The 117,627-nt window shown below is 42.4% G+C and overlaps 4 protein-coding genes, 4 non-coding genes and 1 pseudogene across 15 annotated transcripts; 4 read left to right on the forward strand and 5 right to left on the reverse strand.

The window, feature by feature from the left end:
• Positions 1 to 26,350: 26,350 nt before the first annotated feature.
• On the reverse strand, positions 26,351 to 28,851 carry Rps12 (ribosomal protein S12). Its single transcript, XM_004651192.3, has 6 exons — positions 28,743 to 28,851; positions 28,571 to 28,621; positions 28,335 to 28,451; positions 27,439 to 27,541; positions 26,778 to 26,879; positions 26,351 to 26,442 (listed from the first exon to the last, which is right to left on the reverse strand). Exons 2-6 carry the CDS (start codon positions 28,582 to 28,584, stop codon positions 26,380 to 26,382), a joined length of 399 nt encoding a protein of 132 aa, XP_004651249.1. The 5' UTR covers positions 28,585 to 28,621; positions 28,743 to 28,851; the 3' UTR covers positions 26,351 to 26,379.
• LOC123463869 lies at positions 26,537 to 26,669 on the reverse strand. Its single transcript, XR_006639240.1, has one exon. It is a non-coding gene; the product is annotated as a small nucleolar RNA SNORA33 (small nucleolar RNA).
• LOC123463885 lies at positions 26,962 to 27,036 on the reverse strand. Its single transcript, XR_006639255.1, has one exon. It is a non-coding gene; the product is annotated as a small nucleolar RNA SNORD100 (small nucleolar RNA).
• Positions 28,040 to 28,112, reverse strand: LOC123463836. Its single transcript, XR_006639208.1, has one exon. It is a non-coding gene; the product is annotated as a small nucleolar RNA SNORD101 (small nucleolar RNA).
• A 2,784-nt stretch (positions 28,852 to 31,635) lies between the features above and the next one.
• Positions 31,636 to 32,239, reverse strand: LOC101603448 (choline kinase alpha-like). The gene has a single exon (XM_045159494.1). The coding sequence runs from the start codon at positions 32,237 to 32,239 to the stop codon at positions 31,682 to 31,684; it is 558 nt and encodes a 185-aa protein (XP_045015429.1). The 3' UTR covers positions 31,636 to 31,681.
• Positions 32,240 to 39,956: 7,717 nt separating this feature from the next.
• On the forward strand, positions 39,957 to 74,167 carry Slc18b1 (solute carrier family 18 member B1). 5 transcript variants are annotated; one of them, XM_045159233.1, is made up of 15 exons: positions 40,386 to 40,450; positions 42,206 to 42,348; positions 44,608 to 44,703; positions 45,196 to 45,269; positions 46,753 to 46,900; positions 48,755 to 48,911; positions 58,753 to 58,889; positions 64,181 to 64,282; positions 68,654 to 68,745; positions 69,587 to 69,682; positions 70,628 to 70,702; positions 72,185 to 72,278; positions 72,389 to 72,441; positions 72,579 to 72,668; positions 72,719 to 74,167. In XM_045159233.1, exons 1-14 carry the CDS (start codon positions 40,411 to 40,413, stop codon positions 72,643 to 72,645), a joined length of 1,374 nt encoding a protein of 457 aa, XP_045015168.1. In that variant the 5' UTR covers positions 40,386 to 40,410; the 3' UTR covers positions 72,646 to 72,668; positions 72,719 to 74,167. The 5 variants fall into 5 exon arrangements, with proteins under 5 accessions (XP_045015170.1, XP_045015168.1, XP_045015167.1 ...); XM_045159235.1 differs by lacking the exon at positions 40,386 to 40,450 and adding an exon at positions 39,957 to 40,150 and having other exon boundaries at positions 72,579 to 74,167; XM_045159232.1 differs by having other exon boundaries at positions 72,579 to 74,167.
• On the forward strand, positions 73,042 to 109,329 carry LOC101604029 (vascular non-inflammatory molecule 2). 4 transcript variants are annotated; one of them, XM_045159229.1, is made up of 9 exons: positions 73,046 to 73,165; positions 83,024 to 83,252; positions 83,368 to 83,498; positions 88,979 to 89,165; positions 100,709 to 100,997; positions 103,624 to 103,997; positions 105,455 to 105,625; positions 108,434 to 108,539; positions 108,983 to 109,329. In XM_045159229.1, exons 2-9 carry the CDS (start codon positions 83,043 to 83,045, stop codon positions 108,991 to 108,993), a joined length of 1,479 nt encoding a protein of 492 aa, XP_045015164.1. In that variant the 5' UTR covers positions 73,046 to 73,165; positions 83,024 to 83,042; the 3' UTR covers positions 108,994 to 109,329. The 4 variants fall into 4 exon arrangements, with proteins under 4 accessions (XP_045015165.1, XP_045015164.1, XP_004651387.2 ...); XM_045159230.1 differs by lacking the exon at positions 108,983 to 109,329 and having other exon boundaries at positions 73,042 to 73,165; positions 83,122 to 83,252; positions 108,434 to 108,840; XM_004651330.2 differs by lacking the exon at positions 108,983 to 109,329 and having other exon boundaries at positions 108,434 to 108,840.
• LOC105944741 lies at positions 93,982 to 95,382 on the forward strand (annotated as a pseudogene).
• On the forward strand, positions 101,123 to 101,286 carry LOC123463624. The gene has a single exon (XR_006639033.1). It is a non-coding gene; the product is annotated as a U1 spliceosomal RNA (small nuclear RNA).
• Positions 109,330 to 117,627: the final 8,298 nt, after the last annotated feature.

A 117,627-nucleotide genomic window follows, 5' to 3' on the forward strand; every position in this document is an offset into this window, starting at 1 on the left:
GAAGCGCAGAGAAGACAAGGACTCTGCTGGGCTCTCCATCACATTCTGGCAGGGAATATGGCTGCATTCTGCCTGGGGTCTGGAACGTCCTTGGGGTGAAGTCAAAACTGCTGCACTGATTTGTCTGGCAGAGAGAATTTCAGACTGCCTAGCATCCAAGCTGAGGCATGGTTAGTGTCCCTTGCTTTCTCCAAGGGATATCAAGGCAAAAGGTAGAGTGGAGAAGATATGAAAACAAGTGCAGTTTGTCAAGGCAGGACGTCTAAGTGCCTGTAAAGTTGCAGGCAGGAAAGTCATAATGGATGCAGCTGTAGTTTTAAAGAAGTTAGAGAAGCCATCATCTTCCCACTGAGGTAAGAGTGGCATCTCGGGGCATGAACCAGAGCATCAGACTCCAAGAGCTTTTGTAAAGAAAACGCTTGGAGGGCTGGAGAGATGGCTTAGCGGTTAAGCGCTTGCCTGTGAAGCCTAAGGACCCCGGTTCGAGGCTTGGTTCCCCAGGTCCCACGTTAGCCAGATGCACAAGGGGGCGCATGCGTCTGGAGTTCGTTTGCAGAGGCTGGAAGCCCTGGCGCGCCCATTCTTTCTCTCTCCCGCTATCTGTCTTTCTCTCTGTGTCTATCGCTCTCAAATAAATAAATAAATAAATAAATAAATAAAAAGAAAACGCTTGGATAAAGAATGCCTGAGCCATGATTGCCACCCACACAGATTACCAAAGCCATGGGCCAATGGAGTCAAGCTATATCTCGAGCTAGTGGCAGAACTTGGTACTGTTCCCATGATGTTGGTCTGCTGGCATGCAGAAAATAAGCCACGAATGGCTGAGACTTGCACCAATGTTTCATTAAGAAAGAAAAATCTGGCCGAGTGTGGTGGTGCATGCCTTTAATTCCAGCACTTGGGAAGCAGAGATAGAAGGATTGTCATGTGTTCGAGGCCACCCTGAGACTACATAGTGAATTCCAGGTCAGTCTGGGCCATAGTGAGACCCTACCTCGAAAAAGAAAAGACAAAAAAAGAAGAAGGAAGGAAGGAGTGAAGCAAAATCAAAATCAACTAAGAAAATATAAACACCCCAGTGATGTGGCCAAAGCCCAAGAGGGCGTAGTCTCCTACAGTTCAGAAAAGAGAAGGGATGGGGAGAAAAAAAGCAGGAACACATCCCCCCCCCTGCATTAATTCAAGATTTCTCTTCTCATAATGCTTTGGTTTCTAGCAGTAAACATGGAGTTCCATTCGTCTGTCTCCTATTCAACAACCTTGTGGCCACTTTGACATAAGTTCCTTGCACCTGGATAAAAACTTCCCGAGTGATTTGAATATACAATCCTATTCCCTTTTCTGGTCTCCAGATCCCACTTTCTCTATGGAAGGTCCTCGGTTGCTTCTGTCTACTTAAGGATCACAGAATAAATCAGTCTAATCTGTCCAAAAACCCCAAAGTATGTTTGGTAAAAATCAAATCAAGAAATAATTTGGGCTGGGCGAGGTGGCCTCTTTCTTGCTCTCTCACTCTCTCTCAAATAAATAAACAAAATATTTTTAAAAAGCCAGAAGCTAGACTGGGGGTGATGGTGCACACCTTTAATCCCAGTACTGGGGAGGCAGAAGTAGGAGGATTGCCATGAGTTCTAGGCTACCCTGAGACTACATAGTGAGTTCCAGTCCTGGGCTAGAGCAAGACCCTACCTTGACAAACCAAAAAGAAAAAAAAAAAAAAAACAGAAGGTATGGCAGGCTTCTACAATCCCAGTGTGCCTAGGCAGGAAGGATGGTCAAGAAAGGAGAATTTTCCAGAAGCTGAATACTAAATGAGGACAAAAAGACCCTGCCTCAAAACGCCTAAAAGTTGGGCAGAAGAGATGGCTCAGTGGTGAAAGGCACACTTGCTTGCAAAGCCTAACAGCCTGGGTTCGATTCCCCAGCACCCATGTAAAATCAGATGCACAAAGTAGTGCAATCATCTGGAGTTCATTTACACTGGCAAGTGCCTGGTAAGCCCATTCTCTCTCTCTCAGTCTCTCTCTCTCTCCCCTTGCAAATAAAAATAAAGAATTATTGCCAGGCATGGTGTTGCACTCCTTTAATGCCAGCACTAGGGTGGTAGAGGTACAAAGATCACCATGAGTTCAAGGATACCCTAAAACTACATAGTGAATTCCAGGTCTGCCTGGGCTAGAGTGAGACTTTACCTCAGAAAAAATAAAATAAAATAAAAATACATAAAAGTTGTCCTCTGACATCCAAATGCACACCATGTACTCACATTCACCTACACATATGAACACATGCATACACACACACACCAAATATATATTTTTGAGGGGGTAGACTTTGGGTCTCACTTTAGCCCAGTAATTCCCTATAGCCTGGAATTCACTATGAAGTCTCAGGGTGGCCAAAAACTCATAGTGATCCTTCTACCTCTGCCTCCCAGGTGCTTGGATTAAAGGTGTGCACCACCAAGCTCACCATTCAAATAAATATTTTTGTTAATTTTTAAAATTAATTTATTATTATTTGCAAGCAGGGAGAGAGGAGGGGAAGAAAATGGGTGTGCCAGGGTCTCTTATCACTGTAAAGGAACGTCAGATGCATGCACCACTTTGTGTATCTGGCTTTACCTGGGTGTTAGGGATTTGAAGCTGGGCTGTCAGGCTTTTCAAGTAAATGCCTTAACCACCAAGCCATCTCTCCAGCCCTTGATTTAATGTTGTGTTTCTTTTTCCAAAAAAATTTTTAACTTCCATTATTATAAAAAATATTCCCCCCCACACACTTTTCCCTTTGAAACTCCATTCTCCATCGTATCCCCTCCCCGTCTCAGTCAGTCTGTCTTTTATTTCAATGTCATGATCTTTTCCTCCTATTATGGTGGTATTATGGAGGTAGTGTCAGGCACAGTGAGGTCATGGATATTCAGGCATTTTGTGTCTGGAGGAGCACATTGTAAGGAGTCCTACCTTTCCTTTGGCTCTTACATTCTTTCCACCACCTCTTCTGCAATAGACCCTGAGCCTTGGAAGGTGTGATAGAAATATTGCAGTGCTGAGCATTCCAATGTCACTTCTTTCCAGCACCATGATGCCTTCTGAGTTATCCCAAGGTCACTGCCATCTGAAAAGAGAAGATTCTCTACCAAAAGTGAGAGTAGCATTAATATAAGGGTATGGACATTAAGAGAAGTGCTTACTGGGCAGTCTGATGAGCATAGTATATACATTTAGCCAGACAGCAGCAGGCATTACACCCCCAGGACTCATGACTACCCCTGTTTTAAGTTATCAGTATCAGGGATGTATTCCCTCCCATGGAGCAGGCCTCCATTCCAATTAAAGGGCAGTTAGTTCCCCCATGACAGACGTGCCATTATTGCACCTGTTGGCTCATTTGACCTAGCTGGCTAAATATAAGGCTTGTAGTGTCCACTGTTGAGTGTCTTCACTGGTGATTTCTCTCTTTCCCATTGAACTGCATGCAGAATAGTTTCTTCTACCTTTCTGTCAGCTAGTCTACATGGAGGAGGTTATCAGCTCAGTTCCAGCAGGATTTCTCAGTGGCCTTGCAGTCCAAATATGTGTAGTCTTCAGCAATAGGGACTTACCATCTATACTTGGTGGGAAACCAAGAGGCTTGGCAATTGCCTATAATGTTTTGGGGGCATCAGGGACCTCCTTGGCCAACAACTCCTTAGAAAGAGAAGTGCCATCCCTGGCACTGAAAATTTTCTAGCAATAATCTAAGGCTCCTGAGTGTTCCATTGTCCAAAAAAGTAGGTTTCTATATGATTTTGTTTATATCCTGTTAGATTTTGATTAGCCCTCCTTCCACCTGTCTTTTACTCAATCTCTTCCCCTGACCTCACTTTGGGCCTTTTTGCCCCCATTAATCTATTCTTCTACTAACATATATACAATACCATCCTATTAAGTAACCCCCTCCCTTCCCGTCTCTTCCCTTTATATCTCTTTTTAAGTTTACTGGCCTTTGCTACTGAGTTTTCTTCCTACTCACACAGAAGTCCAATCATCTGTAGCTAGGATTCACATATAAGAGAGAACATGCGACACTTGGCTTTCTGGGCCTGGGTTATCTCACTTAGTATAATCCTTTCCAGATCCATCCATTTTCCTGCAAATTTCATAACTTCATTTTTCTTTACCACTGTGTAGAACTCCATTGTATAAATGTGCCATATCTTCATTATCCACTCATCAGTTGAGAGACATCTAGGCTGATTCCATTTCACAGCTATTGTGAATTGAGCAGAAATAAACATGGTTGAGCAAGTATCTCTAAGGTAATGAGATGAGTCCTTAGGATATATGCCTAAGAGTGCTATACCTGAGGCTGGAGAGATGGCTTAGTCGTTAAGCACTTGCCTGTGAAGCCTAAGAACCCCGGTTCAAGGCTCGATTCCCCAGAACCCACGTTAGCCAGATACACAAGGGGGCGCACGCATCTGGAGTTCGTTTGCAGTGGCTGGAAGTCCTGGCGCGCCCATTCTCTGTCTGTCTCTATCTGCCTCTTTCTCTGCCTGTCACTCTTAAATAAATAAATAAATAAATAAATAAATAAATAAATAAATAAATAAACAAAAATTAAAAATAAAAAAAAAGGGTATAAGAGGGCCTACACCTATCAAACTGTCTATCAAAAAAGTAAGTGTTATCTCAATTTTCCAGGTGCTAACTTACTCTCCGTTGGAGAATCTGCTTCTCTTTTCCAGATAGATGCAGATCCTAAGAAGAGAGCTGCCCCAACATACCTCAAAAGGGGCCCAACTGAAACTAAGGACAACTGGCGAAATAAGCAAGGGTGATGTTTTCCTGTGAACCGGATACCAGCACAAAGGGGAAGGAGATCAACGCAGAGAAAAATCAACTCCTACCAAGTCAGAGAGCCAAAGCCTCAGAGGCCCCCAACACCTCAGCACTGAAGCAGACCAAAAATGAACCCAACATGGCTCAGGGAAATCTTGCGGAAGAGGGGGCGGAAAGAATGTCAGAGTTACATGTTGGGTCATTATTTGCAGAGACATTTATCATACTAATAACTGGGGGCTAACTCCACAATGCACGAGCCATTTTCATTAACAAGAAGGGTCTAATGGGAGGGGGTAGATCACAGATGAGCCTAAATAATGGTACCAAACTGCCTGTATTCACTGAAATGAAAACTAATAAATTAAATTTAATAATAAAAAAAAATAAATAATAAATAATTAAATAAAAATAAAAATAAAAGAGTGCTATACCTGGGTCATACGGTAGATCTATATTTTTGGCTATCTTAGGAACCTCCACTGATTTCCACAATGGCTAGACCAGATTGCATTCCCACCAACAGTGCAGAAGGGTTCTTCTTTTTCCACATCCTCACCAGCATTTATGGTCATTTGTTTTCATGATGGTGGCCAATCTGACAGGAGTGAGATGAAATCTCAATATAGTTTTAATCTGCATCTCCCTGATGACTAGGGCTGTAGAACATTTTTTTAAAATTTTTATTAACATTTTCCATGATTATAAAAAATATCCCATGGTAATTTCCTCCATTCCCACCCCCACACTTTCCCCTTTGAAATTCCATTCTCCATCATATTACCTCCCCATTACAATCATTGAGAACATTTTTTTAGATGCTTATATGCCATCTGTATTTCGATTTAATTTTTTTTATTAGTTCTGTATATAGTGTATACACAACCATGATGGTACCATCATTAGCCTTCTCCCTGTCATCCCCTCAATCAGATTGTGAGTGTTGCATTGTGGGGATGGCCATCAGTTATGGGGGAGAAGCAATGTCTCTTTGCATAATGACTCAACTTACAGCTCTAACAAGCTTTCTGCCCCTTTTTCTGACAATTTCTCTGAGCTATGTTGGGTTCATTTTAGTTCTATTTCAGTCACTGGAGGTCTTGGCAGTCTCTGTGCCTCTGGATATCTAATTTGGTAGGAATTGAGTATCCTCTGTGTCTATCTCCTTCACCTTTGTGCTGATCCCAACTTCACCAAGAAAGCTTCTCTTGCTCATTACCCCACTAACTCTATGGCTTTATTTAGCTGGTGCCCAGGTGGGGTGCAATGGACTGATACTCTCCTCAGGTTCTGCATCCATCTGAAAAAGAGAAGCAAATTCTCCAACAGAGAGTGAGGTCAGTGCAAGATATATGGATATGGATATCAAAAAAAATTGTTTTTAATAAAAATAATCAGTGTGAGGCTAAATGTATATACCGTGCTTATGAAACTGCCCAGTAAGCACTTCTCTTAATGTCCATACCCTTATATTAATGCTACTCTCACTTTTGGTAGAGAATCTTCTCTTTTCAAATGGCAGTGACCTTGGGATGACTCAGAAGGCATCATGGTGCTGGAAAGAAGTGACAGGAGTGCTCAGCACTGCAATATCTCTATCACACCTTCCAAGACTCAGGGTCTATTGCAGAAGTGGTGGCAGAAAGAATGTAAGAGCCAAAGGAAGGGTAGGACTCCTTACAATGTGCCCCCCACCCCCGGCACAAAATGGCCTGAATATCCATGACCTCACAGTGCCTGACACTACCTACACAAGACCATCATAAGAGGAGGAAAAGATCATGACATTGAAATAAAAAAGAGAAGCTGGGTGTGGTGGTGCACGCCTTTAATCCCAGCACTTGAGAGGCAGAGTTAGGAGGATCACTGAGAGTTCAAGGCCACCCTGAGACTACATAGTGAATTCCAGGTCAGCCTGAGCCAGAGTGAGACCCTACCTCGAAAAACCAAAATAAATAAATAAATAAAAATAAAAATAAAAATAAATAAAAAGAGACTGATTGAGATGGGAAGGGGGAATGGAGTTTCAAAGGGGAAAATTGGGGGAGGGAAGGTATTACCGTGGGATATTTTTTATAATCATGGAAGTTGTTAATAAAAATTTGAAAAATGGGCTGGAGAGATGGATTAGTGGTTAAGCGCTTGCCTGTGAAGCCTAAGGACCCTGGTTCGAGGCTCGGTTCCCCAGGACCCACGTTAGCCACATGCACAAGGGGGCGCACGCGTCTGGAGTTCATTTGCAGAGGCTGGAAGCCCTGGCGCGCCCATTCTCTCTCTCTCCCTCTATCTGTCCTTCTCTCTGTCTCTGTCACTCTCAAATAAATAAATAAATAAATAAATAAATAAATAATTTTAAAAGTATTTAAAAAAAAAAAAAAAGATTTTTAGTCTCTTGAGCCGGGCACTTGGGAGGCAGAGGTAGAAGGATCACCATGAGTTCAAGGCCAGCCTGAGAACACATAGTGAATTACAGGTCAACCTGAGTTAGAGTAAAACCCTACCTTGAAAAACAAAACAAAACAAAACAAAAAAAAAAAAAAAGATTTTTAGTTTCTTGGTTGGCACCCGAACTTCTAGGTCCTGGTAGGTCTTGCCACACTAAAGCAAAGGGAGAACCCCCCGCTTAAATCCACATAGCTCTGTTCCCGCTTCTGCCCTCCACACATCAGAAGTTATCTGCACTTTCTTCTCTTTCCTTCTCTTAATCTAATAAAGTCTCTATAAACTTTTTTAAAATTTTTATTTTTTATTTTTTTAAACATTTATTTATTTTTATTTATTTGAGAGAAAAGGAGAGGCAGATAGAAAAAGACAGAAATTTTTGAAAAATAATAATAATCAGTGTGAGAGTGGGTAGAAATACCTGGGGCAGAGTCCCCCCAACCCCCTGCTATCCCACAGAGACTGACGAAAGCCTTCATGATCCTATAGTGAATGCCCTAACCTCACTGAGGAGGGCTACAGGAAAATGGGAGCAGAGGTGAGAGGATAACAGTATAACCTGCTATATACAAGATTAAATTAAATTTTTAAAAATCAGTGTGTAGTAAAAATACTTTATTTATAATGAACTGAACATATCTTAACCCTTCCCCACCTTTTCTCCTATCTGTCTTCCTGCTTTCTTCCCCATCCCTACCTTCTAACTCCACAAAAATATTGCATGCTTTTAAAATGTTACTTGCTTTCATGAACCACAAATAAACCTTTAAAATTCTCACTGTGCTAGAGGGTACTGGATTTATTGGTCAGGTAATTTTGGATTCATCCAAAGTCCTGTTTTGCCCACTGTTATAACAGAGAAACTTCTTAGCAGTTTCCAACAACACGGACATGTCTTTGAATAATAGTTTGTGGGGCTGGAGGGATTGCCCAGTTGTTAAGGCGCTTGCCTGCAAAGCCAAAGAACCCAGGTTCAATTCTCTAACAGAAGCCATGAAAGCCAGATGCGCAAGGTGGCACAATGCATCTGGAGGTCATTTGCAATGGCTGGAAGCCCTGAAGCTCCCATTTTCTCTCTCTCTCCCTCTCTCCCTCTCTGTCTGGAGTAAAAGTTTCTAGCCTCTCTACATGACACAAAATTAGATTATTTTGAATACTGATTTTACTTCAAACTATAGCCATTCAAGAGAGGTATTAAAGTCTTTGCTTCTAAAACTTACCTGTGTATTCCCTTCTGAAATAAGGATCTAGCTCAAATATATAGTGGCCCACTTGTGGCAAGTGCCTCCCAGCTGGCCACAACCTGTACCCATTTAGCAAAACATCTGTTGACCCTGGAACACCCCAAGTTGACTCAGGACCAAATCTAAAGAAGAAAACAGGGGTATAACCTTGTAGCCTTCTGCATGTTAATAGTTTGTTTTCCCCTTATGGAGCTCATGTTTGTTTATTTTTACATGTATTTTGTTCTCTTTAACCTGGTAGCAGCACTGTGAAATATCCCAGGCCTTTTACTTGGTATTTCTCTAACAAGCCAACCAGGTACCAACAGGATTTTTATGTCCATTTGTAAATTTTAGTGAGAGGCAGTTGAGAGAAGGAAAATAAAAGGACAAATGCTACATGTGTGTAACATTTAATTCGCATCACTTGTACAATAATGTTCTGTTGGCAGATGTCTCAATAAACAGTCTTCAAAAAGAAATCATTGCAGTGTAAAAATAGTTTCCTTCAATTCAAGTGCTTTTTATTGTTCCCAAGTCTCAAAAAAGCTTTTAAAATATTTTTTTTTTCAGGCTTAGAGCAATGTACCCGATATTGTGATAGGATATATTTCTTTGCCCTGCTCCCTAGAGCCGAGTTGAAAAGATGAGAAGTTGAGACAGCTTGGCACCATGTTAGCCTGAGAGAGGCCCAAACTGAGAGAAGCACTTCTGTTGCCACAGAGCAGACATGAAAAAGAAAAGATCAACCCCAGGCTGAACAGGGCTGGAGACAGGGCTCTGTGGGTTGACTGCCTACCCAGCATGCAAGAAGCCCCAAGTTCCTTTGATGCCGGGAGTCCCCTAAACTGAGCTTGGGGGTGCGTGCCTATAATCCCAGCATCTGGAAAGTTCAAGGCTATTCTCAATCACATAGCAAGTTTAAAGCCATCCTACACTCTATGAGACCTTATTTCAAAAAAGAAAAAAAATGCCTGGGCAACCTGAGCCTGAGAATAATAAGAATAAAGGCAGCCACAAACAAATTAACAGGCCAAACATAGACACCTAACTAACAAAATACCTGAGCACCCACCACCTTAGCCACTGTTCTCAGGCACTTGATATTCACAGAGCAGCCAGTGCTTGTGAGAAGCTGCTATGTGGCGATTATAACCTCCAAGTACATCTCTTGCCCATTTTCCAAAATTGGCCTTCTCCGGGATGTTTTGTTCTTCAGGTAGTTCTAGGCGTATTTTCAATATAGCAGGGAGAAAAATGGGCTGGAGAGATAGTTCAGTGGTTAAAGACACTTGCTTGCAAACCCTGACCAATGAAATTCAGTTCCCCAGTACTCACATAAAGTCAGATACACGACGTGGTGTCTGCATGTGGAGTTTGTAGTGACAGGAGGCCCTGGTGCACCCGTACTCACTCTTTCTCTACCTCTGTCTGTCTCAAATAAATAAAAATATTTTTTTAAACTGTAACAAAAATATACATCCCGCCATTGTGGATTTCTTCTAGAATTGGTTGTAAGGTTTGGATGTCCTAGCTGCAAGTAGAACGGCCGCAGGCCTGGGGGCAGGGGGTATCCTGCCGCAGAGCACTTGCCTACCATGTGCAAGGCCCCAAGTCTGATCCCTTAAAACCGTGAAAAATAAAATAACCATAGCGGGGGCTAGAGAGTTGTCTCAGCGCTTAAGTGTCCTTGTTTGCAAAGCATGTCTGCCCACGTTCAATTGCCCAGCTACTCATATAAAACTGGACGGGTATCCCCCCACACACGGCGCAAATAAAATTTTACTATTAAAAGATTTTTAGGGCTGGAGAGATGGCTTAGCGGTTAAGCGCTTGCCTGTGAAGCCTAAGGACCCCGGGTCGAGGCTTGGTTCCCCAGGTCCCACGTGAGCCAGATGCACAAGGGGGCGCACGCGTCTGGAGTTCGTTTGCAGAGGCTGGAAGCCCTGGCGCGCCCATTCTCTCTCTCTCCCTCTATCTGTCCTTCTCTCTGTCTCTGTCACTCTCAAATAAATAAATAAATAAATAAATAAATAAATAATTTTAAAATATTTAAAAAAAAAAAAAAAGATTTTTAGTCTCTTAAGCCGGGCACTTGGGAGGCAGAGGTAGAAGGATCACCATGAGTTCAAGGCCAGCCTGAGAACACATAGTGAATTACAGGTCAACCTGAGTTAGAGTAAAACCCTACCTTGAAAAACAAAACAAAACAAAACAAAAAAAAAAAAAAGATTTTTAGTTTCTTGGTTGGCACCCGAACTTCTAGGTCCTGGTAGGTCTTGCCACACTAAAGCAAAGGGAGAACCCCCCGCTTAAATCCACATAGCTCTGTTCCCACTTCTGCCCTCCACACATCAGAAGTTATCTGCACTTTCTTCTCTTTCCTTCTCTTAATCTAATAAAGTCTCTATAAACTTTTTTAAAATTTTTATTTTTTATTTTTTAAAACATTTATTTATTTTTATTTATTTGAGAGAAAAGGAGAGGCAGATAGAAAAAGACAGAGTGGGTGTGCCAGGGCCTCTAGCCACTGTAAACAAATCCCAAATACATGCACCACCTTGTGCATCTGGCTTATATGGGTACTAAGGAATTGAACCTGAGTCCTTAGGCTTCATAAGCAGTGCCTAAACTGCTAAACCATCTCTCCAGCCCTAAAATATATTTTTTGTTTGTTTGTTTGTTTTTCAAGGTAGGGTCTTGCTATAGCCCAGGCTGACCTGGAATTCACTATGCAGTCTCAGAGTAGTCTCAAATTCACAATAATTCTCCTGCCTCAGCTTCCCAAGTGCTGAAATTAAAGGCATATGCCGCCACATCTGGTCCAAAATTTTTTAAAAAACAGAATTTTTGATTTGGCCACCCAGGCCAAATGAGCCAACAGGTGCAATAGTGGCATGTCTGTCATGGGGGGAACCAACTGCCCTCCAATTGGACTGGAGGCCTGCTCCATGGGAGGTAATACATCCATGATACTGAAAACTTAAAACAGGGGTAGTCATGAGTCCTGGGGGTGTAATGCCTGCTGCTGTCTGACTAAATGTATATACTAGGCTCTTCAAACTACCCAGTAAGCACTTCTGTTAATGTTTATACCCTTATATTAATGCTACTCTCACTTTTGGTAGAGAATCTTCTCTTTTCAGATGGCAGTGACCTTGGGAAAACTCAGAAGGCATCATGGTGCTGGAAAGAAGTGACAGGAATGCTCAGTATTGCAATATCTCTATCACACCTTCCAAGGATCAGAGTCTATTGTGGAAGAGGTGGTGGAAAGAATATAAGAGCCAAAGGTAGGGTAGGACTCCTTACAATGTGCTCTGCCCTGACACAAAATGGCCTAGATATCCATGACCTCACAGTGCCTGACACTACTTACACTAGACCATCATAATAGGAGCAAAAGATGATGACATCAAAATAAAAGACAGACTGGGGCTGGAGAGATGGCTTAGTGGTTAATTTTAAGGTGCTTGCCTAGAAAATCAAAGCACCCAGGTTCTATTCCCCATAACCCACATTAGCCAGATGCACAAGGTGGCACATGTGACTGGAGTTTGTTTGCAGTGGTTGGAAGCCCTGGTGTGCCCATTCTCTCTCTTACTCACTCTGCCTCGTTCCCTCTCTCAAATCAACAAATAAAAATAAGAATATAAAAAAAGAGAGAGAGAGAGACTGATTGAAAGGGGGAAGAGCTACGATGGAGAATGGAGTTTCAAAGGGGAAAGTCGGGGAAGGGAGGGCATTACCATGGATATTTTTTATAATCATGGAAGTTATTAATAAAAAAAAAATTGATGCCGGGCATGGTTGCACATGCCTTTAATCCCAGCATTCTGGATGCAGAGGTAGGAGGATCATCATGAGTTCAAGGCCACCCTGAGATTACCTAGTGAATTCTAAGTCAGCCTGGGCAGAGTGAGACCCTACCTTGAAAAACAACAACAAAAAAAAAAAAAAAAAAAAAAATTGAAAAAAAAGTGTGCACCACCAAAATAAATAAATAATTAAGAATGAAAAAAAATTGAATTAAAATTAATTTTACAGCCAGGTGTGGTGGCATATGCCTTTAATCACACCACTTGGGAGGCAGAGGTAGAAGGATCGCCATGAGTTCAAGGCCACCCTGAGACTACATAGTGACTTCCAGGTCAGCCTGAGCTAGAGTGAGACCCTACCTCGAAAAATCAAAAAGAAAAAATAATAATTAAAAATAATAATAATTTTAGGGTAGAAAAGTGACAGGAGGACTTCTGGTTAAGACGGCGGCATAGGGCTGGAGAGATGGCTTAGCGGTTAAGCGCTTGCCTGTGAAGCCTAAGGACCCCGGTTCGAGGCTCGGTTCCCCAGGTCCCACGTTAGCCAGATGCACAAGGGGGCGCACGCGTCTGGAGTTCGTTGGCAGAGGCTGGAAGCCCTGGCGCACCCATTCTCTCTCTCTCCCTCTATCTGTCTTTCTCTCTGTGTCTGTCACTCTCAAATAAATTAAAAAAAAAAAAAAAAAGACGGCGGCATAGGAACCACACCAAGCAGCCAAGGGGAGAAAAATCCACCCCCGCAAAACAAAACAAACAACAACAAAAAAACCCAGCAAAATACAGTCTTCTACTAACAAGTGAAGTGTATAAGAAATTATCAACTTCAGCAGAGAAGCAGGAGAGATCCAGAGACCACAGAAGCAAGCAGAAGTGACTCCAGCAGCAGCAGCACCAGGTCCGCGTGGCCAGAGCTGCAAGGCTCAGGAAGAGCCAGGTGAGGGAATTCTCCACTCACACCGGCCTCCTCACAAACTCAAGAAATGTGAGGGAGGACAGCAGAGACCAGTGGAACAGCTCATGAGGAAAAGGATCATGAGAACCAGTAGGAGAACTTCAACCACCATCCACAGCCTTCCCTCCCCCACCACTAGCACAAGTGCCAGCAAGCAGCAGGGAGCTGGAGAAGGGAACTCTCCTACACAGCACCTGGCACAGACAATCAGAGCAAGACCCGCCTACCCAGCCAGCCTAACTGAGCCCACAGCGCAGCAAAGCAGAACCCAAGTGGGCACACAGCATAATTGAGAACAAAACCATCCCAAAAGGTAACTGGAATTACACCAAGTCGGTACCTGCCAAATAAGTCTGGTATAAAGGCTTGCATCGGAAGTGCTAATTGCACCTTCCATGTCAGAGTAAAATATATGTTAAATCTGATGGATGATCGGATTTGCCATTCTGAAAGAAGCTCTTTTGGGGGCTTGTCATTTGTTGCTTCCTGATTAATAGTGCCATTATATCCTCTTCTGTCCTTCATTGGGGAAGGGGCTCACTTGGTCACAAGCTGACTTGGAACCCTCTACAGACCAGAAATCTCAGCCTCCCAATTGACAGGATCATGGGTTTGGGGAAACACACTCTTTAGGGATTGTGACTTTGTTAGAGGATCTAGTTGTCATAATACCTACTCTTGCATAAATACCCTGCACTGTTTTAATTGAATGTGTACATTGTTTAGTTAAATTTTAGAATTTGCCTATATTTTGTTCTACTCAGCCTACTTGAATACTCTCATAGCAGGCAAACACAGCACTAGGGTCACTTTTGTGGTTACTCTGACAGTCTTAAGAGCCACACCTAGCACCTTAAGCTCCTACCCTGAAGATGTATAACATCAGATTGATTGATACATCTAATAATACTGCAGATAATTAAAAAGCCCAAGCATTAAATTAATCCAAGATGCAAAAATGTCTACATTATAATACAAGAAACACAAAAAATATCAAGACAATTTATATCCACCAAAAAGTATTAATTCATCAGAAATGACCTCCAGTGAGACTGATTTAGAAGAAACTCATGAGAAAGATTTCAAAAGAATAATTATAAATATGTTCAAAGAATCAAAGAGGAAATCAGTGGAATCAAAGAAGACACAGGAAACTAATCTAATGAAATAAGAAGGTCAATTCAAGACATAAATAAGGAAATAGATATAACAAAGAAAAACCAGTCAGAAATACTAGCAACAAAGAACACAGTCAGTGAAATAAAAACTCTGTAGAAAATCTCACCAGTAGAATGGATGGAGAGAACAGAATATCTAAACTAGAAGACCAGGTGGCAGATCTAATACAGACCTACAAAGAGAAAGACAAACTAATAGGAAAGTATGAATGGGAATTTCAAGATATTTGGGATACTATGAAAAGATCAAACATAAGAATTCAGGGTATATACTAAAAGAAGAATTTTACTCCAAATGCATGGTAGGCATCTTCAACAAAATCATAAAAGAAATCTTCCCCCAAATTGGAAAAGAGATGCCAATGCAGAGACAGGAAGCCTTTAGAACACCAAACAGACAAAACCTGGAAAGAACCTCTCCTTGCCATAATATAATTAAGCTACCAAACTTACAAACCAAAGAAAATATATCAAAAGCAGTTAGAGAGAAAACTCAAGTCACATACAAAGGCAAGCCCATCAGGATCACAGCAGATTACTCAACACAAACTTTAAAAGCCAGAAGGGGCCAGGCGTGGTGGTGCATGCCATTAATTTGGGAGGCAGAGATAGGAGGATTGCTGTGAGTGCAAGGCCATCCTGAGACTGCATAGTTAATTTCAGGTCAGCCTGGGCCAGAATGAGACCCTACCTCAAAAAAGATAAATAAATAAAAAATAAAAAAATAAAAGCCAGAAGGGTTTGGAATGATGTATTACAAGTTCTGAAAGATAAAACTGTCAAGCAAGGTTACTTTATCCTACAAAGCTATCTGTTCAAATAGATGAAGAAATAAGGACATTCCACAACAAGAGCAGGCTAAAGGAATATTTGAAGACAAAGCCAGCACTATGGAAAATACTTGAAAGGATCCTCCATGCTGAAGAGAAAGAAAAGCATAAATATAAGGTACCTGGAAAAAACAAACAATACTCAAATACTAGCTAATAGAAGAGAGCAAAGGTAAAACCAGAAGAACTACAAAAAAAAAAAAAAAAGACAAAACAAAAAATAATTTTTAAATGGCAAAAATAAATACATACATTTCAATAATATTTCTTAATATCAACGACTCAATGACCCAACCAAAAGACATAGGTTTGCTGGCTGGGTTAAAAAACAGAATCCTTCAATTTGTTGCCTCCAAGAAACTCACCTTTCAACAAAGGAGGGACATTATCTTAGGGTGAAAGGTTGGTGTGGTGGTTTGAATAGATGGCCCCCAATATATTCAGGTTTTATTGTTTGTAGTTTGCATCTGCAGCCACCTGGTTGGAGGCAGTGTCACTGGGTGGGTCTTAAGGTGTGGTGGTGGGTTTCATATTTGAATCTAAAGATATACAAAGTGTGCCTAGCTGGAGTTCCTAAAGTGTGCTGCGGCTTTTGACTTTTAAGCTTGTGCAGATTCTCTCTCTCTCTGCTTGGTCCTGTGAAGGCAGGCCAGTTTCTTCTGCCATTATGGAACTTCCCCTGGTTCTGTAAGCTTCAATAAATATCTCTTCCCCCATAACTGTGTCTGGTCTAAAAGTTCATCTCAGTGAACCTGAAGCTGTCTGCTATAGTTGGAAAAGTGTTTCAAGCAAATGGGCCTATAAAACCAGCAGTGGTCACTATCCTAATATCTAACAGGGTAGACTTCAGACGAACATTAGTTAGGAAAGATAAGAAAGGTCATTTCATATTGATTAAAAGAACACTCCAGCAGAAGGATATTACAATCCTAAAGATATATGCACCTAACATGGAGGGTCCCAACTTCAGCAAACAAATGCTATTAGAATTAAGGTTGTAGATAACACCAAACAAGTTGTACTCGGTGACTTCAACACCCCACTCTAATGCAAATAATGCAGAATACACATTCTTTTAAGCAGCACATGGAACGTTCTCTAAAATGGATCATATATTGGGACGCAAAGCAAATCTTAACAAATACGTGAAAACTGAAATAATTCCTTGCACTCTATCTGATCAAACTACAAATCAATTGCAAGAAAAGCTATAGAGCATACACAAAACCATGGAAACTAAACAATACACTACTAAATGATGAATGGGTCAATGAAGAACAAAAAAAAAAAAGAGAAAATTATAGACCAATCTCCCTCATGAACATAGATGCAAAAATTCTCAACAAAATATTGTCAAACAGAATACAAGAATATTTCAGAAAGATCATCCACCCCAACGAAGTAAGCTTTATTCCAGAGATGCAGGGATGGTTCATCATATGCAAACTGATAAATGTAATACATTATATCAATGGACTGAATGACAAAAATCACATGATCATCTCACTAAATGCAGAAAAAGCATTTGACAAAATCCAATATCCCTTCATGATAAAAGTCCTATAGAGACTGAGAATAGAAGGAACATATTTCAACATAATAAACGCTATTTATGAGCCCTAGGGTTGTAATGTCTGCTGGTGTCTGGCTAAATGTAAATACTATGCTCACCAAACTTCCCAATAGGCACTTCTCTTAATGATCATATGCATATATTAATACTACTCTCACATTTGGTTAGAGAAGCTTCTCTTTTAAGATGGCAATGACCTTGGGATGACTCAGAAGACATCATGGTGCTGAGAAGTGACAGAGGAGTGCTCAGCACTGAAATATCTCAGTCACACCTTCCAAGCTCAGGGTCCATCGTGGAAGAGGTGGCAGAAAGAATGTAAGAGCCAAAGAAAGGGTAGAACTCCTTACAATGTGCTCCACCAGACACAAAATGGCCTGGATATCCATGACCTCACAGTGCCTGACACTACCTACACAAGACCATCAGAATAGGAGGAAAAAAGGATCATGACAGAGTGGAGTTTCAAAGGGGAAAATAGGGGGTGGGAGGGAATTACCATGGGATATTGTTTACAATTATGGAAGTTGTCAATGAACAAAATAATAAAATAATAATAATAATTTTAAAAACCTGAGGGCTGGAGAGATGGCTTAGTGGTTAAGCACTTGCCTGTGAGGCCTAAGGACCCCAGTTCGAGGCTCAATTCCCCAGATGCACAAGGGAGCGCACGCGTCTGGAGTTCGTTTGCAGTGGCTGGAGGCCCTGGCGTGCCCAATCTCTGTCTCTCTATCTGCCTCTTTCTCTCTCTGTCTGTCGCTCTCAAATAAATAAATTAATTAATTTAAAAAATATTAAATGAGGGAGGGAATTACCATGGGATATATTTTATAATCATGGAAAATGTTAATAAAAATTAAAAAAAATATTAAAAACCTGAGCAGTCTATCAAAGTACAGGGCAAAAATTCCTCTTCCACCAATTACAAACTGTGGGTTGTACAACTCAGGCTAAACTGTCCAATCTGACTATGAGCCAGAGATTAAGTCCTCCATAATACTCCTTCCTTAAGATAAAGATTTAAACTGCCTAAAATATGTTTATTTGGCTGGAGAAGTGGTTCCATGGTTAAAGGTGGTTGCTTGCTAAGCCTGACAGCCCATTTGAATCCCTAGAACCCCTATAAAGCCATATGTACAAAGTGGGGCATGTGTCTGGAGTTTGTTTACAGTGGCAAAGCCCTGGCATGCTCACTCTTGCTCTCTACTTGCGAATAAATAAAAATGTTTAATTTTTAAATTAATATAATATGATTAATAAGTATACGCTAGCATGGGAAAATGTTTATGATACATTGTCAAATGAAACACAGCAAGCTTGGGAGGCTGGGGAGATTGCTCAGTGGTCAAAGGTACTGCTTGCAAAGCCTGATAGCCTGAGTTCAATTTCCCCAGTTCCCATGTGATGCAATAGGCTTCACCTTACTAACACAGAGAACATGGCCAAGAGCAGCTTGTGCGAGGAAAGGGTTTGTTTTGGCTTACACACTTGAGAGGAAGCTCCATGATGGCAGGGCAAACAACAACATGAGGGCTGGAGAGATGGCTTAGCGGTTAAGCACTTGCCTATGAAGCCTAAGGACCCAGGTTTGAGGCTCAATTCCCCAGTACCCACGTTAGCCAGATGCACAAGGGGGTGCACGTGTCTGGAGTTTGTTTTCAGTGGCTGGAGGACCTGGCGTGCCCATTCTCTCTCTCTCTGCCTCTTCCTCTCTCTGTCTGTTGCTTTCAAATAAATAAAAACAACAGAGCAGAGGGTGGACATCACCTCTTAGCCAACATCAGGTGGACAACAGCAGCAGGAGAGTGTACCAAAAGCTGGCAAGAGGAAGCTGGCTATAAAACCCATAAGCCCACCACCAACAATATGGGGTTCTCCAGGAGATTCCAATTACCAAATTGCCACCTGCTTGGAACCTAGCATTCAGAACACATAAGTTTATGGGGAGGCCAGGCATGGGAGGTCATGGAAAGAGATTGAATAAAGGAAGGGTGGGGGCAGGGTAATCAAAATCTAAGAGAGTATGAATAATTCATATGGAAACCTACATTTTTGGACAATGGTGCATCCAAAAGCCATAGATTGTCGGTAGAAAATTTTCAGTGCCAAGGATGGGATACCTTCCAGTGAGTTGTTGGCCAGGGAGATCCCTGATGCCCCCAAAACAGTATAGGCCATTTACCAAGGCTCTTGGTTTCCCACCAGGAAAAGACAGTAAGATCCTATTGCTGAAGACTCACATTGCTTGGGCTGCCAGGTCACTGAGAAATCTTGTTGGCGCTGAGCTGAAAATCTTCTCCCTGTAAACCAGCTGACAAAAAGCTGGAAATAGCTATTCTGCACACAGCTCCATGGAAGAGAGAGAAGCCATCAGTGAAGATAAACAACAGTGGACACTGCCTTAAGTTGGGCCAGCCAGGACAAATGAACCAACAGGTGGAATAGTTCATGTCTGTGATGGGGAAAACTAACTGCTCTCTTATTGGACTGAAGGCCTGCTCCACAGGAGGGTATACATGCCTGATACTGAAAACTTGTGACAGGGAAGTTATGAGCCTTAGGGATATAATGCCTGCTGGTGTCTGCTTAAATACATATATTATGCTCACCAACCTGCCCAGTAAGCACTTCTCTTAATGTTCATACCCATTGTGGTGGTTTGATTCAGCTGTCCCCCTATAAATTTACGTGTTCTGAATGCTAGGTTCCCAGCTGATGGAGATTTGGGAATTAATGCTTCCTGGGAGCAGTGTATTGTTGGGGTGGGTTTATGGGAGTTATAGCCAGTTTCCTTATGCCAGTGTTTGTTACACTCTCCTGTTCCTGGTGTCCACCTTATGTGGGCCAGGGGGTGATGTCCACCTTCTGCTCATGTCATCGTTTTCCCCCTGCCATCATTAAGCTTCCATTTGAGCCTATAAAATAAAACAAACCTCTTTTTCCCACAAGCTGCTCTTGGTTGGGTGATTTCTACCAGCAATGTGAACCTGACTGCAACACCCATATATTAATGCTACTCTCATTTTTGGTTAGAGAAGCTTCTCTTTTCAAATGACAGTGACCTCTTGGATGACTCAAAAGGCACCATAGTGCTGAGAAGAAGTGAAAGAGGGGTGCTCAGCATTGAAACATCTCTATCACACCTTCCAAGGCTCAAGGTCCATTGCAGAAAGGTGATAAGAAGAATGTAAGAGCCAAAGGAAGGTTAGAACTCCCTACAATGCACTCTTCCAGACATAAAATGGCCTGGATATCCATAACCTCACAGTGTCTGACACTACCTACACAAGACCATCATAATAGGAAGAAAATATCATGACATCAAAATAAGAGAGACTGATTGAGAGGGGGAGGAGATATGATGGAGAATGGAGATTCAAAAGGGAAAGTAGGGGGAGAGAGGGTATTACCATGGGATATTTTTTATTATCATGGAGGTGTTAATAAAAAAAATTGAAAAAAATAAGAGACTGATTGAGAGGGGAGTGGATATGATGGAGTGTGGAGCTGTGAAGGGGAAAGGGGGTGGGGAGGGAATTGTCATGGTTTATTGTCTATAATTATGAATGTTGTTAATAATAATAATAATAAATAATAATAATGAGGCTGGGCATGGTGGTGCATGTCTTTAAACCTAGCACTCAGGAGGTAGGAGGATCGCCAAGAGTTCGAGGCCACCCTGAAACTACATAGTGAATTCTAGGTCAGCACTGCCTACAGTGAAACACTACCTTTAAAACAAAACAAAAAAAAAAAAAAAAGAAAGAAATATGAAAATGAAAATCCCCGTAGTATTCCAATGGTGTTCAATCATCCCCATACTCCAAGGTCTTTTAACTGAGCTGTAATACACAAAGACAAAACTATAATGGCACAGAATAAATATTCACACTGCAAGAGATGGCATTAGACACAGCAGAAAAAAAAGTCGACCAATACAAGATTTAAAGCAAACAGGGCAAGCACCAACCTCTGCAGCTCCAAGTCCAACAATTCTTATTAGTGACAAGTCTCTGGAGTTCCAATTCAGCCTCTCCAGCCAGACGACTCACAGTCTTAGAAAACTTCATCTGGTGCTGGCAGCTTTTTTGGAAGCTCTCTCATAATCCTGGCGTATCCACTGGGTCTCCACAGCAACCCACAGTTCATCCTCATAGCTCCAAGAACCTCCATGGAAGTTACCCAACAATCCTGCTTCACATTGCCCAAGGCCATTTTCAAAAAGTAAAACAGTGTTGGGAATTCAATGACCCTCATTTCCAGCATTTATTATACTCCATAATACCAGGTGGGCTACCAGTTTGTTAATCCAGAGGGCAATAAAGCAGACTTTGAAGAACAGGACACTCCTTCAGCATTCAGGCCCCTTACTTCAAAAATTTTCATTCTTGGGCTGGAGAGATGGCTTAGCGGTTAAGTGCTTGCCTGTGAAGCCTAAGGACCCTGGTTCGAGGCTCAATTCCCCAGGACCCACGTTAGCCAGATGCACAAAGGGGCACATGCATCTGGAATTCATCTGCAGTGGCTGGAGCCCCTGGCGTGCCCATTCTCTCCCTCTCCCCCCCCCCCCTCTCTCTCTGCCTCTTTCTGTCTGTCTGTTGCTCTCAAATAAGAAAATAAAAATAAATGAAAAATAAAAGAATTAAAAAAATTTTTCATTCTTGGGCTGAAGAGATGGCTTAGTGGTTAAGCATTTGCCTGTGAAGCCTAAGGACCCAGGTTCGAGGCTTGATTCCCTAGGACCCACATAAACCAGATAGATGCACAAGGTGATATAAGCATCTGGAGTTCATTTGCAGTGGCTAGAAGCCCTGGTGTGCCCATTCTCTCTCTCTCTCTCTCCGTTGTTATCAAAAAAAAAAAAAAAAAAAACTTTAAACATTTTTTCATTCTTCCTGTTGTCCCAGTGCAGATCTGCTGGCTCAATCACAATGCTTGTAATCTCTCATACAATTGCAGCTGAATGGGTAGCAGTTTTGACCCAAAGACTTCATTTCTTTCTGTTCCATATCCCTCTGCTCACAACAGTCCATTTCTTTTTCATTTTTTGAATGTGTACAGACTTTTTATTCTTGTCATTGTTCTCCAAACAGCAACTTACATTGTCTTAGACATATATATATATATATATATATATATATATATATATATATATATATATATATATTTTTTTTTTTCGGTCTTTCGAGGTAGGGTCTAGCCCAGGCTGACTTGGAATTCACTATGGAGTCTCAGGGTGGACTCAAACTCACGGAGATCCTACCTCTGCCTCCCAAGTGCTGGGATTAAAGGCGTGTGCCACCACGCCCGGCCCTATCTATGGATGACTTGAAGCATAGATGATAGATGATGGATGGATAGATGGATGGATGGATGGATGGATGGATGGATAGATAGATAGATAGATAGGCAGATAGATTTGTATAAACAAACTGCATAAATCTGAGGAAAGGAGTTTGGAGTTCATTGAGTAGGGTAAGGGGCCTAGAATCAATCTCTTACAGATTCTAAGGCATTCTTATTATTTTCACTTTTTCATTTTTCATTTTGATGTCATGATATTTTCCTCCTATTACAATGGTCTTGTGTAGGTAATGTCAGGCACTGTAAGGTCATGGCTATTCATTTTGTGTCTGGTGGAGCACGTTGTAAGGAGTCTTACCCATCCTGTGGCTCTTACATTCTTTCTGCCACCTCTTTCACAATGGACTCTGAGCCTTGGAAGGTGTGATAGAAATATTGCAGTGCTGAGCACTCCTCTGGCACTTCTCAGCACCATGGTGCCTTCTGAGTCATCCCAAGGTCACTGCCATCTGATAGAGAAGTTTCTCTAACCAAAAGTGAGAGTGGCATTGATATATGGGTATGAACAAGAGAAGTGCTTACTGGGCAGTTTGGTGAGCATAGTATATACATTTAGCCAGACACTAGCAGACATTACATCCCTAGGGCTCATGACTACCCCTGTTGTAGGTTTTCTTTATCAGGGATGTATTCCCTTCCATGGAGTGTGCCTCCAGTCCAATTATAGAGAGGTTGCTTTCCCCCATAACAGATATACCACTATTGCAGCCTATGGCTCATTTGGCCTGGCAGGCAAAATATAAGCCTTGCAGTGTCCACTGTTGATTATCTTCATTGAACTGCATGCAGTGTGGATTTTTCCAGCTATCAGCTGGTCTACATGGAGTAGGTTTTTAGCTCAGCTCCAGCAGCATTTCCCAGTGACCTTGCAGCCCAAGTGACCAAGCAGCCTTCACCAATTGGGTCTTACCATCTATTCCTGGTGGGAGACCAAGGGTCTTGGCAATGGCCTATAATGTTTTGGGGGCATCAGGGACCTCCCTGGCAATAACTCACTGGAAGGTATCCCTTCCCTGGCATTGAAAATTTCCTAGTAACAATCTATGCCTCCTGAGTGTTCCAGTGTCCAAAGAGTAGGTTTCCATAATACTTAGGTTTGGATTAGCCCTCTCTCCACCTTTCCTTTACTCAATCGCTTTCCCTGACCTCACTTAGGCCTTTTGATCCCCATTAATCTGTTTTTCTGCTTACATATATACAATACCATCCTATTAAGTCCCACCCTTTCTGTTCCCTTTATACCTTTCTAGATTACTGGCCTCTGCTACTATTTATTCCTACTCACATGGAAGTCCGAACATTTGTAGCTAGGATCCACATATGATGATGTTTGGCTTTCGGGGCCTGGGTTACCTAAGTATACTACTTTCCAGATTCATCCATTTTCCTGGAAATTTCATAACTTTATCTTTTTTGTTGTTGTTTATTGTTATCTTATTTGACAGAGGCAGAGAGAATGGGCACACCACGGTGCCCAGCCACTGCAAATCAACTCTAGATGCATGTGCCCCCTTGTGCACCTGGGGAATTGAGCCTCAAAGGGGCATCCTTAGGTTTCACAGGCAAGCACTTAACCACTATGCCATCTCTCCAACCCTTAACTTTATTTTGCTTTACCACTAAATAGAACTCCAATGTGTAAATGTGCCACATCTTCATTATCCATCTATCAGTTGAGGGACATCTAGGCTAGTCCCATTTCCTAGCTATTGTGAATAGAGCGGCAATAAACATGGTTGAGCTAGTATCTCTAAGGTAGTGAGATGAGTCCTTAGGACATATGCCTAGGAGTGCTATAGCTGGGTCATATGGTAAATATAATTTTTAGCTTTCTCAGGAACCTCCATACTGATTCCCACAATGCTTGGACCAGAGTGCATTCCCACCAACAGTGCCAGATTCCTTTTTCAGCATACTCACCAGCATTTATGGTCATTTGTGTTCATGATGGTAGCCAATCTGACAGGCATGAGATGGAATCCCAAGGTACTTTTAATCTGTATTTTCCTGATGACTAGGGATATAGAACTTTTTAAAGATGTTTATATGTGTATTTCTTTTGAAAACCCTCTATTTAGTTCCATAGCGTCCCCCCCAATTTTTGCTGTTTTCCAAGGTAGGGTTTAGTATTACGATGGCTGCCATGTTTGTCATAGCCTTTATTCTGTTGAGATATTCTTTCTATACCCAAACTCACAACTTTTAACATGAAGCCTACTTGGTTGGAGTGATCTTTTTGACATTCTTGTATTCTCTTTGCCAATATATTGTTAAGAATCATTGCATCGACATTCATGAGATTGGTTTTGTTATCAACGTGATACTGGCTTCATAGAACCAGTCTGGTAGGCTCCCTTTCTTTTCTGTTATGGAGAAATTTTGTTTTAAAGTGCTATCCTATTATACTTGGTTACCAGCTGGTAGCTGTGTGGGAAGGTGTGGAGCCTCTGGGAGGTGAAGCCTTGCTGGAGGAAGCACATCACTGAGGGAAGACCTTGAGGTTTTAATTCAGCTCAGTAAGTCCTGCCATACCATACATTTTTGTAGCACAAAATATTCCTTAATCATTCTCCCTCAACCAGCAAAAATAGTATTGACAATGCTGGCTGGGGCGCTTGTAATTATAGCTACTCCTTTTTAACTGGTACCTGTCCTGTTTTCTCAAAAACATTCTGAATTAACCTTATTTTCCTACTTTTGTCATTAAAAAATGACACATATATCGGTATGTATGCATATATATGTACATACATACAATTCTTCCCAAAACCCAGGCACTGTGAAAACCTGATTAAAAATGTTGTGAAAACAAAGCTGGATGGCGGTGCACGCCTTTAATCCCAGCAAGAGGTGAGTTTGAGGCCACCCTGACACTTCAGTGAATTCCAAAGTCAGCCTGAGATACAGACCCTATCTAGAAAAACAAAAAAGTCATTCTAAGTGGTGCATCTGGCTAACGTGGGTCCTGGGCATTGAGCCTTGAACCTGGGACTTTAGGCTTTACAGGCAAGCACTTAACTGCTAAGCCATCTCTCCAGGCCCTCTCATTTTAAAAAGAAACTGGAAGCCGGGCGTGGTGGTACACGCCTTTAATCCCAGCACTCGGGAGGCAGAGGTAGGAGGATCGCCGTGAGTTCAAGGCCACCCTGAGACTACAGGGTGTATTCCAGGTCAGCCTGGACCAGCGTGAGACCCTACCTCAAAAAGCCAAAAAATAAAAAAAATAAAAAGAAACTGGAACTGCATAGATGATTTATTGGCCAAGGCATTTGCCTGCAAATGAAACAATCTCAGGATCACCATTGAGTTCCAGGCCACCCTGAAACCACAGTGAATTCCAGGTCAGCCTGGGCTAGAGAAACCCCACCTTAAAAACTCCAGAAAAACAAATCATTGCTATCTGTAGAAAAATGGATTCATCTCTGCAATGAATGGGACAATACCCAAATTCTCCCAATTTCAGCACTAACTTCAGGTGGTAGTTAACACCTTTAATCCCAGCACTAGGGAGGCTCTAAAGGATCCCCTGAGCTTCACACCAGCCTAAGACTAGAGTGAGTTCCAAACTATTGAGACCCTATATCCAGCTTTCCCCCAAAAAACCTTAGTATTGTAGAGTAACACTTGCCTATCACGTATCTTTTTCTCACCTTTTTTTGTTTTCGGTTGTTCCAGGTGAGATACACTATGTTGTCTCAGGCTGGCCTTGTGGCAATACTCTGCCTCCCCAAACAATTTAAGAGTACAGGGCTGGTTAAAGGCACTTGCCTGAGGAGCTAAGAACCACGGTTGAACTCCTCAGTACCCACATAAGCCAGATGCACAAGTGGCGCACGTTTCTAGAGTCTGCAGTGGCTAGAGGTCCTAGTGCACCCATTCTCTCACACAAAAAAAAAAAAAGAGAAAGCAAGCAATTGAAAATTGTAATCATGTAAGTATTCCCCTTAACAGGTTAGGCAAATACTGTTTCCCACCAGTATCCACTGACCTTGGCCATCAATAGTACCTTATGGCAGTCCTATTTGTAAACCCCTAATGCCAGCTTCTGGTGAAAACAGCAAGCTGTTTCATTTTAGAGCACTTTCAGTTGAATTGTAATTATTTTACAACTTCTTTTCCAAACAGAAACCTCAAATAACAGAGATGAAGAAAATGAGCCATATTTTTATTTGTTCATTTCTTGCATTTGAAGTACTCTTCGATGACATCCTTGGCCTGAGATTCCTTGCCGTAGTCCTTCAAAAAAAATGCAATTTATTAATTCTTAGCTTTCATTAAACTTATAAGTTACATTAAAATTAAGTCTTATGAAAATGCTTCAACATTAAGGTATTGTAGCCATTTTCAGGGACCTTAATGACCTCAACTGTCCTTAAGGCTCGTAACATGGCATCACTATTGCCAGCTCTCTACATTTCTGCAGAAACACATTTAGATAAGCAGATCAATTAGTTAGCTGGCTTTTAAATTAAGGGTTATCTTTCTAAAGTGCAAAATGTCTGTGAGTCTTCCTGAATGTTCTGTCCTTCAACTAGGCATGCCTGCCGCAACCATGACAAGTATCAACTCACCTTGACAACTACACAGCTGCAGCCAACCACCTTGCGAGGTTTCCCCTCACGATCAATTTTGCAGAGGCCTACCCATTCCCCTAGTTTCTTGTTGTCATCAACCTATTGGAGCAATTTAAACACAAAATTACACCATTAACAAGAGGTATAAATGCCACTGGGAGCAAATTAAAATGGAAAGGCAGCTGTGTCAGAAGGGTGACATGGCATTTTCCTCACATTTACTCAGTAGAGGGAGCCAGTTGTCATCATGTACAGCACCAATGTCACTAATAAGCAAATCTACTCCACATAGCATCCAACTTAGCACTTAAGTTTTGCATGTACGTCTCAATTCCCATTTATCTGTACCTGTGTGCAGGCATGCCAGGGCCATTTGCCACTGCAAACTAATGCCCCTCTGGTTTTACATAGGTGGTTGGGGACATGAACTCAGACCAGCAGACTTTGCAAGCCAAATGTCTTTAACCACTCAGCAATCTCCCTGACCAACCCCAAGTAACAATGCCATGCCCACAAAATGTGCACACCTACAAAACAGCCCAAGACTGCAAAATATGCACTGTAACTTAAGTATCTCTGTGCATACAGTCTATTCAACATGTAATCCTTAACAAGCTGGATTACCACTAAACAGTTCCCAAACGTCACCCGAACGTACCTTAATCAGGTTGATTTGGTGTTCAGCACAAAGGGCCTCCACCAACTTGACATACATGGGCTCATCACAATTGGATGCAAGCACACAGAGATGGGCTTGGCGTCTGAAATGAATTAAGTATTACACTTAAGATTGTCCATTGTTAGAACATTCAAACCACCCAGCATGCACTGTTAAACCTTTTAATGTTCCTTCCAACACCACCCCCCACCGCCAAAAAATACGTTTCTCAGGGAAACTTTTAAACCTGTGACCCAAGAGATCCCATCACTTTAGTTTCTTATAAATCCAAAGATAGCTATTTCTAATCCCCAGAGAAAGGGAATCCCTGTGTTGCACTGCTGACGTCCTAAGTTCTGCACGATTCACCCACCAGCCATCTGGTAAGTCTCCCTGGTTCCACCCGCTAACAGCAAATAGTAAACCAAGCAAGTGCAGCAGTTTCCTCAAGATCATTGATTATTTCTGTGCATTTACAAAGTTTATCTTAAAATCCAAGTACATTAGCTTAACATTCAATGCTCAATGTGCCAAGCGCCTCATTGAGGCTCCCCATATAGCTTCCAAAGGTCGTGAAGACGGACGCCACCGCAAGCTACAGGTTTGTCAGACTCTTAGGTTTCACCCATGGCAGGGGTGAAGGGGTATCCGACAATTTAAGTCATCATTCAAACTCTGTAGCCTCGCACTGACCACCCACATGCCACACAGTCACCCACGTGTTTTTCTGAGGTGGGCCACATAGATCTGAGTTCGGATACCTGGTCCCTGGGTTCCTGTCGAACGGGTGCCATTCAGAACCTCTGTGCTAACACCACGAACTTCACGCTTTCTTCCCGCGGCTGCTGAACTGTTCCGGCCGCAAAACCCCACAGTATTGAGACTGATACACGTACTTGTCTAAGGCTTTGGCGGCTTCACGGATTCCACGTGCTAGGCCGTCGTGGATGAGGGCAGTTTTCAGCACCTCTTGCAGAGCAGTGTTCACGTCCATTACACCTCCAGCAGCAATGCTGAAACGCAAAGTTCCGTGCCCAGGGCCGTGCAGGGGCTCGCCCACCGGCCCGGGACCCACACCGTGCCCGCTCCCCAGCCCAGCCCAGCCCAGCCCAGCCCAGGCCAGAGCACTCACCCTTCCTCGGCCATGGCGGCGGGTTACGGATGAAGCCGAATCTTGAACGCACTGAAAGACAAAAAAAAACCACGACACTGAGAACTACTTCCGGCAAGTACAACCCCCTCGAGACAAAGCCAACGAGCCACAGTAACCAAGAACACATGCTCGGTCGTCCCACGCCACTCACCCCGAGCCTCCGCCTCCGCGCGACCCGGCGGCGGCAGGGAAAGAGGCCGCGTGCGTCCGCATCGCCCTTTTTAAGCGCTTGGCTGGCCGCCACTGCGCATGTGCGTCACGTCCCGCGGAAGGGGTGGCTCGAGCAATGCCGGGCCTTAAGAGTTTCTGTTTCCGGTTTGAGGCATGAATACTTGGATCGGTCCTTTGGGAGGGACAGGGTTTTTTTGTGCTCGCGTAACAGGCACCACACGGGCAGCCTCGCACAGTCCCGCTCTGCTGGAGGCGTGGTCTGCGGAGGCCCTTGTACGGATCCTTAGAGGAGCCAAATATGCCTCTCCGTTGTGTCTGTCCTTCGCCTTCCTTCCTGACTCTTTCAGAACATGATTAATGTCTTTTCACATCCGGTAATTCCTTTTGGCTGCACTTAACTGTGCTGTGCCTTCTTGAAGGGCACATTTTTTGTCCCTCTGTTTGTAAATCAGTGTGAGTGTCTTTCTCTAGGCTACTTCGCGAATCTCTCCTTGCTGGCAGTGTGTTCGTGGTAAAGTAGACCTTCCAGCCAGTCCTGCAGTAGAGCTGGTTCTAAGTTCATCCTTTGGTTTGAACGTGAAGTTCACCCTGAATTCGTAGTCCAGCCTGAACAATACAGATCGTAACTACCCACTGTGATTCCAGCACCAAGATAAGGTCGCTGTGGGGCGGGGGAGGGGGGAAAGAAAAGCGTTTGAAGATCCTGACATTCATTCCACTGGGAATGGAATGCCAGGACCTCAAAAGAAATCCCCCGCGGTGCGGGGGTTAGGGAGGGAGGAGAGCTTGGGGTGTGTGATTCCAAGCAGGTGCTCAAGGAAGATGAGAGTATTATTCTGAAAGGAAGTGACAGTGAGGGTAATGTCATGCACCCCTCCTTGACTTTTGGAAGTTACCTTAAAACATTTCTAGGGGTTGGAGTGGTGGCTCAGCGGTCAAGGTGTTTGCCTCCAAAGCTTAATGGCCCGGGTTTGAGTCCTCAGTATCCATGTAAGACCACATGCATAAAGTGGTGCATGCATTAGGAATGCGTTTACAACTGGAGCGCTTGCTCTCTCCCTCCCTCTCTTTCTCTCTCTGTCTTTCTCTCCTTACAAATAAAAATATTAAAACAAAAAGTTACTATATTTGGAAAAATAATGATGTACTTAGAATTTAAGCACTTTTCTTAGTATAAAGTTAATAAATGTTAAGGGGAGAAGCATATTAGATTTCCCCAAAATAATTCTCATAGAAGAAAAAACAAGTGGGTAAATGCATGAGAAATATAAACGGGGGTGTGGGGGGGAATCCCTGAAGTGTACACTGTGAAGGAAATTGATCAAGTGTCTTTGGCTTAGTGCATTAAAAAAATTCTTTTTTTTTTTTTTTACTTTTTTTTTTTTGGTTTTTCGAGGTAGGGTCTCACTCTGGCTCAGGCTGACCTGGAATTGTAGTCTCAGGGTGGCCTCGAACTCTCGGAGATCCTCCTACCTCTGCCTCCCGAGTGCTGGGATTAAAGGCGTGCACCACCACGCCCGGCTAAAAAAATTATTTGTATATTTAAAAAAAATATTTTGTTAAATAAAAAAATTATTTGCAAAAAGAAGGAAACAGAGACAGAGAGAATGGGCATGCCAGGGTGTCTAGCCACTGCAAACAACTCCAGATGTATGTGTCACTTTTGTGCATCTGGCTTTACGTGGGTACTAGGGTGCTTTGCAGGCAAGTGCCTTAACACTAAACAATCTCTCCAGCCTGTCTAGTGCCTTTTAGTGTTGTTCCTAGCATAGTATCCACCAACTCTTTTTTTTTTTTTTTTTTGGTTTTTTGAGGTAGGGTCTCACTCTAGCTCAGGCTGACCTGAATTCACTATGTAGTTTCAGGGTGGCCTTGAACTCACAGCGATCCTCCTACCTCTGCCTCCCGAGTGCTTGATGTCAGCTCCTAATCTGGACTTCACCTTGGTTCAGCTATCAGCACAAGGCTGTCACTCCTTAGAACTGGGGCTGTCTCAGGCTGGAGAGATGGCTAGGCAGTTAAGACACTTGACTGCAAAGTCTAATGACCTGGGTTCAATTCCCCACATAAAGCCAGATGCAGATGCACGGAGTGGCGCATGCATCTGGAGTTTCTTTACAGTGGCAGGAGGCCCTGATGTGCCCCTTCTCTCTCTGTCTCTCCTGTCCGTTTCTGTCCCCTTGGGAAAAAAAAAAATAAATGGAGCTTACCTCTTTTTAAATCCTAGTGATATATAGCTGGGCTTGGTGGTGCATGCCTTTCATCCCAGCACTCTGGAGGCAGAGGTAGGAGGATTTCGGGGAGTTCAAGGACATCCTGAGACTACACAATGGATTCCATCCAGGTCAGCCTGGGCTAGAGTGAAACCCTACATCGAAAAACCAAAAATAATAAAATAAATCCTAGTAATAAAGTTAATCTAACCCCAAAATGAAGTTTAAAGGGCCATTTGTGTTAAGGATTCTTTTTTTTTTTTTTTTTTGGTTTTCTTGATCTAGGGTCTCACTCTAGTCCAGACTGACCTTGAATTGACTATGTAAACTGAGGGTGGCCATGAATTAATGGTGATCCCCTTATCTCTGCCTCTCAAATGCACAGTCCTGCTCTGCTGGAGGCGTGGGCGGAGGCCCTTGTACGGATCCTTAGAGGAGCCAAATATGCCTCTCCGTTGTGGTTGTGTCTGTCCTTCGCCTTCCTGCCTGACTCTTTCAGAACATGATTAATGTCTTTCCACATCTGGTAATTCCTTTTGGCTACACTTACTGGTTCAATTCTCCAAGTCCCACATAAGCCAGATGCACACCGGTGCTCAGTAGTGGGACGTCCAAGGCCTTCCGCCAGGAGCACTGGTCACAGCGGCCCAGAGGGCCCACACAGCTGCCTCCCGCAGTCCAGTGGTAAAGGGCACAGGCTTCCCACTCACACTGCAAGCTTCCTCTTCTGGTCAAAATAGGTATCAAACCTGGCTTGGGCATATTCCATGTAGCCAAATTTAATGGATGAAATTTTGGCCTGTACAATGGACCAAAGTCCCCAGAAGAAATGGGAGGCAAGGGCAAACCTGTTGACTTCAATCAACGTTTTTTCTTTAATAACGGGTTGTTCTTCATTGCTGAGGTTTTTAAAGTCACTTTGGAATGTAGTCAAGTAACTGGAAATAAAATGGAGCCGTTGCTTCCGAGTGGGATACTTCTGAATGTTTGCTTGGAAAAATGGGTATTTTTCATAGGAGTAAGCATACATCCATTCACAGAAGTGATTCCCAATATCAAATCCCCTGTAATTGTAACTGCTGTATTCAAAGTCAATGAGCATCAGCCTCTGTTTTTGAGAATTCTCTTGGCCTTCCAGAAGTAAGATATTTCCTTCTTGACAGACATTATGACAAAATACAGCTGGAGATAGAGTAGACACCAGCAATGACCTCAGGCTGTCAAGCTCCACAGGTAGGTTATAACTGAGAAACTTGTGGCACATGCATCTGGAGTTCATTTACAGTGGCTAGAGCCCTGGCATTCCCATTCTCCCTCTCCCCCCCCCTCCCCCCCCACACACACCCATCTCTAACAAGTAAATAAAAATGAAAATCTTTAAAAACAATACAGATTCTCCTACTTTGTTTTTAAATAAATTTCTGTCAATTTTAGATACTGGCAAATGTGAAAGCAAATTTAAATAGAGATTAGTTAGTGACTCATACACAAGCAGATTCTTTTCTCCCTCCCCCTTGGTTGTTTTGAGGTAAGGTCTCATCCAGCTCAGGCGGACCTGGAATTCACTATGTAGTCTCAGGGTGGCCTGGAACTCTTGGCTATCCTCCTACCTCTGCCTTGGCCTCTGCCCCTACCTCTCTGCTGAGATTAAAGACGTACGCCACCACAGCCAGCCAGTTTACTTGTGTAGATGCAGTTTCAGGCCTGCATTTGTATACAGGGTGCTTAGATGTTAGAATCTACTTCCGTATGAGGAGTAGTGGTGGCGCAAGCCTTTCTTCCCAGGGAAGAAAACTTCAAGGCAGAAACCAAAGCAAAGCTGGTTACCACTAATCTTGAGACAATAACCACTGTGAATGATGAAAAGTTTATAAAGAAGCTTTTGTAACCATGCAGAAGGAAGTTGCACACTCCTCAAAGGGCCACGCTTGAACCTCTGAGGAAAGAGCCAGTGCCTCTGCAACAGCACGAAGATGAGTTCATGAATGGTGGTGAAGCTACGAGACTAATGGCTCGGTTGTAATGTAGTGATGGTGCATCAAATCTCCACAGATCAATGAAGCAAGTGAGGCTAGGACTATAGTGCAGCCCCATGGATGCATGTTTGTAGGGACACTCGAGGCTTGGCACAATCCATAGCACCACAAAAGACAAAAACTCTACATTAGTAACAATCATGATAATAAGGAATTTTGAAGCCAGGCATGGTGGCACACGCCTTTAATCCCAGCGCTCAGGAGGCAGAGGTAGGAGGATCACCATCAGTTCAAGGCCACCCTGAGACTACATAGTGAATTGCAGGTCAGTCTGAGCTAGAGCAAGACCCTACCTCAAAAAACCAAAAATAATAATAAGAAGAAAATTTTGTTTTGTTTTGTTTTTTCAAGGTAGGTTCTCACTCTAGCCCATGCTGACCTGGAATTCACTATGTAGTCTCAGGTTGGCCTTGAATTCTTGATATGTTATCCTCTTACCTCTGCCTCCCTAGAGCTGGGATTAAAGGTGTGTGCCACCACTCCCAGTTGAGCTAAATTTTCATTTTCTCATTGATTCCCAGATTGTCATTCAGACCTATGTGATAGTGCAAATAGTCTCTCTCTTTAGGTAGTAAGATGCAGGCTGGTGGCAATCCTAGTACACCAGAGAGAGGCAGAAGGATCATGAGTTAGAGGCCAACGGGGGCTACCTAAAGAGTTCAAAGCCAGCCTGAGCTACAGAATGAGACCTGTCTTAATTTTTTTTGTGGGGTTGGGGGAGGTAAATAAGTAAAAGACAACAAAGGCAGAAATAGGTAGCTCGCAGATGTGAGGTTTCTCTTTCATTACAGGGACTGACTTCACAGCCTGACCTAAACCTTTAACCACTTGCATGATGTCCACCTGAGAATTCAAGGATGACATTGTAAACTGGCAGTAGTGGAACTGTTTCTCTCACTGTGCCAAAAAATTGCATAGATGGAGAGAGAATATTTCAATTAAGCAGAAAAAGAGACAACAGAAACTTGATTTTTCATTTTAATTTTTATTTATTTGCAAGCCGAGAGAAGAGGGACAGAGGAAGAGTGTGTGTCAGGGTCTCCAGCTACTGCAAACAAACTCCAGATGCATGTGCTGCTTTGTGCATCCAGCTGTATATGAGGTCTGGGGAATAGAACCCGGGTCATCAGGTTTTGAAAGCGAGTACCTTAACCACTGAGCCATCTCTCCAGCCCAGAAATTTGAATTTCTGAGTCATCTTAAGTATATAAGCATGCTTTGCTACAGTAGCCACAACACAGAACCAAATCTCAGTGGCATTAAAACAAAAAACAACAACAAGAACAAAAAAGATGGGCTAGAGAGATTGCTTAGTGGTTAAGGCTCCTGCCTGTGAAGCCTAAGAATGCATGTTCCAATCTCCAGGTCCCATGTAGCCAGATGCACAGTGACACAAGCGTACAATATTGCACATGTGCACAAGGGGGTACTCGTGGCTAGAAGGTCCTGGCATGCCCAGTCTCTCTCTCTCTCCCTCTGTCTCTCTCAAAAAAATTAAAAAACAAAGCCTGGCATGGTGGCACATGCCTTTAATCCCAGCACTCGGGAGGCAGAGGTAGAAGGATCTCTGTGAGTTCAAGGCCACCCTGAGACTACAGAGTGAATTCCAGGTCAGCCTGGGCTAGAGTGAGACCCTACATCGAAAAAAACAAACAAAAAAAATTTAAAAAACAAAACAAAGATGAGTTGTCACAGCTCAGAAGACTAGTAATTTAAAATCATGGCTGGCATTTTCTAAGGCTGTGAGAGAAATCTGCTGCAGGCCTCTCTCCTAGAGATTGGTTGTCAGTATTGTTGCTTAACCTGTGTCATTATAAACCCAAGCCTCACATGACATTCTCCCCCTGTATGTGTGTGTCTACCTTTGTGTCTCAATTTTGACTTTTCATCAGAATGCCAGTCATATTGGATTAAGGGCCCATCCTGCCTCAGGTAGTCTTAGTTAATTGTATCTACACAACTATATTCAACATCATCAGGGTCAAAGAAGGAGGAGATATAGAATGGATTAAGCAATAAGATTTTCTTTTTCTTCCATGTAATGTGGTCTGTGTGGCACATCCTGCTCCAGACACTTTTAAAAAATGTATATATTTTATTTATTTATTTATTTGAGACAGAGGCAGAGAGAGAGAGGGAGAGAATGGGAGCACCAGGGCCTCCAGCCACTGCAAACAAACTCCAGATGCACGTGCCCCTTGTGCATGTGGCTTACGTGGGTTCTCCTTATGTGGAGAATCGAACCAGGATCCTTTGGCTTTGCAGGCAAACACCGGAACTGCTAAGCCATCTCTCGAGCCCTCCACATACTTCTTCTCTGAGTGGGAGTCTCTTATGAGACTGGAGCTGATACCAGCAGACCTTACTGTTTTTCCATAGCCCTGACTCCTTGGCATCTGCTCCCCTTTATGGTCTGGGATTACAGGCACATGTTTAGGTAGAATCTTGACATTTGAACTCAGGCAGTTTCAGGTCTCCTCAGGTCCTCAAACTTGTAACCACTGGGCAATCTCTGCAGCCTAGGAGAGATCTTTGAATCGCAGAATACCTTACTTACAGCACAGAGCTGGGAGAGAAGCTGATTCAAGGCACCATAAAGATTTTATGTCTTGTGCACAGCTGAGTTAAAGTTCTTGCTCACTTTGTAGCCTTTAGCAGATTATTTACATTTCAGGTTTCTGTTGTAATTCAAAGGACCTAGGTTAGGTCTAGACAGGTCTATACAAAGTTGGAGACTGTTCTTGCCTTCTGACAACCCAGGGCTCATAGGCTTATAAGCACACACGGCAGACACACGTCTACTGGTGCAGTGACAGGAGCTGGACATGTCAGCAGTGATTTAGTGACTCCATGTAAGTTGCCCAAGCACTGTGCCCAGGGCCCCAGAATGAGTCTCTGGGCTACCCAACCTGCAACAAATTTGTTTTCTGCTCTAATTAACCAAAGTTTTTTGTTGTTGTTGTTTTGGTTTTGGTTTTTGGTGTGTGTAGGGGGGTGGGGTTCAAGGTAGCATCTCACTTTAGCCCAGGCCAAAAACAACAGCAACAACAATAAAAGATGATTCAAAAGCAATAGCAACCTGGCATGGTGGCACACTCCTTTAATACCAGCACTTGCGAGGCAGAAGTAGGAGGATCACTGTGAGTTCCAGGCTGCTGTGCAACTACATAGTGAATTCCAGGTCAGCTTTGGTTGGAGTGAGACCCTACCTCAAAAGTTTTTTTTTTTTTTTTTTGTTTTTTTTTAACGCAATAGCAATATTCATTCAGTAGAAATTGTACTTTGAATTGGAATCTTTTCTGAGGCTAGTGAAGTGCTCTGTCAAGATGCTGGGCAGCAGCACAGAGCTGCAAGTCTAGCAGCAAGAGGGCCGAGCGTCTCTATCTACACTGGATAAAGAACTACTTACCACGTGCCGAATTGCTAAGCAATAGCGTTCCATAGGTTACACGTGTTAAGTGGAGGTCTACATACGATACTTTCAACTTGTGATTGCTTTATTGGAATGTAGCCCCATAATAAACCCAGAGGCATTTGTATTTAATTTTATCACATGATCTAGAGGGAGGCTGGGAGGTAGAAATTCAAATAGAGAAAAAAATAGAAACACACATAATCACAACACTGTGTGTGTGCAAATGAATGCCACAGTCAAACTGGTATGGGAGCTAAGACTCACGGAACTGGCACCAGAGAGCGAGTGGAGAATCAGTTTATTTTCATGTCAGAGTGGGCTCAGGAATCTCTTTCAAAGCCTGGACCTTGAGCTCTGATGGCTCAGAGTTCATACCTTATCTTGGCCTGTTCATTATTGTTAGTTCTCAGAGCTCAGAGACCTTGAGTAGTGATATCAAGTTTTACAGAAACAAAATGAAAGTTAACTAGTGGGCAGATGTAAAAAGATGCAGAAGATGATTTACAGTAGAGGCTGGAATACAGATCATGGCCTTGAAGCAGTACAGAAGCTTCAGTGTCAGCACAGAAAACTATGCAGCACAGGACAGAACTAATTCAAAAGTCTATGCAGTACAGGACATGGTATGGGGCAAGGGCTTCTAAATGTCCTTGCTTAATTTCCAACTCAAAACACTTTTCATGTCCTTCTCTATTGCCCGTCTGCATACTTCCTTGAGAGTCTTTCTATCAACCAAAAGCTGCTTTTGCTTTTTCTTTTTCTTCTTCTTTTTTTTTTTTTTAAGCACCAGGGACTGATCTCTGGACACTCTGGCTCCAGGTCAATAGTCCCACCCACCCAGCCTTTTTATTTGAATTCTGGGAGACTGAAACTCCAAAAATATCAGGCCCACCCAGGCCCTAAGGCTTAAACTCTAAGCACTGGTAACTGCTGAGCCAAGTCATCAGCCCAAGTAGTACTTTTTTATGTTAATTAAAAATAAGTGTCACTACAATATAAGAGATAAAATATCAAATTTAAAAAAAAGTCACATATCTTTAATCCCAGGCAGAGGTTGGAGGATCACCATGAGTTGAAGGCCACTGTGAGACTACACAGTGAATTCCAGGTCAGCCTGGACTAGAGCAAGGCCCTACCTCAAAAAGCCAAAAAAAAAAAAAAAAGATAGTAATAATAAAAATAAATAAAATAAAATAAGTGGACACTGGGTATGGTGGCACACGCCTTTAATCCTAGCACTTAAGAGGCAGAGGGTAGAAGGATCACAGTGAGTTTGAGGCTACCCTGAGACTATATAGTGAATTCCAGGTCAACCTGGGCTAGTGTGAGCCCCTACCTCAAAAAACCAAAAACAAATAAATAAAAATTTAAAAAATAATCATCAAAGAAATAACTGAAGAAATACTTGTGTTGTCTGAAGTTAGATTGGAAAGAGGACATCTTGTCAGATGAGCTTGGTGAAGCTTAGGGGACAGGTGGCAAAGACTCCCTAAGGACCCTTGGGAACTCTTGCTCTAGTTAAGTTGTGTTCAGAGTGCTTCCAACCACTCCACCATCTCCTACTTGCCCATCTGGAAATTTTGTCTTAATATTTATTTGTCAGAGAAAGGAGGGAGAGAGAATGGGCATGCTAGGGCCCCAGCTACTGCAAGCAAATTGCAGATGTATGTGCCCCCCCCCCCCTTGTGCATCTGGCTAATGTAGGTCCTGGGGAATTGAACCTGGGTCCTTTGGCTTTGCAGGCAAATGCTAAGCCATCTCTCCAGCCCTGTATCTGGACATTTTTAAATAACCTTCAAGACCCGAAGTCACACTTCCTCCAGCAGTTATCCAGATTTCCATTTGCCAAAGTGCTTTAAAAACTTCAGAAGCCTTTCCTTCCACCCACATTCTCCTCCACCCCTCTGACTTGCAATAACTCCAAAAGCTATCTTCCACTATGGAAGTTGAAGTTTTAAACTGTTGTTTCTACCCCTCCTTGTAAGTAAACTCAGGCGAGGTCTGGGATCCTAGAATCAACACCTTCTACAGCAGTAATTCCTAGCACTTCCCTCCTAGCAAGCACCTATAGGCCCACAGCAAAAGATTAAATCCCATCAAGCACCTATAGGCCCAAAGCAAAAGATTAAATCCCATCTTCCAGATTTGGGCCGGTATGACTCCAGGGAGATTTCCCCTTGCCCCCCTTGTGAAACAGATATCCCATACAAGCAATGTAAGACCCTCCCCTTCCTATTTCTCCACAGATCTTAAAACCTTTTCTTTGGGCTGGAGAGATGGCTTAGCGGTTAAGCGCTTGCCTGTGAAGCCTAAGGACCCCGGTTCGAGGCTCGGTTCCCCAGGTCCCACGTTAGCCAGATGCACAAGGGGGCGCACGTGTCTGGAGTTCGTTTGCAGGGGCTGGAAGCCCTGGCGCGCCCATTCTCTCCCTCTTCCTCTGTCTTTCTCTCTGTCTGTCGCTCTCAAATAAATAAATAAAAAATGACCAAGAAAATATTAAAAAAAAAAACAAAACCAAAAAACCTTTTCTTCCTCTTACTACAGAACTCCCTCCCTACTCTCTCTGGTCTGAACTCATCACCCTTGGTGTTAATAAAACTTTAGGCCCCAAACAAGCTGGCTCACAGGTTTTCTAAATTCTGAACCTAACAAGTACATATTCTGTTATAGAACCCACTGTTTTATATTAAAGTGTTAGTTACTTTATTTTAAAAATATTTATATTTATATTTATTTATTTATTTGAGAGAGACAGAGACAGAATGGGCACATCAGGGCCTCCAGCTGCTGCAAAGAACTCCAGATATTTGTGCCACCTTGTGCATCTGACTTATGTGGACAGCCCTTATTTTTCTTTTCTTTTTTTTTTTGTTTTGTTTTTAAAGCAGGGTCTCACTTTATCCCAGGCTGACCTAAGACTCACTCTGTAGCCCAGGCTCGCCTCGCTAGTTTCGGTTGTATCTTTTTTTTTTTTTTTTTGGTTTTTCGAGGTAAGGTCTCACTCTAGCCCAGGCTGACCTGGAATTCACTATGGAGTCTCAGGGTGGCCTCGAACTCACGGCGATCCTCCTACCTCTGCCTCCCTGTTGTACCTTCTAAAAGGCGGCAAACTACTTGAGTGAGGCCAGAAGCCGGACAGGTTGACTGTCTTTATAAATTGGTGTTTTTGTTTTGCTTTGGCCTCCAAACCAACACTTTCCCAGTTTCCAAACTTCAGATAATAAGCAATAATATCAATAGGATAATAATAATAAGATGATAAGTAAGCCAAGGACAAATGAAACAGGGTGGGGTCAGGGATGTCTTGTGAGTGTAGAGTTGCAGGTGCGTACTTCCACATCTCATCACCAAGATTCAAGGCCAGGCTACACTCGGGTGCAGAGAGGGGGAAAGTGACCTTGCCATCCAAAGTCACCGCGAGCCAGCCCGCCCGAAGCCCGGCGTCCGGCTCGGCGGTGCTCCTCGGTTGTCATTGCAGCAGACAGACTCTGCTCCAGGTGCTCCAGCGGTTAGATGCACTTCCGGCTCTTCCCGGGCTGGTTTGCAAGGACGCCAAGTTGCTTCCATCCTGGAAAACAAACACGCAGAAAAATCTCGTAAATGATCAGGCCCGAGCCTAGGTTCCAAATCCCCTTGCGTCTGTCTTTCAGGCACACGAGATCCGAGTGTCCCCGACTCTCTGGCGAGGATGCAAGGTGGCCGTAGCCGGCAGGGGCGGCCTTCGGTAGGTCAGCAGCGGGCGGGAGGAGCGGCTCCGCCCCGGCCCGGCCCGGCCCGCCCCGCCGCCCGCGCAACCCGCGGCTCCGCGGTCCCCGTAGTCGGTGCCCAGCGCCCCCGGCCCGCGGGTGCCCAGTGCCCAGCCCCGGCCCGGCGTCCCCAGCTCGGGGCACAGCGGGATGCCCGGCCCTGCGCGGCGGCGGGTGGCGGACGGCTGACGACCCCGCGGTCGCGGGCTCGAGCCCAGCGGGCACCGGAGCAGCCGGGATGGACGCGCCGGGCGCCCCGGCTCCCGCGGGGACAGGAGGTGACTCTCGGCGGGCGGCGCGGGGCCGGGAGGCTTAGCTTTGAGCGTCGCGGAGGCTGGGATCTGACGGAGGACTTAAGAGGCCAGCATTTCTTGGGAAGGGTGAAGTTAAGGGAGTGCCTGTAATGTCTTCCCTTTGCGCTGTGTTTTTTAAAAAAATTTCTTTTGTTCATTTGTATTTACTTATTTGAGAGTGACACAGAGAGAAAGAGGCAGATAGGTAAAGAGAGAGAGAGAGAATGGGCGCGCCAGGGCTTCCAGCCCCTGCAAACGAACTCCAGACGCGTGCGCCCCCTTGTGCATCTGGCTAACGTGGGATCTGGGGAACCGAGCCTCGAACCGGGATCCTTCGGCTTCACAGGCAATCGCTTAACCGCTAAGCCATCTCTCCAGCCCAGCGCTGTGTTTTTAAATTGACTGCTGGGGTGTTCGAGAGTGCGCTGGGGGGCTGCAGAGATGGCTTAGCGGTTAAGGCCCTTGCCTGCTGAACCTAAGGACCAAGGAAGGGTTCAGTTCCCCAGAACGCACATAAGCCAGATACATACACATGGTAGCACACTCCTCTGGAGTTCGTTTGCAGTGGCTAGAACCTCTCTTTCTCTCTCATAAATAAATAAAAATTTAAAAGAAGGATGCATTTGCATCAAGTATAACATTAGACCGGCATAAAACATCTTCTTTGGAATATTTGCCAGTATCACTCTTTCTTTCCTTTTTTAAAATTTATTTTATTTTTATTTATTTATTTATTTGAGAGCGACAGAGAGAGAAAAGGCAGAGAGAGAGAGAGAAAGAGAGAGAGGGAGAGAGAATGGGCGTGCCAGGGCCTCCAGCCACTGCAAACGAACTCCCGTCGCGTGCGCCCCCTTGTGCATCTGGCTAACGTGGGACCTGGGGAATCGAGCAGGGTCCTTAGGCTTAACCGCTAAGCCATCTCTCCAGCTCTCATTTCTCTTAACCTGCCCTCATTTCTCTTTTTCATCAACTCCAAATTTCTTACAGGTTCCTTAAGACTTCCTCAACTTGCATAGTTTTCCCCCATGAACTACTATGGTAACTCTGGGAGAAAGAAATAGAGCAAATCGAATACTTTGTTTTCTTCTATTCCCCCCCCCCCCCCTCCGAACCCTTTGAGAGATTTGTTTGGGTGTTTGAAACTGAATAGTTAACTGGGTCTCTAAGTTAGTTGACAGTTTAACCCAGGGAACAGGTGTTAAAGACGTGTGTGTGTGTGTGTGTGTGTGTGTGTGTGTGTGTGTTTAAGGATTGATTTTCATATATGTAGGACTTGTCTTTCCAGAAGCATATGAAGTTCACCAGCTGAATCACAGAGATTATCTTATCCCTTGACTTCAGGGCTGTGTTAGCCTCTCTAATAATCAGTTAACACATTTAAGACGTTATTGCATTCATGCAACATATGAAGCTAGGAGCTTGAGAAACTGGGATATCTTACCTCAGAGAGAGGACACTCTTTGGATCACGCTGGTACTCATTCTTGAAAGAATTTTTTTTTTTTTGGGTAGGGTCTAACTTTCAGCCCAGGCTGACCTGGAATTAACTGTGTAGTCTCAGGGTAGCTTCCAACTCACGGTGATCCTCCTACCTCTGCCTCCAGAGTGCTGGGATTAAAGGTGTGTGCTACCACACCCAGCTTGAAGGAATTTCCTTTAAGACATCTCTCCAGCCCCATCTGTTTGTTTTTCATCCAGAATCCCAGTTAAATCTCTGTAAAGCCATGTATTTGCCTTCCAGGTGATGGCCAGGAAGGGAGTGCCAGAGAGACCTCCTCCATCCGGCTTTCTAGAGAACAGGTTTTTGTGCTGATAGCAGCAGCCTCTTTGGACTTGGGTTGTTCGATGACCTATTCCATCCTTGGACCCTTTTTCCCCAAGGAGGTAAGACATTTTTGTATATTTATGGACCTTGATTCTAAAAAAGCCTTTTGAGTTATTTCATGTTGTCATTTTATAAATGTACCTATAGTATATGTAATGCATGGAGCTTCAACCAAGAGAATATTTCCTAATGAATTCACAATATCAGAATAAGAACTTAGAAAGAACATCCTCTTGGTAGGGAATTCACCTATAATTGACCTTCTAAGCATTACCTTCCTTAACAGGTAGTTCGATAGCTCTTTGTGTTTGCAGCTGGGGAAAAAAAAGACACTTTGAACAACTAATATTGAAATGTTGCTGCACAACTGTGACTACATCTTCTGGTATTTTGGCTTATTAATATTTGGAATTAGGCAGTTGTGGCCCAGTAAATCCATTTATCCATTTGAATGTATTATGGACGTCAGGAGCCATGTTTGCACAAAGAAGGTTTCTTATCAATGTTGCCTGACTGCTTCAAACCACAACCTTTCCTATGGTGTTGGGACCTGTCGATGGTGTCACAGAGAATCACCTCCACAGAGTTCACCTGGAAAACAGAGACCAGGGGTACAATCTAGGGTGAAGGGACCTCATTTGGACAAGTAGAAGCATTGTGCATTTTGTTTTGTGCTCCTTGCCAAAGCCTTGATTTTACAATGCACTGGCAACTCCCCAAATGCCTTGACAGCACACAGTCCTTAATTATGTGGGCAACAAGAGAGGATAAAGTGGCTGTATCAATTACTTTCTCATTCCTGAGACACAATACTTGACAAAAATGAGGGTAAGGGTTGATTTCAGGTTATAGTTCCTCATGGTGGGGAAGCTTTGGAAGTAGGAGCCTGAGGCCGCTGGTCACAGTTCGTCCACAGCGAGGAAGCAGAGTGGTGATCGCGCTGCTCAGGCAGTGCTGTCTCCTTTACACAGCTCAGGACCCCAACCCAGGGGATGGTGCCATCACAGCTAAGGGGGGTCTATCCACATTAATGAACCTAATCAAAAGAATCTGTCCAGGCCAGGCGTGGTGGCCCATGCCTTTAATCCCAGCACTTGGAAGGCAGAGGTAGGAGGATCGCCATGAGTTCAAGGCCAACTTGAGAATATAGAATGAATTCCAGGTCCGCCTGGACTAAAGTGAAACCCTACCTCGGAAAACAAAACAAAACAAAAAAAAAACAACAACCAAAAAAGAATCCGTCCAGGCGGACCTGGAATTTGCTATGTAGTTTCAGGGTGGCCTCGCACTCTTGGTGATCCTCCTACCTACCTCTGCCTCCCAAGTGCTGGAATTGAAGGTGTGTGCCACCCACGTCTGGCAAGAATGTATTTTTAAGAGTTTAGGGGAGAGAGAGAATTGCGTTTCTGTATAAAGTTGTTTGAAATTCTGGTGAAAGAATGTCACTCTTCTGTTCATAAATACTCACTGGTAGCACAATGCCTGCTGTACAGAAGGTGCTTAAAAATTGACTGCTCCAGCTGGAGAGGTGGCTCAGTGGTTAAGGTATTGGCCTGCAGAGCCTGAGGATCCAGGTTTGATTCCTCAGTACCCACATAAAGCCAGATGCACAAGGTGGCTCTTGTGTCTGGAGTTTGTTTGCAGTGGCTAGAGGCACTGGTGCGTACATTCTCTCTCTCTCTCTCTCTCTCTCTCTCTCTCTCTCTCTCTCTCTCACTCCCTCACTCAAACAAATAAACAAAATATTTTTAAAAGTTGACTGTTGACTGATAGGACAGCCACCTGGAGCTCAGGTTTCTAGCTTCATAGTAACCATCTATGGCTTCTGGATGTGCCCTTATTCAAGAAAGTAGATTTTCATATGTCTTATTCAAAATATCTTGAATTTTGATTGACCCTGCCCCTTACCCTGGAGGATTGCATTAAATGTGTAGATTGCTTTTGGTAAGATTGTCATTTTCAAAATACCGGTTCTTCCATTCCAAGAACATGGAATGTCTTTCCGTTTGCTGTGTCTTCTGCAATTTGAAATCACTATATATAAAGGTCTCAAGAAAGCTGGGTATGGTGGCACACACCTTTGATTCCAGCACCCAAGAGGCAGAGGTAGGAGAATCATCGTGAGTTCAAGGCCACCCTGAGACTACATAGTGCATTCCAGGTCAGCCTGAGCTAGAGTGAGACCCTACCTTGAAAAACCAAAATAAATAAATAAGTAAATGTCTCAAGAAAGTGATGTTCTGACCCCATCTTCTCATTTTTCAATATTAATGCTATTTTATCTTTCAAACTTTGTTTCTATTTTTATTTCTTCAAAGGCAGAGAAAAAGGGAGCCAGCAATACCATGATCGGCATGATCTTTGGAAGTTATGCTTTATTTAACTTGTTGGCATCTTTAGTGTTTGGAAAATATGTAAGTATTAACACTCATGTATGTATAGATGTATGTATTTCAATTTTTAACACTTGTATAAGCCAATTTTGTAGCTCATGCCTATATTCTCAGTACTTGAGAGGCTGAGGGAGAAGGATCACTATGAGTTCAAGGCCACACTGGGTTAGAATGAGATCTATCCTCAAAACAAAACAAAAATTGTGTAGTGAGTTATTTTAATTTACTAATTTGGAATTTCCATTGATATAGAAATAGCCACCATTATAGTTTTTATAAATTATGCTACTATTGACAGTTCTAGCCTTAGGATGATTGCTTTTCAACCCCTTCCATAAGTAATTACTTCCCTTCTAAGTAATGTATGTTATAATTATTTTATATAATTATTTTAATATATTATTAATTATACAAGTTTTCCTACAGTTTCATGTTTTCTGACACAGTGGATTTGTTTATGTAAATGTAGACTTGAAGACATAATCCATTTTCCACTCTTGACTTTTTTTGTAGCTTGTTCATATTGGAGCAAAATTCATGTTTATAGCAGGAATGTTTCTTTCAGGAGGAGTCACAGTTCTCTTTGGGTAAGTCAATTTCTGATATTTTTGGGAGCTTATACATATTTTACAATTGATCATCTTCAGTTAAAAATGTTAATGGCCAGGCGTGGTGGTGCACGCCTTTAATCCCAGCACTTGGGAGGCAAAGGTCGAAGGTTGCCGTGAGTTCGAGACTACCCTGAGACTCCATAGTGAATCCCAGGTCAGCCTGGGCTAGAGTGAGACCCTACCTCAAAAAACCAAAAAAAAAAAAAAGTTAATGGACATACTAAATATGTCCATATCTAATAAAAATAAATTTTAAAAATGTTAATGGCTCTTTATATTTGAAGCTTATTTGTAAGCAGAGAATGAGAGGAGAGAGAGAATTTGAATATATGGGCATGCCAGGGCCTCTTTTCACTGCAAATGAACTCCAGATGCATGTGCCACTTTGTGCATCTGGCTTTACGTGGGTACTGGGGAATCGAATCCAGGCTATTAGACTTTGCAAGCAAGTGCTTTTTAACTCAGACCAAGCTCTCCTCTTTTGATGGCAAGAAGATTGTCACAATTCCACTAGGAAGCTCACATTCCTAATAAGTATTAGAGTTACAGAAAGGAAACCCACAATGTCTGGTCATTTAGAAAAAATGATTTATTTTTAAGTTTCATTTTTTAAAAATTTATTTGAGAGAGGCAGAAAGAAGAGATGGAGGGAGGAAGAGAGGGAATGGGAATGTGCCACCATGTGAATCCGGCTTACATAGGTACTGGGGAGTTGAATCTGGGTCCTGAGGCTTCATAGGCAAGAGCTTTAAGTACTGAACTATCCTTCCAGCCATGTCTGGCCTTTTTTTTTTTTTTTTTTTTTTTGAGGCAAGCCCAACTGTCAGGTTCACACTGCTGGCAGAAAATACCCAACCAAGAGAGCAGCTTTTGGGAAAAAAGGGTTTATTTCGGCTTACAGACTCGAGGGGGAAGCTCCTTGATCTGCCATCAAGGGAAAATGATGGCATGAGCAGAGGGTGGATATCACCTCCTAGCCAACATCAGATGGACAACAGCAACAGGAGATTGTGCCAAACACCAGCAAGGGGAAACTGGCTATAACATCCATAAGTCTGCCCCCAACAATACACCACCTCCAGGAGGCATTAATTTCCAAATTGCCATCAGCTGGGGACCTAAGCATTCAGAATACCTAAGCTTATGGGGGACACATGAATCAAACCACCATGCTAACAAACTGCCTTTTTTAATGAAGAGTGAGAGAGTGAGAGAGAATTGGCATGCCAGGGCCTCCAGCCACTACAGTCTTAACTCCAGATGCATGTGCCACCTTGTGTGCATGCACAGCCTTACACATGCATCACCTTGTGCATCTGGCTTATGAGGGCCCTGGAGAATTGAACCTGGGTCCTTTGTTTTGTAGGCAAGCACATTAACTGCTAAGCCATCTCTCCAGCCTAGTTAAATTTTAACCATTGAAATGTTTGTCATTTGAGACTTGTCTTATTCTTTTTAGTGTCTTGGACCAACTTCCAGCAGGACCAGTATTTATCACCATGTGCTTTCTAGTGAGAATGATTGATGCCATAGGCTTTGGTGCAGCCATAACTGCATCGTCTTCCATCCTTGCAAAGGCCTTTCCAAATAATGTGGCAACCATCTTGGTACATAATTTAAACATTTTAAAATTTGAATTTATTTATTATTATTATTATTATTATTATTATTATTATTATTATTATTTTGGTTTTTAGAGGTAGGGTCTTGCTCTAGCCTAGGCTGACCTGGAATGCACTATATAGTCTCAGGGTGGCCTCAAACTCATGGTGATCCTCCTACCTCTGCCTCCTGAGTGCTGGGATTAAAGGCATGTGCCACCATGTCTAGTTTAAAATTTGTATTTTTTATTATTATTGTTGTTGTTGTTTTGTTTTTTTGAGGTAGGGTCTTGCTCTAGCCCAGGCTGACGTGGAATTCCCTATGTAGTCTCAGGGTGGACTTGAACTCATGGTAATCTTCTTATCCCTGCCTCTCAAGTACTGGGATTAAAGAAGTGTACTACCATGCTTGGCTAATTAACATTTATTTAATTGTAAGGAGAGAGAGCAGTCATCCTGCCTCAGCCTCTCAAGTACCAGGATATAGGTGTGAACCACCACACTGCCCTGACCTTGTATATACTTTAATTTTTCAGTTTATTTACTCATTTGTTAGCAGAGAGAGATGGAAGAAAGACTGGGTATGTCAGGGCCTCCAGTCACTGCAAAAGAACCCAGACACATGCATCACTTTGTGCATCTGGCTTTATGTGGATACTGAAGAATTGAACTCAGATTGTTAGGCTTTGCAGGCATATGTCTTTACTGCTAAACCATCTTTCCAGTCCACAAACTTGTATATACGCATATACATATATACATACATACATACACATATGTGTGTGTGTGTGTGTGTATATATGTGTGTGTGTGTATGTGTGTGTGTATTATATATATGTGTGTATATATATACACACACACACACACACACACACACATATATATACACATATACATATACACACACACACACACACACACACATACACACACACATATACATACATACATACAGGCTTTTTGAGGTAGGATCTTGTTCTAGCCCAGGCTGACCTGGAAGTCATTATGTATATGTCACATACTTACAACTGTTCCTTTAAGTTGAGTTCTTATACGTGGATGTCCATGTCAGAGAGCGCATGCATAATGTAATGTTGACAGCCAAATTGTCACCTGCACTCAGCCACCCACAGTGCAGGAGAGAGACTTCCCAAGAGCTTTGGCAGTGGAGTGTTTGGCATCTTCAGGTTTAAATTTGCTCATTTCTTCTAAAAAGTGAGATCAAGAAACTACTGTTTCACAAAGCTAGCTGTTAAAGACAAAAAAGAAAACAAGATAAAACAAAAACCCAGGCACAGAGGCACATGACTTTAATCTCAGCACTCGGTAGGCTGAGGTAGTAAGATTGCCATGAGTTCAAGGCCAGCCTGGGCTAAAGTAAAACCCTGCTTAAAAAAATAAAAATAAAAAAACGCCTGAAACCAAAGCAAAACAAAACTCAGAGTGCTATTTGCCCATTTTTCCTGTTGGGTGGTTCATTTTTTTTTTCTCACTGTAGTAGCTCTCTGGATGTCTCTGGGAAATAAGCTCTTGTTCGTACTTCTTGTTTCTCATGTGTTCCTTGACTGGTTACTATGCATTGATTTTTCTCATTCTTCAGCAATTACTTTTATGTTTTCTGCATTTCATCTCATAAGTAGAAACCCTTCCATGCCATAAAATTTTTTGAAAACTCGAATTTTATTTTTCTAGTACTTTTATTTAAATATGTAGGCTTAAATTTTTGGTCCTCTTGAATTTGTGTGTTTATATGTAAACAGTGAAACAGGTAGAATTTTTTTTTTTCAGGTAGCATGCTTTTAATTCTACAAAATATGTAAGCTAAAATGTATTAACTAACTTTTGTTTTTCCATTTTTAGGGAAGCCTTGAGGTTTTTTCTGGACTCGGGCTAGTGGTAGGTCCTCCTTTAGGTGGCTTTTTGTATCAGTCCTTCGGCTATGAGGTGCCTTTTATTTTTCTGGGTTGCATAGTTCTGCTGATGATCCCGCTCAACCTATGTATTTTGCCCAATTATGGTAAGTCCACACTTACTACTCTTTTTATTTTCTTGTTTATTTATTTATTATTATTTTTTGAGGTAGGGTCTCACTCTAGCTCAAACTGACCTGGAATTCACTATGTAGTCTCAGAGTGGCCTTGAACTCACAGGAATCCTACCTTAGCTCACCCAGGGAGGCACAAAACACTGTGGTCTCATCAGGTATTCATGGCTCATTTGTAGTTCCTTCTGTCTGGATGAAACAGCGTAAGTATGGTTGCTTGGTAACATAGTGGACATAGCTTACAAATTCACTGGGGGTCAGAGAACTGAGCAGGAGAAAATAGAGAGAGGAGAGGCAACACCACACTGGGCCACAAGGGGGTGTTTGTTTGCTTTCCAAGTGTAGATACTTGGATGATAACTAAGAAATAGACATGAGGTCAGACTTCTTGAAAAAAAAAAAAAATTGGGTTGGAGAGATAGCTTAGCAGTTAAGGTGCTTGCCTGAAAAGCCAAAAGACTCAGGTTCCCTTCCCCAAGACCCACATAAAGCCAGATGTACAAGATGGTACATGTGTTTGACATTCATTTGCAGTAGCTAGAGGCCCTGGCATGCCCATTCTCTCTTCTTGTAAACAATAAATAAAAATGAAAAAAAAATTAATTATCACATTTCATAATGGGAAAACGTTTGCTAAAACAGACAAAGTAATTCAGAATTGAGTATTTAGAACTTTGTCATTAGGCCGCAGGTTGGCTTTGTGGTAGAAGAAATTTCACAAAGAGGTGGGAGTGGTGGCACATGCCTTTAATCCCAGCACTCAGGGGAGCAGACGTAGGAGGCTCGTCATGAGTTCGAGGGTACCCTGAGACCACATAGTGAATTCCATGTCAGCCTGGGTCAGAGCAAGATCCTACCTCAAAAAATCAAAAAACAAACAAACAAAATAAACCAAGAGATTTCACAAGGAACCAAGGCCCAGATGAGTCTCGAAAACCGTTTCTGCTGTGTAAGCCTTTACCAGCGAGACAGCGTGACCCCGAGTCTCCCCCCGTCTATGTAGCAGCACCCTGCTTGTGTGTTATCTGCTTAGTGCAACCGTAGGCACAGACGCTCCTGAACAAACAGCTCTCTCTTCTTTCTTGTCACTGAGTTATTGCAAAGAAATTTTTTGTTTGTGTTCCAAAACCATGTAACCTTAGAAACCTGCAAGCCACCAGTAGTATCATGAATCCAGGATGACGTTGGATGCCTGCTATACTGTCTTTAAAATCCCTGGGCTAGCAGAGCTCAGTGCTCCGGCTTTGGATGTTAGTGTCCTGAGTCCATGTTGGCATGAATCACTTTTCTAATCCTCTGTCTCTGGTGCCATCTCTGTGTGACTCAGTCTCCCTAACAGCTTCAACAACTGCCACTCTTGGAGATCTGGCCTCATGTTTCATCCCTCCCCCAGCTGTGTATCTTTTGCAGTAATTTCCACTGGCCTAGTTAAGTTACCTGGTACTTATTTCTCTTCATTTCTGTTGTTTCTCAACTTAAACTGTCCTACGTGCTTAACCAAACTTAAAGTTCCTGCTAATTATCTTCTTGTCAGTATCCTAAAACAGGTTTGATATTTGCCTTTATCTGTGAAAATACCTCTTATGTAGGTGGAATAGAAAAAATATTATTTAAAAACAGTCCTGAGATTGGTGACATTGATCATCAGTTCACAAGCCTGAAGATGCAGCTGTTGATGGAGTGCTTGTCTTGCATGTACAAAGCCCCGGGTTTAGTCCCAAGTACCCATAACCTGAGTATGGTGGTGCATGTCTGTAACCCCAGAACTTGGGGGAAGGAGCAGGAGGATCAGAATGTCAAAGTCATTCTAGGCTATACAGTATGCTTGAGGCCAGTTGTGTGGCACATGTTAAAACCACGTCTCAAGAAAACATGAGGAACTGGGAAAACTGCTCAGTGGGTAAAGTGCTGGCTATGCAAGCAAGAGGACCTGAATTAATATCTCCAGCAGCCACAAGAAAATGCTAGATGTGGCAGTGTCCACCTGGAGGCCCAGTGTTGGAGGAGAAGCCAAAACAGGAGAACCATTAGCACTTGTCTAGCTGAATTGGTAGCTTTAGGTTCAGTGAGAGAATATGCCTAAGAAAATATGGTAGAGGATGATTGAGGAAGACACCTGCCATCAGCCTCTGACTTTCACATGTACCCAAACACATATGTGAGCCCACACAAATACATCACATATGTACACATACAAAAAAAGCTAAAACTATAAATTCAGAATTGGGTATTCTCCTTAAAGAGTTTTCTTAAAACTATTGATTTAGGACTGGATAGATGCCTTACCAGTTAAGGCATTTGCCATGAAGCCTAACAACCTGGGTTCAATTTGCTAGTACCCACATAAAGCTAAATGCACAAAGTGGTACATGCATCAGGAGTTCATTTGCAGTGGCTAGAGGCCATGGAACCCCCAATATTTCCTCTCTCTCTGCTTGCAAATAAATAAATAAATAAGTAAATAAATGAAAATTTAAAAAAATATAAATTTAGGAAAGTTTGTATACAAACAACAGATAGAAAATTAAACAGATTTTAACTGGGAATGGTGGCACATGCCTTTAATCCCAACACTTAAGAGGAAGAGGTAGGAGGATCACTGTGAGTTAGAGGCCAGCCTTGGACTACAGAGTAAGATTCAGGTGAGCCTAGGCTTGAGGAAAAAAAGAGGGGGGGGGAATTAAACAGATTTAAATTTTTTTTTTTTTTACAATATTGGAAGAATTAGGTATTCCACATTCAATTTAGACCCATGGACAGTGTGGTTTCACTCTGAGTGTTAACAGCCACTCTCTTCTCTCCTCATCAGTTTCTTCCTCCTGAACACTTTAAAGAAATATCTGTAAAGATAAAGTCATATATATCATTCCTTTTGTTAAAATGACAAACTTAAGAGCTCTACTTGACTTCATGGTGACACTTACTAATAACAATAGATCATATATGATTTTCTCCCTTCTACATGGGCATATGTTCCAAAGCCACCACTGGACCCTGTCACCAAAGAGAGGACCGAGCCACCAAGGAAAGGACTAAGCTTGAATTATACTGTGTTTGTTTATATACATATATGCCTGTGGTAAGGTTTACTTTAAAGGGCCAGGTGTGCTGGCACACAACTTTAGTCCCAGTACTCTGGAGGCTAAGGTTGGATGATCACCATGTGGTAGAGGCCAGTCTGGGCTACAGAGTAAATTCCAGGTCAGCCTGGGCTAGATTGAGACTCTACCTTGAAGAAAAATAAAAACAAAGCAACAACAATTGAATACTGAGAAAGTTTACTTTATAAATTAGGCCCAGTAAGAGATTAGCAATTATACTGAAACTAAACAGTACTATAATTAAATACAATTATAATTACAAATTATTATAATTAAAGTTACTTAAAACTTAGAAGTTGTTGTTTCTGGAATTTTTCATTTATTATTTTCAGAGCATGTCTGACTAGGAGGATCTACAATCAAGAAAGCAAAACTGCAGTATTTGAAAATTGTTATGAGAGAGAGTAGATTTAAATGTTCTTGTTACAGAAAATGACATAATGCATTTGTTAAATGTAAGGAAAGTGTAAGAGAAAAGCAAAAGAGAACACGGGCCTTTGATCTCTACAGACAGCTTATTCAGAGAAAACAGTGAGGGGCAGCAACCTTCTCGCGGGATGGAGGCTGAAGCACTGGTCCAGGCTGAGGTGCAAGCTTATAAGGAGGATCCTAAGAAAAACAGACTGTACCAGCTGCAGGTCCAAGGGATGTACATAAGGAACTCTGGTTATTTGTGTCCTTGCTCAGAATAAGCTTTTTAGCCAAATTGTCTAGGGAGGATAATCCATCAGATGGCTTTTGTTCCCTCAAGGTTTTCTGAGCTGAGGGAAGTTTACCTTGTCATTCAGGAGTGGACAGGCCTGTTAAGACATGCTTCTGAAGTTTCTGTATCGTTGTTGGTCTTAGGGAGAGTTATCAACTCTTTAGTTCCCTCTAGTTTTCAGATGAGGCTATTAGTCCTTCATTAAGAATTTTGATTTGCTCAATATCTTCATGCATATATTAAGACAGTTGTACACCACAAACATACAATTTTAATTGTAAATTTAAATCATACATCTTAAAAAAATTTTTTTTTTTTTAGGTAGGGTCTCACTCTGGCCCAGGCTGACCTAGAATTCTCTATGTAGTCTGAGTGCTGTCTCCTGAGTGCTGAGATTAAAGGCATGTGCCACCATGCCCAGCTATTTTTTTTTTTTAAATTGAGGCAGAGATAGAGAAATTGGGTATGCCAGGATCTCCTGCCATTGCAAAGAAACTCCAGATACATGAAATTTTAATTGTAAATTACAATAATACATCCTTAAGAAAACAAATTCTTTGTTTTATTTATTTATTTTGGTTTTTCAGTTTTTCAAGGTAGGGTCTCACTCTAGCTCAGGCTGACCTGGAATTCACTATGTAGTCTCAAGCTGGTCTCAAACTCATGGCAATCCTCCTATCTCTGCCTATCTAGTGCTGGGATTAATGGAGTGTGCCACCATGCCTGGCTATAATTTTTTTTTAACTTTTATTTATTGAAACAGAGACAGACAGAAAGGCAGAGGGCATCCAGCCACCACAAATGAACTCCAGATTGCACATGCCACTTTGTGCATCTGGCTTTATGTGGGTATTGGGGAATTGAACCCTGGGCCATCAGGCTTTGGAAGCAAGTGCCTTTAATTGCTGAGCCATCTCTGCAGCCCACATCCTATTCTTGTTTTAAAAATTTTTTTAATTTAATTTAATTTTATTTTTTATCTTTTCACAATTTTTATTAACATTTTCCATGATTATAAAAAAATATCCCATGATAATACCCTCCCCCCCGCACTCTCCCCTTTGAAATTCCATTCTCCATCATAGTACTTCCCCATCTCAATCATTGTAGTTACATATATACAATACCAACCTATTAAGTACCCTCCTCCCTTCCTTGCTCTTCCCTTTATATCTCCTTTTTAACTTACTGGCCTCTGCTACTAAGTATTTTCCTTCTCACACAGAAACCTAATCATTTGTAGCTAGGATCCACATATGGGGGAGAACATGTGGCGCTTGGCTTTCTGGGCCTATTCTTTTTAAATGCAGGGTCTTGCTAGGTATCCCCAGCTGGCCTTGAATTCACCATGTAGTCTAAGCTGGCTTCAAGTTCATGGTGATCCTCTTGCCTCTATACGTTCCTGGTTCTGGGGTTACATGTACACGCTGTCATGCTTATAATTAATCCTTAAATCCTTGAGTGTTCCCACTGAAGAGCTGTCTTAAAAATATTATTTTAGAGGGAGGGAATTACCATGGGATATTTTTTTATAATCATGGAAAATACTAATAAAAATTTTAAAAAATATTATTTTAGGAATGTTAGTATGCAAATCACAACTAGAAATGTTCTTTCATTGTGACAATATTGGAAGAATTAGGTATTCCACATTCCTTTGAGACCCACAGACAACATGGACTTTATATCCTAAAAAACATTAGGAGCTTTTGCTAGATTTACGTAGAAGAATCGCATGATCTGGACTTTCCTATCCTTAACCCTTACCCATCCAATGTACTTAATTTCTACGACCTCTTCCTTTAAACTCATAAACCCAGAAAGGATCACGCTGGGCAAGGACATGTGACAAGATGATGGAGCATGTCATGAAATATGTAAGGAGTCTAAGCAATCACACAGAAGTCCACAGAGAGTGAGACTCAGAGCCAGACAGGGAAAGAGAAAGAAGGTGTGGCAGAAAGAGAGAGAGAGAGACAGAGAGGGGGGGGGGAGGGAGAGAGAGGGAGAGGGAAAAAGAACAAGAGAAAGAGATAACTTCTGTGGCCTGTTAAGGGGACCAGCTAGAAGTAGTTTTCCTAAGCCTTCTCCATCATGGGACTAAGTGTGAAGTAGTGCCATATTGCTCCTTATCTGTCCTTCCTTCCTTTCTTCTTCTTAATTTTATTTTTTTAAATTGAAAACTTCCATAATTGTAAACAATATTCCATGGTAATCCCCTCTCTCCACCCACTCCCCCCCCCTTTTTTGTTTTTAGAGGGAGGGTCTCGCTCTAGCCCAGGCTGACCTGGAATTCACTATGAAGTCTCAAGGTGTCCTTGAACTCACGGCATCCCTCCTACCTCTTCCTCCTGAGTGCTGGGATTAAAGCCCGGCTCCCCTTTGCAACTTTACTCTCCATCATAGCTCCTCCCCCTCGCAGTCAGTCTCTCTTTTATTTTGATGTCACCATCTGTTCTTCCTCTCATGATGGTCTTGTGTAGGTGGTGTCCAGGCACTGTGAGGTTGTGGATATTCAGGCCACTGGAGGAACTGCTGCTGCTGCTGCTTCTTTTCTTTTCCTTTTTTCTTTTCTTTTTTTTTTTTTTTTGGTAAGGTTTCACTCTAGTCCAGGCTGACCTAGAATTCATTATGTAGTCTCTCAGGCTGGCCTTGAACTCACAGTAATCCTCTTACCTCAGCCTCCCTAGTGCTGAATCTATTTTATTTTTTATTATTTTTATAACTTTAAAAAATTAACTTCCATATTTAAATTAAATTTAATTTTTATTTATTTATTTATTTGACAGAGAAAGAGATAGAGAGAGAATGGGCACACCAGGGCCTCCAGCCATTGCTAACGAACTCCAGACGCATGCACCCCTCTTGAGCATCTGGCTTACGTGGGTCCTGGGGAATTGAATCGGGGTCCTTTGGCTTTTCAGGCAAACAGCTTAACCACTAAGACATCCCCACAGCCCGCAAGCTATTTTAAAACAAAAAATCTGGGCTGGAGAGGACTCAGTGGTTAAGACACTTGCCTGCAAAACCTAATGACCCCGGGTTTGCTTCCCCAGTATCCACAGAAAGCCAGATGCACAAAGTGGCCCATGCATCTGGAGTTCTTTGCAGTCGCTAGAGGCCCTGGTGTGACCATTCTCTCACCCTCTCTTTCTCTCTTTTCTTTTTTTTCTTTTTCCAAGGTAGGGTCTCTTTCCATCTAGCCCAGGCAAAACTGGAATTCACTATAGTCTCAAGGTGACCTTGAACCGATGGCAGTTCTCCTACCTCTGCCTCCAAAGTGCTACGTTAAAGGTGTGCACCACCATGACAGGCTTCTCTGTCTCTCTCTGCTTGTAATTAAATAAATCAAAAATCAAAAATCAAAAATCAAAAAAAAAAAAAAAAAAACAAAAACAGCTAACAATCTTACACAGTTCAAAATTCATCCGAGATGGTCTCCCTGCTAGCAATATCTTGTCAAGTCACAAGGTGGCGCTTGTCCACTCTAAGTTGAACTGCATGCTCTGGTTTAATTTTTTTTTTTTTTTTTTTTTTTTGTTTTTCGAGGTAGGGTTTCACTCTAGCCCAGGCTGACCTGGAATTCACTATGGAGTCTCAGGGTGGCCTCGAACTCATGGCGATCCTCCTACCTCTGCCTCCCGCTGGGATTAAAGGCGTGCGCCACCACGACCGGCTCTGGTTTCATTTTTTTTTTCAATTTTTTTTTTTTTATTAACAACTTCCATGATTATATAAAAAAAATCCCATGGTAATACCCTCCCTCCCCTGACTTTACTCTTTGAAACACTGATCTCCCCATCTCAATCAGTCTCTCTTTTATTTTGATGTTATGATCTTTTCCTCCTATTATGACGGTCTTGTGTAGGTAGTGTCAGGCACTGTGGATATCCAGACCATTTTGTGTCTGGGGGGAGCACGTTTTAAGGAGTTCTCCCCTTCCTTTGGCTCTTACATTCATTTTGCCACCTCTTCCACAATCCTGGCATGCTCTGGTTTCTGAGGCCAAACTTCAGGCCTTGCTGTTTAATTGACTAATACATAACACCAGTGTTTAAGTTTATCGTGAACAAGCCTGGAGAGCATTACATAAAATGGTTGAGCCAAACTTAGTGAAATTTTGGACTTTGCCTATATTTTATTATTTTTACATTTTTTTTTTTTAACAGATGTGATGGTTGCTCTGGGGAAAATGTGGATACACGAGGTCTAATTCTGGCCTCAATACATTTCCAAGTCAACATATGGCATCATCTCTGGACAGGGTCACTACAATTGCCTTGTAGTTAGTCCCTCTTAACCATAGGCCACAGAACTCACTTCTTATCCCTTCGCCTCCCACGTGCCTGCATGTCGGTCTATGTGTGGAATTCTTTGTGGTTTCTCAGACTTTTTATACTTTAATGAGGTTCTCCATAGTCTTATCACTGTATCCTCTGCAGATGATGTCTCTTGAGTCTTTTAACCATATCCCTGGCTTATGGTTCCTTGCTTGTTGTTTGCTTATCTCAAGCTCATTCTTTAGGCTCCGGCTTAGATAGCATTACTTTGGAAGACTTTCCTATGCAGCCCTTCTCAGTCTCATGTCCCCATAGGCACCCTCTTGCCCTGTTCTACCAACTCCTCTGAAAGGTTGGGCTCTGGGTCTTTCTTGCCTATATCTGTACTTTCAGCAGTTTGCATGGTACCCTAGCTCATCAAAGAGTTTGTTCAGTAAATTAATTGGAAGATAAAGTTACCAAACGGTAGTGCAGAATACAACTATATATTTAACATTAAGTTGTAGTGAGAAAGATAATATTAATGGTTGAATCAGGGCTTAAGGTAGATCTTACAGAGTAGAACTTGAAAAATTAATGGGAAAAAATAGCAGTCATTCACAATGACAGGAGGTAGTCATGTGGTGTACGTGTTGGATTATCATTGGGAGAATGATAGGAAATGGGATTGGATCGCAAATGACCTTGAGTGGCTGACACTAATATACATAGGACCTAGTAACATCTCCTGAAGGTATGCTTTGGCAACAAAAAAACAGTGACACCTTTTCTCCCCTGTTACTAGAAAATGCAGGTTCCTCCTTAAGCACACACTCACTGCTCCTAGGTTAAAATGCTGGCAAATCAGGCTTTGTGTATTCTCTGTCGCATCCAGGGGTGGCCTGCTTTTAGGAAATAACCAAACCTAACACCCCCTTCCTCCCCTCACACTCTGATTCTAGCTTATTGTTTTCACATTTGAAAAATTAACTTTAAAAAATGTTTATATATTTGCAAGCACAGAGAGATAGGAGAGAGATAGACAGAGAGAATGGGGATGCCAGGGCCTCCCAGTCATTGCCAACAAACTCAAGTTGCGTGTACCACTTTGTGCATCTGGCTTTACATGGGTACTGGGGAATTGAACCAGGGTCATTAGACTTTGTAGGCAAGCACCTGAACCTCTGAACCATCTCTCCAGCCCTGAAAAATTAACTTTGAATTAAGTTGAATGTAACTTCTAAATTTGAATAACTTAGACATAGATCAGGCAACTCAGAAATGCAGTTAATTTTTTAAAAAAAATTTGTTCATTTTTATTTATTTATTTTTATTTTTTTTAATTTAAAAAATTTTATTAACATTTTCCATGATTATAAAAAATATCCCATGGTAATTCCCTCCCTCCCCACATTTTTATTTATTTGAGAGTGACAGAGAGAGAAAGAGGCAGATAGAGAGAAAGAATGGGCACACCAGGGCTTCCAGCCACTGCAAACAAACTCCAGACGTGTGCGCCCTCTTGTGCATCTGGCTAACGTGGGTCCTGGAGAATCGAGCCTTGAACCGGGGTCCTTAGGCTTCACAGGCAAGTGCTTAACCACTAAGCCACCTCTCCAGCCTGAAATGCAGTTATTTTGATTATCCAGACCAGTCATATTACTAGTTTTGTTTTTCAAAGTAAGTTAAGAGACACAGTTAAGAGAGGCTAACTGCTATGATGTATTTCTATTATCATTTTTAACCCAAAGAGTCAGATCCAGGTGAACACTCCTTCTGGAAGCTTGTCACTTTGCCCAAGGTCAGCTTTATAGCTCTCATCATCACCTCGCTCAGCTCCTGCTTTGGCTTCCTGGATCCCATTCTGTCTCTCTTTGTTTTGGAAAAGGTAAGTAGCCTGATTGTTGCAGAGCTCTATGGCTGGTGGACATAACCTCTTGCTGTTGGGGAAAAAATCATTTCTTTAGGGAAAGGCCTTGGGTACCAGGATAGATAGATGCACTGGCATGGGGTGAAGGTGGGCAGGCAAACATACTGCTTGTTCCTCTTTATATATAGACTGCCTTTGGAAGAGCTATCCACTCTGGGGGAGGGTCAGCCCCCACCCTTGGTTAATCCTTCCTGGAAATGCCCTCACACACCTGCCCAATAAAGTTTCCATTAGAGATTAATCATCACTGTAATGGTGCGGGAAAGCTCACCATTGCTACAAAAAAGGAAGCAGAGAGAGGAAGAGATGGCGGGGAGGGGGGGGAAGAGGGGAGAGAGACATCGGGGCCAGAAGCGGGGCTGCATTATAAATTCCCTCAAGGCTCACTCCCCAGCATGCCACCTCCGAAAGGTTCCATAACCTCCCAATAAGTATATACTACCACTAGTCTGGGGTCAAGGATTCAAACTCCAGAGCCTATAAGGGACATATTTATTTATTTTTGCAATGTTTTGTTTAACCTAGGCCGTTGCACATACTAGGCAACTACTCAGCTACTGAGTGATATCCTCAGTCAACTGTTAATTTTTATTTTTCTTCCTATTAAAAAAATTATTTGTTTACTTTATATTTTTATTTTTATTTATTTATTTCAGAGAGGAAGAGATACAGAAATAGTCAGGGGGAGAGAGAGAGAGAGAGAGAGAGAGAGTGAGAGAGAATGGGTGCTCCAGGGCCTCCAGTCACTGCAAATGAACTCTAAATGTATATGCCCCCTTGAGCATCTGGCTTACTTGGGTCTTGGAGAATCGAACTGGAGTCCTTTGGCTTTGAAGGCAAGCACTTTAACAATTAAGCCACCTTTCCAGCCCTATTTTTATTTTTAATATTTTTATTTATTTACTTGCAAGGGAAGAGAGAGAATATATGGGTACGCCAATGCAAACATGCTCCAGATTTATGCAGCACTTTGCATGTGGCTTTATGTGGGTACTGGGGAATTGAACCTGGGTTTTGAGGCTTTTCAGGCAAATGCTTTAATTGCTAAGCCATCTCTCCAGCCCATCTTTTTACTTGGTCCTTTGAGACAAAGCCTCACTAAGTTGCCAGGACTAGCCTTCAATTTTAGCCTAGGCAGGCCTTGAATGTGAGCCTCCTCCTTTAGCTTCCTGAAATTATAGACTTGAGCCACCGGGCCTGGCTCTATGGGACCATTTCATATTTAAACCATGGCAAATTCTGAAAAGTTGATGTCATAAAAAATTTGTTCTGAGATATTTTTTCAAAAAATAACATGCATGGTGTAATAATTCACTACCAACTGGGTTAGCTATACTGAAGAATTACTTTAGAATACTTAAATCATGGGACAGTTAATTATACTGAAGGATAAGTAATTATAAAATAGTTAATTAATCCCAGCATTCGGGAGGCAGAGGTAGAAGGATTGCTGTGAGTTCAATGAAGGCTAGCCTGGGATTACATAGTGAATCAGGTTAGCCTGGGCTAGAGCAAAACCCTACCTCGAAATACCAAAAATAAAATCAAAAAAGTTAATTATACTGGAGAATAAGTAATCATAGAATAAGCATACTGGAGAATAAGTAATTATAGAATAGTTAATTATACTGGAAAATAAGTGATCATAGATTTTACTGAAGAACTGGTATGTATCCATGGAAGCAAAACTTTTCTAACTTTATTCCCATTGCCTTTATTTAAGGTATTAAAATTCAAATAGCACAATAACCAGAAAAATAACTTCCAAAAAATTCCTAATGATGGTGTTTCACATACTTCCTGACCATTTACGTGTCATATAATGTAAAGATTAAAATTATTTTTATACTTGTACACTATTCCTTGACATCGCTAACACACACACACACACACACACACACACACACACACACACACACACACACATATATTTATTTATTTATAAGCAGATGGTGGGGGCAGAGAATGGGTATGTTAGGGCCTCTAGCCACTACAAATGAACTCCAGATGCATGCACTGCTTTTTTTTTTTTTTAATGTAGTTTTGAGGTAGGGTCTCACTCTAGCTCAGGCTGACCTGAAATTCACTATTGAGTCTCAGGGTGGCCTCGAACTCATGGCAATCCTCCTACCTCTGCCTCCCGAGTGTTGGGATTAAAGGTGTGCACCACCACGCCCGGCTGCATGCACTGCTTTGTGCATCTGTCTTTACATTGGTACTGGGCAATCAAACCTGGAACATTAGGCTTTGCAGGCAAGTACCTTAATCACTGAGCAATCTCTCCAGCCCCTTTTTCCTTTCCTTTCCTTTCCTTTCCTTTCCTTTCCTTTCCTCTCCTCTCCTCTCCTCTCCTCTCCTCTCCTCTCCTCTCCTCTCCTCTCCCCTCCCCTCCCCTCCCCTCCCCTCCCCTCCCCTCCCCTCCCCTCCCCTCCCCTCCCCTCCCCTCCCCTCCCCTCCCCTCCCCTCCCCTCCCCTCCCCTGTCCTGTCCTGTCCTGTCCTGTCCTGTCCTGTCCTGTCCTGTCCTGTCCTTTTTTTTTTTTTTTTAATGAGAGAGAGAATGAGTTGGCATGTCAGGGCCTCCAGCCATTGTAATTGAACTCCAGATGCATGCCATGTGCTACCTTGTGTGCATGTACAACCGTGCATACTTGTGTCACCTTGTGCATCTGGCTTACATAGGATCTGGAGAGTCAAACATGGGTCCTTAGGCTTTGCAGTAAGTGCTGTAACCACTAAGCTATCTTTCCAACCCTCTTGTTGTTTTTGAGGTAGGGTCTCACTGTAGCCCAGGATGTCCTGGAACTTACTCTGTAGTACCAGGCTGGCTTGAAACTCACCAGTCCTACTTCTGCTTCCCAAGTGCTGGGATTAAAGGCATGTGCCACCACACCTGGTTGTTTTTTAATTTTTCAAAATTTTTACTTATATATTTGCAAGCAAAGAGAGAGAGAGAAAGAGAGAGAGAGAGAGAGAGAGAGGATGCGAATGGGCACACAAGGGCCTCTAGCCATTGCAAATGAACTCCAGATGCATGTGCTAAAGTGAGATCCTATCTCAAAAAGCCAAAACAGTAACAATAATAATAATTTGTAAATTAAATTAAAAAAAATAGGACTGAGTGGAAGGCTCAGAAGAGAAAGGCACTTGTTTGTAAAGCCTGCCAGCTTGAGTTCAATTTGCCAATACCCATGTAAGGCCTAACACATCAAGTGGTGCGGGCATCTGGAGTTTGTTTGCAGTTTCAAGGTAGGGTCTCACTCTAGCCTAGGCTGACCTGAAATTCACTCAGTAGCCTCAGGGTGGCTTTGAACTCATGGCAATCCTCCTACCTCTGCCTTCCAAGTGCTTGGATTAAAGGCATGTGCCTCCACGCCCCACTAAATTATTATTTTTTATCATGTGTATGTGTGTAGTTTTATCTATTCATTTGAGAGAGAAAGGGAAAAAAAGGCAGATAGAGAGAGAGAGAGAATGGGCATACCAGGGCTTTTAAACACTGCGAACAAGTCCAGATGCATGCGCCACCTTGTGCCTCTGGCTTACTTAGGTCCTGGAGGAGCAAACCTGGGTCCTTTGGCTTTGCAGACAACACATTAACTGATAAGCTATTTCTCCAGCCCACTAGGTTATTTTTTATGGAGAATTTTCAAAAGTTAGAATCGTGTAGTTGGTCAAAATTTCTTCCTGTTACTCTCCCCTGTCACCCTTTCCCCTAACTCCATTTTACTAAACTCCCTCCTCTTATCAAGTAGTCCTTCCTGTGTTCTGATGTCTCCATGCTCAGGGAGCTTTGTGGAATTGGGGGTGAAATTAGTGTAAGAGCCACAGGGCCGGGAGGAGTACTGCAGGGCATACTCTGGGCCTGAGCTGATGGAACATTCATGTCCCCACAGTGGAAGTTGTTACGTCCACAATGTCTGCTTAATACTGTGCCCATCAACATTTTAGTATGGAGGACAAAAAAGAACGAGACATCTCTAAATAACTGTTATACACATAAAATATGTGAACCACTGGTTCACATATAAAATGCTATAACCCATGGAAGCTAATTACTTGTCTAATGTCAAATGTTACAAAACAAAACTTCATAGGTCTTCTCTGGTTAGGATTTTTCCCCCATTTACAAAAGTAAGAAAAAAATGGAGGAGGCTGCGATGGTTAATGTTGACGGTCAACTTGTTTAGGTGGAGAAGTACCTAGCAAGCTAGTAAAGAGAACCTCTGGGTGTGCCTGTGAGGGTGTTACCAGAGGACTGACCAGAGGGTGGATCTGCTCAGAATGTGGGCAGCGCCTCCACAGGCTGTGGCTGGGATGGAATAAAAGGGAAAGAAGGAGGGCTGGAGAGATGGATGAGCAGCTAAAGGCACTCGCCTGCAAAGTCAGACAGCCTGGGATCAGTTCCCTAGTACTCAAGCCAGATGCACAACGTGGTGCATGCATCCAGAGTTCCTTTGCAGTGGCAGGAGGCCCTGGCACATTCATCCTTCTTCCCTTCCTTCCTCCCCCCCCCCTTTGCCTCCCTCACTCCCTCTCCTCTGCTTACAAATAAATACAATATTTTTTTAAGCTAGGTGTGGTGGTGCACACCTTTAATCCCAGTGCTTGGAAGACAGAGGTAGGAGGATGAGTTTGAGACCACCCTGAGACCAGGTCAGTGTGGGCTAGAGTGCAACCTTACCTCAAAAAAAAAAAAAAAAATTTTTTTTTTTTTTTTCTTTCTACAAGGGAAGAAGGAAAGAGCGTGGCAGCATAGGCATTCTCTGTGCTTCCTGGTGACCACGATGTGAGTTGCTCTGTTCCACCGTGCCCTCCCAGCATGACAGATTGACATCCCTCAAACCATGCCTTAAGGGTTTTGATCATAGTGTTAGAAAGTTAAACAACACAAATGCTGGTGCTATTAGAGGGCTGGTGTTTGTAACAAGAGCTGAAGAAACGGTAGGAGTTAAAGCTGGATGTTATGTTAAGAAATGACTGAGCCATGAAATGTTAACTTTTATTCATTCATTCATTCATTCATTCATTCATTCATTCATGTGTGTGAGAGAAATAGAAAATGGGCATACCAAGGCCTCTAGCCACTGCAAATGAACTCCAGGCACATGTGCCACCTTGTGCATCTGGCTTTACATGGGTATTGGGGAATCAAACCTGGGTCCTCTGGCTTTGCAGGCAAGTGCCTTAACTGTTAAGCCTTCTCTCCAGTTCCTAGCCATGTAATTTTAACACAGGTTTTCTTTTCCAGTTTAATTTACCAGCTGGATATGTGGGACTGGTCTTCCTGGGGTTGGCGCTATCCTATGCCATTTCTTCACCATTATTTGGCCTGCTAAGTGATAAAATGCCTGTATGTACACTGAGTTTGTATTTGAGTTGCTCTTGCATGTTTAGCTCAGTAGTGTCCCAGCTGTCCGTCCAGTGCTGGGGTCATGGTTCAGTGATAGAGCACTTGCCTTGCGTGCACATGGCTCTGGATTCTGCCCCTAGCAGTAAAAGAAAGGAAAGAAAAAAAGAAAAGAAAAAAATCCCAGCTGGTCCTCCAGAGTGCTAAATATCCACTAGTTAAAATAGACACATTCAAACCAGGCTTTGTGGTACATGCCTTTAATCCCAGCACTCAGGAGGCAGAGGTAGGAGGATTGTGGATTCAAGGCCACCCTGAGACTACATAGTGAACTGCAGGTCAGCCTGGGCTGGAGTGAGACCCTACCTCAAGAAACCGAAAACAAATAAATAAAAACATTCAATTGGACTAATAGATTCTAGTGTCTCTCAACCTTAGCATCACTCTCAGCAGACACATTTGGTTTTGGTTACTTCATATGGGAAGGAGGAGTCTAAAACTGTTGGGAAAAACTACTGGATGGCCTTTTTCTGAGATAGCCTTTTAAACTTGACATTTTCATACATGTATATAATTTTGTTTTGCTAGCAGAGGGGAGGTACAGTAGGGCCTCTGGCCACTGCAAACAAACTGTCTGCATGTGCCGCTTTGTGTATCTACCTTTACCTACTGGGGAATTGAACCCAGGCTGTCAGGCTTTGCAAGCAAGTGCTTCTAACCACTGAGCAGTCTCGCCCAGCCCTGAAACATGTTTTTAATCAGTGCCTATCTATGACCAGTTTTTGTTCTCCTTTCTCTGACCCCTTTTCACTGATCCCCTTCTTTCCCATTAGCCAATTGTCTCTCTTCTACTTTGATATCTTTTGCCCTTCCTCTGTCACCCATGATAGAATGTTGAAGGGCTCAACAGTATGCAAGTCTTGTGCAGCTATCAGCACGCGCTGTGAAGCCATGAACACAACAGCACTTTGCGTCCAGAAGACAGTGTTCCAAACTGCTCCTCTCCATTCTCTTACATTCTTTCTGAGTCTTGGAAGGTATGATAGAGATGTCTCCTTTAAGTGCTGGACATTCAATAGTTACTTATTCTCAGCATTTTGGCTCATTTTGAATCTCTCCATCAGTTACCACTATCTGCAAAAAGAAGCTTTGCTGACCCGAGTTGAGAGTAGCACTAATATATGGGCACAAACATACATATTTAGGGGTAATTTGACGGGCACAGCATGTCTATTTAGCTAAACAACAGGAGTAGCTTCCCTCCTAGGGCTGAAGACCTTCCTGGCCGTAGGATTTTGACTAGATTTTTAGTGCCAGGCATGAATTCCCTCCTGTGGGGTAGGCCTCAAATCCAGACAGCAATTGTTTACCCCCATAGCAGTAAGGCACTCTCCTGGCTGGCCACTTGTGTACTTCACGGTGTCCAGTCCAGGTTTGATTCCCCAATTGATGACTTTTCTCCCCCAGCAGCCTGCACAGCCCTTCCCAGGACTGTGACAACCAGCCAGCAGGGAGGAGACTTCCAGCTCAGCTCCGGCTGGATTCCTCAGCTTCCCCGGGCCTTTGCAACCATCACCAGCCCAGCCTGAATTACACTTTCTTTCCTTTCGTTCCTTTTTTTTTTTTTTTTTTCCTAGCTCAGGCTGATCTGGAACTTACTATGTAGTCCCTGGCTGGCCACGAACTCATAGTGATTGACCCTTCTACCTCTGCCTCCTAAGTGCTGGAATTGGAATTAAAGGTGTCTTCTACCATACCCGGCTGGATCACACTTTCTAAAGGGAAAAAAAAAAAACTTCCTTGATGCGAAGACGTGTGAACTGCTGAGGAGATCGCACTATATGTAAAGTGCTTATTGTACAAGCATAAGGACGTGTCTGCTGTACCTTTCTAAAAATACCCAGAGTGTTGGGGACTGCCTATAACCTGGCACTGGGGAAGCAGATGAAGAGGATCCTTGGGGCTCACTGCCCAGCCAGTCCAGTTTAGCTGTGAAATACAGGCCAATGGATCTGCCTAAAAACAAAAACAAAAACAAAAACAAAAAAACATAGATGCTTGGTGGTCCTAAGGACATCTGACATCTACATGCCCATGTACATGTGCATGCACACACGCATGTGCACGTTCATTGAAAAAAATGAACTGATACTCATAATGAGGGCATAATCTTCAAATCTTAAAGGCTTTCATTATACTTGATCAAATTGGAACGCTGGTGTAGAAGGTGGGAGTGGAGGAAAGGCTGTGTAAGTGTGCATAGATTATCCTATAGTCATTTTAACAGAAGACCCCCCCCCGTTGCTCTTTTGTCAGTTTGTCCTAACCCATTTAGTCCATATGACTAGTGTGAAGACCTAACACCGATAGCCAGTCTCAATTCCCATGGCTGCTTCTATGGTGTTAGTGCCTTCAAAAATTTTTTTTTCTTTCCTCAGATGTACATTCATATTTATTAAGACGTACATTATGTGGGCTTACTTAGTAATCCAGGTTAAAAAAAAAAGCTAACATCTTACTTAGTATTCACAGCAGGCTGCTAAGAGACAGTCTTTTAAAAAATATTTTAATTTATTTATTAGAGAGAGAGGGGAAAAGAAGCAGATAGAGAGAGAAAGAAGATGGGCATTCCAGGGCCTCCAGCAGCTATAACCAAACTCCAGACACATGGGCCACCTTGTGTGTCTGGCTTAAGTGGGTCCTTTGGCTTTGCAGGCAAGTGCCTTAACTGCTAAGCCATCTCTCTAAACCTGCTAAGAAATAATTTTGAGCCAGGTATGGTAGCTCCTGCTCATTATCCTAGTCTCTGGAAGGCAGGACAATCATGAGTTCAATGCCAGCTAGGGCTAGGTAGAGAGACCCTGTCTCAAAATAAAAGGAAAAAAGAACACAAATAACCAGGGTATAGTCTTCAATTCAAGTAGCCACTTATTTATTTTTGGTGTTTCTATTTTATTTATTTATTTGACAGAGAAAGAGGGAGGGAGAGAGAAAATGGGCACGCCAGGGCCTCCAGCCACTGCAGACAAAGTGCAGACATGTGTGTCCTCTTGTGCATCTGGCTAATGTGGGTCCTGGGGAATCAAACCTGGGACCTTTGGCTTTGCAGGCAAATGCCTTAACTGCTAAGCCATCCCTCCAGCCCTATTTTTGGTTTTGGTTTTTCAAGGTATGGTCTCACTGTAGCCCAGGCTGGCCTTGAACTCACAGCAATCTTCCTACCTCTGCCTCCAAGTGCTGGGATTAAAGGTGTGCTCCACCATACCCAGTTTATAAGGGATAATTTTATTGTGTACTGCCTGAGGCTGTTTAGATTCTGTAACCAAGTATGGCAGACTGGGAGGACAAATAAACAGTAGACATTTATTTCTCCTAGTTCCAGAGCCTGGAAGTTCAAGGTCCACCTGTCAGCAGATTGGTATCTGATGAGGACCACTTCCCACTTCTTAGAGCCTGACTTTTGGCTGTAACCTCACATGAAGGAATGGTGCTTGAGGAGGGATTTTGTGGGGGCTTCTTCTATATGAGTGTGAATCCCAGTCACAAGGGTTCCTCCTTCATAACCCTATCACTTCCCCAGGGCCCTTGTGTTAAGCACTGGGATTGAACATATCAAAGTGAGGGGTACATACACGTACACATTCACCATCTATACGACGTACCTTTTGTGTATGTTGTTTTATTTTTTGAGGTAGGGTCTCACTCTGGCTCAGGCTGACCTGGAATTCCCTATGTAGTTTCAGGGTAGCATTGAACTCTGGTTGATCCTCCTATATGCCTTCTGAGTGCTGGTATTAGAGGCGTGCGCCATCATGCCCAGCTCCGGGTACTTTTCAATAATGTGTTTGTCATAGTTTTTGGAACAACTTGGAGAGTTCCTAATGGTGACTGCTTTCTAAAAAAAAAATAAATTATTTATTTGAGGGAAAGAGAGAGTGAGTATGGGCATGCCAGGGCCTCCTGCCACTGCAAAGGAACTCCAGACATATGCACACATTTTTGTCTCTGGCTTTACATGGGTACCGGGGAATCAAACCCAGGTTATCTGGCTTCTTAAGCATGTGCCTTTGACCACTGAGCAAGCTTTCCATCCTTTGGTGACTGCTTTTAAAAATCGTATATACTTGTAATAGTTCATAATATACATGAATACTATAGTATACTCCCTAAGCAAGCCTTGTTTTTTTTCTTTTCTTTCTTTCTTTCTTTTTTTTTTTCTCATTTCCTATTTTTCTCTCAAATGTAAAGTTCTGTTTTGTTCAATGCCTTTGGGGTTTTGTGTCATATGACTTGTGTGCTTTAATGACTTTTTAATGTTGTTTTATTATGAAGGGATTTGCCTTTAAGTTTCTTTGGACTCTTTCTGTTTTCCAGCATCTAAGGAAATGGTTTCTTATTTTTGGAAACTTAATCACAGCAGGATGCTTCATGCTCTTAGGACCTGTCCCAATCTTGAACATTAAAAGGTAAATTTGGTTATTCCTTATTTTGAGGCAAATAGTATCAGGAATTATTATTTTTAAATTTTTTGTTTATTGTTATTTATTTATTTGAGAGCCACAGACAGAGAGAAAGAGGCAGATAGAGAGAGAGAGAGAGAGAGAGAATGGGTGCACCAGGGCCTCCAGCCACTGCAAACGAACTCCAGATGTGTGCAACCCCTTGTGCATCTGGCTAACGTGGGTCCTGGGGAATCGAGCCTCAAACCAGGGTCCTTAGGTTTTACAGGCAAGTACTTAACCACTAAACCATCTCTTCAGCCCAGGAATTATTTTTTTAATTATAATAATATTGATACAACATAGTATTTTTAAATATTTTATTTTTATTTATTTATTTGAGAGAGAGAGAGAGGAGGGTAGAGAGAGAGAGAATTGCTGTGCCAGGGCCTCCAGTCACTGAAGTTAAACTCCACATGTATGCAACACTTTGTGCACATGAGCGACCTGCACTTGCATTTGCATTGCCTTGTGCATCTGGCTTATGTGGGATCTGGAGAGTTAGACATGTGTTCTTAGGCTGCATAGGCAAGTACCTTAAATACTAAGCTATCTCTCCAGCCCTTAAAATGCTATTTTTTTTTAAAAAAATTATTTATTTATTAGAGAGAGAGGAAGAGAATATGGGTGCCTTAGGGCCTTCAGTCACTGCAAATGAACTCTATATGCATGTGCCACCTTGTGTATCTGGCTTACATGGGCACTGGGGAGTTGGACTTGGGTCCTTACACTTTACAGGCAAATGCCTTAACCACTAAGCCATCTCTCCATCCCTAATGCTTTTGTTTTCTCCGAAATTCCTTTGCAGTCAGCTCTGGCTTCTGGTGCTGGTCTTGGTTGTGAATGGCATCTCTGCTGGGATGAGCATCATCCCCACCTTCCCCGAGATTCTCAGCTGTGCACAGTAAGTCCTTCATCCTGGGAAGTGCCTCACTGTGACTAGCAGTGGGCATCAGTCTTTCTTCAACTCTTCAGTTTTGTAGGATGCTGGATACTTTGCCCAGTGTTAAATATCCATGACTTTATAGCTTACAAACACTATAAGTCATACAAATAATAATGGAATTATATTGTATGTAACAACATTAATACAATAATAGTTAAATAATCTTTTTTGAAAATAGATGATTGCTTGCTTTATTTCTTGGTTGATATATACTTTTGAAAGTCCAAAACAAAATGTAAATGTTTCAGGAGTGCCTCTCTCTGGGGAGGAGATTCATGCAAAGGCACAGGGTGACCAGGTCTGCACCACTTGTCCATTGTTTTTTGCTAGTGGACATGTTGAAGAACATTCCTGTCTGTGGCTATGCCAGGGGCAGGGCATCAACTCTCAGACAAGAGAGAGTCTACATCAGTGTTTCTGTAAAGCTGCCTTTAGCACATCTTAGTCAATAATGCATTTTCTTAACAGTTAGTTAAAATGACTTATGATTTTATATGTATATATATATATATTTAGTAAATTATCTGATGAAAATTCTTTCAAATTTAGTTTATACTTTGTTGATTTGTTGTTAGTCTGATTTGGTGCTGGAGATTAAACTCAGGGTCCTGTGCATGCTAAGTACATGCTCTACCATTGAGCTATATCCACAAGGTCATGTGAAGCTAAGTACATGCTCTACCATTGAGCTACATCCCCATGGTCAAGTGAAGCTAAGTATATGCTGTACCATTGAGCTACATCTCCAAACCGCTAGATTTGTTCTGGTTTTAGAAGTGAGTGTTCTTGGTTTTGGTCTTTTGTAGGCTAAGGTTGGCTTGTTTTAATGCATCTATCATATAGTTTTTTTTTAAATGTAGATTTTCCTGCTAATAATGGAAGCACTTGTGTCTGTCTTTGCAGTGAAAATGGATTTGAAGAGGGATTAAGTACTTTGGGACTTGTATCAGGCTTCTTTGGTGCCATGTGGTCAATAGGGTGAGTTGTCAATGTATTCACACCAGGAGATGGAAAAACTACCTGCATTTCTCAAATGAAGACATCAAAACATCAACAGGTCACAGGAATGTTTTTCTTTTTAAAAAATAATTAATTAATTAATTTATTTGCAAGGAGAGAGAGAGAGACAAGGAGAGAGAGAAAGATAATATAAGGGTATGCCAGTTCTTTCAGCCACTGGAAACAAACTATATATGCATGTACCACTGTGCATGTGGTTTTATGTGGGTACTGGGGTATCAAACTCTGGTTGTTAAGCTTTATAGGCAAGTGCCTTAACTGCTGAGCCCTCTTCTCTAGCCCCACACATCAATTTTTTCTAAAGTAAACAGCTGATCTAGGGCAAAGCAAGAGTTCTAATCCTCAGACTCTGCAATCCAGTATGCCAGCAGACAATAGTGCCAATTCAAAACGGACTTACACAATTTGTTTTATTTAACACCTATAAATTCCTTTAAGAGAAACAGAGCTCAGATTTTTAACATTATATTCCTTTGATACATTTGCTTATTTATTTTTGGCTTCTACTATGCAAAATATAAATTGTATAATAGTAATATCACACATATATAGTTAATAAATTTGTATTTAATTGAGGTATATTTGTTTGTTTGTTTTTGAGGTAGGGTCTCCCTCTAGCCTAGGCTGACCTGGAATGCACTGTGTAGTTTCAGGGTGGCCTCAAATTCACAGTGATTCTCCTAACTGCCACCATGCTGGGTTTAAAGGTGCATGCCTTTATTTTCAAGTCAAAGTCTCACTTTAGTGCAGGCTGACCTGGAACTCCCTCACTCTGTAGCCCCAGGCTGGCCTTGAACTCACTGTGTTCTCCCTAACACAGCCTCTTCAGAGCTGGGGCTAAAGACATGCACAACCATGCTTGGCTCTTGTTCTATATCTCTCCCCCTCTTTCTTTTGTCTTCCCCCAGTACCGGGTCTGTGGATCAATTCCAAGACCTGGGGGCTTTGTGCTTGATAGACAACTACCCTACCACTGAGCTACAGCCATAGACCTAGAACTGTTTGATTATACCCTCTCTCCAGACAGGAATTGGACTGTTCTCTCTCTCTCTCTCTTTCTTCCTCCTTCCTTCTCTCCCTCTCTCTCTCTCTCTCTCTCTCTCTCTCTCTCTCTCTCGCTCTCAAATATTGATATTTGTATTTGAGAGCGAGCGAGATAGAGAATAAGCTCTCCAGAGCTTTCAGCCACTGCAAATGAACTCCAGACAGATGCATTCCCTTGTGCATCTGGCTTATGTGGGTCCTGGGGAGTCCCGCCAAGGTCCTTTGGCTTTGCATGCAAATACCTTAACCTCTCAGCCATCTTTCCAGCCCAGGAATTGCTTTTCTTTAGTATGTAAAGTCCAATTTAAGGCAGACCCGTGATCAAAAGGTCATGCAACTCTTACAAAGTATTTCTTGCCCCGTATAACCTTCACACATTTTTCTTTCCATTGATAGTGCTTTCGTAGGACCACTGCTGGGTGGATTTATGTATGAGAAAATCGGTTTTGAGTGGGCAGCAGCTGTACAAGGCCTGTGGGCTCTGCTGAGTGTGAGTAGTCATGTTTTCCTTTTTGTAAAAATATAAAAACATCCTTACATTTTGGGCAAACCGGACATGGACATGACATTAATATCCATTTTTTTGTTTGTGTGTTAAAGGGATTAGCGATGGGCTTATTTTATCTCCAGGAGAACGCAAGGACAAGAAGAAGGTATGGTCTACTACTGGAACACTTCTTTCTGTAAAAAAGAAAAACTTTCAAGCCAATGGAGATGTAGATACTGAGCATTTAGTTTCATTTATTTATTTTTTTAATGACCAATACTTTCTTTTTCCTCCTCACTGCAGGTCTAAACCTCAAAATATCACTGCTACAGAGGAGGAACGAACTGCTCTGTTGCCCAATGAAATCTAGCCTTACAAGTCCGGCAGGCAGAGGCTGGGAGTTGGTCCAATGAAATCTAGCCTTACAAGTCCAGTAGACAGAGGCTAGAAGTTGGCCCAATGAAATCTAGCCTTACAAGTCTGGCAGGCAGAGGCTGGGAGTTGGTCCAATGACATCTGGCCTTCCAAGTCCGTCATTGGCAGAGGTTAGGAGTCAGTTGCTGCTGGCCTTGAGGACCAGTGCTGGAAGAATTTACTCTCTGACGCACAGAACACCCTGGAAATGTCAATCTGTTTTTGCATGATCCTGAGTAAAAATGTGCTTCCTGTTGTTCCGGAAAGTTGGCCTGCTGAGCCAGCATGAACTTTGAGAAAGCGAGTAAGAAAATCAGCAAAGGCCTGTGTTTTTCAGTGATGAAACTTGTCCTTGAGGTTGTCATTGGGTCTGGGGTTTTTATTTTGAACTGACTCTATGAATGTGCCTTTTTAATTAATATGGATAAAAATGAAGTTTATGGCATACACTAAACTATAAAAATGACTCAAATATGGTGAGTAATTACTGTAAGTTCAATTCTTTAAGATAGATTTTTCTGTGCTCTGAGATTTATTTTATGTTTCTGTTACTTCGAGGCAGGGTCTCACTCTAACCCAGGGTGACCTGGAACTCTCTTTAGTGTCCAGCCTGGCCTTGAACTCACAGAAATTTTCTCTCGTTAGCCTCCTGAGCGCTTGGATTAAAGGCGTGCACCACCATGCCTTGATTGTCTTAAGATCTTTTCTTAAAATGTTTTATTTATTTACTTCTGGGGGAGGGAGGGAAAGAGGCAGAATGAGTGTACCAGGGCGTCTAGCCATTGCACCATCACGAGCATCTGGCTTACGTGGGTACTGGAGAAACAAACCTGGGTCCTTAGGCTTCACCTGCAAGTGTCTTTAGCTCTGAGACGTTTCTCCAGGTCCTGTCCCTGAGAGCTTTTCTTCTCTCTTTCTCTCTCTTTCTTTTCCTTTATTCCAGGTAGGGTTTCACTCTAGCTCAGGCTGATCTGGAATTCACTTTGTAGTCTCAGGGTGGCCAGTGAACTCATGCTGATCCTCCTACCTCTGCCTCCCCCGGGCTGGGATTAAAGGCTGCGCCACAATGTCAGGTGGCTCTCTTTTTCTCTTTTGATAAAGACAAAATTCCTGTCTACCCTGCAAAAACTGAAAGAAAGCATTCTTCAGCCCTTGTTTTTTCTAAAATTTGTGTGTGAGTACAGGTACAAGATAATGATATTTATAACTTTAATTTCCAGTTCTAACCAGTTACAAACATTACTTGGTATAGTACCATTCAATTCCAACTTTGATGTCTCTCTGTTCTAGGCTTGTTTTCATATGATTTAAGATGTATTCTATCTCTCTAGCAAAAAAGTACCCTTGTGCCCCCAACTATGACTGTGTAATACATGTTGGGGAAACGCCCTCTAACTGTAAAATTCATGCTGCTAATCAAAGTGGAGTATCAAATCGACTACTTTTTTTTTAAATTAAAATTAAATTTATTATTATTATTATTATTATTATTATTATTATTTTGGTGTTTCAAAGTAGGGTCTTGCTCTAGCTCAGGCTGACCTGGAATTCAGTATGTAGTTTCAGGCTGGTCTTGAACTCATAACAGTCCTCCTGCCTCTGCCTCCTGAGTGCTGGGATTAAAGGCGTGCACCACATATGCCCAGCCTCTTTATTTATTTATTTATTTTGTTTATTTTTATTTATTTATTTGAGAGCAACAGAGAGAGATAGAGGTAGAGAGAGAGAATGGGCATACCAGGGCTTCCAGCCACTGCAGATGAACTCCAGACGCGGCGCCCCCTTGTGCATCTGGCTAACGTGGGTCCTGGGAAATTGAGCCTTGGAACGGGGGTCTTTAGGTTTCACAAGCAAGCGCTTAACTGCTAAGCCATCTCTCCAGCCCTTTTTATTTATTTATTTGTTATTTATTTATTTGACAGAGAAAGCAGGAGATAGAGAGGATGGGTGTACCAGAGCCTCTAGCTACTGCAAACAGCATGAGCCCTCTTTTGCATCTGGCTAATGTGGGTCCTGGGGAATTGAACCTAGGTCCTTTGGCTTTGCAGGCAAATGCTTAACCACTAAGCCATCTCTCTAGCTCCCCACCTTTTTTATTTTTAATGGAGTGTGTAGTGTGTGCTGTATGTATGGGTATGCTTGTGCCATGTGCATCTGTAGAGCTCAGAGGACAACCTAGGGTTATCAGTTCTTGCCTTCCAACCTTTTTGAGATGGTCTCTCGCACGCACGCTCCCCCCCCCCGTCTCTCTCTCTCTCTCTCTCTCTTGATGTAGGGTCTCACTCTCTTGATGTAGGGTCTCACACTAGCCCAGGCTGACGTGATATTCACTGTGTATTCTCAGGGTGACCTCAAACTCACAGCGCTTCTCCTACTTCTGCCTCCTGAGTGCTGGGACTAAAGGTGTGTGCCACCACGCCTGGCAGAGACAGTCTCTCCTATTTGCCACTGCACATGCCTGAATAGCTAGCTGGCAATTCCCCTGGCTCTGCCTCCCATTGCCAAGTGTACTGGGATCACAGACACATGTGCTGTTTGCTTTACCTGAGCTCTGGGGATCTGGACTTTGGTCATCAGGCTTGTGAAGCAAGCACTGTTAAGCACTGAGCCATCTCCTCGGTCCTAACTCTCATAACTCCTGATCTATTTCATAATATAGTGGCCACATTTCCCTTTGCTTTTTAAACAGAATAAATGGTTTTATGTAGTCATTCAAAATTATACCCCCTTCCTTTTTTTGGAGGTAGGGTCTCACTCTAGCCCAGGCTTTCCTGGCATTCTGTAGTCCCAGGCTAGCCTCAAAATCACAGCAATCCTCCTACCTCTGCCTCCTGAGTGCTAGTATTAAAGGTATGTGCCACTACATCCTGCTCAAAAATACTCCTTTTTTGAGACAGGCTGTTAGGTAGTCCAGGCTGTTTTGAATTCTCAATGTAGCTTAATCTTTCCAAGTGCTATGGTTATAGGCATATGCCACCAAGCACCCCAAATGCTGGAAATTGAATGTGCAATCTCATGTATAAGGAAAGCATTCTATCAAACAGGTTGTATCTTCAGCCTCCTAAGCTCTTTTTCAGTGCCTTCTCTAGACTGACACTGCATAGCTGCATAGATGCCTAGGATATATTGTGTCCCTTTTTATGACATACACCAGTGGAAAGAGCAAACAGTATATAAATGTCAGAGCTCTGTCTCACAGCAGTGTTCTTGAAAAACAAGTCATGATGTAACAGCAACTGGCTGGTGTTGATTTAGGTGTTGGGGTCTAAACTCCACACAGATAATAATAATGTCATTTTGCAGACAGTCAGCAAGGGAGAAGGTTAGACATGGAAGCAGGACGAAGGAGACTGGGGAGGTGGGAGTGGCCAGCTGTAAGCGAGGGTGGCCAGAATAGACTTCCCTTTCAGTACTGTGTGTCTGTGTGTGAGGACAGTGCCGAGGCAGACAAGAAGGAAGATGGAGGGAGAACTTGGAAAGTGTTCAGAGAATGGCTTGGACCACGGAGGTGATCCAAGATGAAGAGACACGGAGGCATCCAGGAGAGGCCCAGACAAGATTGCTGCTGTGGGTTAGGGGGAATCTTGGCTGACGCCTGGAGTCTGCCTGATGGCGTAGGTGGATGCAGTGCTTCCTAGTGAGATAGGAAGAGGATGAGCAAAACTGATCCGAAAGGGGCAAGTTATGGCTATTATGGGTTTCCAGTTCATGCCACCAGGCAAGTGTAAACACATGGGGATACCAAGGGCTGAAGGGCACTGCTATAAAAGGGGTTTTGGCATTCACTGTGAAAGTTGGAGTCTGTATGTCTCATGAACCTTTTACTTCTGTGTTCCTACATACTGCTGGGCCCATAGACCTTAGAAGGAGATCCAGTCTATAAGGCAACCTTTTCCCTTTCCCAGTGGGTGTAGGACAGAGTGTGAACAGGTCCTCTGAACCCAATGTGGATCACAGAACAGGGCCAGAACTTGATAAACCAAGTCAAGTCATCCTGACCTCTCTTAGGGCTTTTCTTTTCTCTATGCCCACTGGGGCTGGGGCTGTCCTGTCTTCTTTTTGGCAAAAGGCCAAGTATGCCAGGGAATGTCCAGGGTTCCTGTTCTTTTTTCTGGTTTTCATTTATGGTTTTTTTTTTTTTTTTTGCTGTGTGTTTTAAATAAGTTTTTGTTTATTTTTATTTATTTATTTGAGTGTGACAGAGAGAGAAAGAGACAGATAGAGAGAGAATGGGCATGACAAGGCCTCCAGCCACTGCAAATGAACTCCAGATACATGTGCCACCTTGTGTATCTGGCCTACATGGGTCTTGGGGAATTGAGCCTCGAACCAGGGTCCTTAGGCTTCACAGGCACGCGCTTTACCGCTAAGCCATCTCTCCAGCCTCTGTGTGTGTGTGTGTGTGTGTGTGTGTGTGTGTTTGTGTGTGTGTGTGTGTGTGTGTGTGTTGTTTTGAGGTAGGGTCTCATTCTAGCCCACGCTGACCTGGAATTCACTATGTGTTCTCAGGCTGGCCTCGAACTCACTGTGAGCCTCCTACCTCTGCTTCCCAGAGTGCTGGGATTAAAGGCATGTGCTCCTACGCCCGGCTAGAGTTCCTGCTTTTGCCCGGAGGAGTGTTATTGAGTCACAGACCACCAGCGGTAGGGTTCCATGGCCTGAACCTGGTATTTGAGCACAGTCTGCTACGCATTATCAGCTGAGAATTCAATGTCAATGCAAAAAGTCTAGGGATTTAAAAAAATATTTATTTGCAAGAAGAGAGAGAGAGAGCAAGCAAACATGGGTGCACCAGGGCCTTTAGCGCTGCAAATAAACTCCAGATGGGTATAGCACATTGTGCATCTAGCTTTATATGGGTACTGGGGAATTGAAACCAGGTTGTTAGGCATTACAGACAAGTACCTTAACTACTGAGCTATCTCTGTAGCCCAAAGTCTAGTTTTTTTTAAAAAAAATATTTTATTTTATTTATTTATTTGAGAGAGAAAGAGGGAGATGAATAGAGAGAGAGAATGAGCATGTCAGGGCCTCCAGGCACTGCAAACGAACTCCAGATTCATGCTCCCCCTTGTGCATCTGGCATACCTGGGTCCTGGGGAATCAAACCTTGGTCTTTTGGCTTTGTAGGCAAACACCTTAACTGCTAAATCATCCCTTCATCCCTGCTAAATCATCCCTGAGTCTGGGGTTTTTATGAAACCTTTTTATTCTCATTCCCAGCAAGCCTCTTTCAGCACATGCCTCTGATCCTGGCATCATCTAAAGATGGAAGGACCTGGGGAGACAGCTCAGTGTTAAAGGTGCTTGCTTACAAAGCTTGCTAGCCTAGGTTTAGTGCCCTAGCTGTGTAAGGCCAGACACAGAAAGAGGCCCAAGTTTCTGTTGTTTATTTGCAGTGGTAAGAAACCCTAGTAAAAGCCGGGCGTGGTGGCGCACGCCTTTAATCCCAGCACTCAGGAGGCAGAGGTAGGAGGATCACCATGAGTTTGAGACCACCCTGAGACTCCATAGTGAATTCCAGGTCAGCCCGGGCTAGAGTGAGACCCTACCTCAAAAAACTAAAAGAAAAAAAAAAAAAGAAACCCTAGTAAATGTGTACACACACATGAAAATACATGTTTTTTTTTTTTTAAGAAAAAAATAGATGGCTTTGTACATTGGTTGTCCTGGTACTTAACTATGTCCAGTAGGTTGGCCTAGTGTAACACTTATAATCCTCCTGCCTCAGCCTCCCCCAGGACAATTGTAATAACTGTTTAAACTAGGTGATGGTTACACAACAATCATTTTCACTGTTCTCTTTCTTTTTGTGTACATTTAAATATGTACAAAATAAAAGGCAAAACAAAACAAAAAAGATGCTTTGTATAAAAATAACTTCCTCTATATAATTTCACCAGTCTTGAATGATTTTTTTTAAAGTATAAAATGATGAGAAAAATAGAGGAAAGAACATATGCAATTATGAAAACAAGTTGGTTAAAACCACCAGAGGAAATCTCTGTTGTTTTGACATTTTGTGTGTGTGTGTGTGTGTGTGTGTATGCACATGTGTGTGCAGAAGCATGTGCCACATGCACTTGCGTGCATGGTGCAGAGGAAAACATCAAGTGTGCTGTGTCCTAAAACACTCGCCAGCCGTATTTTCCAGAAACAGTCTCTCACTGAGCCTGGAGCTTTCTCTTCTTTGATTACACAGTCTGACTAGAGAGGGGTAACGGGCCTCCTGTCTTCATCCTCCCGAGCACGGGGTCACGGCATGTGCAGCTTGTCTTGGTAGGTGGGTGCTCAGGCCTCACACTTGTGCCGTGATCACTCTAACTCGCTGAGCCTTCTCCCAGCCTCAGCTTAGCTTTTTACATAGTCATCAATGTATCAAGAATATCCAATGAATATGAACCGTTTATGAGAATGAGTTGCATGTAGTTCGAGGCCAGCCTGAGACTACATAGTGAATTCCAGGTCAGCCTGGGCTAGAGTGAGACCTTACCTTGAAGACAAAAAAAAAACAAAAAAAAAAAAACAAAAAAAACCGAGAAAAGGTATCTTTTATATTAAGATCATGTTATACATATACAGCACAAATTAATCCAAAGGAAAAACAATTTAAGTTCAAATTCTAAGTTATTAAAAAATATCCTTTTAAAAGGTAACAATTCACATGTAGGTGTATGAAACCATACAAGGTTATCATGCCTATCCTGTCCCCAAGTTTCGCAAGGATGGGTGTTTGCGATGAAGTTTTCTACTTAGAGCTTAGAGTGTTTGCCAGGCGGAGCTCTGGTGGAGAGGTGTATTAGCAGGGGCGGACCTTGCGGTCGGCCTAGCCCTGTGTGTTCAGAGTCAGCTGGTGCTGATCGTGTTGTCTGGGCTGTGGATGTGTGATGAAGAAAGCCAGCTTCCTCCAGCATTGTGAAGCTTCCCCTGGAAACCGTAAACAGGAATTAAACCCTTTCCTCCCTTAAGCTGCTTCTAGTCAGGTGTTTGTCCCAGCAACAAGAAGTTGACTACCACCTCCCAGTTCCTGGAGAAGGTATGGCTCAGTAGCATAACCAGACTCAGCACATTCCATCACCACAGCCCTCATGTTCATTTCCAGCCACACCCACTTCCACTAATCTTGTTCCCTGTTTCTGTAGTCAGATCATTTCAAGAAGTGTGTAACTGGAATCAGTATGAACATTTTGAGATTGTTTTTTTTTTTCACTTGAGATATATGAAACACACCCACCTCGACACAAGGTCATTGAAATATACTGCTGGGCAGTGTCCTAATGGCATGGATATCTTGTGTGTTGGTCTGTAGAAAGACATAGGGATTGTTTCTAGTCTATGGTTATTATAAATAAGATGCCTCTGAATGTTCATGAACAGCTTTTGTTTTCATGGGAACCTGGACTTCATTTTCATGGGGTAAATGCCCAGGAACACCTACTGCATTGGCGTGGTAATTTCATGATTAGATTTTCATTTTTTCTTCCGAATAACCCACTAAGGTAGGAAACTTGATGTTAAGAATAACTGTTGAATTTTATAAACTAATAAAGTGTCATTCTACAAACTTATTTGTTAAAACTAAGATCTAATATTATCTCTTAATGGTAGTTGTCAAAAGGTAGAATGTCAGGGCCTCTAATCACTACAAATGAGCTCCAGATACTTGCATCACTTTATGCATCTTGCTTTGCATGGGTACTGTGGAATTGATCCCTGGTCATTAGGCTCTACAGGCAAATTCCTTAACCACTGAGCAATCTCTCCAGCCCAGATTTTTCAACTTTCTGACGATGCATTCTTAGAAGTCATATTTTGAAAACTGAATTTTGATATTTTGTCACATCATTGATATGCTGTATGATCCTCTTGGATGCTATTACACAGTGGACTGTTGCTAAGCTGTCGTATTAGGCGGCTTTAAATGCATTTCAGTTTATAATCTTTTCATCCAACAGTGGGTTAATCAGGACAACTCTTAAGCAGGATGTGATAATATAACTTTTTATTTTATTGTTTTTGGAGGTGGGGTTTCACTCTGGCCCAGGCTGATCTGGAATTCACTATGTAGTCTCAGGGTGGTCTCGCACTCATGGCAATCCTCTCTCTGCCCCCCAGGTAATGGGATTAAAGACATGTACCACCACATCCAGCTTCTAATAACTATTTTTTTTTTTTACTAAATTTAATAAACTGACAAGTAAAGAGGAAGAGACACATTCATTTGCATACAATCATGAAAATGGATGACCTGAAGACTAGCTTTGTGACAATACTTTGGTAGTACTGCCATGTACCCATTTTATAAAACAAATCCATAGGATAGTAAGGCTTGGAAGCAATATATCTTGACATAGCACATGAACTAATGAAACTAAGGCGTGAGTTTTCAGGCTGCTTGAGATGAGCCCTCAGTTGGAGCCACTTGCAATACTGATCTATGTTCATTAGTGTGTCCGTTACTTTCTCATTGCTGGAAAGTCAACGCCCAATCAGAAGCAGTTTATGGAAGGACAAGGGTTCCATTCCATTACCTCTAGTGGGGAAGTTTCATCATGGCAAGAAGATATAGTAGGCCAGGGCTGGAAGCCCATGACATCTCCACAGAGACAGGAAAGAGAGAGAGACAGAGAGAGGGTGAGCAGACAGAACTGCTACGACACTTCCAGATTCACCCCCAGTGACATCCTTCCTCCAGCAAGGATTCATATACTAAAGGTTCCACAACTTTCCTGAAGAACTGGGGACCAAGTACACAAATGTATGAGGCTATACAGGAAGGGCATTTTGTTTCTTATTTTATTTATTTATGTATTTTGGTCTTTTGAGGTAGGGTTTCACTCTGTCTGGGCTGACCTGGAATTCACTGTGTAGTCTCAGGGTGTCCTTGAACTCACAGCGGTCCTCCTACCTGTCTCCTGAGTGCTGGGATTAAAGGCGTGCGCCACCATGCCCTGCTAGGAGGGGCGTTTTACATTCAACTCTGCTTCTAATGCTAGCCTATTTAGGGTTGAGGGTTAGAGGAAACTATTTAGGGAAGATTGTTGTTCAATGATAACTTAGGGTGGCCTTGAACTCACAGTGATCCTCCTTCCTCTGCCTGGACTCTTGTCTATATTTAGTTCTTCCATTGTTTCTTTGAATTCAAATCTAAACATCTCAGTTGCACACAAGCTTATCCAGGCTAAGCGAGAGCATCTACCAGCTTGTTCAGATTTAGCATCACAGAAACAGCGTGACAGCCGCAGCGAGTGGCACCTGGTAAGGGTTAAGTGGCCCTAGTCTGTTCTTTCATCTGTTGTTTCAAGGGTTTGCTTTTGCCTCTCCTGGGCCAGAGAGATTGCTCAGTGATTAGGGCACTTGCCTGTTTTTGCCTCTTCTGCTTACTTATGTAACAAAGATCTTAGTCCCTTGCTGGTTTGTGAGCAAGATCGCCCTGGACTTAGACAGGAGATGGTGTGGTCAGGCAGACAGAGACATGCACTATAAATCACAGTAGTATGTTCACCTCCTTTTCTCTGCTGGGACAAAACATCTGACAGCACAAAACCTTGAAGCCAGGCATGGTGGCACACGTCTTTAATCCTAGCACTTGGGAGTCAGAAGTAGGAGGAGGATCACTGTGAGTTTGAGGCCAGCCTGAGTTTACATCGTGAATTCCAGGTTAGGCTGGACCAGAGTGAGACCCTTCTTTGGGGGGGAAAATAAACTTGAGGGAAGAAGTATTTCTTTGGGTTTACAGATCTGGAGGGTCCAGTGTATCGTAGGAGGGGAGATGTAGCAGAGTTCATGGTGATGGGGGCACAAAGCTGGGACTTTCTCATCTCCGAGGACCAGGAAGCACAGAGTGGGGGAACGCCAGCACTCAGCTCACATTCATTCCCCTAGTCATCGTCTCTGGAATGCCCTCACAGACACACCTGAAGGCATGTCTCTGTAATGCGCTTAATCTGACCGAGCTGATAATCAAGTTTAACCATCCAAAGCCCTCTTCTCATGTAGTAAGGACACGTTGCATTAGACAGTGCCTCACTCTGTAGCCCAGGCTAGCCTGGACCTCCTAAGTAGCCCAGGCTGGCCCCAGACTGTCAGCCTCACAAGTGCAAGTTACAGGTGTAGGTCACTAAACTGAGCTTTGACTTTTAAATTTGACATTAATCTCATGAATAGTACATGCTGGTTAATTCCTCCTAATTCTTTTCATTAAACTGTAACAGTCCCCTCAAAGGTAGCCAGGCAGGCTGCATTCATAGGATTAGACAGTAGCTGACAGCCATCTGTTACGTCATCACTCTACCTTCTGTAAATACATCCCAAGTATTGCTTTCACTTTCCAGAACACACCAAACTCTGGCCATGATCACTTCTTTCCCAACCTCTGCACTGCTTTTGGCCCTAATCACCCTACCCGTCTGTGCTCTGGATACTTTCATAGCTGCTGTGTATGAACATGCAGTCCTGTTGCCAAACAAAACCGAAACCCCTGTTTCTCGGAGAGATGCCTTGCTTCTCATGAACAAGAACATAGACATTCTGGAGACGGCAGTTGAGCAGGCGGCTCGGCAGGTATGTCTTCCTTTCTGCTCAGCCTCCCTGACGGCAGGGGCATGGGCGCAGGAGGAAGGCTGAAGTGTTGAGTTGTCTCTGTTACGCCAATGTATACATCCTTGCTTCTGAACAGGGCGCTCAGATCATTGTGACTCCAGAGGATGCACTTTATGGATGGAAGTTTACTAGGGAAAGCATTTTCCCTTACTTGGAAGATGTCCCCGACCCTCAGGTGGACTGGATTCCATGTCGAGATCCCCACAGGTATTTTAATTAGCCAAGGTGCTTCTGCCAAAGTGTGTATATGTTTTTCCTTCTTCCCTTCCCCCTTTCTTCTTTACTCCTTCTCTTTTTCTCCCTCCCTTCATCTATCCTTCCTTCCTTCTTTCTTTCTTTCTTTCCTTCCTCTCCTCTCCTCTCCTTCCCTCTCCTCTCTCCCCCTCCTTCCTTTCTCACTCCCTTTCTCCCTCTGTTCCTCCCTCCTCCTCTCCTTCCTTCATCCTTGAACTTAAAGTCCTCCTTCCTCAGTGTTCTGCATGCTGGGATTAAAGGCATGTGTTACTATATTGGCTAATGCTGTAATTTTCTAAACCTCACCAAATTTTCCTAATGTTCAGTACAGCAAAATGATTGATCCTGAACTATATATGGGGTGTGTGATGTGGTTCTATTTATCTTTGACATTTGTCATTTAACATTTTTTTTGTTCATTTTTATCTATTTATTTGAGAGTGACAGAGAAAGAAAGAGGCAGATAGAGAGAGGGAGAAAGAGAATGGGAGACCCAGGGCCTCCAGCTACTGCAAATGAACTCCAAATGCATGTGCCCCCTTGTGTATCTGGCTAACGTGGGTCTTGGGGAATCGAGCCTTGAACCAGGGTCCTTAGGCTTCACAGGCAAGCACTTAACCTCTTTGTTAGGTTTTTTCCCTCAATTTTTATTAACATTTCCCATGATTATAAAAAATATCCCATGGTAATACCCTCCCCCCCTCACTTTTCCATTTGAAGTTCCATTCTCCATCATATCCCCTCCCCATCTCAATCAGTCTCTCTTTTATTTTGATGTCATGATCTGTTCCTCCTCTTATGATGGTCTTGTGTAGGTAGTGTCAGGCACTATGAGGTCATGGATATCCAGGCCATTTTATGTCTGAAGGGAGCACATTGTAAGGATTCCTACCCTTCCTTTGGCTCTTACATTCTTTCCACCACCTCTTCCGCATTAGACCCTGAGCCTTGGAAGGTGTGATCGAGATGTTACTCAGTATTCCAGTCACTTCTTTCCAGCACTATGATACCTTCTGAGTCATCCCAAGGTCACTGCCATCTGAAAAGAGAAGATTCTTTACCCAAAGTGAGAGTAGCGTTAATATAAGGGTATAAATATTAAGAAAAGTGCTTACTGGGCAGTTTGATAAGCATAGTATATACATTTTTCCAGACATCAGCAGATGTTACACCCCTAGGGCTCATGACTACCCCTGTTTTAAGTTTTCAGTATCAGGGATGTATTCCTTCCACTGGAGCAAGCCTCTAGTCAAATTAGCGGGCAGTTGGTTTCCCCCATAACAGACATGCCACTATTGTACCCATTGGCTCATTTGGCCTGGCTGGCCAAAGATAAGGCTTGCAGTGTTGAGTATCTTCACTGGTGATTTCTCTCTCTCCCATTGAACTACATACAGCATGGCTTTTTCCAGCTTTCTGTCAGCTGGTCTACATGGAGGAGGTTTTTAGCTCAGCTCCAGCAGGATTTCTAAGTGATATTGCAGCCAAAATATGTGGAGTCTTCAGCAATAGGGTCTTACCATTTATTTCTGGCGGGAAACCAAGAGCCTTGGCAATGGCCTATAATGTTTTGGGGGCATCAGGGACCTCCTTGGCCAATAATTCACTGAAGGGTATCTCATTCCTGGCACTGAAAACTTTCTGGTTACAATCTATGACTCCTGAGTGTTCCATTGTCTAAACTCTTTAAACTTTTTTATTGATAATTTTCATACCTTTATATTTTATAAATTATGTACTTTGATCCTAATCCCCATCTCATTATCTTCTCCCATCTCTCTTCTCCATCCCCTTCCACTGAATCCCTTCCTCCTTCCAAACCAGTCCCACTACTTTGCTGGTCAAGCACCTTTAAAGGCTGAGCCATCTCCCCAGCCCCCTGCCTCACCCCACTCTCATGTCTTGTTACTATTATTTGCCGTCCTCTGTCAACCATGATGCAATGATGCTGGGCTCCATAGTGGACAGGTCGTGTGCACATAACAATAGTCTGTGAGGTCAAGAATGCAGAGGCCACTTTGTGTCCAGAACACAAGCATTCCAAAAGCACTCCTCCCCATCCCCTAGCTCCTCTGTTCTTTCCACCCCCTCTTTTGCAGTGTTCCCTGAGCCTTAGAGAGGGTGACAGAGTTGTCTCTTAGTGCTGAACACTCGACGTCACTTACTGTTAGGACGTTGATGAAATTGAGTCTCCCTGTAGTCACCACCTGCCACAAAAAGAAGCTTTTTCTGACCAAAGGTGAGAGCAGCACTCATCTTTGTGCATAAACATAAATATTTAGAGAGCATGGGCTGGAGGGATGGCTTATCAGTTAAGACATTTGCCTGCAAAGCCAAAGGACCCAGGTTCAATTCCCCAGGACCCACATAAGCCAGATGCAGAAGGTGGTACATGTGCCTGGAGTTTGCAGTGGCTGGAAGCCCTGGCATGCCTATTCCCTCTCTCTCTCTCTCTCTCTCTCTCTCTCTCTCTCTCACACACACACACACACACACACACACACACACACACACTCTGTCTTTCCCTTTTTCTCTGTCAAATAAATAAATAAAAGTAAAATATGCTAAAAAATATTTAGAGAGCAATTTGATAAGCAAGACAACCATTTAGCCAATCAATAGTAGCAGTTTCTGTCTAGGGCTTATAACCTTTCCAGCCAGAGACCTTTGACTAGATTTTCAGTATCAGGCATGAATTCTCTCCGGTGGTGCAGACATTTCTTGTTGGAACAATTTTAGACTTCTTGTTAAAAACATTCATGGCAACTGTGTGAAAGAGTGGATGGTCACAGGACCTCTCGTAACTGGGGGAGGCCGGGCACGAGTTTACTTATTCTGTGTGGTCATAAACTCCTTTCACAACCAGAGCAGCATGCGCTTGACAAACTGGACATGCATCGTCACCCTTGCCACACAGCGGAGGCTGATTCAGCTGGAGGAATGCCACTGTGTTTCCCAGAGTTAGGGAGCATCGAAGGACCAGCAGGCTTGGGGATGGAAGTCAGGTTCAGTTTCTGCATCCTTAGGTATTTGCTCCCCTCCAGACACCAGGGTGGAGGCGTTCTCATGACCTTTCCTCATGAAAGTCTGGCACAAGAAGATAGGTCAGGAGCTAGAGAATCAGAAGCCATGATGAGGGGCTGGAGAGATGGCACGAGGTTTAGCACTGCTTGCTTGCAAAGCTAATAGGTTGTGAGAAAAGCCTTATACACCAAGCAGTACATTGCATCTGGAGCTTGTTTGCAACAAGAGACCCTGGCTCCCCTTCTCTCATCCTCTCTCTCCTCCCTTCCTCTTTTTTCTCCCCTCCTTCCCTCCCTCCCTCTTTCTCTCTCTCTCTTTCTTTCTTTCCTTCCTTGCAAGTACAGAGAGATAGAACAGAGAGAATTCATGTACCAGGGCCTACAGCCTCTCTGCAATCAGACTCAAGGTGCATGCACCACTTTGTATGTTTTGCTTTACGTGGGTACTGGAAATTGAACTCAGGTCATTAGGCTTTGTAGACAAGTGCCTTTACCACTGAGCCATCTCTCCAGCACCCCCCCCCCTTAATAAAAATATTTTATTTTTATTTATTTATTAGAGTCTGGCGGGCAGGGGGCTGAGAGAATGGGTATGCCAGGGCCTCTAGCTACTGCAAATGAACTCTAGACACATGTGCCACCATGTGCATCTGGCTTATGTGGGACCTGGAGAATAAAACCTGGGTCTTTAGGCTTCACAGGCATGTGCTTTAACCACTAAGCAATCTCTGCAGCTCTCTCCCCCTCTTTCTCTTCTCTCACTCAAATATTAAAAAATATAACACTATGATGATTTCACCTGTGGAAGGTGTCTCCAAACAGAATAGGTATAAGGCTTAAGCTATAGATAATTTTGGTTTTCAGACTCAGGGAAGATGAGGAAAGACCAGTAAAGAAACAAGAAATCAAAGAGGAGAATGAATGGGTGAGTGCAGTCACAGCCAGGGAGAGGCGTGCTTCTAGGGAGGGGGTAATGAACTTTGCCACCTACTGCAGATAAGTAAGCTGAGAACAGATCCGATTCAAAGTCACTATTGCCATTAGAAGAATTAAGGTATTCACAGGAAAGTTAAGCTAAGAGCTTCGAATGAGAGTGGGGACAGGAGGAACTGGAGTTGTAAAAATCTTTCCAGAAATTTTGCTATCAAAGGGAACTGAGAGTTGAAGCTATTTCTGGGAGGGCCTATAGGATGAAGAGTAGTTTATAATTTATTTGTTTTGTGGCAGGCTAGGAGTCCTAGAGCATATTTCATGCTGATGTAATGATACAGTAGAGGTGATACAAAAGAATGAAGAAGGAATTGTGGGATCATAAATATGTTGTTGAAAATAGCATGTTTAGGTATCATCTGCAGTCTTTTAAATATGATTTTTCTTTTGCTTGCCTGGCTCAGTGGCGCATGCCTTTTATCCCAGCACTAGAGGCTGAAGTAGGAGGATCTCAGTGAGTTCGAGGCCAGGCTGGGCTATAGAATGAATTTTATATCAACCAGGGATAGAGTGAGACTTGAGTTCCAAAAGTCAAAGCAAATAAATAAATATATTTTTCAATTTTTTTTTTCTTTTCAAACTAACAATGACTCTCCTACCTCTGCCTCCTAAGTGCTGTGATTCAAGGCATAAGCCACCATGCCTGACTCAAGCTCGCCTCTTTTGATGGCAAGAAGGTTGTCACAACTGCAGTAGGAAGAGTGTAACGTTCCTAATAACTGTTGGAGTTACAGGAAGGAGCCCCGCATGTCTGATCTGATTTTTCCTTTTTTTGGGGGGGGGTTGAGGTAGGGTCTCACTCTAGTTCAGGCTGACCTGTAATTCACTATGTAGTCTCAGGGTGGCCTTGAACTCATGATAATCCTCTTATCTCTTACTTCCAAAGTGCTGAGATTAAATGCACCCCCTCTCCCCTGGTTTTCTGATCATTTTTGATGGCCCATCCCCGCAGCATGGTTGACGCTGTAATCCAGGGGAAAGTATGAAAAAATGCTCCTGTCGGCCAGGCTCAGTCATGTGTTCACTTCAGAGCATGACACAGAATAGCTGTGGAATAACTATGAGTACCAGAGCAAAAACAGCTGTGAAATTCTTAAGCTTAGTGCTGGGATTAAAGGTGTGCACCTCCACACCCAGGAGAGAGAGAGAGAGAGAGAAAGAGAGAATGGGCACATCAGGGCCTCTAGCTGCTGCAGATGAGCTCTAGATACATATGCCACCTTGTGTATTTGGCTATAAGCAGGTACTGGGGAATTGAACTTGGGTTCTTAGTCTTTGCAGGCAAATACCTTAACTACAGAGCCATCTCTTCAGCCCTCAATGGGTAGTTTTCATATGGACTTTAGTTATACATAGGATCTTATTGCCGTTACTGTTTCTGTAGGAACTAACCTAAACACTTCTAGGAATTTAAGTGTCTTAATTTACAATTTGATTTAGATTTGGTCACACACCCATACAAGAAAGACTCAGCTGCCTGGCCAAGAACAACTCTATCTATGTCGTAGCAAATATTGGAGACAGAAAGCCATGCAAGTCCCATGGATGCCCTCATAATGGCTACTATCAGTACAATACTGATGTGGTATACGATAAAGAGGGAAAACTCGTGGCACGCTATCATAAGGTAAGACAGAGGCAGATATAAGCTGGAACACGGTATGGGAGTGAGGAAATGCTGCAGTAAGTGTAAGTTTCATCCCTATATAAAGTGATATTGCTAGAGATTTTTAGTGTGAATGATCAAGAAAGACAATGGCATTCAAGAGAGTAGCTAATTTGGAAAAATGAAAATAGATTTGTCAATAAGTGCACTAGTGCCAAGACTGAGGCAATTTTTTATATACATTAAAGAAATGTTTTGTGAAATATTTGTATTTATTTATTTGAGAGAGAGAGGGTGAAAGAATGGGTGCACCAGGGCCTCTAGCGACTGCAAATGATTTCCAGATGCATGCACCACTTTGTGCATCTAGCTTACTTGGGTTCTGGGGAATGGAACCTGGGTCCTTAGGCTTGTGGGCAATTGCCTTAACTGCTAAGCCATCTCTCCAGCCCTGACCCTACCTTGAGAAAACCAAAACCAAACCAAGCTAAAAGAAAATAAAGCAAAAAGCCTCCCAAAATGTAAACTCAGAAGAGTGATGTTAAATGATCTTCAACATGTATCTGTACTGGAAAAAAACAAAAACAAAAACATGGGTCAATATACGTGTATCAATTTGTATATTTATAATAAATAAAATATAAAAGTTTTAAAAGCTTTCATAATTTTGTAGGTTTGAACATTTCATATATTATTAATTTCACATCTATTGTAAATTTTATATATAATTAAACTTTCATTTTCTTTTCAAAGTATGTGTCACACTTGAAATAGAAATGTCAGCTCCTCCATTTTCTTGTTTGGGAGGCTTTTGCATCAGTAGTATTAGCTTTTTTTTTTTTTTAATTTATTTTTGTTTTGTGTTTTTGAGGTAAGGTCTTACTCTAGTTCAAGCTGACCTGGAATTCACTATGTAGTCTCAGGGTGGCTCGAACTCTCAAGATCCTCCTACCTCTGTCTCCTGAGTGCTGGGATTAAAGGCACACACCACCACGCTTGGCTGTATGATTAGCTTTTAATGCAATTTAGTGTAAGAATCATCTTAAGCTCTTCAGGTCCGGGGATGTGGCTCAGTGGGTAGAGTACCTGCTTAGTGTGCACAAAGCCCTGAGTTTGACAGCCAGTGCCATTTAGACTGGGCATAGTGTCACATGCCAATCCATAATCCCAGCACTCTGGGAAGTAGAGTATGGAGAATCAGAAGTTCAAGACCAACCTAGACTACATGAGACCTTGTCTCAAAATAAGCAAAAACCAAATAAAGAAAAGGACAAAGCGTTTTAAGCTATCTTTCATGCAGATGTTGACTAGTTAACAGTGGTTACTTCACTGGGCCAAGTAAGCTGCAGGGTGGGCCAGTGCATGAATATGGTCAAGGTCTGAGGCATCTTCAGTCATCCCAAATTGAGAGGAACTCATTGCCTCTTAGGTTGCCATGGGAACATGACCTGTGAGCTCTGAGATGATAGAAGTACCACTGTTGATTGGTTCTTTTCTTTCTTTCACTGTGGTTTTGTTTTTGTATCCCACACTGCCCTCAAACTTGCTGTGTTACACAGGATGGCATTGAACATCTGGTCTTCTATCTGCTGAATGCTAGCATTAAAGATTTGGGGTACCATGCCTGGTTTACGTAGTGCTGGAATCACACCCAGGGAACTGTGCAAGCTAGGCTTGCACTCCACCAAGAGAACTTCATCCCAAGCCACTCAGTTTTTTTGGTTTTTCAAGATAGGGTCTCACTCTAGCCCAGGCTGACCTGGAATTCACTATGTAGTCTCAGGGTGGCCTTGAACTTATAATGATCTTCCTACCTCTGCCTCCCGAGTGCTGGGATTAAAGGAGTGTGCCACCATGTCTAGTTTAGTTCTTTAAAATTATTTTTTAATTGACAGTTTCTATACTTATAGACAATAAACCATGATAATTCCCTCCCCCCCCACTTTCCCCTTCACAACTCCACTCTCCATCATATCCTCTCCCTCTCTCAACCAGTCTCTTTTATTTTGATGTCATTGTGTTTTTCTCCTATTATGAGGATCTTATAAAGGTACTGGTAGGTACTGCAAGGTCATGGATATTAAGGTCAATTTCTGTCTGGACAGTTGCATTGTAAGGAGTCATACCCTTCCTTTGGCTCTTACATTAATTCTCCCACCTCTTCCACAATGGACCCTGAGCCTTGGGGAATATGATAGAGATATTTCAGTGCTAGACACTCCTCTGTCACTTCTTCTCAGCACTATGTTGCCTTTTGATTCATCCCAGTGGTCACCACCATCTGAAAAGAGAAGCTTCTCTAACCAAAAGTGAGAGTAGTAGCATTAATCTATGAATTTAAACATTAAGTGTACTGTTTTCAGGGCAGTTTGGTGAGAATAATATATGCATTTAGGCAGATAAGAGCAGGCTTTATACCCCTAAGACTCATGACCTCCCCTGCCATAGGCTTTTGATTAGGTTTTCAGTACCAGGCATGTATTCCCTCCCTTAGATCAGGCCTGCAGTCCAATTACAGAGCACTTGGTTTCCCCCAGAGCAGACATGCCACTATTGCACCTGTTTGGTCATTTGGCCTGTCTGGCCAAACTTGAAGCTTCAGTGTCCACTGTTTTCACTGCTGATGACTTCTGTATCCCATAGGGCTGTATGCAGTATATCTTTTTCCAGCTTTCAGTTGGCTGGTCTACAGGGAGAAGGTTTTCAGCTCAGCACCAGCTTGATTTCTCAGTGACCTTGCTGCGCAGGCATGTGAAGTCTTCATCAGTAGGGTCTTACCATCTGTTTCTCATGGGAAACCAGGGGCCTTGGCAATAGGCTGTAATGTTTTAAAGGCAACAGGCCTGGCCAACAACTCACTGGAAGGTATCCCATCCCTGGCACTGAAAAATTTCAAGTAGCAACCTATGGTTTCTGGATGTGCCATTATCCAAAAAAGTAGGCTCTCATATGTCTTATTCAGAATATCTTGAATTTTGATTGACCCTCTTCCCACCCTTCTCCTACTCAGTTGCTTCCCTTGGCCTCACTTAGGCCAGTCCACTCTCTATAATCTGTTCTTCTACTTAGATATATACAATATCATCCCCTCAAGTCTTTCCCCTCTTCTCCTTCCCTTACAGCCTTTTTCTAGCTTTTTGGCCTCTGCTGTTGATTTTTGGTTCCAGCTCACACACAAGTCTAAACATTTGTAGCTAGTATCCACATATGAGAGAGAACATGCGACGTTTGGCTTTCTGGGCCTGGGTTACCCCACTAAGTATAATCTTTTACAGATCCATCCATTTTTCTGCAAATCTCATTTTTCTTTACCGGTGAATAGAACTTCATTGTGTAAATGTACCACATCTTTATTATCCATTCATCTATTGAAGGACATATAGGCTGGTTCCATTTCCTACTTGTTGTGAATAGACCAGCAACAAACATGGTTGTGCAAGTATCCCTAAGGTATGGATATGTGCATAGGAATGCTATAGATGGATCATATGGTAAATCTGTTTTTAATTGTCTCAAGAACCTCCACACTGATTTCCACTATGGCTGTACCAGACTACATTCCCATCAGCAGTGTAGAAGGGTTCCCCTTTTTCCGCATCATCACCAATATTTATTTTCATTTGTTTCCTTGATGATAGCCATTCTGACAGGAGTGAGATAGAATCTCAAAGTAGTTTTAAATTGCATTTCCCTGATGGCTAAGTATGTACAACACTTTGTAGATGTTTACATGCCATATGTATTTCTTCCTTTGAGAAACCTCTATTTAGTTCCGTAGCCCATAGCCCATTTTTGTTTGTTTTCATTTTTGGTTTTTCAAGGTAGGGTCTCACTCTAGCCCAGGGTGACCTGGAATTCACTATGTAGTGCCACGGTGGCCTCCAACTCATGGTGATCCACCCACCTCTGCCTCCTGAGTGCTGGGATTCTGTTTTTTGAGTTCTTTGTATATTCTGGATATTAATCCTGTGTCAGATGTGTGGCTGGGAAAGATTTTTCTTCCATTCTGTAGGTTGTCTCTTTGCTCTATTCACAGTGTCCTTTGCTGTGCAAAAGCTTTGTAATTTCATGAGATTCCAGTGGTTGATTAGTGGTTATTTCCTGAACAATTGGGTTTATATTCAGAAAGTCATTACCTATGCCAATATGTTGAAGGGTTTCCCCTATCATTTCTCTAGCAGTTTCAGAGTTTCAGGTCTGATATTAAGGTCCCTGATCCATTTAGACTTGATTCTTATGCATGGAGAAAAAGAAGGATCTATTTTCATCCTTCTGCATATAGATATCCAATTTTCCCAGCAGCACTTGTTGAAGAGGCTACCTTTTCTTCAATGAATATTTTGGGCATTTTTATCAAAAATCAGCTTACTATAGCTGCCTGGATTAACATCTGGGTCCTCTGTTCTGTTCCACTGATGTATGTGTCTGTCTTTGTGCCAGCATCATGCTGTTTTTCTTACTATGGCTTTGTAATACAGCTTAAAATCGGGTATGGTGGGCTGGAGAGATTGCTTAGTGGTTAAGGGGCTTGCTTGCAAAGCCAAAGGACCTCAGTTTGATTCCCCAATACCCATGTAAACCAGATGCACAAGGTGGCATATGCTTCTGGAGTTTGTTTGCAGCAGCTGGAACGTCCATCCTTTCTCTCTGTCTCTCTCACTCTGCCTCTTTCCTCTCTCAAATAAATAAATAAAAATAAGATATTGAACCACAGGCCTTGGCCGAGGAGGCGGCAGCTTGTGGTTTCTGGGCCCGCCCACACCATGAGACCAGGGCCTGGATTTGAGGCTGAGAGCCACAAAGCTGCTACAGCCTCTGTTGGGTGATGGTGTCTTTTATGAATAATCAAAAGCAGCAAAAACCAATGCTATCAGGCCAGCATTTTAAATCCAGAAAAAGAGATGAAAAAGAGAGTTTGGACCCTACTCAGTTTCAAGACTCTATTATTCAAGGCTTAACTGAAACTGGTACTGATTTGGAAGCAGTAATTAAGTGTTTTGATGCTTCTGGAGCAAAAGTTGACTACCACTGCTATGCAGAAACATTCTGGTGGCTGGTGGAATGGTGGCCCCAGGTGGTACACTGGCAGATGACATGATGCACCCAGATGTGTGCGTGTTTGCAGCACAAGAAGACCTAGAGACCATGCAAGCATTTGCTCGGGTTAAAAACAAGTTAATCAGGTGCTACAAATACCTGGAGAAAGGGTTTGAAGATGAAGTCAAAAAAGTTGCTGCTCTTTTTTTTTTTTTTTCCCAAGGTAGAGTTTCACTCTAGCTCAGGCTCTCCTGGAATTCACTATATAATCTCAGGGTGGCCTTGAACTCATGGCAATCCTCCTACCTCTGCCTCCCAAGTTCTGGGATTAAAGGCATGAGCCACCATGCCCAGCTGCTGCTCTTAAAAGGTTTTTCGGAGTCAGAGAGGAACATACTGGCTGTTTACTGGGTTTCTTTTGGCTAATGGAACACTGAATACATCCATTCTAAATAGCCTTTATAATGAGAACTTGGTGAATGAAGGAGTTTCAACAGGTTTTGTTGTAAAGCTCTTCAAATCATGTATAAATGAAAATGACATCAATGCAGTAGCTACAAATCTCCAGAAAGTCAGCATGGATAACAGACAATGGACCTTTTTCCTGCCAATAAGCAAAGCGTTGAACACTTCACTAAGTATTTCACAGAGGCAGGCTTGAAAGAACTTTCAGAGTATGTGTGGAATCAGCAGACCATAGAAACTCGGAAGGAGCTCCAGAAAGAACTTCAAGAACAGATGTCACGTGGTGATCCATTTAAGGATATAATTTTACATGTGAAGGAGGAAATGAAAAAAAACAATATCCCAGAACCAGTTGCCATTGGCATAGTCTGGTCTAGTGTAATGAGCACTGTGGAATGGAATGAAAAAGAGGAGCTTGTAGCAGAGCAAGCCATCAAGCGCTTGAAGCAATACAGCCCTCTACTAGATGCCTTTACTACTCAAGGTCAGTCTGAGCAGACTTGGTTACTGAGATTCAGGAGTATTGCTATGACCACATTCATTTCATGAAAACCTTCCAGAAAATAGTGGTGCTTTTTTATAAAGCGGAAGTCTTGAGTGAAGAACCCATTCTGAAGTGGTATAAAGATGCACGTGCTGCAAAGGGGGAAGTGTCTTCCTTGAGCAAATGAAAAGGTTTGTAGAATGGCTCAAAAATGCTGAAGAGTGTGAGTCAGAAATGGAAGAAGGTGGCTGAGTTTTGAAGCCATGTCCTCAGTACAGCAAACAGAGTTGTAGAGAAAATGTCACGTCTCACGTGTCCTGGCTCTCACAGCTTCCTACCTCCCTGTATCAAACACGATATAAGGGCCTTCATGGCAAATTTTATTTTAACTGTTTCTATGGTTACTGGAAATGTTGGGTTTAGTTTCTAAAACCATGTTTTAAGTAGCTATGGGAGATTTGAGTCTAATGTTGTATTAGTTTTTTCAGTTATCTTCTAAAAGTTCTGTTTGCAAATTAAACTATAAAAGTATCTATTCTCAAAAGGCAATGATTTGTGTGATAATTGGTATGTCCAGAGCCCTATTCACCAATGAAAATCTTACATAACGAATTCATAATATGAATCCTGAGTATTTGGAACATTTGCCTATGTGTTGACATTGTCTTGCACTTTGAATCCCAGATGTATGTAAGTTCAGTTGTTTGCTCGCTGTCCTGGAGAACAAAAGAGGCAGAGGAGCTTTTGTGTTCAGTTTGTATCTTTCCAGGTGAAACAGATATTTCCACACAAGCATTTTATAATCAGAACACATAGATTGGTAGGAAAGGACTTCTTGAGTGTGAGTACAGGAAATCCCATCAAAATTTGTGAAAATGTTGGGGCGATCAGGATGCTCTAATGGATCTAAGGACACCATTTCCTGTAGTAACTAGTAAGAGCAGTGATAGCTGTCCCCATGGTTGTCCTGGACTGGCTTCATTCTCTCAGCCTCCAGTAGTGACTCAAACACCTGGCTGTAAGCATACCTAGTTGCCATTTTTAATTGCCAAGAGCCAAATATTTCTTTTAGATGATTAATCCATTTATTTTAACAGCTGCCTTTTAATTTTCATCTTGTTGCTATCTATTTGTAGGAAAGTAGGAAAAATGTTGCCACATTTTCATGTGGAAAGGCTTATCTTGAAGGTTTTTTAATTGGGAAAAGAAAATAGCCTAAAATAATGTCACCATAGACTGAAGGGAAATTACCCCATTTGAAGGTGCCATTCTTAAGTCAAGAATTCGTTTTTTAAAAGTTCACCTTGAGCTGGGAGTGGTGGCGCACACCTTTAATCCCAGCACTTGGGAAGCAGAGGTAGGAGGATTGCCTGCCGTGAGTTTGAGGCCACCCTGAGACTACATAGTGAATTCCAGGTCAGCCTGAGCTAGAGTAAGAACTTACCTTGAAAAACAAAAAACAAACAAACAAAAATAAAAGTTCACCTTGAGAAAATAATATGCAGTATACTTTGAAATAAAGGCATAATAACCTTAGCATTGTAACTGAAAAACATTGTTGAATGGAGTTTTTTGTTGAATGAATGATGATAAAGTTTTATGCACAGGTAAAATGTACTACCTAGATATCTGTGTAGTGATCTACTTTTACTTTGTAATTTGCAGTCTTCAAAAGACTTTTTAAAAAATAAAGTCCAAATGGGCAAAACAAGCAAGGGTGCTGTTCTCTTGGTGAAATGGGTACCAGCACAAGGGTGAAGGAGATTGACACAGAGAACAATAAACTCCTACCATATCAGATATCCAGAGACCCAGAGGCCCCCATCAACTCATCACTGAAGCAGACCAAAAATGAACCCAATGTGGCTCAGGGAAATTTTGCAGAAGAGGGGGCAGAAAGAATGTCAGAGCCACATGTTGGGTCAAGATATGCAGAGACATTTATCTTACCCATACTGTGGGCTAACTCCACAATGCATGACCCATATACCTCAACAAGGAGGGGCCAGGGGAAGGGGGTAGTACATGGATGAGCCTAACAATGGTACCAACTTGACTGTATTCACTGAGTACAAAACTAATTAGTAAAAAATTAATAAATTAAAAAAAAAGTCCATCCTTACACTTTGGTTTGATAATTCTTTTTGTTTTGTAAATTCCATTTGAATATCTAATAGTAAGCTATATGATGTGTGTTCAGATGTCTTTACTATATAAGCATTAAATAATTCTTTTCATCCTTAAAAAAATTAAGATATTGGTGATACTACCAGCCTTATTTTGTTGTTTGTTTTATTTATTTACTTGAGAGCGACAGACAGAGAGAGAAAAAGGGGGAGAGAGAGAGAGAGAGAGAGAAAATGGGTGAGCCAGGGCCTCCAGCCACTGCAAATGAACTCCAGACACGTGCGCCCCCTTGTGCATCTGACTAACTTGGGTCCTGGGGAACCGAGCCTCGAACCGGGGTCCTTATGCTTCACAGGCAAGCACTTAACCGCTAAGCCATCTCTCCAGCCCTACCAGCCTTATTTTTGTTGCTCAAAATTGTTTTGGCTATTCAAGGTTTTGTGAGCTTCCAAATGGCTTTTACGATTTTTTTTCTATTTCTCTCTTTAAAACTTTATTTTTATTTATTTATTTGAAAGACAGAGAGAGAGAGAGAGAGAAAAGGAGAGAGAAAGTGTGGTCACACCAGGCCCTCCAGCAGCAGTTCAGCAACCGAACTCCAGATGCATGCACCCCCTTGTGCATCTGGCTTACGTGGGTCCTGGAGAGTCAGACTGGGATCTTTTGGCTTTACAGGCAAACACCCTAACCACTAAATGCTAAGCCACCTCTCCAGCCCCATTTTTTCCCCCTTTTTCTATGAAGAATGCCATGGAATTTTAATGGGAATTGCATTAAATGTGTAGATTGCTTTTGATAAGATTGACATTTTCACAATATTGATTCTTCCAATCCAAGAACATGGGATGTCTTTCCATTTCTTAGTGTCTGCTGCAATTTCTTTTCTTTTCTTTTCTTTTTTTTTTCTTTTGGTTTTTCGAGGTAGGGTTTCATTCTAGTTCAGGTTGATCTGGAATTCACTATGTAGTTTCAGGGTGGTCTTGAACCTTGAACTCATGGCAGTTCTCCTACCTCTGCCTCCCGAGTGCTGGGATTAGAGGCATGTGTCACCATGCCTGACTCCTTCTGCAATTTCTTTCTTGAGTGTTTTAAAGTTCTCATTGTAGAGATCCTTCACTTCCTTGGTTAGGTTTATTTCAAGATTTTTTTTTGTTTTGTTTTTTGAGGCAATTGTGAGTGGGAGAGATTCCCTGATTTCATCCTCTGCATGTTTGTTGTTAGTGTATAGGAAAGCTACTTATTTCTGTGTGTTTATTTGTATCTTGCTACGTTGCTAAAAGTGTTTGTCAGCTCTAACAGTTTGCTGGTAGAGTCTTTAGGGTCCTATATGTATAGAATCGTATCATCTGAAAATAAGGATAATTTGACTTCTTCCTTTCCAATTTATATCACTTTTCTGAGTGTCTCTTGCCTTATTGCTATAGCAAAGACTTCCAGTACTATATTAAATAAAAGTGGGAGAAGTGGACACCCTTGTTTTGTTCCTGAATTTAGTGGAACAGCTTCAAGTTTTTCCTCATTTAGTATCATGTTGGCTGTAAGTTTGTCATAAATAGCCTTTATTATATTGAGATATGTTCCTTCTTTTCCCAGTTTCTGTAGGACTTTTACCATGAAGGGATGTTGGATTTCGTCAAATGCCCTTTCTGCATGTATTATCGGTTTGCTGGTTTGCATGTATGTTGAACCATCCCCGCATCTCTGGGAAAAGCCTAATTGGTTGGGATGAATGATCTTTCTGATATAATTTTGTATTCCGTTTGCCAACATTTTGTTGAGAATTTTTGCATCTATGTTCATGATGGAGATTGGTCTGTAATTTTCGTTTTTGTTCTGTTTTTGGTGTTGGTATCAGGATGATGCTGGTTTTGTAAAAAGAGTTCAGTAGAATTCCTTCCTTTTCTATTTATGGAAAAGTTTGAGAAGCAGCCGTGTTAATTCATCCATGAATCTCTGGTAAAATTCACCAGTGAATCCATCTGGGCCTAGACTTTTTAGTTCGGAATTTTTTTTGTTTTTGTTTGTTTGTTTTGTTTTGCGAGGTAGGGTCTCACTCTGGCCCAGGCTGACCTGGAATTAAATCTGTCATCTCAGGGTGGCCTGGAACTCATGGCAATCCTCCTACCTCTGCCTCCTGAGTGCTGGGATTAAAGGCGTGCGCCACCACGGAAATTTTTTTTTAACTGCTAGCATCTCTGTACTTGTTATAGGTCTATTTAAATAGTTTGTCTCATCTTGATTTAATTTTGGTAAGTCATATGAATCAAGGAAATCATCCATTTCTTTCAGATTTTCAAAATTAGAGACATATATATTCTTAAAGTAAATCCTTTTGAATTTCTGAATTTCTTTCGTATCTGTTGTAATGGTGCCTTTTTCATCTCTAATTTTATTAATTTTGTCTCTTTCTTCTGGTCAGATTTGCTAAGGGTTTATCAATCTTGTTTATCCTTTCAAAGAACCAAGTTTTTGCTTCATTGATTCTTTGGATAGATTTTTTTTTGTTTTTATTTCATTAATTTCTGCCCTAGTCTTTATTATTTCTTCCTGTGTACTGATCTTTGGTTTGCCTTGCTCTTCTTTTTGCAAAGCCTTAAGATAAAGCATTAAATTGTTTACTTGTGAACTCTCTAATTTCTTAATGTAGGCACTTAGAACTATAAATTTCCCTCTCAGGACTGCCTTCATTGTGTCCCAAAGGTTTTGGTATGTTGTATTCTCATCATCATTTGATTCTATGAATTTATTGATTTCTTCAGTGACCCATTCATCATTCAATAGTATACTGTTTAGTCTCCATGAATTTCTCTATGCTCTGTAATTTTTCTTGTTGCTTATTTGTAGTATAATCACATTGTGGTCAGGTAGAGTACAATGAATTATTTCAGTTTTCCTGTATTTGTTAAGATTTGCTTGTGTCCTAATATATGGTCTGTTTTGGAGCATGTTCCATGTACTGCTGAGAAAAATGTGTATTCTGCAGCATTTGTTCCATGACATCATTTAATCCAGATGTCTCTCTGTTTATTTTTTTTGCCAGGATGACCTATCAATTGATGAGAGTGGGAATTGAAGTTACCCACTACAATTGTGTTTGGTGTTTTCTGTGATCTTAAGTCTAGTAGTGTTTGTTTGGTGAAATCAGTTCTTGTTTGTTTGATAGAGTCTTATGTAGATGGAGGGAGGGAGGGAGGGAGGGAGGGAGGGAGGGAGGGAGAGAGAGAGAGAGAGAGAGAGAGAGAGAGAGAGAGAGAGAGAGAACACTAACTGTGGGCATGCTGCTTTCTCTTCTATATTTTCTTAGGGAGTTTACTTCTAATTTCCTGATTCAATCACTGCCTTGGAGATTCCCTGCAGTTAACTCTAGCCAAATCTGTGCTGATTTTGGAAGGTTTTTATGAGTCTTGTCCTCAGAAAGCAAGTCTTTACTAACTTTTTGTGTTTATTACAGTACCACCTCTACTCAGAGATTCAGTTTGATATCCCCGAAAAACCAGAGTTGGTGACTTTCAACACCACATTTGGAAGGTTTGGCATTTTCACGTGCTTTGATATCCTCTTCCATGACCCCGCCGTGACCCTAGTGAGAGATTTCCACGTGGACACCATACTGTTTCCCACAGCATGGATGAATGTTTTGCCCCTTTTGACAGCTATTGAATTCCATTCAGCATGGGCAATGGGCATGGGAGTTAATCTTCTTGCAGCTAACCTACATCATGTCAGGCTAAATATGACAGGTAAATCACCATCCATGAAGTTTGCAGTTTATATTTCTAAATACAGAGAAACAAATGCCTTGTGTGATCTATTGTATTGTTTTCTATTGAAACTCTTTACTCTTTGGTATCTTTTACAAGAAAAGATATTTATTTGATAAAGGAGACATCATGATCATAGAGGTAGTTTTCCCTGGGCAAGGCTTGTCTATTGTCCTTTGGACGTGCTGACCCCTACTATTTCCCCAAATGCAGGAAATTAGACTGCATAATTTGTGGTAGTGGGGGACTGTGTTCGCACCCTCCCCTGAGAAAAAGAAAGAAAAAAAGAAGGGAGGGGCTGGCAAGATGGCTCAGTAAAGTGCTTGCTTGCAAAGGCTGATAGACTGGGTTTGATTCCCCAGTACCCATGTAAAGCCAGATGCGCAAAGTGGCGCGTGTGTCCAGAGTGTTTGATTAGAAAATTTAAAGTTATGCTGAAACATTTATGTAATCATTTAATTTCATGTGATTAATACAAGTCACTATGATGGATATTAACATCTAACCTTGCAGATTAGAAACAGAAAAAACAGTGCAAGAGAGAGAGAGAGACTATCAGAGCACAAGTAACATGGTAAGGGTCTCCAGCTAGTCAGCAGACAAGCAGTGAACTAACAGAACACCATACCAGAGGTTATATTTCTTATATGCTACCTTTTAAACAATTATGACCTTAAAATTTCAAAGCAATGGTGGATTAAACCAACAAGCACCTATTACTCAAGTTTCTCTTCTTCAGGAAATTGAGAGTGGCTTAAGTCATCTCTCAGACTATGGGCTGGGCTAGCAAGTATACAAAAGTGGGTCTGTTCCAGTAGGGCCTCACTCTAGTCCAGGTGGACTTAGAAATCACTCTGTATCCTCAGGTTGCTTTCAAACTCATGGCAGGCCTCCTACCTTATCCTCCCAACTTCTGGGACTAAAGTCTAAGAAACCCTGTCTTGAAGAGTAATGTGTGAGCAATTAAGAATGACATGACTACTCTTACCTACAGGCACGCACACAGTATACGTGTGCATCCGTATACATACACATGAGCACACACACACCACACACACACGTCAAAAATATACCTTGTGACTGCTCTGACCTCCATAGGCTTACACGCGCAGCACACATGTGCATCCGCATACATACAGACAAGCACACACATGCATCACATATACATGTCAAAAAAGAAAGAAATAAAAGTAAAACACACAGATAAGAGAGGTGGGGAAGAAAGAGACCAAGAGACAGACAAGGCAGAGGGGGAAGGAAAAGGAAGCCACATTGCCATTTGCCACCTGTTACCACTATCCCTTCTCCCACATTCTGCTCATGGGAAGGGAAGTATAGAGTCTCTCATGGAGACAAGAGTAATGAAAGATGCACCTTCTTCCTTTTTTTCACTTATTTTTAATTTTTAAAAATATTTGAATAAGAGGTGATATATATAAACAGCTAGTTGTGGTGATCATATATATATATATAGAGAGAGGGGGGAAGGGGGAGGGAGAATGGACCTCTAGACACTGCAGAAAGGCCTTCTAGCCACTGTGCCAGGGCCTCTAGCCAGTATAAACAAATTGCAGTAGACACATGCGCCACCTTGTGCACTTGGCTTACATGTGTACTGGGGAATCAAATTTGGGTCCTTAGGCTTTATAGGCAAGCACCTTAACTGTTAAATCATCTCTTCAGCCCTATTCCTTTTATTTATTTTTCTTTTCCTGTTTTTATTTTTTGACCTGGGTTCTCATTTTAGCCCAGGCTGACCTGGAAAACTCTGTGGCCCCAAGCTGGCCTCGCACTCACAGTGATCTTCCTACTCTGCCTCCCAAGTGCTACATTAAAGGTGTATTCCGCCACACCTAGCTGTTTATTTTATTTATTTGTTTTGGTGTTTTGATGTAGGGTCTCCCCTAGGCCTGACCTGGAATTGATTATGTAGTCTCAAGGTGGCCTGAACTCATGGTGATCCTCCTACCTCTGCCTCCCAAGTGCTGGGATTAAAGGTGTGTACCACCACACCTAGATGTTTGTTTAGTTTTGAAAATCACCACAGTAGAGACAGGACAGAAGTTTGTAGTACCTTTTCCTACCTTTCTAGAATTACTGAGCAAAATGATTTTTATATTTGGTTTAATTTTCCATCATGCTACTAAGTAATGATCTTATATATAAAGTTTATTTGAAATGCGATCATCAGACATCTACTGTAATCTCTCCAAAGCGAGCAAAAGAGAATCAGTTTGGTATTGATGGCAACTGGAAAACCCGTATGTCTTCATTGTCACTTATATGGTGACTGATCACATGTCCAGTTCTATTCTTTTTAAATGTTTTAAATATTTTTATTTATATAAGAGAAAGAGAGGGAGAGACAGTGTGTGTGCATGGCCATGCCAGAGCTTCCTACCACTGCAAATGAACTCCAGCACATGAGCCAACTTGTGTATCTCACTTTTACATGGGTCATGGTGAATCAAGCCCTGTCAGGCAGACCTTGCAAGCAAGCACCTTTAAGCCTTGATCCATCTCAACAGCCCGATATGCCAGTGTTGTTTGTGTGTGCATACATACATGCATGCTGTTACTTTAGTGACTGTTTTTCCATTCACAGGGAGTGGTATCTATGCACCACACTCTCCAAAAGTGTACCACTATGACATGGAAACAGACTTGGGAAAGATGCTCTTGGCAGAACTCGATTCCCATCCCCGGTCTTCTCCTAGCTACCCAGTAGCAGTGAATTGGAGTACCTACGCCGTGGCTCAAGAGCCATTCCCGCTACAGAGAAAAGCTTTTGGCGGATTTATTTCCCGGGATGAGTTCAATTTCACAGAACTTTTTGAAGATGCAGGAAATCTTACAGTCTGCCAAAAAGAATTATGTTGTCACTTAAGCTACAGAATGTTAGGAAAAGAAGAGCATGAAGTGTATGTTGTGGGAGCTTTCACGGGACTTCATGGCCGAAGGAGAAGAGAGTACTGGCAGGTAAACCTGGCATTCCTCACTGAGAGGACTGCAGCGCCTGCAGATTCCAAGTTAGCTTTTGTTCCAGGAAACCAAGTGCTTTTTCCTTTTCTCTTCTTTTCTTTCTTTCTCTTTTCTTTTCTTTTCTTTTCTTTTCTTTTTTTTGAGGTAAGGTCTCACTCTAGCCCAGGCTGACCTGGAATTCACTCTGTAGTCTCAGGCTGGCCTTGAATTCAGAGCAATCCTCCTACCTCTGCCACCTGAGTTCTGGGATTAAATGTGTCTGCCACCACATCCAGCTCCTTTAGCCCTTTTTTTAAAAATTTTATTTTTATTTATTTGACAGAGAAAGAGGGGTCGAGAGAGAGAGACAGAGAGAGAGAGAGAGAGAGAGAGAGAGAGAGAGAGAGAGAAAGAATGGGCATGCCAGGGCTTTCAGCCTCTGTAGACAAACTCCAGACTCATGCACCCCCTTGTGCATCTGGCTAATGTGGGTCTTGGGGAATCGAACTTGGGTCTGTTGGCTTTGCAGGCAAATGTCTTAACTGCTAAGCCATCCCTCCAGCCCCCTTTTTATAATTTTTATTTTTTGTTTTTTTGAGGTAGGATCTTGCTCTGTCCCAGGCTGACCTGGACCAGAATTCACTGTATAGTCTCAGGCTGGCCTTACCGTCTTCATCTAAAGAAAAGAATATGGAAGCTGGCAGTGGTGACACACACCTTTAGTTCTCACACTGGGGATGCTGAGGTAGAAAGATTGCCATGAGTTTGAGGCCAGCCTAGGGCTACAGAGTGAGTTCTAGGTCAGCCTGGGATAGAGACCCTACCTTGAGAAGCCCCTCCCCCAAAATAAACAAGAAATAAAGCAGAAATATGGAAAAAGAGATGAGGTTCAGGGATGGTCAAAGTACTAAACTTTACATCTGTAATACAGTTGCCCAAAGACCTCCACTTCCTTTAGCTCAATGCCATCATTTACATAGCAAGTGGATAGTTTAAATCTAATTTTGAACCTACTTCTTTCTTTCAGTACACTGCTATCTAGAAAGGTTCTCAAATTATTTGCCATTTTCCAAAAGAGCAGGTAGTTACAAGAAATATGCCTTAATCTCCAGAACTGTGGAAAGAAGGGAGGGAAGGAGGAAGAGAAGGAGGGAGGGAGGGAGGGCGGGAGGGAGGAGAGGGAGGGCCCCAATCCCCCCCGCCCCCCACCTTTTATTTTGTTTTTCAAGGTAAGGTCTCACCCTAGATCAGGCTGACCTGAAATTCACTATGTAGTCTCAGGGTGGCCTCGAACTCTCGGATATATCCTCCTACCTCTGTCTCCCAAGTGCTGGGATTAAAGGCATGCTCCACCACGCCCGGTTCCAAATCCCTTTTTTGAGAAAGCTTGCCTTGCGATGGTCACAGCCCAGTCACCTGTTCTAGTGTAAGAAACTGGCATGTAAGACATTATATTTATCTCTTTTTGCTTGCAGGTATGCACAATGCTGAAGTGTAAATCGGCTAGTCTCAAGACTTGTGGACAACCGGTAGAAACCGCTTCCACGAGATTTGATATGTTTTCCCTCAGTGGTACATTCGGAACAGAGTATGTTTTTCCTGAAGTGCTCCTTTCTAAAGTGCATCTGTCCCCTGGAAATTTCGAGGTAAGAATATTTAAAGATTGTGTTCACCTTTTTAGTTCTCTGAAGCCCATAAAGCAGGCTGTGGCAACTGTGTAGGAAGTTCTCTCAAAACTTAGTGACTTTAAATAATGCCCATTTCCAGAAACCTGATTTGTGCTTTGATGATTTGAGCTGGGTGAGTCAAGGGTGCTTTTCTGGTTGGCATGGATTTAGCTGATGTTGGCTGGGCTCCTAAGTCCACTAGATAGGGGCTAGGTTGGGATTGGCTGGGTTGTAGATGAATGGATGTTGAAAGATTAGCTCGGTTGAGTCATCAAATGTGTACTTGTTTACGTTTTTGTTGAATGAGTCCAAGAGCATGGAAAGGAAAAGACATAACAGGCAGCTTTATTTACAAGTCTCTGCTTGCACAGTTAGGAGTATCTTATCAACCATAGCAGGTTACATGAGCAGTGTATATTCAAGTCTACAAGACATCAGTGACTCAGGTCTCTCAAGGGAACAGCTAAAAAGCCAGATTGTAAGAGGCAGTAGAGAGAAACTTCATGGCTGTTTCTTTTTTTTTAAATCATTTATAGTAAGTAATTCTCAAGTGATGACATTTCATGGACATAGCACAGTAACAAACTCAGGACCTATAAGCTTGAATGAGTTACCATTCATTGTATAATTTTTGTTTATACATTTAATTTTCTTTTGTTACATGCAAGGACAAAGCAAAAATAAGGTAATTGAGTCAATTATAAAGCTATTACCAATTCATTTGCAAGGTATGCTATTTTCAAGTTAGATTTATGACCATAGTTTTATATCTTCTAATTTCTCTTTGTTTTTGTTTTTGGTCTTGCTCTAGCTTAGGCTGACCTGAAATTTACTATGGAGACTCAGGGTGGTCTCAAACTCACGGTGATCCTCCTATCTCTGCCTCCTAAGTGCTGGGATTAAAGGCGTGTGTCACCATGCCTGGGCAGATTAAAATATTTTGTTCTGTGCAGCTAAAGCTTTGGCACACAGTGCTGGCTGAAAGTTGGGAAACCCATAGGAATGGAATCCTTGGCACCCACAGAAGTTGTCTAGGTTGGAGTTCGTGAGCAAGTTGAGGTTGGAAAAAAAGCATAGCTACCAGCTAGAAAAGCTCATGAGCAGACTTGGGACAATGGCTCAGGAGGCAACATGCTTGCCTGTAAATAGGACCCGAGCTTGGATCCCCAACACTCATGGGAAAGTTTGGCATGGCAGCTTGTATCTGAACTCCCAGCTCTTTGTTGCTGGAGACATGAAGATCCCTGGAACTCACTGGCCAGCCAGTCTAGCTGAATTTGTGAGCTCCGGGTTCAGTGAGAGGGCCTACCTCAAAACATAAGGTGGAGAGTCACATAAGGTGGTAGACACTGACATTGAACCTCTAGCCTCCACATTCACTCACATGGTACAGCTATGCAATGCACCCTTATACACAGAGAGGTGTTTGAGGATGCTAGAGGTTGAAAGAACTCAGTCTATAGTGACCTCATTTCTTGCTGTGACAGTTATCCCAAATGATTCAGATGTGGAAAATCATCAGAGAATAATGCTGAGAATAAATGTTTGTTTTAAATTTTAAATTATTTTATTATTTATTTGAGAGACAGAGGCAAATAGAGAGAGAAAATGGGCATGCTAGGGACTTTAGCCACTGCAAACAAACTCCAGATACATGTCTCACCGTGTGCATTTGGCTTATGTGGGTCCTAGAGAATCGAACCTGGGTCCTTGGTCTTCACAGGCCAGTACCTTAACCACTAAGCTATCTCTCCAGCCCTGAGAATAAATGTTTAAGCCACAGTCTCTACAGGTCTGGATTCTCTGTGAGTCATTCTCTGGCTCCTTGTTTTTGAATGGGAAGGAGAGAAGAAAAGGATGGCATCTATACTTAGGACTTTATGTATAATTATCATTTGGAGTTTGTCCTTCCTATTCCAGTTCATTTTCACAACATGGAGACAAGACAGAGATATGGGTGGTGGAGAATTGAACTTTGTGGATGTCAGGCTTTCTTGGGCCATCATGTTTGTGCAGCAAGCTCTCTTACCTGCTGAGCCATTTTCCCGGCCCCAACTATTTCCTTTTGAAATGAGATTCACTTAGCTAGAGCACAAAGAACTGTCATGTGGAGAAGGTTCTCCACTGGCAAATTCTCCCATGTGTGTAAAGTACAGTTATGATTTCTTGTTTTATGAATACAGAAGAGAACAAAAGGGATTAGGCATTTGTGGAAAAGATGTTTAGGGAGGCAAGCCAGTCTTAGACATAGTGCTTCTCCTCTTTAGGGCTGGAGTTGCAAAGATCATGTAGGATAGGGCTGTCTGTTTTCTCTAAATAAAGTCAAAGAGTAGGCCAGGTGTGGTGGTATGTGCCTACACCTAGCATTTCCTTTACTCTTCCAGTTTCTGCTTGCACACTGAGTCTGCCATGAAGCTCCTGGAGAACACTCTCAGCTTTTCCGTCTTTTCACAGGCTCTGTCCATTGTGGGAGGGAAACCAATCACACCTTTTCTCCTGAGACCTCCCAAGCCCTTCTCCATTTCTTGAGAAATATTAACTTCCTGGTTCCCAGTTGTCTTTCACATCATTTGACCTAATTAATCCATACTGCTGAGGATGGTGACTCTTCAGTAGTGGTAATGTTAAAGTGTGCCTGTCTTTTTTACATGTGAGGTAGCTGTTCTCTGCCAGTCCTGTCTGCTCCTCCCTTTCCAGGCACAGGTGACTTGATCAGCCACCATATTCAGGATGGCTGCAATGTGTATGTTAGTAAGGCTGACTGTACTGTTGTCACTTTGTCTCTAGGTGCTGGAAGATGGGCGTTTGACAAACAAGAATGGGACACCTGGACCGATCTTAACCGTGTCTCTGTTTGGGAGGTGGTACACGAAGGATTCCCTTTACAGCTCATGTATGACCAACAATCCCATGTTAATTTACCTGCTCATTTCCACACTATTAATGATGTTTAAAATATTGTAATGATCTAGAGCATTTCTTTATCATTTTTGCTTAACAGGTTTTGCTAAATTTGTCTTGCAGAGTCCCAAGTTAGAAAGGGCCGTCTCTGCAGCATCAACCAATGATGTCTTCCTTTTCCCATCAAAGATTATTATTATTTTCTTGTTTTGGTTTTTGTTTTTCTTGAGATAGGGTTTCACTCTAGTCTAGGCTGAGCTTGAATTCACTGTGTAGTCTCAGGGTGACCTTGAACTCCTGGCGATCCTCCTAGCTCTGTCTCCTGAGTGCTGGGATTAAATGCATGTGCCACCATGCCTGGCTCAAAGATTACTTTTTTTTTTTTTTTTTAAGTATTGCGTTTTACTGTCTTTTGTTTTGACTACCCTAAAATAGGTGTGGCATAATGAACAGAAGGAAGGAAAAAATGAGGATCCGACTGCAGCTCCAGTTTTGTTTGCTGTGAGACTTGGAGCATGCTTGCGTGGGGTCAAGAGGGAAAAGCAGAATTTCAGAGCCATCACGAGCACAGCTGTGCCCTTGAAGAGAAGAGCAGTGATGGGAATTGGAAGGGTGCTGGCTGAATCTCCTTGGACATTAAAGAACCATTTGAACTCACCCAGTTTTCTTTGCTAATGATTAGGATGAGATAGGTGTTTGATCAGATGGAAAATAATTTTCTTTCTCTCTTTCTTCCCTTCCCTTCCTCTGCCCTCTCTCCTTCCCTCTCTTCTCCTTCCTTTGCCCCCTTCTTCTTTTTTGCTACTTTGTTTTCTTTCATTTGATTTTTGTTGTTGTTGTTAATTGTTTTTCGAGGCTGGGTCTTACTCTAGCCCAGGCTGACCTAGAATTCAGTTTACTATGGCCTTGAACACACGGTGATCCTCTTACTTCTGCCTTCCAATTGCTGAGATTATGCCACCATGCCTGTCTTGATTTATATATATACACATACATACATACATACAGGCTCTCATGAAGCTCAGGCTGGCTTCAAACTCTATGTATGAGGTTGGCCTTGAACTTTTCTGATCCTTTTGACTCTACCTCCCAAATTCCAAATTCCAGTTGTGTATCACAATTCTTGATTTACTCTCTCCTTCCCTCCTTTCTCCTTTCCTTACCTTTCTAGTCTTTGCTTTTCAGAATCAGGTTTTACTTTCTGTAGCTTAGGCTGATCTCAAACTGGAATCCTCCTACACTGAGTTGGGACTATAGGCATGTGCCACTGCAGCCAGCTGATGCTTATCTTAGCAATCAATGAAAGTTGTTTGAAATGTGTTAGAAGAAATGATAGTGATTCCAAATTTATATTGACAGAGATCTGACCCAAGGCATTTTTAGCTCCAAACCATCTTAACTGAAGGCTAAGGTTTAATTTAATAATGATTTCAAATCCCATAACACAAAGACCATGATATATGATGGTATATTTCAGTGTTGATTGGCTTGCTTTTTCACGTTATATACCCCCTTCTATGTCAGATATGCTAGTATATTTGTTATTGATCAATTAATACATATATTCTTTAAAATGAATTAATTTTCCAGTTTGATTTTATATAACTGTGATCACTTTTAAGTTCAGCATTTTACATTAAAAATCACAGTTGAAGCATGTGTGCTTTGTTTTTATATATTGTTATAAATTTTCCTGTAATCCAATTCGAATGTGCACTGGAAAATGATCTGCTTTATAGTTAGTGGTTACTATGGAGAAAAGGAATATTGAGCCATTTCTCCAGGCCTGTTCTTTGTTTTCAACATTGCGATATCAGTAATGATAATTTTAAAGCTTCAGGGAATGTACATTTATGATACAATCCAAGTTGCACAGCCATCAAAATCTTTCCCATAGCTGGGTGTGGTGGCACATGCCTTTCACCCCAGCCCTTGGGAGGCAAAGGTAGGAGGATTACTGTGAATTCAAGACCAGCCTGGGACTACAGGTGAATGTCAGGTTGACCTGGGCTAATGAGACCTTAACTTGAAAATCCTAATAATAAATAAATAAATAAATAAATAAATAAATCTTGCTTTTTATGGATCATGGACCATTCCAGATTTCCCAGGCTTCGCTGAGAAGCAAGAAGTGAAAAGCTGTGTACTTGCTGCTTGTGGTATGGATTTTTGCAAGGGTAGACAGACAGACAGACAGACAGATAGACAGACTAGGCACACCATTGTCTCTTGCCACTTAAAATGAACTCCATGATGAATGTACCACTTTGTGCATTTGATTTTACCTTGGTTCTGGGGAAACAAATTAAGGGCTGCCAATTTGGCATGCGAGCACCTTTATAAGCACTGAGCCATCTTCCCAGGTACTTAAAAAAAACAAAACTTTATTTATCTATTTGAGATAGAGAGGCAGATAGAATGAGCATGCCAGGACTTTTAGCCACCGTAGACGAACCTTGTGCCTTACGTGGGTACTGGGGAATTGAACCAGGGTCCTTTGGCTTTGTAGGCAAGCACCTTAAGCATTAAGACATCTCTAGGGCTCCTCCCTTCCTGGCTGCTTTTTAAGAGTCTAACATCACAATCCAGTTTCTTTCATAGCAGTTTGTGCTGCCCTTTAAAATTGTGCCACTTCCTGAATGGCCTGTGGTTCTGCAGGTCCTGAGCAAAGCCTTTCTTTTTGCCTTTTGCTAGGAATTTTCTTTCAAATACCCTTTGCCAATGCCCCTCCCCAAACTTACTAGCTCCTGTGCCACAAAACCATGCTCACAGGGACAACCTGCTCTCACTGCGCACTCACTTTCTGCCCCACTTCTTCTATTATTTATTACTTATTTGCAAGGAGATAGAAAAAAGAGAGGATAAGAATGAGTGTACCACAGCCCCTTGTCACTAAAAATGAACTCCAGATGCATGTACCACTTTGTTCATCTGGCTTTATGTGGGTACTGGGGAATTGAACCTGGGCCATCAGGCTTTGCAAGCAAGTCCCTTTAGCCACTGAGCTATCTTTCCAGCCCCATCTGCTCTTCGTCATATAACAAGGTTGCTATTTCTGTTACTGGAACTAGGGAAACCTATTTCTCCTTTGCTGCTAAATTGTTATTATTATTGTTATTTATTTTGTTTTTTCGAGGTAGGGTCTCACTCTGGCTCAGGCTAACCAGAATTCATTATGTAGTCTCAGGGTGGCCTCGAACTCTCGGCGATCCTCCTACCGCTGCCTCCCGAGTGCTGGGATTAAAGGAGTGCTTGTGTTAAAGGGCATGCACCACCACGCCTGGCTTTGCTGCTAAATTCTTAAATTAAATTCTGCCAATAGGGGGCAGTACGGGAATACCAAAAGCTGGACGAACAGAAGGAAACCCATCTATTAGTGTCTTCCCCACTCAGTGGTGATGCCTGAAGCAATGATTGCCCTAGCAGTTGCTTCTAGTTTCTAGTTTTTATTTTCCTCATACAATCTCAGAACCTCATCATTGCCACCTTTCAAAGCTGCCAACACCAGCCAGTGGCTGCTTATGAGTTTGAATTTTAGCTCTGTAGGGGGCCTGGAAATCTCTGAGTCAGCACCCCTGGAAGAGTGTTCCTCTCTAACTTTGAGCCTGCGCTCTACAGAGCCTTCCCTTGGCAAGTTTCTAGCCACAGTGCCCTCTTCATGTTTACCAACCCTAGAGTGGCAGCTTCTTCCTGAGGTTACGCTCTGTGTTACTCAGGGATGCTCTAGTGGCTTTCATTCCTCAAATACCTATCTAGATAAACAGTAACTTGTGAAATACTCATGTTAATTGTTATAAGAAATAACTGGGAAAATTTCTGTTTTCTTGGCTCATCTTGCCTGATATAATAGGTGAAACTTCGTGGAGGTGGTTGATGGTGGTGTGTGTGTGTGTGTGTGTGTGTGTGTATGTGTGTGTGTGTGTGTTGGGGGTGTGTGGGTGGGGCAGAGGGCTGGAGATAGGGCTCAGTGATTAAAAGCAAGCTTGAAGGCAGGAGTTCAGCTCCCCAGAACCTACATAAAGCTGGACAGTCTCATATGCATCTGTAATCCCAAAGCACCTACAGCAAGAGAGACCCAGTTTCACACAAGGTGGAAGGAAGGTTAGGAATGACCTGCCCACAGGCATGCACACAAACTTTCCTACAGGGACTCAGACAATGATGCCCTGTAAATATGGCATTTTTTGGCAGGCTGAACAATATGATCTAAGGTTGAGAATCAAGTTCCTTCTGAGTTTATATTTTTTTCTCCCTGCCCAAATGCAAGGAGAGACTAATCTGGGAATTCCTTTATCTTCATTAAGTTCAGACTACAAAAGCAAACGCTGTTATCTTCTATCTCCTCTCTGAAATCCCATGTTATCTCAGAAGAGAAAATAGAATCTGAAACGTGGATGGACTTCATCATCTGTCCTTTAGACTCATTCAAACACCAAAGAGAATTATCTTACAAGCTAATTTTTCTTTCTGGGACTACTCTAGTAATCATTTTCATCCTTTCAAAATTGTCTACATATCCCATTTCCCCCTCTCTCCTTTTAATAGAAAGGGGGTATATAAGCTTATGAATCAAGTAAAGGTGGTAGGTAATCACACTAAATGATTTATGTGGATAATATATTTTCTGTGTTCTTTCCCCCAGTTAATTTTTCTTAGTTTATTCCAACAAAACTTCAGAGGGTGGATGGGAAAATTTCCTTCACTTCTATACCTGTATATGACAAGCAAAGCCAATTTTACTGCATGAAACTTGTGGGTAGACCAGATGTACAAAGTGTGGGCATGTTCAACCATGTTGCAACCAGATATCAGTAAAATAGTGTACTCCTTATCAGAATTTCTCTGACATGACATATTCATTCATGAAGGCTGCAATAGCTGTGTGCACATTGGGTATACTTCAGCAATACATAGGTGGCCACTTACTATCCACAACCTTTATTTTTGTTGTTGTTGTTTTATTTTCGAAGTAGGGTCTCACTTTAGCTCAGGCTGACCTGAAATTCACTATGTACTCTTGGTGGCCTCAAACTCACTGTGAACCTCCTACCTCTGCCTCCCAAGTGCTGGGATTAAAGGCATGCACCACCACACCCAGCTGTGTCCACAATCTTGAACATATACTTCATGCTGCACATATGTACATATTTGTGGTACTTAGATGTGTTCTCAGTAATAAGCAGAGCCAAACAAAAAGCAAGTTTACGGGGGCTCGAGTGATGGATGGTTCAGTAGTTAAGGGGCTTGTCTGCAATGCCTAAAGACCCATGTTCGATTCCCTAGTACCTATGTGAAATAAAACTAGATGCATAAAGTGGTGTATGCATCTGAAGTTTGTTTGCAGTGACTAGAGACCCTGACATGCCTATACTCTGTCTGTATGTCTGTCTCTCTTTCTCTGATTGCAAATAAATAAACACAATATTAAAAAAATAAAAAAAAACTAAAAAAGGGCTGGAGAGATGGCTTAGCAGTTAAGTGCTTGCCTGTAAAGCCTAAGGACCTAGTTCAAGGGTCAATTTCCCAGGACCCACGTTAGCCAGATGCACAAGGGGGTGCATGCGTCTGGAGTTTGTTTGCAGTCGCTGGAGGCCCTGGAGCGCTCATTCTCTCTATCTCTCTCTCTGCCTCTTTCTGTCTCTGTCTGCCTCTCTCAAATAAATAAATAATCAAAAACTTAAAAAAAAAAAACTAAAAAGAAAGTAAGTAAGCTTTGCTGGGTCTTAGTCATAATATTTAACAATCTTTGTCCCTGGAACCATTTTTATGGTTTAGTCTAAATCAGTAGATGTTTAGGCTTCTTCCTTTTCTTGTTATTACAGTTATTACCTCTTATACATAGAGCTTTTGTTGTGTATTTTTGTTTTCTTGAGGTAGGGTTGCACTCTGGCCCAGGCTGATCAGTAAGAAAGAACATCTGCAGCAATGTCTTTGGGATAGGGCGCACCAGGAAAGGGGACAGACTTAGAGGCACAGCAGTCACTATATTATAGGAAGGAGAGACAAAGTTTACCACAATACACATACTGTTGGGAAGGGTTGATGCTTCATAGGGCTTGTGGAAGGTCTCATTCAGACTATATAAATAGGCCTGAAACTTGGGGAAGAAGCTTGAGCTTAAAAATTGAGACAATGGTTATCAGTCTGTGGAAAGTGGAGGAAGGCTTTGCTGTGAGAGATGGAGGATAGAGTAGGAACTGTCACCATGGCTGACTACAGAGTTGGGAGCTCAGAGGAGGGAATAGGAACTGGACTAGGGAGGCAGTAACCACTGTGAGGTTATGAACACAGCAGTCAGTTTATGTTGGAAGGACTGTTTCCCAAAGAATGCCTACATACCCTGTGGCTCTTATATTTCTCCACCCCCTCTTCATGGGCCTCTCTGATCCAACTCCTCCTGCCACAGCAAGCAACCAATATTGTAATGCAGTTATGTTGCTGACATCACAGCTTTTATCATTTAAGATGCTTTCCTATGTGTATCTAACCAAAACAGTCACAGCCTTCTTACACTAGTCCCATTTATCCTTCCTACCCTTAATGAAAATGACTCTTACTGTTCTGTCGCATGCCCAGTACTGCCCTGAGCTGGGAAGGCCTCCCAAGTCCTGCTCTTCTTACTCGCAGTGGTTACTGTACCCCACAAGGAGGAGGGCAAAAGGAACAAGATAACAAAACAGAGGAAGGACTGTCTTGAAAGAGATCAGTGGGTGGAGGGCAGGGAAGTGGGGACAAAAGAGGACAATGGTTGATAGAAACACATCAAATTGTTCACATGTTAAACCTCTCAGTCTCCAGGCATGTGGTGTGCTCCTTTGGTAACACACACTTGGAAGGTAGAGGTAGGAGGATCGCCATGAATTCCAGGTCAGCCTAAGCTAGAGTGAGACCCTACCTTAGAAAAAAAAATCACTAAATATATGTATAAAATTTCTCAATAATTAAAAAAAATCGAGTAGAGAGCAGATTTTACTATGAATATGAGAATGAGTATTTGTGGCTGGGGAGATGGTTAAGAGCATAAAGTGCCTGCTGTGCAAACATGAATACCTGAGGTTAGGTTTCCAGACTCCACATAAAAAGCAGGAAGCCACCGTGGGCTTCTGTAATCCCAGAACATCCATGGCGAGATGGTAGGTGGAGACAGGAGACTCAGAATCTTGCAGACCAGCTAGCCTGACAAATACAGAAGTGAATGACAGAGAGTGAGACCACCTGCCTCAGACCACATTGGAAGGCACGGCCTGACACCTGAACATTGTCCTCTGAACTCCACATAGGCACCATTGCATGTGTGTGCTTGATTTGCACACATGAACACACAAACACACCAGAAAATACTTGAAGTGTGCCAATAAACTATAAGACATTAAAAAAAATTGTCAACTATGTTTAACGAATAATTTTGTAATGATGGCCATACACTTGTATACACACTCGAATGAAGAAACCAGATAGCATAATGTTCAAGACATTATAGTTAACCACATACAAGTGGGGTATGGAGAATGGCAGGATAATTTGGGTTGAATATGAAATGTCCCAAATGAACTTACATGCTGAATATTTGGCTTCCAGTTTATGGCATTATTTTGGAATATTGGAAATTCCAAAGTTTCTCTCCCCACCTTAAGAATTTGTCTGCAGAAGCATTGTACCCTTCCCACCTTCAGGGACTGACGGCTGCTCTTATGACTCACAACCCACAACTCCATGGGGAATACCAGCAATCCCATTGAAGAAGGGCCTCAGTGGAATGGGGGCAAGGAGGAGGGAAATGATGGTGCCAACACATGATGTGTCCCATACAGAGTTTTCTATTTAATAACAATAATAAACAAAGGCTGTGGGCAGAGCCTCTCGTATCTGATCTTTGCATAAACTAAACCTGGAACAAAGTACCACGCTCAGCCACCTTCACAATAAATAAATCCTACACTAAGCCCCTTGAAAAACGGAAGCTAATTCTGCAGTGTAGCTGAGAGAATGACACAGAACTTTTCAAAGACTGCGGAGACAGGGAAGACTACCTTTTCCTATTGCAAAAATGAAATGACCGCCTCTCACACACATTTTGAGTCAGTGACAAGAGCAGAAGTATTAACCCCTAGCCTTTCCTTCCCACCCTAAAACAAGAAAAGAAAGTTTGAGTGCCAAGAATAGCAACTAGAAACAGAAAGGAAGAACCGAGTACTTGTCTGGAGTCTCAGGTAAAATGTCAAATGAGTTGAGTCTGTCTTTCCTAGTCCCCCTGCTCTGCCCTGCGGTCCTTCTCCATCCTCCCAGGCACACAGCCTTCTGAGCTAAGGGAGCCACATCCACTCCAGCCTCCGGCTCCCCTTCGGGGGCTGATCACAAAGAAGTTCAAAGAGAGCAACAATAAAAAAGATACTAGCTGGCTATGGTGGTGCACACCTTGAATCCTAGCACTTGGGAGGCAGAGGAAGGAGGATCGCTGTGAGTTCGAGGCCACGCTGAGACTACAGAGTGAATTTCAGGTCAGCCTGGGCTACAGTGAGATCCTACCTCAACAAACAAACAAACAAAAAAAGATACTATACTATGCACTTTGGGAGTGGGGTGTAGCTCAGTGGTAGAGCACTTGCCTAGCATGTGTAAGGCCCTGAGTTCAATTCCCAGTACCATCACGAAGAAGGGATTCTGTGCTTTGCTGTTGACTAGCTTGGTGGTCTACTTTGACTCCTCCCTGTGCTTCACTCAACAAGGGGGATGTGTTCTGAGAAAAGGATCACTGAACCTTGTACAAGTTCCATAGCATATACTCACAAATTTAAGGCAGCTACAACATACTAGGCGGTGTGTGTGTGTGTGTGTGTGTGTGTGTGTGTGTGACATCTTTTGGGATGACTGCCCTGTATGTGTTCCACTATTGACTGAGATGTCACACTATTAAAACTGTGACTGACTCTCCATTTTAAGAGAGACACATTTCATGCCAAATAAACTTAATGAAAGAAATTTCCAAACAAACAATTTTTCTTCATACACACACATTTTGGTCGTGCTGGGGATCAAAGGTAGGGCTAAGCAGGCTCTCTACCACTGAGCTACAGCCCTTC

This window comes from Jaculus jaculus, chromosome 9 (genome assembly GCF_020740685.1).
Source record: "Jaculus jaculus isolate mJacJac1 chromosome 9, mJacJac1.mat.Y.cur, whole genome shotgun sequence".
Taxonomy (NCBI): Eukaryota; Metazoa; Chordata; class Mammalia; order Rodentia; family Dipodidae; genus Jaculus; species Jaculus jaculus.

Coding starts and splice junctions, on each gene's coding strand:
- Rps12 (XM_004651192.3), bottom strand. Junction 26,880..27,438: donor ACCAAATCAACCTGATTAAG/GTACGTTCGGGT, acceptor TTGCTCCAATAG/GTTGATGACAACAAGAAACT. Junction 26,443..26,777: donor GCAGCTGTGTAGTTGTCAAG/GTGAGTTGATAC, acceptor TTTTTTTTGAAG/GACTACGGCAAGGAATCTCA.
- LOC101603448 (XM_045159494.1), bottom strand. CDS start 32,239: ATGTGCCACAAGTTTCTCAGTTATAACCTACCTGTGGAGCTTGACAGC.
- Slc18b1 (XM_045159232.1), top strand. CDS start 40,411: ATGGACGCGCCGGGCGCCCCGGCTCCCGCGGGGACAGGAG. Junction 45,270..46,752: donor GGAGTCACAGTTCTCTTTGG/GTAAGTCAATTT, acceptor TATTCTTTTTAG/TGTCTTGGACCAACTTCCAG. Junction 69,683..70,627: donor GAGATTCTCAGCTGTGCACA/GTAAGTCCTTCA, acceptor CTGTCTTTGCAG/TGAAAATGGATTTGAAGAGG.
- LOC101604029 (XM_004651330.2), top strand. CDS start 83,043: ATGATCACTTCTTTCCCAACCTCTGCACTGCTTTTGGCCCTAATCACC. Junction 100,998..103,623: donor TGTCAGGCTAAATATGACAG/GTAAATCACCAT, acceptor TTCCATTCACAG/GGAGTGGTATCTATGCACCA. Junction 105,626..108,433: donor TGTCCCCTGGAAATTTCGAG/GTAAGAATATTT, acceptor CTTTGTCTCTAG/GTGCTGGAAGATGGGCGTTT.